At 40.9% G+C, this 133,701-nt stretch overlaps 10 protein-coding genes and 1 long non-coding RNA gene across 21 annotated transcripts; 4 read left to right on the top strand and 7 right to left on the bottom strand.

The window, feature by feature from the left end:
* Positions 1-19,356: 19,356 nt before the first annotated feature.
* On the bottom strand, positions 19,357-23,230 carry lrrc69 (leucine rich repeat containing 69). Of its 2 annotated transcripts, none has more exons than XM_051390522.1 (9): positions 23,003-23,230; positions 22,743-22,869; positions 22,571-22,643; positions 21,973-22,168; positions 21,672-21,743; positions 21,466-21,567; positions 21,153-21,329; positions 20,871-20,997; positions 19,357-20,445 (listed from the first exon to the last, which is right to left on the bottom strand). In XM_051390522.1, the coding sequence occupies exons 1-8, from the start codon at positions 23,174-23,176 to the stop codon at positions 20,890-20,892; spliced, it is 1,029 nt and encodes a 342-aa protein (XP_051246482.1). In that variant the 5' UTR covers positions 23,177-23,230; the 3' UTR covers positions 19,357-20,445; positions 20,871-20,889. The 2 variants fall into 2 exon arrangements, with proteins under 2 accessions (XP_051246482.1, XP_051246481.1); XM_051390521.1 differs by having other exon boundaries at positions 19,357-20,418; positions 23,003-23,229.
* A 935-nt stretch (positions 23,231-24,165) lies between these two features.
* otud6b (OTU deubiquitinase 6B) lies at positions 24,166-27,762 on the bottom strand. The gene is made up of 8 exons (XM_051390523.1): positions 27,483-27,762; positions 26,732-26,880; positions 26,311-26,409; positions 25,940-26,140; positions 25,672-25,792; positions 25,452-25,513; positions 25,250-25,356; positions 24,166-24,775 (listed from the first exon to the last, which is right to left on the bottom strand). The coding sequence occupies exons 1-8, from the start codon at positions 27,556-27,558 to the stop codon at positions 24,691-24,693; spliced, it is 900 nt and encodes a 299-aa protein (XP_051246483.1). The 5' UTR covers positions 27,559-27,762; the 3' UTR covers positions 24,166-24,690.
* Positions 27,763-29,213: 1,451 nt separating this feature from the next.
* On the top strand, positions 29,214-36,969 carry rab5aa (RAB5A, member RAS oncogene family, a). Of its 3 annotated transcripts, XM_051391234.1 has the most exons (7): positions 29,214-29,390; positions 29,884-29,947; positions 32,548-32,764; positions 33,275-33,426; positions 33,668-33,790; positions 34,037-34,130; positions 34,336-36,969. In XM_051391234.1, the coding sequence occupies exons 3-7, from the start codon at positions 32,599-32,601 to the stop codon at positions 34,449-34,451; spliced, it is 651 nt and encodes a 216-aa protein (XP_051247194.1). In that variant the 5' UTR covers positions 29,214-29,390; positions 29,884-29,947; positions 32,548-32,598; the 3' UTR covers positions 34,452-36,969. The 3 variants fall into 3 exon arrangements, with proteins under 3 accessions (XP_051247194.1, XP_051247193.1, XP_051247192.1); XM_051391233.1 differs by lacking the exon at positions 29,884-29,947 and having other exon boundaries at positions 32,551-32,764; XM_051391232.1 differs by lacking the exon at positions 29,884-29,947 and having other exon boundaries at positions 29,215-29,390.
* Positions 36,970-37,470: 501 nt separating this feature from the next.
* On the top strand, positions 37,471-46,123 carry kat2b (K(lysine) acetyltransferase 2B). The gene is made up of 18 exons (XM_051391217.1): positions 37,471-37,868; positions 38,944-39,070; positions 39,211-39,356; positions 39,455-39,541; positions 39,628-39,809; positions 39,895-40,086; positions 40,295-40,398; positions 40,523-40,648; positions 41,171-41,304; positions 41,750-41,958; positions 42,054-42,180; positions 42,282-42,392; positions 42,809-42,952; positions 43,063-43,177; positions 43,296-43,326; positions 43,502-43,565; positions 43,654-43,738; positions 44,571-46,123. The coding sequence occupies exons 1-18, from the start codon at positions 37,668-37,670 to the stop codon at positions 44,762-44,764; spliced, it is 2,379 nt and encodes a 792-aa protein (XP_051247177.1). The 5' UTR covers positions 37,471-37,667; the 3' UTR covers positions 44,765-46,123.
* A 371-nt stretch (positions 46,124-46,494) lies between these two features.
* On the bottom strand, positions 46,495-51,099 carry sgo1 (shugoshin 1). 4 transcript variants are annotated; one of them, XM_051391218.1, is made up of 10 exons: positions 50,939-51,099; positions 50,592-50,746; positions 50,195-50,403; positions 50,014-50,066; positions 49,859-49,923; positions 48,758-49,633; positions 48,522-48,653; positions 47,556-47,726; positions 47,131-47,320; positions 46,495-47,037 (listed from the first exon to the last, which is right to left on the bottom strand). In XM_051391218.1, exons 2-10 carry the CDS (start codon positions 50,734-50,736, stop codon positions 46,878-46,880), a joined length of 2,001 nt encoding a protein of 666 aa, XP_051247178.1. In that variant the 5' UTR covers positions 50,737-50,746; positions 50,939-51,099; the 3' UTR covers positions 46,495-46,877. The 4 variants fall into 4 exon arrangements, with proteins under 4 accessions (XP_051247178.1, XP_051247182.1, XP_051247181.1 ...); XM_051391222.1 differs by having other exon boundaries at positions 47,131-47,251; XM_051391221.1 differs by having other exon boundaries at positions 48,770-49,633.
* Positions 51,100-56,906: 5,807 nt separating this feature from the next.
* On the bottom strand, positions 56,907-78,757 carry LOC127358254 (zinc finger protein 385D). Its single transcript, XM_051391226.1, has 8 exons — positions 78,595-78,757; positions 66,526-66,641; positions 61,866-61,973; positions 61,135-61,303; positions 59,937-60,188; positions 59,670-59,851; positions 58,163-58,264; positions 56,907-57,801 (listed from the first exon to the last, which is right to left on the bottom strand). The coding sequence occupies exons 1-8, from the start codon at positions 78,740-78,742 to the stop codon at positions 57,565-57,567; spliced, it is 1,314 nt and encodes a 437-aa protein (XP_051247186.1). The 5' UTR covers positions 78,743-78,757; the 3' UTR covers positions 56,907-57,564.
* LOC127358259 (uncharacterized) lies at positions 71,864-77,115 on the top strand. The gene is made up of 5 exons (XR_007882408.1): positions 71,864-72,654; positions 74,608-74,718; positions 75,270-75,380; positions 75,931-76,041; positions 76,592-77,115. It is a non-coding gene; the product is annotated as an uncharacterized LOC127358259 (long non-coding RNA).
* A 5,114-nt stretch (positions 78,758-83,871) lies between the features above and the next one.
* Positions 83,872-86,151, bottom strand: LOC127358258 (ras-related protein Rab-25). The gene is made up of 5 exons (XM_051391235.1): positions 85,811-86,151; positions 85,087-85,282; positions 84,707-84,900; positions 84,451-84,531; positions 83,872-84,365 (listed from the first exon to the last, which is right to left on the bottom strand). The coding sequence occupies exons 1-5, from the start codon at positions 85,845-85,847 to the stop codon at positions 84,238-84,240; spliced, it is 636 nt and encodes a 211-aa protein (XP_051247195.1). The 5' UTR covers positions 85,848-86,151; the 3' UTR covers positions 83,872-84,237.
* A 1,558-nt stretch (positions 86,152-87,709) lies between these two features.
* LOC127358252 (ubiquilin-4) lies at positions 87,710-94,628 on the bottom strand. Its single transcript, XM_051391223.1, has 11 exons — positions 94,427-94,628; positions 92,561-92,712; positions 92,200-92,348; positions 91,832-92,094; positions 91,506-91,664; positions 91,097-91,319; positions 90,846-90,985; positions 90,175-90,258; positions 89,651-89,766; positions 89,348-89,561; positions 87,710-89,246 (listed from the first exon to the last, which is right to left on the bottom strand). Exons 1-11 carry the CDS (start codon positions 94,619-94,621, stop codon positions 89,094-89,096), a joined length of 1,848 nt encoding a protein of 615 aa, XP_051247183.1. The 5' UTR covers positions 94,622-94,628; the 3' UTR covers positions 87,710-89,093.
* On the top strand, positions 94,595-99,975 carry LOC127358255 (lens fiber membrane intrinsic protein-like). Of its 5 annotated transcripts, XM_051391228.1 has the most exons (6): positions 97,248-97,387; positions 97,606-97,627; positions 98,207-98,415; positions 98,833-98,982; positions 99,140-99,274; positions 99,604-99,975. In XM_051391228.1, exons 2-6 carry the CDS (start codon positions 97,608-97,610, stop codon positions 99,663-99,665), a joined length of 576 nt encoding a protein of 191 aa, XP_051247188.1. In that variant the 5' UTR covers positions 97,248-97,387; positions 97,606-97,607; the 3' UTR covers positions 99,666-99,975. The 5 variants fall into 5 exon arrangements, with proteins under 5 accessions (XP_051247191.1, XP_051247187.1, XP_051247188.1 ...); XM_051391231.1 differs by lacking the exons at positions 97,248-97,387; positions 97,606-97,627 and adding an exon at positions 94,595-94,698; XM_051391227.1 differs by lacking the exon at positions 97,606-97,627 and having other exon boundaries at positions 97,112-97,352.
* A 2,893-nt stretch (positions 99,976-102,868) lies between these two features.
* Positions 102,869-126,174, bottom strand: tinagl1 (tubulointerstitial nephritis antigen-like 1). Its single transcript, XM_051391225.1, has 12 exons — positions 126,019-126,174; positions 122,558-122,862; positions 120,326-120,392; positions 114,824-114,916; positions 114,608-114,722; positions 112,144-112,270; positions 111,643-111,793; positions 111,338-111,524; positions 110,125-110,170; positions 109,135-109,258; positions 106,125-106,170; positions 102,869-105,875 (listed from the first exon to the last, which is right to left on the bottom strand). The coding sequence occupies exons 2-12, from the start codon at positions 122,853-122,855 to the stop codon at positions 105,708-105,710; spliced, it is 1,422 nt and encodes a 473-aa protein (XP_051247185.1). The 5' UTR covers positions 122,856-122,862; positions 126,019-126,174; the 3' UTR covers positions 102,869-105,707.
* Between the last annotated feature and the right edge of the window lie 7,527 nt (positions 126,175-133,701).

The raw sequence follows: 133,701 nt of genomic DNA, 5'->3' as shown, positions 1-133,701 counted from the left end.
CCAATGAGACAGTAACACATGTCAAGATGTCTTTAAATTTCATGACACTATCTGACTGATTAACCATTTTATTGCCTAAATTTTATTAGTCCCAAATTATGGTCTCGATCTGCAATGAGTATGGGTAGCAAAAGCAAAACAGGATAACAAAATGACAGATTTTGAGAGTGCAAGGCAGTCTCAGGTGGCTCAGCGTTGGGGCTTGCTGAACTTGAGTTATCTGAAACACGAAACACAATAATAACAACCAGCCAGAGCCTCTGTGACCTTTTAAGTAGTTATTAATTTTTTATTTTATGTTTTCTGGAGATGTACGACTAATTGCTTAATATAAGAAACCACTCAGCCCCTGATTCCATGAGAGATATATCACATTCTCAGACACTTGAGAGACTGATTAGACAACCAGTGCGGTGACCTTACCCTACACATCAAAATGTTACCAAGCAAAGTAAAAGGGCTGAAGGAACTGCTAAAAATCAAGGAGAGTGATATATATTACAACAAAGCTGTAAAGGTATGAGCAGGTGATGGAGCTATTTATATGCCAGTACAATTAACCTCCTAACTAACCTCAGGTTTTTGCCTGACAAGATTGTGGTGGACCTCAAAGAGCTGGGATCAGCTGCTCCCTTTCAAAACGAATGACAGTGAAGCCATGAAGCAGCTCGTCAGCCCATCTTTATCTCTCTGTGTTGAACCACTTTGGAGTTGATAAAGCTCAGGGATGAGTTGGACTGCTGTGATATTCCTGCCACATTCTTCTACATAAAGTTCATTGTGGCCTGGGCTCTCTCTCCCCCCACCCCCTCGCCCATCTCCCTCTCTCCCTTCCCCTGTCTTTTCTCACTCTCTCTTATCAAGCGCGGCAGAAGCAGACAGCGACTTGAATTAAGCGCTGGTCGGGGGGGGGGGGGGCTGCTTGGAGCCGATAACAATACAAAATGGATTTTCTCAAACAGAGAAAAACAGCTGTCTCCATTATTTGAATGCTTCACCTTTCCCCGCTCCATTAATTGGCTCTTTGATCACAGGCAGAGGTGCACGGTGACTGATAAGGAATAGGTTATTAGTAAAGTAGCCTGGAGGACCGAGAGGCGGCCGGCCGTGCCGGGCTGCAGGAGATGAGATAAAGGCGTAGTAATGCCGGTGTGAGGGAGTGCCGGTGAGTGATAGGGCCGTGCCGTCTGGCCCTCTGGCTCACGGGCGATGTAGAAAAAGAGCAGCAGCAGGACGAAGTGTGATATAGCAGCTAATGCAGGATTGTGATTCAGCTTGTGGGGGCTAGAGCGTGGGATTTGATTCCATAACGGCTTGCTCCTTTAAGTGGTAGATCTCTCTCTCTTTCTCTCCAGTCTCCTTCCATTCTGCCCCTGCCTCTCTCACCCACTCATACAAAATCAAACTGTGTGACAGGAAATTTTTCCTTTCATATTGGCCTGATACGTGGTAAATGTTAGGCCTATGATAGCCCGCGAGGAGAAAAAAACTAGAGGGGAGGGGGGGAATGACATTACCCCATCTAGGGCTTTTTAAAAGATGGGCGGCTCCTTTGATGTTGCGCTGAGCTAAATTCGCTGCATTAAATCTGATGGAATTTTCACTATAAGCCTGTTTATGTATTTTCTCACATCCATGGACAAGGGCCGATTTGCCACACTTCTCATCGGAGGAAAGGAATCTTCAAGAAGTCACTATCTTGTAATCCTCCCTCTCTCTCTCTCTCTCTCTCTCTCTCTCTCTCTCTCCTCCCTCTCTCTCTCTTCAAGAAATAGGACCGGAGGGGACAAGCAGGGTATTTGTGTGTTGTAAAGCGTGGTAAGAAAAGAGGGGAAGTGTTGATATTAAATTACCGAACACAAGGTTATCTAGTTCCTGCACATGGCTAGGCTGCCCTGGGCCAAGGGTAATCTGCTAATAGCGTTCACACCGAATGACATTATTAAGGAACTGGGCCCATGTGTCAGGCCTCTCTCTGCCTTTCTCTCTCTCTATCCGTCTCCCTCCCTCTCTCTCAGACACACACTGGGAACAGTAGAGAGGGAAAGAAAAATAGCAAAAGAGACAGGGGGGCAGAGATGGATGAGGAGAGCTGGAGGAAGAGATAGGAGTGGAGGAACCAGACTGAGAGAGAATGAGGGGAAGAGCGAGAAAGTCAGGGGTAAAGGATATGAGGCTGAAATGCTTTCTTTTTTATCAGTGGCATTTGTTAAAAATGCCCTGCAAATATCAAAGTTCAAAATGATTTATGACTCGGTGAAAGCACATGACAAAACACTTGCATGTGGGGAATTGTGACCCACTAAACCACTTTGATTCCCTCCTGATCTGAGGAAGGTCATGCATCACAGTTGCATTAGGGGTAGTTAGTTAGTCCAACAGAATGGGATAAAGGGATACCATGCAATAACAGACAAAAATAAGACTTGCAATTACACCACAAAGACTCATAGCTCGCTATGCAAGGTTCAACCTATAAACGTAGGCCTCTCCTTCAGTACACTACAGTGTATTCAGCTGTGGCATATACAGGCCAAGGACAAAAGCCCATGCAGCTATCAATGTCAAGTAATGGCCTCCATAGACTGCCCAGCAGGTGAGTGGAGAGAAAAATACACTATGCTTCCTTACGCCCCTGGGGGACGGTGAAAACTCACCGAGAGGATTCAACAAAAAAAAAATCTTTCTCCTTCTTTTTACACTCCCTCCCACCCTCCTCCTCCAATCTCATACTTAGCCATGGCAGCATCCTGTAATCCACCGTGCAGTTGTTCTCGCTGAAACAGCCACAGTTGTTTCACACAAATGGCAATGCACATTGAAGCATACGTAGTCACAGACACACATGCTTGTTCAATGTGGAGAAAAGAGCATGGAAACGTTGTAAGTGGTGCCACATGTATGTGTGGAACATGCTACAGAAACGTAAACCACTTTTATCCCCTTATATAAAACACTGTTTTCTTCTCATTTTCAAACGTTCTGTGATACAGCATCAGATAATTTACCATTCAAAGCAAACAACAGCAACCTTGCACTAGATGGCAATCCATAGCTCTCATCATTAAAAATAGCACAAAAAAAAAAAAAGAAAAGGAAAACGCTACCTTTTTCAGAGCTGATAGCAGTGACTAAGGACTCCCTTTGACAGTTTCAAATTCTCATCAAACTGTACAGGATAAACAAGCAATTTAACTTCAGGAACTGGCAAATAACCAGCACTGCATTCTCACAGCGACTAACCTCTCAGTAAGTAAGCATTTCACTCCACCTCCACATTTGACATTGACTTCACAGGGCGAGCAAGTGTATGTTTTCAAACTTGTGCATATGTGTGTGTGTGTGTGTGTGTGTGTGTGTGTGTGTGTGTGTGTGTGTGTGTGTGTGTGTGGGTGTTAAGTGCCAAAGTGAACATCTTGCTAGGACGTGAAGTCAGGAGGTCTCTTCCCATGCAGGCAGCCAGTAGAGAGGAGGTGATTGATGCCTAATGAGGGCTGAATGAGGAGCTGAGGCCAAACACACTGTATACTGCCTACTGCGGCTTTACCACATGATGGATGGCACGCTGAGATACAGTACCCACACGTGCACATGATACTGATCAAAGTGTGCGTGGATATGCTTCTATGTGTGGTCTATATGAAAGTGTGGATGTTACATGCAAACTGTTTATTTACAGTTCTGCAATTGCTTTATATGTGTCTGAGTGAGTTTCATTCCTTTACCAGATGATACTCTGTGCAACCACACTCCATATAGTAACTTTGGAGCAGTTATCTCATGTTGTATTTTCTCTCACAAGCCATTCTGTTCCACTTACTGTGCCAAATCACATCCGAAAACAGTTTACCATGACACTCAGTGGGACATCACACTCCATCAGTCATCTTGAACCCCACTGTTTCCTGCCCAGTGGATCCATCCCATACTATTCAAATACCACACGGACTCATCCTATAGACACTGCATGAAGCCTCGTATAAACCCTGCAACATATGGATAGTTGGGAAATCGTATTTTATCTTCCAGGTTAGTTTGATCAGTTTGATAAATTGGTCCGTACATCAGAACCTTACCTTGACTGTGATGTTTGTGCATCCAAGAAAACATACACGACTTTAAACATACAAGTGATTAGGGCTGCACCAACTGATTATTGTCATCACTGTTGCATAGTTATTTTGATCAATCAGTTAATAGTTTAATGTATCAACAGTGAACAATGCCTGTTTTCCAAGAAAAGTCCAAATGAGACAGTGTACAGCATGAAAAAAGACAAAATAAACAACATTACGCACTCATTATTAGTATATAAATTTTACATTATGGGAGTCAAATAAATTTTCTCTTAAGGGATAACAAATGTTCACGTCTTAAATATAAATGCCTGAAATATAAATAATAACTTCAGTAGTGTCTAGAAACTAATCTATACATTTAATAATAAAAAAAACAAGAAACTTTACTCATGGGTTGTTTTCCCCGCCTCTGACCTCAAGCAGTATTTTCTTTAACTCTTGACATTATTCAGCACATTTAATCTTTCTGTCTGAACATTCTGAACTGTCATAAATAAACCTGTCCATTAATCTGACACAGGAAGAATGGTAGTGTGTTTCCTATAACTCATTCTGGAAGCATGCAGTTCACTATTAGACATTAGTTCGACGTTAGTTGCTTTTACTCTTGAGCCATATATCAAAGAGTGAAAGTGACTGACTGTTGGCCACACTGAACATTTAGAAAATATGGGACTTTGGAGTGCATGTGATGTATCTTTTACAATCCTAAATGAAGCCTCAAAGCAGGGTCATACATCAGCAGAAACGTCCGCCTTCACTCAACACTCACTCTCTCTCTCAATCTCTAACTGTTTTTTTATTCTTTCTCCTGTTTACTACATATCAAGGGACAGTAGAGAGCACAGACTCGAGCCTAGGCTAAAAAAAACTGTGACCAAGTGTGCCTGATGAAACCGAGCTCACCACCTCAGCAACGCCATAGATTAGCACTGCTGTCCGGACAGACAAGGAGATGCCATAAGCACCCGGAGCGTTCCTGAGGAAATTTATAGCTTTTTCCTGAGCATCCTTTACACCCCCTGGCCCCACTTCCATCCACCCACCCCTGGTCCTCCGTCTCCCCCATCCCTCCTTCCCCAGCACCTTCCCCCTGGCTTCCCCAGCTGTTGTGCACCTGGATGCTGGCCTAGGAGAGGGATGGGAATACATGCCATCCATCTCTCTAAGGGGGCATGTGAGGTATGTGTGTGTGTGTGTGTGTGTGTGTGTGTGTGTGTGTGTGTGTGTGTGTGTGTGTGTGCAGTCAGGCATTGCTGGAGCTTTCAGAAAGCAAAGGGAGTTGGGATGTGGATAAAACTAAATGATACAGATATAGACATCAACCACTTAGACACCACTGATTAAAATACAATGTTCATGTGGTGTTTGTTGATGTACAGCATGTACAGTAGATAATATTTAACACCTTTTAAGCAAACCTGTAGCAGGGTTGAACAGATGTTGTCCATAATATGCACTAGGCCTTCAAGTTTCATGTTGCTTAGATACACACATACATATAGGCTCTGTTCAAACCCACAAAACTTGGGTTTGTGTGACCTATAAAATATAAACTGATAACTGTATCAAAACACTCTCATAAAGTCAGTTAGGGACCACCAGAACACAACCACACCTCTGAATCGTCCCACACATTACCAATTTTTCAGAAATTCAAAGAATGAAGTGAAATGAAATGGCGGTTCAGTCTAATGATCGGGCTACATCCCTCTCCATTTGGTCAGTGGTGAAGCAGTCATGACCAGTTTGAAATTTTGTCCTGTAATTATAGTTTCTTCATAAGGCCAATTATTGTAGGTTTTTTTTTATTGGTGGTGCATGTTTTCATCATTCTAAGGTCAATTTGTTTACGCTGGTAACAAGTAGTTTTTATGCAGCATCAAGAAGATGTTACTGTGGAGGCAGGCCACAAGTCTCTTTGATTATAGTGGACCCTTAAAAGTGCTAATGGGAAAGTGCTATAGACAAACTGGGATTACAATGAGATGTGCTATTTCACCACCATGGGCAGTGCCATGGATTTATCATTAACCAGCGACTTTCGGGTATTTAAGAATTACAACTTCTGATAAGCTATTTCGGAGCCATGAAAAAATATGTTTTCAGAGCCCATAGAATATTAATAGTGGAGAACTTGATGAGGTCGTCCCTGTGGAGAATATAAAATGAATTTATTCCAGTGCCGTGTATTAATAAAAAACTTTAAAATGTGATAGAAGCACAGCAGGCACATCAAGCCATCATCTTGATAAAAAGCTATTTATTGGTGAATGGTTTGTTTGTGAAATCAATTTTTCATTCTAAATGTCACATTTACAGTTTTGCAATGCAGATTGGCTGAGATATTTTGTTGAAATATACATGGGACTTCTTTGCTTTCCCATGGCACACAGATTTGATTGGTGTGAGAGGGAAGGAAGATGGATGAAGATTGTCTGGGGTTGGTTGTCAGGAGACCGGGGGAGGCTGCAACGTTGTTCTATATCTGCGTGAAATGTCTCAGATCGGAAATGGCAGCTCCCATATGGATTCAAATCCAGACACAATCCGCATACTAATTAATAATAAACTGCACACGGACAGAGACATACATAGAAGGTGTGCAGATAGCAGCAACAGACACTTACACTGGGGTTAAACCTAAAGTAGTAGTATACTCTGAAACAATAACCCGCCACTAAATCTGTATCATGCAGCTCATGCCTGTTGGATAAATATGTGCTTTTACAGGCTGAAACAATACCAAAGATTGTGATGATACTCTACCTTTAAACTGGAATCTTACAAAGCTAAATGTATATTTAAACAAGCAAAATAAGTCAAAATAGAGTACTATTTTAGAAACTTTAGTTTTTGACCAATATTGTTTGAAAGCCTGAATTCTCACTGGAGCAATGCTAATGTGTAAAGCAACAATAAGCAATATTTCTGATACAATGTGCACACTGAATCAAAATCCACTGAGACTCAGCAATCAACTGCCGCCACTTAATGGGGAATCAGGTTGTGGCGAGCTACGGTTTATGTGCATTAGATGATTTCTGTAGGGGATACGTTGTGTTTGTGTCAACTGTGGAATGAAATTACGACTCTCTTGAAGGTCCAAGACAAATTTGTCTGTGGAGACACATAAATGAATGGGTCAGTTAATGTCTCAACCTTGCTAATACGTCAAGGCTTGTTGTTGAGGTTGTTTTGGAGTCTGCTTTTTCCCTGCATTGTCTATCAAGTTCTCAGCAAAGAAAGTCCACCATACTGTTAGTATTAGCAGGTAAAACCAACCTACAAACTCTATAGTTTAATCACAGAACCTATAAACGTGTGAATTTTACACTTAAAAGCTCAGTCCTGGTCACTCTGGCAATTTTTCATAGATGATAAGTGGCCTACCATAATTGACTTTTTGATGTGTGATGTTGGGGACTCTTATTAGGAGATAATTGCTAAACTTTGTTAGCCTGTACTTCACTTCCTTTAATCAGACTTAGAACATATCCCTGCCAAGTTAAACTTTTTGAACTTTTGCTCTTGTCTCCCACACACGCCCACACAATATACTGCTCTCATTATTTTATCATCATTTAAGCTCACAGCTGTATACAACTTCTATCTTTCCCGCAAATGGTAATATCTAGAGAATGAGGTAGATTAGACCTCAGTGAATCCTGGTTCCAACTCTTCTCCCTTCATCAGTGCTGGGTTATATTAGGTCAAATAGCTACTGACAGACCATCATGAAACTATTTCCTCTATCAGACCTTCCCAGTCTGTCTCTCTATCTTTCTTTCGTTCATGCCTATGACATCTTGGATTCATTTTTCATCGCTGCTCATCTTTTTCACCCGTCTGTCTCCTGCAACATCTTGTATTTATCATTTCATCTGTTGATTTCCTTTTCTGCTATCACTCTTTGTCAAATGGCATCTTCCATTTATAAGTCCATCCTTTACGTTTCTAACATCTTGGACTCATCTGCCCTCTCTCTCTCTCTCTCTCTCTCCCTCTCTCAGATCTACAACAAATGTTGGACCAAGCTGTTCCATTCTGTATTATTCAACGCTGTGTGTGAGCCGGCGTCATCAGACATGTATTCCTGACATGATGCATTGACTCTGTTTAATTATAGAGATGCTGAATAAATATTTACAGATGGTCGATCAGTCTTCTCCCAGCCAGGCCCGCAAGTGTGATTTATGAACGTCAGTTAATGCGAAAGAAACAGCCGTCATTGTTTCTGTATTATATGCCGCATGTATGTATTACAACCAGCTATATGGTATTTCAGGTCTTAGATGCTGCGTTAATGCATGCAAGTGGCTGCTACTATGAGCCTGGATGGAGTTTAAACAAGTTCATGAGACTGCATTAACCTGTAAAGGTATTGCTGAGGTATTAGCTTCAAAGGCTGTCAGGTCTTGTCAGATATGGTGGATACCGGCATGGGTAGAAGAGTAAATGGAATATATTAAAGTTTTAAAACTCTGCCCTGAAATAATCCTGCTCGACCTGCATGGATTCTGTTTCACCCAACCTGAACTGAACTTTACAATTATAATATTCAAAGAACCCCTTTAGCCCTGACTTGCTATTTAATTTATTCCTGTGACCTTGTTATGCAAGGAAAAGCTATTCGTTAACTGTAGATTCTAGACTGCTCCTAAATAGGCTGAGGCAAGAGCTGGATATTATTAACAAACTTTAACATCAGAAATTACAACATCAGATGAAGAATGCAGTTACGATCATTCAAAATATACTCCTATGAATTTAAAATTAATACACACAAATAAATTGTGCTCCAATTTAGGGGGAAATGATGAATAAAATTAAACCTGACCTAATTCAAGCCAGAGGGAATTAGATCCTGAATCAAGCCAAACCCAGAGAGCCAGGCTAATCGTATTTGGGCTGAGATTCAAAGCGCTAGATTAACAACCCCTGGATCCAAAACAGTCTATTACCGGCGTGGGCGGCTGTGTGGAAACATAGGAGCTGCAAGGCTAGTTATGATGAAGTACTCGCATGCAAATATTGTGCCGTTAACTTTGATATGATGAAAAAAATTTTACTTGTGAATAGTGGGTGGCTAAACTCATGGTTGCGCTTTTGCCACTTTTATGCATTGCTCATGATCAAGCAGCTTGGAAAGGCTCAGAATCTTTAGGTACAGCAATTCAAAAATAAAGGAAAAACCTCAATCTACATAATGTTTCATACAGTATAGCATTGGTAGACACATACATAACAGCTCATTTGTTGACAAAAAGTGTAATTTCTTTGTTGATTATCTCTAACTGTAGAAAAGAAGTTCCCATTAATAGCTTAACTCACATGCTAAAGTATTTATTTGAGCCCTAAAACTAGAGTCCCAAAATTCATCCTGATCTAGTCCAACTTTCGACTTTATGAGTGACATTTATGTGAGCTCAGAGGTGGTGTGAGTTGTATATTGCTGTTGTGCATGAATTCTACCTCGGCCGCTGGGAGAGAAGTACAGTAAAAACACATTAAGCATTTCACTTCGAAAACTCACTGGAGGGCTGCAATGTTTCCTAATGCTCTTTTTATGGCACACAGCAAAGTGACTGCGTGAGTGCTTGTGTATCTAAAGTATGTGCAAGAAAGTCCACTTGCATGAGTAACTGTGTGTGTTCTTGTGTGTGTGCGCTGCTGTACTTGCCTGCCTGCTGGTGCTCCACGGCCATCTGGTATCTGGTCAGTCTAGTGAGCCTCTGGAGGGCACCTGGCCAGCAGCTTGCTCACCTGGCTCTGCTAGCCCCTGCCAACCACCACACCTGGCCTGGCCAGCACACAGGGAAAGGGAACAGATTGCAGAGTGCAGCCAAAAGCAGTCCTACATTGCAGCATGAAATAATGCAGTGGTACAGGATATATTTGCTGTTTGTTGTATAGTGTTATGAACAAAAATGTGCATCTAAAATGTGAATGTGATATTTTTAAGGCAGTACATCGGAGATTACATCACTAGACAACATATTCAAATTATAGTCACCAGACTGACATGAGTGCTTTTGGAAACAATGCTCCACTCATCATTTGTTAGGAAACAACACTCTCAACATACTCATATAAGATTCTATAATGAGTAATGTGGACTTCTACTGCATCTGTCCCAACAGTCTGTGCCAGTCTGTGCCAACTCATCCATTTAGCATACGATGGCACTTCCTTCCTGCAGGTTGTCCTCTGCTATCAATTACACTCTCCTCTCCCTGCAAGAAAGATGCTCCTTGTCCCCTGTTGCACACAAACACACACACACAAGACACAGAATGCGCACACACCGTGGACGCAGAGGGACAGACACCTGCAGAGTGTTTGTCACCTCTTCTGTTGGCATCTGCGACCGCACGGCATTGTGGGAGAGACGGCCATCTGTTGTCGGCAAGGCTGGACTGGAAGGGGGCAAGCGGGCACAATGCATCATGCTGCTCTTTTTTGTTGGTCTGAGCTGTGTGAAGTGTTGTGTTGTTAAGGTGTTTTTGTTGTTTTCACTCCTATTGGCGTCACTCAGCTGAAACAATATGACTACGGGTTCAACTTAATTTTGCATTTAATAACCCACAAATGCAACTGTGAAGTGACTGCTACGATGTTAAAAGTAATTGTAGCTTCTCTTGAGGGCACTAACACATTTTTTTCAAGAAATTCAACATGTGCTAATTACACAAATGCAATGTCCCACACAGAATGTTTTGGATTCATTAAAACCACATGCAAACCGTTGCCTTTTGTCAAATTGAACTCTCTCCTAATTTTCTTGGAAATGTTTACCCCTCTTCACAGGGAGACAGCACATGAATGCTTGATTGACATGACAGTGGCTGCAAAGTTTCTTCAATTATCCTGGCAAGGTTACGATTGCTGCCTCTTGATACACAGCAGGTCCTTGTCATTCTGAACACAGAAATATTAAACTCCTTTCTCTGCCTACGCTGCTGTAACCTATGAATTTTAAGTCTGCTGATTGTATATAAAAAGATGGACTGGGAGTTAGAACCATTAAAAATGATTGTGGTATTTAAAACATGTGGAGTGAACTGAGGGCAGCTTTCACTTTGATTTTGCCGGCCTGTCAGTCGGTCCACCGCTTTGGTCCAGACTAAAGTCCTTCAACAGCATCTGCATGAACTGCTATGGTATTTTGTACAGCCATTTGTGGTCACGAGAGGATAACTCCTACAGACCTTCATGATCATGAGGTTGGCATTTTTGTTATTCAGTGAAATGTCTCCATGACTGTTAGATGGATTACCATGAAATTTGCAATACACACACATCCCCCCTTCAGGATGAATCCTAAGGAATTTGGTGATCCCTTATCAAGCATTATCATCATGTCAACATTTTAATTTCTCCAATACTTTGGTTTACAACCAAATACCTGCAAAACTAATGGCTTTCCCATCAGCCTCAGCTGTACTTGTAAAGACATTAAATCTGCTAAACATCAGAATGTTGTCATTGTGATGTTAGCTGATGTTAGGATTTAGCTCAAAGCACTGTGTCTTTGGACAGTCTCATAGAGCTGCTAGCGTGGCTGTAGGCTCTTGTTCAATCATACATACAAAGACAAGTTAGACTACACATTGTCAAGTATGTGCGCAGTGTCTACACTCGTGCTGAGAAAATGTATTCTTGTCATATCTCCGTTTACAAAACCAAGTGCGCTTAAAATAGCAAACATATTGGCTAGAGGGTTAAAAATACAGCTGAGCAACAAAAGCACCTTTCTTATTTCCAGCACTGTGTAAAATGATTGAATGTTACAACTTAAGAATATACACGGCATCAAGAAGACAAGTATGTGGTTGAAATATGCCCAACATGATGTAGTTCAGTTTTGTGACTAGAGGCAACAGCTACTGTGTGATGCTGGAAGAAAATATTTGATTTATAAGAAATGAAGCATTAATAAACATGTAACTTTAGAGAATGTGGGCTTTATCTTGAGGAGCTACGAAACAAAGAAGAAACAATGACAACAGCTTTAGGGGGAAAAGAAATCATAGACAGGAATGAGTAGTGTCAGATTGAGATATTAACCCACATATTCCTGAAGGACATTCACTTTTGCAGGACGTTCATTTGGCTGGTTGGTTGGGTTGTGGGTCTGTTCATCCAGCCGGCCTGCACATCGCAGACAGATGTTCGGCCAGCCAAGCCTGCAGCGCCACAGGCAGTGTGTGTTCTAGAAAAACCCGGAGACCAGATGCTGCTACCTGGTGTCCCACCCGCCTGCCGCTCTGCTATACTGGGCATGCTCCACTGGCCATCACATGACCTCAAACTGGGTTTTGAGATTGTGTGCCGTCAATCATATTGATGATAGAGTAGAGTGGAGCTAGAACTGAAAGTCTTCGTAGGGTCGACTCAGCAGGATCACCACTGTGTATCTGACAGGTTGAATTCATACGCCAGACTGTTTTGAATAATGAATCAAATAAGGTAGCTCTAAGAAAGTCTGAAATACTCCTAAATGTGAGTCAGAAGATATGCATTTTCTAATTGAGAAGTCAACTACAGTGTAAGGAGTAATATCAAAACCTTAGCATAACAGAAATGAATATCACACAATAAAGAATTATTTTGGGGAAATGAAACCATCAAAACACATCATAAAATACCACATGGCCCCCCACTGAGTGAGCTATCTGAAGTGACATCAAAAGATATAATGCAGCATCTACATCCCTTTCCCTCCAGTTTTGTTCCCCGAGTAAGTAAATAAACAGTCACTCTCTCCTGAACAAACAGAAACACAGATTCTTCGTCCCTGTCATTACCAAACCCGAGGAAACTTTCGAAGAGATTCAAAGACACTCGAGATTAAAGATTTATTTGTTCTTTTGAAGTTCCAGCAATGTTTTTGTCTTATTTCTTTGACAAATACAGTGTGGTAATGGTGTTTTCGCAGTGTGGTTGAAGCTGACCCAGAACTGCCAGAGAGAGGTTGCTGGCCTAACGGCCAGGCTCTAGTTTCAACACTCCCCTAATGAGGAATGGCTCAGTAATGGCATCGCTTCCTTGTAACCTCAAAGGACAGACAGTTTACTTGCCATGTTATTTATATATTATATTACGATGTGAAAAAGAAGAGAAAAGACTAGGAGGAAGCTGGGTTATTAGACTGGTACGTCTGGGTGGCTTTGTTTTGTAGCATCTTTTTATAGTCTAGTGCACTTCAAATCTAGCTTTTCTACATTATTTTTCCCACCTTCTGCTTTATATGAAGGATGCTCTTTTGTTGAATTGTGTTGATTCTGATGAAGAGATAGCACAGTTATTGTTTGGTACATCTGCTGTCTTTGCCAACGCTTTTTCTATTGATATGCATCAATGAGTGCAAGCAAACTTTCACCTTTTCTCATATTTGGTTGCACTTTTTAGATTTAATAGTCACACATGAGTTACAATGCTCTGATCCAATGCCTGGATTTCAATTAGCTTTGAATTCCAATAAAAGCTCATTGTTCTTGCTTTTATTAGCTGCTCTATCTCTTAGATTCATCAGGCATATCTCAGTGTGCTGTGCATCAGTGCATCTCTCTCCTCAGCTGCCGGAGAGCCAGCAGAGAATCATACTGCCCCCTAGTGCCCTCAGTCAGTAGTAACAATTGATTGTGCAGCCGTCAACCAGACAATACCCTGGTACTCTGCCAGTGGCTCAATACCAAGATCTGTCATGGGCAGCGATGCACAACAATAGATTCTACTGATTGGAGTGGTGCACACTCCTGGCTATGACACTGGCCTACCGCTCGCTATCGAATGGCTGTTTTTCTCCCTCTCCAGTCACAAGGCCCCTAATTCAGCAATCAATGCTACTCATTTTAATAGCACCTCTGCTGTTGCCCCGAGGAAAGAAGAGGAGGAATCAGGGTGAGCCGGTGTCAAATCATCTTTCTGAGGTGAAGACCGCAATCATGGCTTTGATGGATCTCTGAAAATGACTAAACATGCTGCATACAGTGGTGCAGTGGGGATATCATGCTGAACAGAGTTTGTTACTGGAACTAGTTGCACACACTTTTTTAAGCGTAATACTATTTCAAAAAAAGGCTTGGATTCATATGCAACCACAGATGACCGTGCCAGTAATTAAGCCTTAACATATAACACTATGACTTGATAATATTGAGAATGGAGTATAAAATCCAAGAAACCACATCTGAAGGTTTAAGGACAAAGCTGTGTTTGACCTTCAGCAGCAAACACACAGATTTTCATCATCTCCATCACAATAAAACCTTCCATCCAGTATCCTTTATTCTGTTTTCAGATAAAATATCACTTGCCTTTCCAGCCCCAAGATGCAACGTGAGCTCAGGCAGCCATAGGCTCCTCTAAAGACATCCTAAGTAAGTGCTCCAAATGACAAGACAGACTAAATACCCCCTAACAAACGATACAAGACTGCAGAAAGAGCTTTAACAAAGGAGGTATGTAATGAACCCCAGGTGCCTTCTCCCCAATATATCATCCTGAGTGAATTTGCCAACATCAGTCTCTTTACCTCCAAGCATGGTAAATGAGAATTTATGCACCCGCTACTTTATCATTCTTTACTTTTTTCACCCCCATGAGGTAGCCATGCCACGCGAGACAGATATTTCCACCAAAGGCAATATCCCCTCGTAGTAATTATATCAGAGCGAGAGAATGGCTCATTAACATATGCTAGGCATGTCAGGAATTTACAAGCGCCTTTTGTAGATGCCTCTCGTCAGTGTGCTGCTCCCATCCGTATGGTGTCTCCTTTGAGGATGCAACCTCCTCATTTCCATACACGTCAATCAAGCTGTGCGTCGTTTTTAGAATTATTCTGTGCAAAAACACAGGGCTCTCTGAAAATGGCAATCATAAGGGACAACTCAGTGATATGGAAAAAGTGTGTCTGCGCACATGTGGGGGTGTGACTATGTGTTTTGTGAAGCGACATGATGAAAATAAAGCGATGGGGGCAAAATTATCTTGATGATGTGTCATCAATGCAGTGGGTGGAGTGATTGTATTTGCTTTTCTTGAGTGTGTTAGAAAGGCGTATGTGTATGCGTGGATATGTGCACAAAGCTTGACACCAGACACCAGACCGACTAACACACAAGTCCCGAGGCCGCTGAGCTAGTGGCGCTGCTGCTGCTACTGTTGCTGCTGTTCCACTGCTTCAGGACCCAACATCTGCTGCCTTCAAGAAGGCACGTACTGTTGTCCTTTCACCCATCAATATGGTGCCAGCGGAATGACCTATTTATTAGCCACATTCATATACAACGCTTAAAACTATTTACGAATTTCCATTGTGAGGTCATTATGTAAATCTAAAATATAATTTATGGCATAATTCACCCTAGAACAAAATGGTGTCTGTGTAATCTTAGTAATGGTAATTAAGTCTTTAAAAAGTTTGAATGTAAATGTGTGAACATACAACTCTCTTCCAGTGCCGGAGGCAGGAGAGCAAAGTCTGCAGTGATATAACCAGGCAAAATTTCCCTGTGAAGTGCCATATATTTATAATAAACCAGAGTTGGACTTAATGGCCAAATGGGTTCCAAAAATCCTGTCTTATGCAAGTTTCACTTAAGGAGCTGTTTTTAGGAAATACGCTATCTTGCTTTCTTATCAAGAGTTAGGTGAGAAGGTCGATATCACTATCCTGTCTGTACAGTAACTATGAAGCCTCAGCCAGCAGTCAATTAGCTTAGCTTAGCATAAAGACTGGAAACAGGGGGAGAAACACAGCTAGCTTGGCTCTGTGTGTGGTACAACAAAATCCACAGTACCAAAGCTCCCTAATTAATACATTTTAGCAACCTCTAAAGCTAGCTGTTGTCCCTTGTTTTTCTCCTATTTCCACTCGTGCTAAGCCAGGTTAACCGGCTATTGACCCTAGCTTCTAACATAAACATACAATAACATAATATAAGAGTGGTATCAATCTTCTCATCCAATTCTCTGCAAAAAAAAAGTGAAAAAGACAAAACTATCTCTTTAAGTATCGTTAGATAAGAGTGATGATTCTGTATGTTGGAGATAATATTAGTGATATTATTACATAATTTCTGTTTTTAGGTGGAGCATTCATGTGTGTTGCAAACATGCATTATAGTATAGTGATAATTTACTGAATCTTAAGAAGAAAATTAAACCAAGATTCATCCCAAGTAGTGCAAATTGACAAGCTCAGATGGTAATGAGCCCTCGTGGCCCTGGCTGCTTCTCTTTGTCTGCCTGATCCCCAGGCTCTGTCCACTCCACGCCAACGAGGCCAAGACAGACTGGTGTGGTGTTTAGTTCCACCACACTGACTGATTTGGCCCGATGCCCTCATACTCACAGACAGTAACTAACTAAGCTGACTGGAAAAGGAATTCAGGCTTTGCTGAAAACACAAACACAACCACTTAAACAGATAGAAGCCTCGCTTCAGTTTTTCTGCGCTCTCAATTATTACTTTATTCTATGTATTGTTTTATCCACTGTGTTATTGATCTTATTGTTAACACTGATCATTCTATGGGCTGATTTTTGTGTCAGTAGAAACTGAATTTGAATAATTTAGAACTGAATCTGAATTGCTCAACTTGAATAATTGCATTAAAAAACTGAATTTGAATTGCATAATTTGAATTTGTATTGTTTAACTTGAATAACTGTATTGAAAAACTGAATCTGAATAGCATAATTTGAATTTGAATTTATTAGTTTGAAACTGAATTCCAATAAACTTGAAACTGAATCTAATATTATGAATCTGAATTCACTTGCAACTGAAACTGTATTTGAGCCTCACTAAAAATTCAACTTTTTATGTACTTTCAATTTCAGCTCTCTCAATTCAAATTCAGTTCTCTCAATTCAAATTCAGTTCTCTCAATTCAATTTCAAACCACAAAATTCCCTGTTAAGGTCATAGATGGGTCAAGGTCATTCAGTAAGAGCAATCGAGTACAGATGCACAGAGCTCGATCCGATACCGATAGTTATGGGGCTCCTTTCCCGCTGCTCCGTCCAACGGGGGGGGTGTAGTGCGTTACGTCCGAGTCGGCCAGAGAAAAAAGAAAACGTTACATTAGCTTGTAGGGATTTTGATTAATTCATGTTAAACTGTGATTTTAATCAGGACACTATTTTTGGCTAGCGAAAAACATGCTTAAAACAAAATGTACTAACCGGAATAAATTAACAGCCGACTCCTAATAAGTTTTTTCTATGTCGGGGCTCAAATTTACAGTGCAGTAGATAGAGTCACTCTAGCTTGATTGACAGGTAGCCACAGACTTGTCAATCACATAGTAGCCCCGCCCTAAAGCATACCCTGCTTTATCGTCTATTTTCCTCTAAATAGGATCGGAAGTTACACCTTTAAATGAACATCATGCTGTGTTGAAAAGGACTTGAAACTGACGATTAAGATCCAAAACTCACAAGAAAAATGTTTAATGAGATAACTGAGGAAACTTATTTTGCCATTATTTCTGATAGAACTGGGCTTCTTTATCCAGTGAAGTCGCCCTCTGCTGGCTGTTGAAAAGAATGTAGCCTTACTCTGCACTCGATTGCTTCTTCCTCAAGGACCTTGACCTGTCTGTGACCTTAAAAGTGAATTTTGTGGACTGAAATTGAATTAAGAGAACTGAATTTGAATTGAGAGAACTGAATTTGAATTGAGAGAACTGAATCTGAATTGAGAGAACTGAAATTGAAAGTACATAAAAAGTTGAATTTTTAGTGAGGCTCAAATACAGTTTCAGTTGCAAGTGAATTCAGATTCATAATATTAGATTCAGTTTCAAGTTTATTGGAATTCAGTTTCAGACTAATAAATTCAAATTCAAATTATGCTATTCAGATTCAGTTTTTCAAGTTAAACAATACAAATTCAAATTATTCAATTCAAATTCAGTTTTTTAATGCAATTGTTCAAGTTGAGCAATTCAGATTCAGTTCTAAATGATTCAAATTCAGTTTCTACTGACACAAAAATCAGCCCATACTATTCCTCATTCGTTCTTTTGCCCCTGTAAAGCACCTTGTCAACCTTGTTTTGGAAAGGCCCTAAATAAATAAAGTTTATTATGTTAATTATTATTATTACATGGACAGTAGAGTTATAATTTACTTTAATAACTTTACTTTGTAAAACAAAAAAATATGGCAAGTGAAAATAAACAAAATAAATCGTTTTAAAGGGATATGGATCCATTGGCTGGGAGTGAAAAAAGTGAACAGAAGTTTGACAGAAAACCTACAAAGTATGATGGAGATTGAGAAAAAAGTCATTTTGTGTTTGAATGAGTCTGGCCCCAGCAAATGTCACTGTAATGACTGAAGACCCGATGTCCATTTCCATCACCAACCACTCTCTCTATCTCTCTCTTTCTTTCTCATTCTTTGTCATTGCCTTTTCCCTTTAAGTGCACTTTCGCCCACACCACTTGGAAATTGATTGAAACAAAATGTCACAATTATGCCCTGTAGCTTGCCGCTTCAATTATTCATCAATTAGGGGCTAGGCTCCTTTTTTTTCTCTCCTCCGAGCTGATTTTTCATTCAGTTTGCTCGAGATGTATGGCTCCCCTGCTGTTAACCAGTCCAAAGTCATTAGTTTCTGGGTTTGCAATTAAACCTGATGCCTTATGCATGAGGCTCCGACTCAGTAGACACACGCAGCAGCGGCCGCAGCAGCTAGTGAACGAGCTACCGAGCTCTGGAGGCGTGGATGGGAAATTAATTTGCTAGAAATGAAGTTCTCTGCCTTTCCCTCCCTCTCTCTCTATCTCTCTCTTGTCTGGCAGGTTGGAACAGATGCCACTGGCTGGAGATGGAGATAGAGATGGGGCAGCTATGGAGTCAGTACAGCTTGAACAGCACTGACAGGGGAATAGGATCTCACTAGAGTTACACAGCCAAAATATGAGTCAGGTGATAAATTCTAGTAAAACTTTCATTTAGGTATTATTAGAATTAGACATTAGAATATGTCAGCAATGTCTGACTTTACTATATACTGCCAGTTTATTAGATATGCTAAGCTACAACTAAAGCAGTCTAATACAACAGTCCTATAATAAAATGTGTTTTTCTGTTAAAACTATTGGAGGATGTAGTTTGTTATTGTTCAACTGAATAGCATTATACAGATGGGTGTTTCTGTTATTTAGGCTACTCTTTTTGTATAGATGAGGTGGACAAAACAATAGAAACACCTGTCAGTATAACACACAATACAAAATTGAACTACTATTACTAATGTTTGTACCTCCATTTAGGCTTTTTATTGAACACATGGTGAAAGTATCCGCAGGGTTTCCAATTATACAGTATATTACATACATGAACTGACCAACCAATGTGAGAAAAACAGCTATATTTAATTTAGGTATTCATAGGCTTGTAGTAGTAGTAGTAGTAGTACACAAGTACTCTGTAGTAAGCAAAGTCACCATGTACTGGCTTGTATACAGCTGTTGCAATGTTATTATTGGCACACAGCATAAATATACACTACAGGCTACCAACTGAAGCCTGCAGTAAACATTACAGTAAAACTGGGTCCAACTAGATTGCCAATTTTCAATGTTCATTTGATGCCATCTAGTGTCCACAGAGTTAAATGACATCTGTGAGATTTTCAATGCACAAAAACCTCATAAACTAAATATCAGTTATGGAAGAAGAATTCAGATCCTTCACTTTAGTACTAACTAAAGTGATACCGCCTTGTGAAAATACTACACATATATTACATATAAAAGTTTTTCATTCAAAATCCTACTTAAGTAAGAGTGCAGAGGTATTACTAACTAAATTTACTAAGTTAAGTATCAAAGTAAAAGTACTTGTTTTGCCCCATGACTGATACATTATTATAAATGACATATATTATATGTTGTTAACACTGTTGTCATTGGAACAAACTTTGACTGGTTTACATACAGTTTTGTAGTTTAACCATGTTTTGAGTGGACATCACTCCATGGTGGAGCTGCAAACACACAACTGTAATGTATTTTATAAACTGATCACATGTTTTCTATTCTAAAGGACCAGTGTGAAGGATTTAGTGGCATCTAGCAATGAAGTTGCAGACTGCGACTAACTGAACACCGCTTGCGTCTGGGATGACAACCTGGGAATGAGAACGGGTTGTGAAATGTGTTGGAGAACCTACAGTGACTGCAAATTCACAAAAAACATGAAAAACCTGAAAGCCCCTATATACAGCCGGTGTTTGGTTTGTCCATTCTGGGATACTGTAGAAACATGGCGGTTCAACATGGCAGACTCCAAGGAAGGTGACCCACAGCGTCTGTAGATATTGATTGAAACAATCATTCTAAGGTAACAAAAACACAATAATTCAGGTGATTATACACTAATGAAAACATACCTATGAATATCATATTCAATTTCTACCAATAAATCCTCCTAAATGTTACACGCTGGACCTTTATTTAGTAATTATGTTAAGACCATTCATTTTTTCAAATAAATATAGTGGAGTAAAACGTACAATATTTCTCTCTGAAAGTGGAGCAGAAGTATAAAGTAGCATAAAATGAAATACTCAAGTAAAGCATACATTAAAATGAAAGTAAATGTACTTAGTTACATTTCACCACTGCACCATATAATTATATTTCAACATAAGTAACTACTGACAGAAATGCACTGTCTCTGTGAGGTATCTCATGTCTGTGTCTGTAGCCACAGTTTAAGTTAAACAAACAATGTGATAGTGATTGAGATCATAGAAAGTACCTTTTTAATAAACTTGTATTTATCTTTTAGCAACACCATAGTAGGAGTGTCCATCTGCATTAAAGCACTTGTATGAACAAAGAAGGGCCCGCACTGGAATAGTCAGCGAACTCCTCACTTTTACGTCCTGTAACACACATAAACATGACAACGTATATTTCATTAGCCACTACACATCGTATCCTATTAAAATGCAGTATCACTGACGCAGCCATCTATGCCTTAGCAGGTGCCATAGAATCATATTCATTAATCACAATCTTTAAGAAAATCTTTTCACACCTTCAGTCTGATAAAATGCACACACTCCAGCCAGGTGGTGAGGAAGGGGCCCAGGCAGAGCGCACAACGGCTGCCATTGGCCAACAGGTCAGTCAGGAACGGGTAGTGGGGAAGCATCCTGTGGACCAGAGAGGACCTGTTCCTGTCCTCCCGCAAGACAAATCTGGCAACCAGTTCCTGGGAAACAAAGATGAAACAAGAACAATGAGGTGCAAATACACAAATATAATGTTAATGAGTAAACACAAAGCCATACTGTGAGACATCTTACACAGTGGATGATAAATATGGTAAGTGTTGTTGTTCACTTTACCTTTAATGAAAGCACCTCCGCATCCTGCACTGATGCCATCGGCTCACAGCGCACAAACCTATTGCCTTCACAGTAGACCTCCTTCAGGGGCAGCAGGTGAAACTACACAGAGCAATGGCCTGTCATACAGTGAAGTTGTAATTCCATATTTTTAAATTTAGACTACGGCACAGCATTGTGCAGCTGAATTATACTGTTCAATGTACCTCAACAGGGAACATGGACAGCTTGTTCCCAGCCACATCCAGAACTTGGAGTTTGGCCAGTGTCCCAATTCCCTGGGTGAAATGTAAGGCAAGTGTTATGTATCTGGCACATCGCACAGTAAAAAGGTAAGGCTTAATATGTGGATGCCGCTTAATATCCCAAAAGCTACTTTATTTAAATATAAACTGAAATTCTTTGAGTTAAACATGAAAAAAACTTGGAAAAAACTGTCAAATGTGTTGAGTTCTTTTTTTTTATTGTATGAGACATTTAAATCACATCAAATGAATGAATACCCACCTCTGGTAGGCTGGTCAGCTTGTTTCTGGCTACATACAACTTGGTTAGTTCTTTACACTGGTACAGCTGCTGAGGTAGCCAAGACAAATGATTGGAAGTCAAGTTTATCTCAGACAAACTCGTGAGATGGCCCAACTCAACAGGAACCTCCTCCAGCTTATTGTCCAGCACACTGAGACGTTGAAGCCTACTCAAACTGACAGGAAAGACATGGCATCTGTGTTTTTAACATAGAAATACATATTTCTTGACCAGAGAGAGAGATGAAAATAAGTTTATCAGCCAACCACAGAGAGGATTCAGCCTTACACATAGGGTTGCAACAGTGTGAGATTTTCACAGTATGATCATTATATATAATGGTAAAAGTTATTACAAAATTATTGTGATCATCAGTTACAATGAGCCTTGAAGGAATGAAAACATTTGTGACAGTCTTTGTAACAAGACTAATACAGAAGAATTAAATACAGCAGATAAGTAAATGTACTCGGTATGATAACCGTCAATTGTCATACCTTGGTATATCATGATATAAATATACCTGCTGCAACCCTACATATACAAATATTAAATGCAGGTATGGAGATAAAAGTACCTTTTAATCTCTGGTGGAAGTCTTTGAATCTGATTGTGATTCAGATTGAGGACAACAAGGTTCTGTAAGCCACCTGTAAAACATAAATATGACAATAAATGGGTTCATTTTAGGTAGTTTTTCTTTAGGGAGGGGTTGGGGGTGCTAATCATGCAGAACGGTGAGATCTTACCTATCACCTCAGGTGGCACGACTGTAATTTGGTTGCTGAATAGATACAGCTTCTTCAAGGACTCCAGATGGCCCAAAACAGCGGGAACCTCCTTCAAGGCATTATTTCCCAAATTCAGCTCAGCCAGCTTGCAGGCATTTCATAAGAAACAATATTTAATCACAAATCTGCGTGGTGTGGTGTGAAACATTTAAAGAGTTATTTTGGAAATGCTCCAGCGAACAGATGAGCTCGGAGCGAACAACCCGGAGGAGACTCACGTGTTGCAGGGAGAGCAGCTCGGCGGGCAGGGCGCTGATGGAGTTGTTGTTCAGCAGGAGAACCGAGAGGTTTGTTAATCTGGAGACACACTTGGGAACCTCTTTTATTTTCTTCGAGGCCAAAGTTAAAGAAGTCCCTCTACCGTATAAAGCTCTGACCACTGACTCAGCCATTTTTTTTTGCAAAAACCAACGTCGAGCACTCGCGTTCAAGTTTCCATGGCGACAAGACGCTGGTTGACTTGCACATGAGGTGCTAGTGGCCTCTAGTGGTGACATCTGGCTATAGCATGGTGTTTCCACGTGCTTCAGTTTGTTGATAAATGTTAATGTACAATTCTTAGTTCATAGGAGTTTCCTGTTGTGGAAGAACTTCTTAGATCCTTTACTTTGGTAAAAGGAGAAATACCCCAATACAGAACACTATTACTAATAAAAGCACAGAGGTGTTATCTGCAAAATGTACAGTGAAAGTACTCATTATGCAGGATGGCTCCTTTAGCAATGATTATTACTGATGCATTAGGAGTTTTGATGTAGGTGGTCGAGGTGCTGGTTTGTGCTATTGTCCGTGTAAGAGCTATTTATTATTTGTATCCTATTAATGTAAATTGTTGTTTTTTTTTGGTTTTTTTTATAGTGCTGCACTTTTGCTTGGCAGCAATTGACAAAAACAATGTTATCTGTGCAGATTGGAGTATGTATACAATCAGAAACAATAGTGTCAGGGACTGAGAAGGTCTGCGCGCAGGGGCATTTTGCTCCAATGCACCTGCATATGAAGTGTGGATACCAATATATAGAGAGTACAGTGGTAGCAGGCAGTTGCAAAATTATGGTTTCAAAAGTGGTTCAAACGGATTTTTACCAACTCTGAATTAACAGAGAGAGACCATTTGTGGTCAAAATGTCATGTCTGTGTAGAATAACAGAACTGGGACAGTTTGAGACAGTAGTGTGCAGGTATTTCTTAATTTTTTCTGTACAGATATTTGTTGCTAAACACCTGCAAATAATGAATTTGATGTGTGTGTCCCTCTTAAGGTGATTATCAAATAAATGGCTATCTTTCGCAGTATCATGCTGAGAACAGTATTAATTTAAAAATCAATAAAGACCATTTTCCTCATCAGACATATTAAAAAATAAAGCACTGACATACCTTATTAGTATTGTATGTGTTTATGTAACACTGATATGATTTACAAGTTCAACAATTCAGTTCAACAGTGCAAACGTCGAACAACCCCTCAGTGCTGACATTAGGTTGAGTGGCATGCATGATCAAAAGCTGTTACATCCTGCCCCAGAGGATTTGGATAAAACATGTGTTACACCATTGCTACTCAGAATGAGCTAAGGGGAACCCTGTGGTCATTGGGACAGACCAATACAGTGCAGTGTAAAATCATTAGCACATTTAATTTCCTTTCTCTGCTATTTTTCATTAGCATACTCTTCTCAGTTTTATTAGATTTCACTTTCCCCACCGATAGCTTTTGACTTATAAACAGAAAAGCACTATTATGCGTTTAATGCAGCATTCCTGATTGCCACCTCAAGGTCTTCAATGGGGGGGGGGGTCTTCCTCCAAATACATTTGTATTTAGGGGCCCTTGGTGTGAGTGGTTTGAACACTCGCTGTGTTACACACACTGGTTTATGTCACAGCAAGACGGAGGCGTCTCTCAGCTGTCCTCTGCATTGACTGGGTCCTTAAGCCGCTCCACAGAATTATAGTGTTCTCCCAGTCCATAGGCATGACGCATATAGCTGCGAAGAATGAGATAAAATATATTTAGAACTTAATAATAATCACTTAATATAGTTTATGTAGAGTTTATCTAAAGCTGCTTTAGTGTGTGATATCAATTTCTTAATATTTACATGTTATTACATGAGGAGCCACACTTGCCATGTTATGTCCCTCATGAACAAGTATAGTACATGTTTTGAATATCAATGATCTTAACTGGTGAGAGCAATGACATGCTCTATGAGAGAAGACATTTGTTGAGCCTATCATAAATGCGTATTTTACATAATTACAGTTTATATTTAAAATGGCAGAAGGCAAAAAACTGCAATAAATGCTCTGGCTGATGCCACCGCAGCTTTCCAACCTAATATAAATATAATCTTTTCAGCTTCATATACAAATCTTTCTACAAATTGAAGTTATATTTTAATAATTATACTAATATGACTTTAAGCCCTAAGAGACATAATAACATATACACAACGTACACAAGGGTGATGGGTTCACTAGCAAATTCCTCCCCAATTTTTATAGTTGCCGAGTTGGCCTGGATCACTTCTATTGGCAAGCGCAGAACTTGGGTCAAAGCTCGCAGCTGTTCGGGAAAAGACAAAAAGAAGAAAATAATTACTGAAAAAGCACAAGGAGCACTAGCACGGTGTATCTGGGACAGATCTTTTAACAGCTCACTTCTAGTTGTCCACCCCAAGATGCTGTGTGCTCCACGTCGCTGCAGTATTTCTCAAACTCGTCTGGAAATCAACAAACACACTTGAAATGAGTGCTGTGCATGCACATAAATACTTTCTCAAAACATAATGTTGTATGGAATATCTATGCATACCATCTGTGGTCATTAATATGCCTATGGCAGATTGTTTCTAAGAACCAAAACTAACATAAAGGTCACCTGTTGTGTACATATCACCAGTGTTGGGATTGGTGAGGAAAGGCAGGAAGTCATCGGCATGGCCTCTCATATGCTCAGCAGTGCGGGACCGCAGTTCTTTCACACTCATGATTAATCCAGGCTAGAATAAAACAGAATAGAACATGTACTTTCTTGTGTATGAACTTCTGTGGCAAATAGCGTACGCAGTGCACGTTTGCTTATCACATCTCTGATTAGGTATCCAAACTAGAGCTACAGGTATTAATACCCCTACAACAATATGTACCTTTGATCGCTGTGCCAGCTGATCTTCAACAGCACGGTACATGCAGTGGCCATCAGAGGAGATCTCCTTGATCTGAAGCTGCTGCTGCGTGAGTTTCTCAGCCAGCATCAGACCTTCCTGGTGCCGCACACCCTGCAGGTTTTGCACCTCGGCCTCTGCTATCCTGCTCTCCCTCTCCTTCTCCTGGGCAGCCTTCTTGTCCTGAAAAGGATCATAGATATAGATATGGATATGGATATAGATTATAGGATGAAAGATGATAGAACACTGAAATGTTCTTTGTCCATTGTATAATGACTATGTCAATATACAGTTATATATTTGTGGGAAATAACAAACTCGTCCTATTTGAGGTGGAGCTTGTGTCTCACCCTTCTCTTCTGGGCCTTGGTTACACGTGGCTGTTTGACATCTTCTTGTTCTCCATCCTCCATCTTCATGGTCTCCACTCCATTTAACACCTCATCCAACTTGTGTGAGTGAGTGAGGAGAGCTTTAGTTATTTCGCAAAATGACGTTTATCTAATAAACAGACTTCATGTACGAATAACGAGATACAATCTTACACCTTAAAGGAAAAATGCATTCTGTGCACACTTTGCTCGGTATGCATTTGCTTCTTTTATAATGTACCTACAACTAATTAACATCTCTGTGTAGTTTGAAACAATACATGTGTTAATAACAATACCTGTTGTGCAATAAATGATACATTGTGTTGAAAAGGGTACATCTTTTATAAGGGAGCCATGTCTCATAATGTAGAATCTATATCTGCCTGCAGACATTTACCTTTGAGTCAGCTGTAGATTTGAGTTGCCTAAATTCCTCCTCATGTTTCTGGCTGAGGTCAGCCTCTAGTTTGGCTATCTCCTCCGTCAACTGTTTCCTCTTTTTCTTGTCATTTTTGGGGACTGCATTTTTCATGCTCTGGATCTTAGCTGAAAATGAAGCACAAGAGCAGATTGTCTGACCAAACAATACATCAGTAACCCCCCCACACACACACACACACACACACACACACACACACTATGTACAGAGTTAAAAAAATAAATCAGACAACCAGGATGACCAAAATGAAAAATACACTCAATGCACCTTAATGTTTGTGTATTGGTTAGAAAAACAGAAAACATTTATGTGACAGAAACCTGCTGCTGCACATCTCTCCATGAGTTAAATAGAGCTTACACATTGTGGCATTTCAACCCACAGAGATCCGTGCAGCAGCAACTGTCTGCTCTCTGTGATTCTGTGTGACTTTTACCCCTAAAACTACAATCCCTGTGAGCCACTAGAGAAAAACACACTGCACAAATGGTCTGGCAAGTACCTAAAAATTATAACATTATTCTTGTTATAGTTATGGGTCCAACAGTGTGCTGAGAATGGTCTCCTGTGGAATATTTTCTACTTCTTGCCTTGCTAGTGGTTTCATTGAGCTCCATTCCAGGGAATAAAACTACACATGAGATGCAAACAAACTGATAGCAAAGGTTACATTTTAACAACAACCAACGCGTGAGAACAGGTCACCTACCTTGCATATCTTTCTTTTCCTTGCGGTGCTGCTTTGCCAGCTGCTCCTCTGCTGTCTCCACTGTCTCCCCCTCCATAGCTGGATATTCCTCACTTTGTTCAATGGCAGTCTCTGAGAGCTGAATGAAGCTGACAGCCGGCAGGTATACAAGGTAAAATGGTGTCCGTGTTATAAAATATGGTACAACATAAGCAGGAGATAAAAATATTTATTCCACAATAAATAAAATGTGCTGATATGGCCTTATCCGGAAGAGACGAGGGAGCAGGGCGGAGCTTTGTTCTTCTTCGTCCCGCTAAACTCGGACATTAACGCCACTATACCGCCACCTTTCGGCTTGGTACTATATTACAGTTCTGTCCTGTCACTGTTGTTACCAGAATCTGGTCTTTTGCCAAGTATTTATTGACATGCAAGGAATATATTATATGATATAACTGTACATTCAAATAACACTCCATTTGCATAAATATTTATTTGATCAATGTGATACATTTCATGTAGGAGCTTATCTTTCCTCACCAGTGAGGGATCCATTAGATAAAGGGGAACTGTATTGGTTTTGTCATCTCAATTTTTTATTTGAGATTATGTGAACAGTTTCGAAATGCTTGTTTCACTTTCCCTGTTTTTTGTATTTTACAAATATCAAATCCCTCTTACTTCTTCTTTTTTAATCAACCTAGGTTCTGATCACGCCAGTGAGTCACAAGATAAATTAAGGTCAGAGGTTAAACCTTTTAACCTCCTGAGGACCTTCAGGGAACATTTCCCACAGGTTTTGTAAATGTTTTATAAAAATATCTTTCCAAGAACTTTCCTAAGACCACTATAACTAATGGTAGATGTTTGCAAAACACAAAACAGGAACCTTTAGGGTACACATACCTGTGCACTTTTTTTTCTTGTGAAATAATGTATATGTTCACCTCATCAGCTGATCCAATGAAACAATCTGAAAAAGAAAAATACTTATTTGATTGAACTGCTAGCCACTGATATTCACACTAAAACTATTGTCCTATAAGTGATAGTCCTATAAGTGATGAATATAAAAAAAAGGAGGTTGAGAACCATTTCTTTAAACATCAGTTGCATGGTTATAATAACATTAACAAAACTTGACTTATCTTGACCCAAATATGGATCCTTGTTTATGGACACATGATGTTCAAAATATACAGTATTACTAGGCAATATATTCAAAGGTAATGTTAATGTGCAATAAGTCGATTAAGGTGCAATACCCAGGTCAATGTGCAATTCACTTGATTATTATGTCATTCTTTGTCATTATCTATAACTTCTGCAATCTTAAAACAAATTACTATTTTTATTTATTTTTCTTTTGTATATTTCTGTCAGCAATACTGTGGAATATGTTTACAGTTACTTTGTATATAGGCTCTTATTATCTTATTATATCTCTTATTTCTATTTTTATTTTTTATTTTTACTTTTACTATATGTATATACCTATACATCCATTTCTATTCTATGGTGTTAGCTCTTGCATTATAAGTACTATTTCTTTAACGCTGTGTGAGTGGAACAACTGTAACGAACCAATTTCCCATAAATATGTTGAAAAATATGTCATGGAATCGCATCATTACATCGATTACTGTCACCAGTAGAAGCTGTTGGATTTATTGATCTCTAATTGGCTGAGGAGGAGATTTCTGGAGGGCAGACGCGCTGTGTGACGTGGCACGGGGGGCGGAAGAGCTTGTTTGTGTTTTGGTTCTGAGGGGAAGTTGCGAGAAGAAAGAAAGGAAGAGACGTGACGGGATTGTTGAAATTTATTTCCTTGGTTCCCCAACAGCACCTCACCACCGTGTCCCCGGGCTCCGTGTGTAAATACTACAGCGGTGGTATTTAAAGTTCAAAACATCGTCTGGCTCTCAGGTAGCGTACTTTACGTGAATCGACAAGTTGTGGTTTCCAGCTGGCTGACTGGCTAACGCTAACGTTAGCTAGCGCTGTCGTTAGCTGGCTTCAGCTAATGTCGGTGATGTTTGATAGCTATGGGAATGCAGAAATACAAGGCCTTTGTCACGTCCTGCCAAGTCCAGTCTGTGTCGATGTGGTGCCAGAAGCAGTAGTCTCGTATAGCAAGCTGTATGACGGTATGATTGCAGTTGACTTTGTGGTAGCTAACAGCTAACTGGGTGGACTCAGGTCAGTGGGAGAAAGGCTAACAGTGCTAGCAAGCTAACGTTGGTGTTTGTTAATTGAGGGATTGGTTTACTCCCCATTAAATATCATTAGCCAGCCAGCACAACGGTACAGTTTGATAACGCCATCTAGCCATTCAACGACCAGCTTGTTAACCCATCGTAACGGTACTTGTGTTTTATGTAACGCTAGCTGAGCCTGTTTTTGTATGTTTCTCTTAAAGTGTTTGGGAGGCTAACGTTACCGACCAGTCAGACAGCTAAGGTTGGCTAAAAGCAAGCAAGCAAGTAAGTAGGCTAACTAGCTAGACAACAAAAACAATTTGGAAAATGGCGTCCCTCTCTAAACTCTAAACAGACTCATACTACAGCTGACATGAGCAAGTGTGTTTACAGTCAACTAAAGACAGTCAAATCCACAGTATTTTGTGAGCATTGCGGTGCGCAGCGCTTGTTGACAGTCCCTGTCATGAGTCTGAGTAAACGCAGTTTCTTTTGCGGATTTGTTTTCATCTCGCTTGTCTCCATTTAAAAGATTTCTTGTCCATTTTTTTTTTTGATTAAAGTACAGGATAAACGCCTGATCTAACTACATCGTTAACAGCCTCACCAGTCACTTTCATAGGCTTTGGTGTCCCAAAGCCTTTTTTTATTTATTTAAAAGCACAGCGTTCTTCCCCATTCCCTGGTTTGTTTTGTATATTAGGAAAATAATCGGACATGTGTATGAATGCATTTAGTAAACTTATTTAGACATTAATTCAGCAAACTTATTTAGACATTAATTCAGCAAACTTATTTAGACATTAATTCAGCAGAGCCTGTGGTATTGCAACAGAAGTTAAAGTTTTACACACATTTATTTTACAAACATTTGCTTTAGTTGTCCTATTTCTAGACTTTTAAAACTACAGCTATGAAGAGATTGTACTCTTCATATGCGATCCAGAGATAATATGTTGATGCTGTGATGTTTGATGACTGACAGCAGTCTGCAGTCATGAAGCCAGCACTTGACAGACTGACACCACACTACAGGTGATTAGACTTGTCTTTGCTTTATTATATAGATACAACTGACTATACTACTACAGTATTAAGCATCTGTACTTTCCAATACAAGTTCATACAACAGCCTTTTATAATATATAATATAATACAATACAGCAACATCATAAACTCTTGCCTCAAACGTCACCATAGATGCCATCAACACCAGGATCAGTAAAAATGTGACTCGTATGCTTTACCTAGGTAGCTTTTTTGCAGAGCCATTGTACTTTATTGCCTTAGAAAGCTGACCATATGTGAGTATGATACGGTATCTGTATTTTTTTTTTCAGTAGGCATATTATCTGTCTCCTGGATAAGGGAGTTGGTTGGGGGTGTACGGTGAAATTCCTAATAATCATTTTTGTGGTTAGGGATAGGATTCCACAAATCATGCTCAGGACAGATACTCTCTGCAAAATCAGACGTAGACTGTGATTATCTCCTGACAACAGCCGTCTGTTGTATACAAATTAGTCAGCAGTTCGATCCTAAATAGGTTACTAAGAAATGCATGAATGCATGGCATGTACCCATACAGAGGTTCTCGCAGTTGTAACACGCTCAAGTAATGTGGGCGGGTGAAAACTCTTGAAACTGTTGTGGTTCTTGACAAGGGTTTCTTTGCTGGCTGTTACTGTAATGATGTGGTGGGATTTCATTGCCTCATTCATATAGGCACTGTGGAAAAACTGCGTCAGTGATTACACAATTATATTTGAGCATGAACTTTAAACGTTTCAGGTACTTTTAACATGGAGTTACTTAAATTACTTCAAACTACTTTTAGAAATAAATATATAAATGAATAAACAGAAAGTAAAGGAAACCTTATTTTATTAACATTTAAATGTATCCACTACATACTTTGAATGTAAACTTATTATTTCAGAGGTGAAACAATATATATATAATATATAATAACTTTACACACATTTGTCTACTTTTGTTGTGGGAAAATGTAGCTAGGGTGTTACAAAAACTGTGTGGCCTCTGAAAAACTTGAAGTGTGATACTACTGGTCTGAAGGGTGTGAAATGCATCACTTAATATGCACTGGCTCTGTTTTGAGTTGAGTTGATTGGCATTGTCAAAGAAAGTGTCTTTAACTACAGTAAAAGTGCTGTCTAATGTTCATTTTGATAAACCACATGTACTATATTAATTATTATTTTCTTGTTTAGTCTTGTTGAGCTGCATCATTAAGGCCAATGTTTATATGTATGTTTCATTGTCTTCTCCAAATATTCTTCAGTATTCTAGAAATGCCCAATATCACATGTTCCTAAAGACAATGCAGTCCAGGTCAGGGCTTATGTTTTGCACAGTGACATAGTTGCACCCTCTTCACTTAAACAGAAGTAGATCAGTCTTGCCACTTTTTTTTCGAGTGCTAGAAGTTTATTTTTATGCACTGTATACACCTAATCTTTTGGCAGATGAAGTCCCCTAAGTCATTACTCAAACCACCACAAACTTCCCAAGTAAAAGGATATACTGAATAGTCAGTAGGTTTTATTTGTGTATGTGTCATGTCGGAAACAAAATGTTTTGTTCTATTTTGAGCCGTGTAGAGTCCCTCAATATATCAAAACAAAGGGGGAAAAAATGCTTATTTAAGTAACTGCTGTCAGCTGTAGACACTGTTGTTGTTAGTATTTTGTTATCACGCTTGAATTTTGTCAGTGTTTGAGAAACTTGGACTGTTTACATAAAATGCTGGAATATATTTCACTCTAAGCAGATATGTTTTGTTACGTTTATTCTGAGCAAAATTTAACACATGTTAATTACTTGCTCATAGTCGCTATACCTATTTCTTCTCTTGCTTCTTGCAGCAGAAGTCCTGATAGTGAGGCACACAGGACTCCAGGGGATCTGACTAGGTCATGGCCAATCGGGGAGGAGCTACGAGACCCAATGGACCCAATGCAGGGAACAAGATCTGTCAGTTTAAGCTGGTGCTGTTGGGGGAGTCAGCCGTTGGGAAGTCCAGCTTAGTGCTCCGCTTCGTCAAGGGTCAGTTCCACGAATTCCAGGAGAGCACAATAGGAGGTGAGCTTCACGTCAATAGACCAGGCTATTTCTCATGAGCTGCCAGTCGCTTATAGATCAGACGGGTATACTCGTGTCTGTGCTTGCCGGATTTTTCCTTTGTTCAAGCATTTACTAAATTATGTGAGATTCAGGACAGGTGGACCTCCTTACAGACAATTGGGTCCTTTGTTATTGTCACAACAGCACCTTAAAATAAATGTTCTAAAACTCCAGTAAAAATAATTTGCAGAAGTTAACCATTTTATTTTGTAGTCCGTATCATTGCCACATTTATAAAGTGGAACTTGAATAGAGTTACAAAATCAGAAACATCTGTCTCTTTTCCACTTTCATTTAATTCTACAATGGGGGCTACACTTTGTCTCACATAATAGAAACATTGATAATGCTTTGTTTGGATATATTTATTACCTGTTTTGTTTACATGGCATTGTAAAGTGCATTGTTTTGGTGTAGATATTGATTATCTGAAGCTGACTCACCCCTCACCTCATCCTTTCCTTTCAGCGGCCTTTCTCACCCAGACAGTGTGTCTAGATGACACAACAGTGAAATTTGAAATCTGGGACACTGCAGGTCAGGAGCGTTACCACAGTTTGGCCCCCATGTATTACAGAGGAGCACAGGCCGCCATTGTGGTCTACGACATCACAAACGAGGCACGTTCATTCACCCCAGACTAAGTTGTTCATACAGTTTTCCCAACATTACTCTTTTTATTTAAGTTGTACAGATGATACTTGCCATGTCCTCAAGATGCAGTCAGATTCCCTTGTACAGCAAGTTGTAGTTTAAATTCAGCTGGTGGGCTATATGAAAATGTCTGACTTTGAAGGGAAATATCTTCTAAAGGGACTGATTACATGAAGGTATTGACTCACTATTTTCTTCTATTTGCAGGAGTCTTTTGCACGGGCAAAGAACTGGGTGAAGGAGCTGCAAAGACAAGCTAGCCCTAATATAGTCATTGCTCTGTCAGGCAACAAGGCTGACCTAGCCAGCAAGAGGGCTGTCGACTTCCAGGTTAGAGCAAACAAACTGTGGCTTGACCGTCAGCCTTTTTGCATATCTCTAGGAATACTGATCTCCTACTTCGATTGGTTATTGCTGTGGCTTTGTTTTATGTGATCACATCCAGAACATGCATTACAAGTGATCATTCTATTAGTCTTTACTGCCAAGACTTGCGCATCTAATTGTCTTTTCTTGTCCCTGAGTGCACGCATGTGTGAGGACATATGAAACAACTTATGGTCATTTTGTTGACAGGATGCCCAGTCCTACGCAGATGACAACAGCTTACTTTTCATGGAGACGTCGGCCAAGACATCTATGAATGTGAATGAGATATTTATGGCTATTGGTGGGTAAATCTTGACACTTACTTCAAAGATTTTGCCAGTGTATTTGTAAAGTGGTAATCAGAGCCAAATTGTTGAATCCTACAGATATTTGTTTGAGTGTTTATTCTGCTGAACCGGGGGAGGTGAGGTTGGGGTCTACACCCTGCAAATGAAAGGTTGCAGTTTCTTTTATTGTTTGATTTGTTTTGGTTTTTTTCCCTTCAGCAAAGAGATTGCCGAAGAGTGAGCCTCAGGCTCCTGGACCCAATAGCGGTCGGAACCGGGGAGTGGACCTGACAGAAGCTGCCCAACCAGCCAAGGCTCCATGCTGCAGTAACTAACGTGAAGAACGCCTTCCCCCCAACCAACTTGTATAGCAGTAACTAATGTGGCTGATACCCCGAATGCCACTGCAGTTACTAATGCAATGTGTTGTACTCTTATCTCCAATTCTCTCATTTGCAAAACAAGAAAAGATGCCCTTTGCCCCCCTCCCTTCTTTTTGCAGTAATGAAGTCAATGCCATTACACAGATCTCTGCCTGATTTCCTCCTCACGGCTCTGCTGCTACCTGGTTAAGCCTCCTAACCATTCTTTCCTTCTTTCTGCCATCCAGCTTGTTACATCTATCAGTTAATATTGATAGATTAATGGTAGCAGATACTAGAGACATTAGTGCACCCTGCCTTCCATCATCTTCCTTCAAACGTGTAGATATGACTTTCATTTAGAGGAAGTGGTCACTTCCCTTTTTCTGGGATAGCTTTAGACTTAACTACTGCATTTCTAATACCAGTCTTGTTTTTGTTCATTTTTTGATAATCTTGTTAATTATTCTTTGCTATAATTTTGTCAAATTATGGGTGCACATACTTGTATACTTACATGGCCTAAAATAGAAAAACAAAAAACTATGTTTTACCTTTTGTCTGCAGTTGCACAGAAAAATGTCTGTTAGAGAAGAGGAGTTTATTCTTGTGAATCTGAGAAAGGGGAACGGCGGAGGGCAGAGAGAGAGAGAGAGAGAGATAAAGAGAGTAACCGAGTAACCCTAAGCTCCACACCTCTCTCTTCCTTTTGTCTTAAAGTTTAAAAACATTCATGAACTGTAGTCCTTTTAGATTCTCTCTCTGATCCCCTCTGCTTGCCCTTGCTGTCCATGTCCTTTCCCCCACGAAACCCAAAGTAGCACTAGTGTACATTCTCCTCCACCACCCTAAGGCTCCATTGTGGGGCCATGCCTGCTTCTAGCTGTCCCTAGTGGCATTGTGCAATGTTTCACAGTATTTACTCTGTGACCTGAGTGTCTGCAAGGACCAATGCAGCACAGCAAAAAACCCCGTTCCACCCAGCTTTCTCCACAACAAGGCGCCTCTGAGGTACACACAAGTGTCACCACCTCTCCATCTCCTGATGCAGTGTCCTTTCATTAACCTTGTATAGACCACCCCTTTGTGGTCACACTTGGGCCTCTTGGTTTATGTCTTTGGAGGATTTAGTTGATGCAGATGACGTTTCCCATTGCGTTCATGTTACAAGACCATTGCTGGGTTTGCACCTGATGGAAAAGCAGCAGTAATGGTAGTGAGTTGGGATTTGCAATATGAAAGGCTGCTTCATGATCACCTTTTGAATCATAATTATTTGTCATCTTCTCTTGATTAGAAAGTGCTTTAGACACAGTCGTGTGTCAGTGTGTACAAACTGGGCCTAGGCGGGCTGGCTGATGACAGATTTCATCCATAGACTCACTCACACGTGCCCATTTATGTGCGTGCGTGTGTGTTTGAACACATTTGCACATGAACACACACATTTGCACATGAACCCACACATTGCATTGACTTTTTCCCCCCTCTGAACCCTCTCAGACCTAAACATCTTTGTACATAAACACACACACAGTCTGTTACACCTTTTTACCATCCCACCACTTTACATTGTTACATGCAGTGACACACACACACACACACACACATACAGTACATATGGTCAATAACTCTTTTTACAGATCTGTCTTACTCATGCCTTGCACTAATGATGCTCATGAATATATCTTGTCATAATTACAGCCAGTGTGATATAAATATATATATATAAATATAAATATATAAATAATATACTGTAAATAGGGTGTTGCAGTGTAGTCTACCTTTTTTTCAATTTACCAGTGACAGGACTAACGCTTGCTAGGGAGTTGTCTAGATAATCATAAAAAGAACTGTACAGTTAGCAGATACAACAGCTACAATCTGGGTTTAGAGTTTTGTTGCTGTTCCTTTTTTTTCACACAAATGGTTAAATTATAATCAGTGGTGGTCTTTATAAATGTATGTAGTGTTATTAACAAAAAAAATGAAATTGCATTTATTTAGTCTTCTGTCTTGTACCTTTTTGTCAAAAGAAAAAAAGTAATACCCAAACATTTTGGTTTCTATTTTTTAACATCTCTTTCTTGCATTTCACTAATTCTTTTTTTTTTTTAGTGGTATCAGGCTACGATGCCTTGTCCAGTACCCCTGCCTGTAAGTAGACCTGAATTTCCAGAGACACTGGTTGTAAAAAGCTCCAGAGGAGTCAGACACAATACAACACTGTTTGATTAACCAACAGTCTGTCCCTCCATAACATCTCAGTAACATTGTGAAGATATTGTAGGAACAGTGTAACAACTATCAGCTGGCACGATGGTGATTCATGAATAAATGAATTAACACATAATAAGGATGTAAATTGTATGTTTGGTTTTTTTTGCCGTGAACACTTAACCGCAGCCGAAAACATTTAAATGCAAGCATTTTACAGTACTGTTATGTAATGACCAAATAAATACTGAAATAAATTTGATCATTTATTTTATTTTTGCAATCTCTGTGTGTGTGAGAGTGTGTGTGTGTGTGTGTGTGTATTCCCGCAGATGATCATTGTTTATAGTCTGAACAGTTTTTCTTTAATTTTTGGTTATTACAGGTTCTGACTTAGTATTACTCATTCTTACTGCTCAACTTGACATTTAATTGAATAAAAAATGTGGCTTATCTCTGACCTTTAACCTTAAAATTCTTCTCCAAATGTATACATTTGATTGAAATTTCAGATATTCTTTCACTGAAGGATTTTAACAAAGTGTTCTTCTATTAACAAAAAAAAATGGCTTTCTATATTTTTAACATTATAATTAATTTTAATATGATCTATTCAATATTATTTACTGGTATTAATTCTACTAATTTCCTGTATGTTGCATGAAATGATCATGATCCACCGGTAGGCTCACACATGGCTCACACATAGCAAGTAGGATTTTCTTCTATTACATTTGACCTTGAGATTTTTTTTTGCTACAAATGCTTGCATTTTGTGACCTCTCCTCTCCGAATAGTAGTGGAATTGGCCTATCCCATTTGAGTCCCCTAGCGGAGGAAAATGGGCCTACAGTGAGAAATTGAAAATAAGGATGAGCGCCATGTCTGATCCTCCGCTTGTGGAATAGAGCAGCGGACGGCACAGCGAATATTTCCCGGGCCGGGGGTCCCGTCGGGGGTTCGGTGTGAATCATGGCCGACAGCGCTGGGATTCAGCAAGGTTCGCCGGCCATCGGGGCGGCGGGCTTGGTTCCGGCCGCTCCTGGAGCCGGGGGGACGGAGGGCTCCGGCGCCGCTGGAGGATCCGCACGTATCGCCGTGAAGAAGGCGCAACTCCGCTCCTCACCTCGGCCAAAGAAACTGGAAAAACTCGGAGTGTATTCATCCTGCAAAGTATGATCTTTTTGCAGATTGCTGACTTTTTCAACCCGCTGCTTTCGAGGGCTCGCTCTTTACCGATGGTATTTCCTGGGCTCGGTTGCAATAGTTTACAAAATGCAAGCGCAGCAAAGGAAGCCATTGCCGCACTTCATTTTTTTTCCATTTTGCATGCACGAACCAATTATTAAAAAAAGCGACGTGAATAGTGTAGTTAGTTAGAGCGTCATTATTACTGCAGGACGTAAAGCATTGGCCCTCCAGCTGCAAGCTGTTTGTTCTATGTTACAGCGTTTCTGTTTAGGTGGGGGGTTGGTGAACGTAAACATTGGCTTGGCGCTGGCACTTGGGAGTAGCTGGCTGTGTGCACAGGGGCTGCATCCCAGTGTGTGTGTGTGTGTGTGTGTGTTCGTGCGCTGTCTAACGATATTCACTGGAATTGTTACCGTGTCCCCGCGCCGTCTGTCAATGCACGGGGACATAGAGAGGGCTTTATTGGGTTTATGCAGTGTATCATCCGCAGAGAGGGACGGGGTCTTTGTTTTGACAGGGTGACAGCTGCTGGAGGGGCGGAGTTTGTTGTTGTTTCAAGGCGCATGCTCAGTTCGGCAGCTCCAGCTGACGGTGACAGGCCTCCCTCACCCCACCTACTGATACTGTCCAAAGTCAGTCATAACAAAATCTCCATTAACCTGAGCGGTATTGTGTCGTTTTAAAATGTATGTATGCTGCTACGGCCCATTTACTGTGTAATAAAATACTACATTATTAATAAAACGAGCCAACCAGTCGTATACTGTTTACTTTCTCTGCCACTGATGTGATTATAAAGCAGAGACATTATGCCAATGACAGTGATAACAGTAACTCCACCTGTCAGTTCTAAAGCACCATAACCAACTTTACATAAATTCATACTCAGACAGCAGTCCCTGCCAGAGCTGCTCTTATCTTAACAGATACATACCTTCAACTATGAGTGGCTCAGTATGAATCTGTGATGTACAAATTAGAAACAAATTAGATACAAGGTGGAATTACCTGCATCTATATTCCTGCTTGTACTCATTTAAACTGTCTTCTGTTCTAGGCCGAGGGCGCCTGCAAGTGTAATGGATGGAAAAGTCAGAACCCCCCTCCTACCCCCCCACGAACTGACCAGCAGTCCAGCGCAGTCAACCTGCAGGAGCCCTGCCGGAGCTGCTCTCACACCCTGGGTATGTCAGCAAGTCGATGATACTAAATGCTACAGAGTATGCTGTATGTGTGGTGCCACTGATGAACCTTTACTTTTATAATAATTACAGATTTAACTTCTGTGTTACAACCATTGAAGTGTTTATTCTTTTCTCCTCAGGTGATCATGTGACCCATCTAGAAAACGTTTCCGAGGAAGAAATGAACAGACTTCTAGGTATCGTCCTGGATGTTGAGTATCTCTACACGTGCGTTCACAAAGAGGAGGATGCTGATACAAAACAGGTCTACTTTTCCCTCTTCAAAGTAAGCCTCTGCTTTTACAGTCAAAGTATACAAACACAAGATCTTACAATCCGCATCGTGTGCAAGTGAACGCACCGCTTTCCCACTTTATTTTGTAGCTCTTGAGGAAATCCATCCTACAGATGGGTAAACCCATGTTGGAAGCACAGGAGAGTCCTCCATTTGAAAAACCCAGCATCGAGCAGGTAATCACACGTGCATCAACTGCAACACAAATTAGTATGTTCGAGTGTGCGCATTCCCGTTTATTTATTTTGTCTTACCTCAACAGGGGGTGAACAATTTTGTCCAATACAAATTCAGCCACCTCCCATCTAAGGAACGTCAAACCATAATGGAGCTGGCCAAGATGTTTCTCAACCAGATCAACTACTGGCAGCTGGAGACGCCCTCCCAGAGACGCCAGAGGGTTCCCAACGATGATGCAGCTGGATACAAAGCCAACTACACCAGGTAGCAGCGCTGCCAGATGTTAACATCCATCACACCTGTTTAACAAGCGCAGTGTCTAAACCGAGTCATGTCTGTGCTGCTATAGGTGGCTCTGCTACTGCAATGTGCCTCAGTTCTGCGACAGTCTGCCCCGGTACGAGACCACTCAGATCTTCGGCCGGACGCTGTTGCGTTCGGTGTTCACTGTGATGAGGAAACAACTGCTGGAGCAGGCCAGACAGGAAAAGGACAAGCTGCCACCTGAGAAACGCACACTCATCCTCACACATTTCCCCAAGTAAAAAAAACAAACGCACAGAAATCTGAGATTGCACACACACAAATATACCACAAACTTAAGTAGACTAACATATAATTAGCCACACAAGCAGAGACTCACTCCCACACTACAACATGAAGGATGCACACTCTCAGTATCGCCATATATAACGATTACGACGTTTGACACCCTTTTTAACAGGTTGCGACTGTTTTCTTTGGCTCAGGTTCTTGTCTATGCTGGAGGAGGAGGTGTACAGCCATAGTTCCCCAATCTGGAGCCAAGACTTCTTGGCAGGAGCGTCAGGAGGGCAGATCCCTATCCACACAGGTTATTCACACCCTCGCAGACACACCCTTCAAGCCAACTCCTGTTTTTTTTTAAACCGTGTTTGTACAATGTAATGATAACAACATGTTCTTTCAGTATTAATGTCCTCTCTGTTGGTCTGTAGTTATCAGTGCGCCCCCTGTGGCCAGGCCATTGTACTACAGCACCAGTCCTGTGTCGATTGACCCTTCCACCTGTGGGAGCGTCAGTCCTGCAAGGAAAACAGCTTCTGTGCTGGAGCCAAACCCAGGTATTACAGTCACACCTGTAATTACTCATACGATTACAATGATAACACCCTATTACATAACATCTCACCTCTGACAGTAAACAGTGAGCACCAGGGTAAAGTTAGCCATGTGTTTCACATTTAAACCATGTTTATGTGTTACTGTTGCATTTACTCCTGAGTAGCTAACAAAGATTCACAGTCTCCGTCTGACTACTTTAAGTCCGCCCATTGCCTCAGAGAGAGTATTGTTTTCAAATTGAAGGTCTAAAAAGTGCAACTAACCTGTTTCCTCAAATACTTATTTAAATTTTGGGTTTAAAACTGTATCAAGAAAGAGAAGTGAAATACACCTCAGAACTGTTCCTGACATACTGAAAATAAGTCAGTTCTGCCATCATGCATAGGCAGCAATTGGAGATGAGACTATTCGTAAGCTGACCTTAACTGCTGAATGACTTTTGTTTGAAACACTGCTCAACTGGTGAGAAGGTGTAAAAGAGACATGTTATGAGTACTTTCTTCTGTGTCCGTGCATCATAGTTGGTGAAAAGCGCAAACCCTCTGAACCTCTCCCTCATGAGGAAAACAAGAGACCCAGGGTGGTGGGTGACATCCCCATGGACCTCATCAATGAAGTCATGGCAACCATCACGGACCCTGCCGCCATTCCAGAGGTGACCAGTTATTCTTTATTCTTTTATTTGGATCTCATTAGCATGAAGTGAAATACTGTTACACATTGAAAGGTGGACAGTAGAAATAACATAAGCTTTGTCTCATTGATTTACATTTAAATTCTTGTATAGAAAACATTGCATTTATTGACATCAAACTGATTTTTAGCTTAAAAAAACACAGTACTGCTTTAAATCATCCTTTTATAAGAGTTTGAGAAAGCCATATAAAGTTTATAGAGGAAATAATGTCCTTTATTTGGCAAGAGATGATATATAATTGACTACATTTGAATATCTAACTCCTGCCAATGTTTCATACAGTTACTTTAATTTTAGTAATGGCGATGTGCAGCCGACCTCTGTAAAGCTATTTTCTTCTGATAGGGACAGTGAGGAGGACCAAAGGTGATCCTCATTATTTTATGCCTTCCTCCCTGTGCAGACCAGTCTGCTGTCAGCTCACTCTGCACGCGATGAAGCTGCCCGTCTAGAGGAGCGCAGGGGGGTGATTGAATTCCACGTCATCGGTAACTCGCTAAACCAGAAGCCCAATAAGAGGATCCTGATGTGGCTCGTCGGCCTCCAGAATGTGTTCTCCCACCAGCTGCCCCGCATGCCCAAGGAGTACATCACGCGGCTGGTTTTTGATCCGTCAGTGTAACCATGCTTTATCACCTTTTTTTTTGTATTTATAGATATAGTGGAGGAATTACATCCTGACCACAGTTTATCTCTTTGTTTGGCAGGAAGCACAAGACACTGTCACTGATCAAGGATGGCCGTGTCATCGGAGGCATCTGCTTTCGGATGTTTCCATCGCAGGGCTTTACAGAGATCGTCTTCTGTGCTGTCACCTCCAACGAACAGGTCAAGGTGAGAGCGCTTCTGATTCTCAGCTTGGTTCATACTATGTGATTGGTCAGTTTTGACTTTTGCTTCTTTCTTCTTTTTTTTTTGTCATTGTGCGGTTGTAGGGCTACGGGACACATTTAATGAACCACTTGAAGGAATATCACATAAAACATGAAATCCTCAACTTCCTCACTTATGCTGATGAGTACGCCATTGGCTACTTCAAGAAACAGGTAACATGTTATGTCGATTAAAGCGCAGTACATGCTTTATGGTTACTTTGGTCACATGATGAAATATTCTTTTTCAACCCTTCTCTCCTGAACTTCTTACTGTGTTTACTTAAAAAACTTCAATAGAAGTGGACAAAAAAATCTTTTAAATTAAAATTAAAATCAAGAACTGTATTAAACGCATACATGTCTAAAATTGTCCTCAAAACAAATGGAATTACTACTTCTTGCCAGCATTATACTGGTCTTTTTATTTACTTTTACTTTTCATTTGTACGTGGTCTTGAAAGTCTCATAATGAAAATTTATTTTAAAAAAATGAAATGGCTGTGTTTTTTAAGTGGGCTCATTTTTGTAGTCGTTGCATGGCCCTGTAAATGCAGCTGCAAGAAAACAGAAATCTCCTCCCTCTTCAGGGTTTTTCGAAGGACATCAAGGTTCCCAAGGCCAAATATGTGGGCTACATCAAAGACTACGAGGGAGCCACACTCATGGGCTGCGAGCTCAACCCTAGCATTCCCTACACAGAGTTTTCTGTCATTATCAAGAAGCAGAAGGAGGTGTGTGCTTTTTGCATTTAAATTGAATATTTAACGTTAGAATCTTTCCTATTCTGGCCTTGTCCTTGCATTAACTATCTTTTTAACCCATTCTCATTTGTCTCCCTCAGATTATCAAAAAGCTGATAGAGAGGAAGCAGGCTCAGATCAGAAAAGTCTATCCAGGGCTTTCCTGTTTTAAGGAAGGAGTTCGGCAGATTCCCATTGAGAGCATTCCTGGCATACGTACGTTACTACTACTTGAATTTACAGTCAGTGTGCAGTTTATCTGTCTCTTGCAATATCTCACATTTATGGATGTCTTTAGTATGATATATAATTAATTTTAGTTTCTTTATAAAAGGTGAAACTGGTTGGAAGCCTGTGGGCAAAGGGTAAGTGTGACTCCTGTACAAGATTCAAACTCAGTCACTCATGTTAATGTCTTCATTTAATATATGTTGGACTTGGACATACTGTGACAGTGGACACACAAACTAGCTAACAGTATCTACTGACATCTGTCATCTAAATTCCGTCCCACGGTCCTGTACTTTACCTTGTACTTAGGAAGGAACTGAAGGACCCAGATCAACTGTATAGCACTCTGAAGACCATCCTCCAACATGTGAAGGTGTGGGACAAACACACACACGTACATACACAGTAACTGTAACACATACACACACTTTATTCTTACCAGACTGGTCTTTATGTCTTAGAGTCACCAGAACGCCTGGCCCTTCATGGAGCCAGTGAAGAAAACAGAGGCACCTGGGTACTACCAAGTCATTCGCTTCCCCATGGGTATGTATACGGTGTTCAGGTCAGGCCCGGCTCCACGAGGGGGCTAAAGAGGACGGGGCCCCCTCAGTTGTATTTGTTGTCCTCCTTTGTTTAAGCTTTATGTCTCTAAAGAAAAATAGCAAAAACAACAAAATGACTGACCGATGTACATGTTATTTATCAGGCCGCGCTGTCTATTGTACTGAAGCTGGTTTCTTCACCTGCTGGCTTTTTCGTGGGTATAAACAGAACTTTTCAATCTACAGAGAGAAGGGAAACAACAGGGAAGTGAAGGGACAGTCAGCTGTTACATGCCTCCTGCTGATTTCGTTCATAAATTAGAAATATATGTAGCACTCTGCCGGCGATACATTCTTATGTGAGTGCTCTGACTAAGTATATTCTTTTATTTTGAAACAGTAGCCATATGTTGTTGTTATTTAGCCTTTCTAAAACAATTGCATTGTTTAATCCATGCATATATTTTATGGAAGTACTGCCCCCTCGCAATTTTTACCAGCTCCCTCAGTCACTTCAGCCTGATTCAGGTTACAGTTATCTGACAAGTGAGCAGAGGATATAAACCTTTCTACAGTGTGTGTGTACCACGCTCCAAATGTTTCAGTCCATTCAAAAATCATTTGCACTTTTTTGCTCTTACACTGCAGATCTTTTAGAATAAATACTTGTCTTCAACACATCACATTTAGTACATTCCAGTGCCATTTATAAGCGCTATCCAAATGGTTTCAATTCAGAATGAAATGTGTGGTTTGTGCATAAAGAGAAGAGCTCAAATGTTCAAACGCAGTATAAAGGATAGAATCCTGCTTTTTTTTTGTTTTCCTCACAGACCTTAAGACAATGAGCGAGCGTCTGAAGAGCAGGTACTACACGACACGCAAGTTGTTCATGGCTGACATGCAGCGCATCTTCACCAACTGTCGTGAATACAACCCTCCTGAGAGCGAGTACTACAAGTGTGCCAACTTACTGGAGAAATTCTTCTACACTAAGATCAAAGAAGCAGGCCTCATCGAGAAGTAGCTGAGAGGAAGAAGTCTCTCCTTACCTTAACAAAGGATGTCCTCAGACTGTAAATGGTTATGGTTTAGGCTACGGGCAACGCATACGACAGCTGTATGCATGGAGACGTTAAGAATAGGACTACTGATTCTGGAACGGATAGGTTTCAGAAACACATATCTTAATGTAAAAGGTGCGAACGGGTGTCATCATCAGCACTCTTTTAATATTTGATGCATGCTGGCCCAGATCCTGAATCAATAGCTTAGATTGATATTTACACTGAAAGGTAGGCCACAAGGAGGAAGGCCTCGTTGAAGGCTTGCAAGACTGTTGCAAACATGAAGCAAAAGAAGCATTGTGTCTTCATATTTCATCACATATCCCAGAGTCCCATGTAAAAACAGGACAGTGGAAGGTGTCACAGTAATACATATTAAACAGGACAGAAAGCTTCCGTTATTATCTTTGTGTTAAAGCTACCCAGAATGACAGCTGATGGGAGATTCACCACACACCTTACGTTGTCTCTCTCCACCTCTTCTTCTCCTTTCTTTTCATACTCCCCCCCCCTTCCCCCGCCTTCTTCAGTGTCTGCCTCATCCTTCTCAGTTGACTCAGGTAGAGTTGTCATCATGAGCAGTAGCCACATCTTACAGTATATTAGGTCATTACACAAGTGTTACCTGTGAGGAACGTGACAGAGTTCGGGTTTTCCTGTCTATTGAACTTTGTTCCTGTGAACGTGCACGGCATTAATGAGGTCAAAGTTTGTCTGTGATGAGTTCATCCTGCCAAAAGAGGAGTATGTACTTTAAATTTGTACAGATTTGAATTATTTTAAAGCACTTATACCCAATGTATATTTTAAAATGTGTATATAACATATATTTTCTGTTTCAGAACTAAAAAAAAATCTTCGTTTTTTTCCAATAAGCCACATAGGGCAGTTTGACTATTGAAATGCACTTTTATTTTTCCAAGTATTAGTTAACATAAATAAGAGCGTCTTCTTTTGTTTTACATATAAATTACCGCTGTTGACTAAGGACTAATTCAGTTATCTAGAGTTTATTCTTATTTATGTGCTGTAATTTAAAAGAAATATGCTAAAGACAAGGTCTTAATTTATTCTTTCTTATTTTTGTCCTGCAGATGGAGATTGATAACTTTATACTTTGGAGATTAATGAAAAAGATTGTGCAATACTATGTAGTTTTGCTGTTTTGTAAAAAGGTGTTTGTACTTTTCAAACTTTAGGGAAAAAAATACATTTTGTAATATGTCTGGAAAAAATTATTTCATGCTATTTGTACAATTGGTTTTAATGACATAGAATTAGCCTATTTTATAGACTGAATAAAACAGAAGTGAGGCTAATTTATTGTCTGTAGTTTTTCAGGTTTTCTTAGTGTGGTTTTCACATGCAAACACAACAGAATACAGGTTTTTATTTGTTGTTGAAGGGGCCTTTCAGGCCCAATAAGGGAAACTGTTGTACCACTGGAATAATTATAGTCATGGTACATTGTAACTTTTTAATGGCATTGGCCAAGGTTCATTTTAATTAACTTTTCAAAACTGACGTGAACACCCTGACACAACCTGAGCTCCATATACACTGTGTGTTCAGATGTTGGGCTATCAGGATAAACAATCTCCCCTCTAATTAAGCTTATCATCATTAATTGTATTTCATTGTCATCCTACCGCAGCCAATTATTCAACCATGCATGAATAAATAGAGCAAATGAAGAAATAATGTTTATTGTCACATCACACAGCAGAAGATACAAATTGGAATTTATTAGATGATAACATGTACTCATATTCAGTATTTCATAATAAAAAACATAAAGACTTTAAGAAAGATGATGACGTATATAATTTGAAAGTCTTCTCATCTTCATAATATAGCACTATAGTAATATGGAGAAATGAAGGAGAGAAGAAATAAGCAGCGAACAAAGTCAAAATTAACATCTAAAACTGATCACAGTTCTTCATCACATGGAAAAAATACTAAATATAAAGTGAAAAACTAAATAACTAGTTGTCAAAACTATTTCACATTGAAAACAGACATTGCCAGCCAACAGTCAGGGTTCAGACAGGACAAACGACGTAGCTACTTTCAGCGACATCCAACAAATGACTCGTTGTATTTCTCGAATGGCTGCTGGCTGTTGATGGACTGTCTTGATTTCTGCACAGACTTCCTGCCGGACTTCTGTTTGAAAATAGGAGAGCGGAGGAACTGCAAGTCTGTGAACTTGTCTCCACGCCGAAGTTTCCTGTCAAGATGGGAATGTGACTGTTGAGCATTCGTTCAGTGAAAAAAAAAACCTGTGAACAAATCTTAAAATCACATCAGTATGTGAACTTACGCGTTTAGCGTGGGTTCCTTGTAGTCCACCACCATGGTGCAGCGCCGCTTGCGAGCAGGAACAGGGGTGGAGCATCTGGCATCAGAGGGGCGTGAGCCACCACAGGAGAACTTGCGGTAGGCTGCAGGGGACAGATTGGTCACATCACACAGACTCAAGCCCCGCCCAGCTGTCCTTACACCAAGCCCACCTGTAGAAATGTGAAGGAAGATGTGATCCAGAAGCAAGAAGAAAGAAAACAGGAGTCGTGGGCGTACACCAGTGAGCGTCTAAAACAGAGTGCAATGAAGCCAAAGAGAAGTGACAATACAATGAAAATGTGATCTGACAAAGTCTCCCAAGTGCTCACTGATGTTGTAAAGCTCTTGGTCAATGAGGAGTCATACTGTGAGATTTTTATTTTGAAACGCTGGAGACAAACTTACGTTTCTTGCATGTCCTGACCCTCTGGGGCGTTTGGTGGGGTACAAGAGCAGGAGCTTCTCCGGAGGAATCTCCAAAATTGGACAGGACGTTGTCTATTCTCATCATCTCAGCTTCAACCAGAGGGCTGACAGGGGGCAAACAATCCTTCTCACTAACACCTCCATGAGGCTCTGTAAAACCAGGACAAAAAAATAAATAAATCTTAAATTCACAAACTACCATTAGTAAAAAACAGACATTAAAAAAAATAAATAAATAAAAAAAGCCATTCTTCAATTTTGTGAATACTTAACCCAGACGTCTTTGTTCTAGGTCACATAAAATCATTCATTCATTCATTCATTCATTCGTTCAGTAAGGTCATCATGACCATGATAACAACAGGTCCGCTTTTTGGGCTGCACTGAAGATCCTTGCAAAGAGGTTGAAAACATTACACAGGAAAAGTTTTTTACCAGAAAAGATCACAAAGTGCCATATATTCATGGGACCCAAGTAATTGATGCAGACCAAAATTCATTCACTCAACAACAATATAACAGACGGAGTAAAACCTTATCTGACAAACAGATGGAAGTCAATAAAGTATCATACTGATTGAAGGCAAGCACTTCATTTTATCACCCCTTTTGTGTCATATCATTATTAATAGTTAGTAATTAACACCTTCAAGATGTAGCTTTAAGAAATCTAGAAAATAATCAACTTGCTTAAAATTAAACATCCTATGAGAACAAATGCATTCATTCAGTGTTCAAAAAAGGACACTGCATTGTGGACAGTGGTCCAAGTTGTGAATATAAGGCAATGTGTGGCTGTTTATTACTACTGCCTAAATACTCAGGCATGAACATACACTATGAATGCATATCAGCACCATGTTTTTCCTCCCCCGTCTCCCCTGTGACATTAGACCCTGAGCAATAGAAATAACAATGTCAACATGTTCCTGAACATTTACTCACCGTGGTGATTTTCCTCTCCCAACCTCACTGGATCAGGGCTGTTGGAGAAGCTAGAGTCAGGGGACTGATGAGGATGAGCTTCTTCCTCTTCAGGTTCTATAGCCATAGGACTTGACTCCTCGTCTCTGAACACTATAAAACGCAAAAACAATTTAGAGATATTATAATAACTATTAAACTCTAATAAAGAGAATAACCCCAAGTTAAACGTGAAGTTCAAGTTAAGAACAACAAACCTAAAAGCTCACCGGAGATCTCCTGTTTTGGAGGGATGTTTTCTTTCTGTCTGGCGACTTTAGAGGGCCGGCCTCTACGAGTGGTGATCACTTTGGTCTTGTCGGGGGAAGTCTGTCTCCGTCTGGTCTTCTGAGGGACATAAAGGCTGTCCTCTGATTCAGAAGACGGTGATGATGAGCAGGATTCGTTTTGTTTGGAATTCACAGGGGAAGCTTTAGTTTGGCCTCTATGTGGAGTCTCTTTGCTGATGGTCGTGGCTGGCTGATTGTCCTCCGCCTTGGCCCTGAACGGCGTGACGTGAACTGCCTCTTCACAGTCAAAGTCAAATGTGTCATTAAATCCCAGTGAGGTGTTGAGCTTATTCCCCTGGGATGGAGCTGCCGTTTTGGCCCGCGTGGCTGACCGGTCCCGACTCTTGGAGCGGGCTCTGGGTTTGGGATTCTCCCATGGTTTCTTTAATGGGGCACGCTCTTGTTTGCGTCCTCTCTCTGGTTTTCGTGCAGCCGGTTCCGGTTTGGTGCGGGGCTGCTGCTGGGCTTGTTTCCTGCCGGGTCGCTGTTGGTTGTTTTTTTTGGGTGGGAGAGGTTCAGGAGTTGAATGCTGAAACTCTTCAGTGTCAACGGGTTCTGCTAAATCTGGTTCTGCTCCCTGCTGTGGCTGATGCGGATTTCCATCATCACCACAAATAGGACTTGCTATTAAAGCACTCAAGCCTGCATTGTGCTCCCCCTCACTCAATGACCCCTTCTCTCGCACACGCTCAGACCTCCTCCTGCTTCTTCTATCTGCATGGCGACGCCTCACGCCCACTGTAGGAGGCAAAGTACCCACCTTGCCACATTCAGATTGTGAATTCTTTTCTGAGGGCTGAGGGTCTGTGAAGAAGAGGACAAAATCAACATCATTATTAGACAGTTTCTGACAAGTAAACACACTGTAATAATGTGCAAAAGTCATTTTTTCTAATTTCTTTGACAAATTTGTCAACTAGGGAACCCGAAGAACAGCCTATATTTAAATTTGTTCTGCGGATCAGTCTAAGAATTCTTGGCATAATGCTCATCAATTACTTTAATCAAATAACAAGATGGCGTGTGTACCTGCACAAATTGGTGAGGCTTTGCACATGACAGGCTCATCAAGGTTCTGGCTGGTCCGCTTCCTCCTGTAAATTGATAAATAGATCCTGATGGTCAAAAACTCAGGATAAAGGACATACAATTTTATGTGATGAATTTTAGTTTCAAAACGTTACCTTGCAGAATCCGCATGATGTTGGGGTTCAACGTGCGTGTTTGGAGGTTTAGTCTAAATCAACACACAAAGGAATAAAATATGTTTCTTTTACACTGACGCACAGTACTTCAAAATTATTTAATGTTACATGTTACCCAGGATTAGTTAAGCAACACACAGAAGTGTAAATGTGAAGTTACCTCTGAAGCGCTCGCTGCCAGAGCTTCCTGCTCTTTGAGCTTCCTCTTGAGCAGAAGCAGGTGAAGGAACAGGGCCTGTTGCTCCCTCTTCAGCTGCAGGATCACTGCGTTGGCCTGCCTCACTTTTTCCTTTTCAGCTTGCAAGGCGACGGCCAGTGTCTTGTTGTTCAGCTGGACACCCTTCAGGATGGTGTGGGTGGAGTTAGCCACTGGGAGACAACAGAACATGGGAAGGATGTTATTTGCTGTTCATGATTAAACTTAATATTTATATCAATATGTTCTGAACATCAGTCTCTGTCCATGTCATGGTTCAACAATTGAAAGTACATCCCTAAAGTCTACATTATCTATGTAATAAATAAATAAATAAATGTGATGTGATTGTTGTCCTTACCACTGCTTTTGTTTATGATTCTGGGCCGTCCTCTGCTGGGAGCTGAGGCACTGGCCAACCGTTTGTTCCTCTTCTCCTTCATCTTCTCCTTTATGTCCTCCAGGCTCTGCTGGAAGGACTTCTTCTGGGCCCGTTCTTTCACCATGGCTCAGGATCTGTGATCAGTGCAGCGTTATCCGACTTATCAACAGCGTAGCATAACGACAAACCTAAGCAAAACAAGCCAAGTAAGCTAACGTGCTAGCGAGGTCAGCACTCCATTTAACGTAGCGTTAGGTCAACCCAACAAGCTTCAACAACGCTAGTTTTGGCGTCGTATTTGAAAGGCAAAGTGAAATTAAACTTACCAGCATGTGTATATGGTCGAGCTGTCAGGTCTGTAGACTATAACTTCTACAAAATGCTTAAATTAGGCAGCAAAATAATCCATTTTATCTCAACGTATCTGTCTCTCGGCGAGTTGACGTTCGAATTTTGAGCCGCGGCTGTTGATTGGTCGAATTTGAGACGACGTCATTTCCTGCAAGTAAAAGCGCCGTTCGCTAGATGGCGCTAATGTATAGCAGAAAATAAATCACATTTCCCTGCAGATGGGATGTAGCTGATTTGGTATTCTTGGTTCGTCTGCATATTCTGATCCTTAGAGACTAAACAGTGGACTACCAAACAGCGCGCCAGATAGCTAATTATAATCCTTGCCGTTTCAATCAGCCTCTTTTCACCATTTCCCTGTCTGTCTGTCTGTCTGTCTGTCTGTCTGTATGCAGGAAACAAACAAAGCAAAGTGGAGAACATTCACCACTGGGGAGCGGAGGTACAGTAAATGTCTTTAAAAATGGAAATTAGATTAATACTCATCAAGGGTCAGGCTCATTCAGCCCCTCTAAAATGGCTAATTGAGTATTTATAATTGACTGCAGAAGATAAGAGCTTGAGCGGTGCTCTGCAAAGTGCTCTGCTGCATGTGGATAGAGCTGATAATTGTGTTATCTTATATTCCTTGAGGTTTTTCTGAAACTCTGGTGGCTCTTTCAAAAACAGATTACACAGAGAGCTCAGAAAGCAAGTCAATTATTAAATGAATGCACATTTTTAATTTGAACTAATAAGTCTTATGACACTATGCTCCAGTGTCCAGCCTCCTATCTTGTTTTTACTTATTCTTGTCTTTACATAGGGCCTCTATACTCGCATAATGCTTTCATACCCACAACTTTCTCAAAGCCACTGCTTTTGCATAAGTACCTATTCCTACCCTTCTCAGGTTTTGCTCAATAAATGTTCTGCAAATATTGGATTACTCTGAATACATGATCTCATTTACTTTCCCAACTCAAAGTCAAACAGGCATGTCTTACTTGGCAGGGTGAGGGGAAGGAACTTGCACCTTTCCTGTATGGCACTGCAGCTAATGTAACATCCATTTTGAGCTTCTGTCAGTGAGGATCCAAGAAAGTGTCCATGACAGCTAACTGACTGGCATATTGAGGCTACAGAAGAGCGTTTGGTAAAGCTTGGGTGTTGTCAGTGTCACCCACTGAAAACAAATGACTTCAGCGGGGTGCCTCAGCTGTGAAACAGGCCTGTAGTTTTGGGCGAAACCTTCAAGTAAAGCATGCAGGCAGGGCTTGATTTAGCTGACTTTTCTCACAAATATTTGGCGCTTTGCGTGTTCTCAGTGGGATTATTTCCACATTGCGTATGCAAGGATATGTAGCAGTTAAGCTTTATTACAAACAAAATTAATAAGATTTTATTACAGTTGAGAATCCCACCTAAACTGCAGCTAACATTATAAGTTGTTTTTTGTTTAACAGGCGTGTACTTTTAGTGTGGGTTAGGGGCCTGAGTAAGTGTTGGAGGTATGAGTGCTCTGTCACTAAGCGAGCCATACAGACCTATAATGACTCACTGTTTTAATAATAAGATCACTTCTGTTTACCTAAAAGGTGTATTATTCTTTCTAAAAGCAAGTAAATGGTACAGCTGTTGCCTTAGGGATCGCAGGGAAATAGTGAGTGGTGCGTTTTGTGTGTGAGAGTGTTTTTTCGAGTCTGCATTAAAAAGAAAAAGAGAGAGAGAGAGAAGCAGGGTGAGAAACAGATAGACAGCCAGAGGGACTCCACAGGTTTTAGCTCAGTGTGCTTTAATGGCCAAATCCATCACACCGTCATTTCATTCCACCCCTGACTATCCATGTGTCAGATGCAGAGAGAGAAAAACATATTATCACAGGTACAGGAGAAAGACAGAATCAGAGATACTGATTTTAAAAAATGCAGTGAGCATTGTGGCAGCAAGAGAAATTAGAGCATGTGTAGATACAAAGAACAGATGACTACAGACATCAATACAGAGGAATACTTTGCCTTTTTAGTGCAACAGTAGCTTATACAAGTGTATTTATCTAATGACGTGATGCACTGATATTAAGAGATCACAAACTTATCTCTGTCCAGTCAGTTGTCTAACTCACCCATGGCTGTCCAGACAGTCTGACTGGCCAATGAAAAGATCATCTGCTCCTCTACCAGATGAAAAGTATTAGCCCTAATCTGTGCACTCGCCTCAGCTGGGGCCAAGCAAACACAGCCCTACTTTTTAATATGGAAAATGTGCGTATGGTGCCATACTCACAATTTATGGTAATGAAATCATAACACAGGTTGTGTAATCAACCCCAAAAGCTACCTTTAAGACAGAAACTTAGCTTAGGAAATCAGATTATGGCTTGTTTTATGGAGCTTAGACTGATGGGAAACCGTAGAACAGATAAACAGGAAGCCAAACAGGAAGTTTAGTTTAGTTGACATTAGAAGAAGAAGGACATCAACGTTAGATAACATAGTAAAGGCTTATCTCCATTATGATCCTCGCAAAGATGCAGGAGACTACGTGGCACTAAGTGAACTACCATCAATAATATCACTCTAAACCAAGCATCCAAAGAAAAAAAATACATTAAATAGATCATATAAAAGATCTAACAAAATCATATTAACCATTATGGTGAACTTACTCTCAAAATGTTCCTATTAGCCTTAATTGAAACTTATTTTCCAAATTGCAGTGGTCACTAAGAAACTAAAGATCAGCAGGTACCCATGTTTGTATTAAATCTCAGTAAGCACAACACTAGCTGTGGTTGCCAATCAGTGTTGGAATTAGAAGTCAGGGCCTTAAATGCCCTCTCAAATCCACATTGTAACTTTAATTAAGAAGAGGGGATAACTGGGGATAACAGGTCGAGACAGACAACCACCCACCTAGAGCCGAAGGGTCTGTCCTAGGTTTCTGCCTTTTAACAGGCAGTTTTTCCTTGCCCCCGTCGCCAAGTGCTTGCTCATGGTGGAACTGTTGGGTCTCTGTAAATGTTATAAGGAGTTCGGTCTAGACCTGCTCCATTTGAAAAGTGTCCTGAGATAACTTCTGTTATGAATTGGCGCTATATACAAATAAAATTGAATTGAATTGAACAATGTGTTTCAATATTGCAAAGGAGATTTAACATGGCACTTTTTTCCCCCTCTAAGAAAGTGAGGAAAACCATTGTCCGATTGCATTCCTAACAAACCAAACTGGAGAAGCACTGCTTAACCATCACATCCCTTTGAATCCAGACAACAGCAGCACTGAGCCCCAGACAGACAGTCGACTCTCTGTGGGGAGCAGCTTGGTCATTATGCCTTACAGCCTGCTCTTGAACACCCCACTGAGCCATTTACTTCACAGCCAACATCCCCTCCGTTTACTGATCTGTTGCTCCATGCCATACTGCTGCACTGCCTCCGCAGGACCGGAAAGGCTCACAGGCACTAAACAAATCCTGTCTGGAGCTGCAAGGGCAACAATTGTTACTTAAGAGAGAATTGGAATTAATGACTGTGTCTGAACTTTCAACTTTAAAGCTGAGGACAACTGTGGAAGCGTGTGTCATTGACCCCGGACAGATGGCGCTTGTGCCATGGCTCCCCTCTGCCCACTCACCTTTTGTCTGTGCCCACTAGAGCCAGAGAGAAACACAGCTCCTAAGCAGCTTGTACAGGTCTTGTGGTGAAGGAGTGCCAACCTTTTTAGATGTACAATACTTGCACTAGATAGCATACTGTGAAGTCTCTGGATGGGCCACTCATAAAGGGGGAAATACTAACTATCAGATCCCTAAATTAACACCTTAACGGCTTGCCTCACAAATAAATCTTTGGCTTGGCTCTTTAACGGAGTAGTTTGACATTTTGGGAAATACCCTTATTCGCCAGCAGTTAGTTAGCTGAGCTTAGTTTACCCTCTGTAAAACAATTTGTGTTATGGATTAGGCAAATAAGATGTAATGTGTTTTGAGCTTTAAAGGAGATTTTTGCATGGTAGGCAGATTGTATTCCCTTTGAACAGAGCCATGCTAGCTGTGTACTCTCTTTCCAGTCTTTATGCTAAGCTAAGCTAACCGACTGCTGGCTCCAGCTCAACCTTCTCATCTAACGCTTGGCAAGAAGTGTTTTTCTAAAAATGCTGAACTATTGTTTTAATCACCTCTTTAACTTTTTCTTCTGTCTTAAAAGCAATAATGCCTTTTTTGGTATTTCATATAGTCTACTCTATGATGTAGTTTATAGCTTCAAGATTTTCCCTATTTGACTTCATTTTTACAGCACTTATTTGAATGCAGACTTTAAAAAATGGTTTGTAAAGAAGGTTTTGGGTTGAGAACACAGATTGCAGTTGTATTTCAAGTTTTATTTTCCAGTTTAGTTCCATAAAATCTTTTTTTTCCTTCCCTCATTTCTGTTGGTCGAAGTCTCGTTGCATTTATCCATGACCACCTTTGTTTTATGATTTGAATTAAAGTGCAATGTGCAGAAGTCTAAATGCTGCATCCTAATGCCAAGAGCTTATTATAGTCTTTTTTTTCTATGCGTACAGCAAGCAAAGCTGCCCTCACATGGCATGCACAACTCCACTTTGTACCTTTGTACTCTCTCCAGGTAGCAGAGAATGAAAAATCCCCTGGATGCCAAGTAAGGCTTTTGTTTAGCTGACATATGTTTGTGTGTGTGTGTGTGTGTGTGTGTGTGTGTGTGTGTGTGTGTGTGTGTGTGCGCGTGCCTGCCGTGAATTCGATAGAGGAGTGAGAGGCAGAGAGGCGGTGGAGAGAGGGAGTTGCAGTAGACGTATTATGAGATAACGAAAGAAAGATGACAAAAAGTGAAGAAGAAAAGGCAGTGAAGGCTGGCGAGAGAATGAGCCAGGGAGTTAAGGGGCCAGAGGAGGTCTGGATTCCGACAGCCTGTGGAGAATTGAGCATCCCACACACAGATGTTCACAATCATCACCCATGACAATTAATAATAATAATAATGACTGCTGTGACAACTGGGAGAATCAGAAGGCAATGACTGATTGGATGATAATTCTCTGAATTGGCCTGTGGAATTATTTACTTTGGAGCGGCTGCGGGAGGCAGAAGCAAAAAATATCTAGCTAATTAATCCAGTTTGGTGTCAGTTATCTGATGAAAGAGAGAAAATAAGGAGAGGTCAAAGAAAGTTGAAAAAGCAGCCATCACAGCCACTGACCTGATAGAGTGAGTTCAGACTTTGACCTCTGAGAAAGGTTAAAACAACCGTCGGTCAGATAACGTCAGCATGGAATCCCATCAGTGATCACACCAATGTAGTCATGATTAATGTCAAAAAACGAGGGGGAGACAAATTCGGTTTGGGATTCATCTACAGTAAACCTACAACAGATCAGTGCCTGTACTGGAGCCGCAGTACACACTCTCTGTAACTTTAGAATAAAATTAACTTCTTCTAAAACACATAAGCTTACCAAAATGAGTTGCACATTGCTCGAGGCTGCGGTGTAGTAAACCTCATCAACAAGACAGACAATGAAGTCAGACAGAACATTCCTGCTTTGATTTATCTCAGAGAATGAAGCTGGAGGGGATGCAGGCAAAAGGTTTATCTGTACTCTTAAGTAATAAATAGTTGGAAAAAATGTCTTCTGAAGCTAAATAAAGGCAATGGATGTGTCCTTTTCGTTTAGTTTTTTAGGGAAATACCTGAGTACAGACCAAGGAAAGATTGTTTTTGTGTGCTGTTAAGTAGAAAAGGAGGATGAAAAAAGGCTTAGGTCAGTGTCTGAATGCAGAGAGTTATGGGTTTGGGAGGAGGCGATGTCTGGCTGCATTTCGGCGTGTCTACATTTCTGGCAGTGTCCGGGTGAACACGTACGCAAGAAGCTGAAAACACTGACATAGATGTTTGTCATAGCACATAGCAGTTGGAACAAAGATATATCTGATAAACACCATGAAAGGATATTGCACTGATTTATTGAATAAAATGCACATTTTGGAGCAGTGTGAGAGTCATTTACTCCAATGACCCTATGCAGATTCAAACTCAGGAAGGTAACAAAGGAAATATGAGTATCCACAGCTATTGTTTATTGGAAAATAATAAACATCTTCAGTCAAGCATGCTCTGTATGGCATTCATACCTATATGCATATCTGCACACCAAACACACAATTATAGTCATCATGGAAGTTCACCATGATGCATCTTCCTTATAACTATACCTAATGAAACTATCCGTTTTAAGAGGGACTTTCTTTATTGTCGTATAGATCATTAGCATCTATAAAACTTGTTTATTACTGGAGGAATGAAGCAGCAGGGCAGCAAACATGTTAAAAGTTGTACTTCTGTGATGGCTATATCTGCGCACACACTCACACACACGCTCACATCAGAAAACACTCGCTCAGTTACTGCTTTGTACTTCCAGCATCCACACTGGCCTTGTGGTTTTGGTCCCAGGAAAACAATCTGCAGTCCTGGTCCATGACACCCATGGTATCTGTTGTTACGTGGAGTACAGTGAGCACTGTCTTATATCACATCTTGTTCAGGTCTCAGGTCTGCTTTTTAGCTGTAGTTCAGAGCTGATTGAGACCTCGGCGGGGTCAGTAGGGGGAGAACAGAACCGGTGTGTGTGCCGAACAGATGGGTCCAGGGGCCGGATGCAGCAGCGCCTGGGGAAGGGGCTGACTCTGAAACAGGGCGGGGCTGGAGTTTGAGGCAGGGCGGAGAGAGAAGGAGGGCAGTGTTGCCATGGCAGCGGCAACGGAGAGTTGACGCTGCAGGAGACACGAGGCCAGAGGTTTGGTGAGGTCTTGGTTCTTCTGTAGAGCCAGACGAATCTGAGGAGAGAAAACAACTGCAATCAGGGGTTTTTGTTGCTGTTGTTGTTGAGCAGTTTAAGTAGGAGACCAGAGAGGAGATAAAGTCTTAGTAGCTGCTTGGCCACGCTATCCCAGTTACTGCCAAACAATCTTATCATAAATCTGCCCTCCTTTCTAATGTAATTTGCCCTTTAGTCCCTCTTACAGCAACATCCTAGGATTAAAAACATTTCAGACATGAGATTCTCCAACCCGTATCGCTGACAATTTGTCTCACTAAAGTAGGGAGTGGAGCTTTCTGGAAGAAGCTTTAGAGAGCCAACTCATGTACACAAACACAATAATGAGGGATGAAAGTAAATGAGGCAACAGTACTCACTGCCTGGAAACTCTGGTGACGCTGGGTGGGAGTGTAGGGACTGAACTTTGGCTTGGCTGGTTTACCTGCGGCTCTATCCTTGTGTCTCCGACTGCTGATGTGCTGCAGTGGAGGAGAGAAACTAATAAACACACAGAAAATAATGAAGCCAGACGTAAGCAGCACAAAACCTTTTGTTTGGAAATTTGAATAATCAGTAAAGAGGAAATTAAAGCAAGCCTAATCAAGTTCCTATTTTGACAATTCAGGCTGAATGTTGATATTTTGTTGGCTCCGACTTTGAGATTCAAAATATTCATGAGGGGCGGGTTTGGAAATCTTTTAGATTTGATTGACAGTCACAAACAGATGGCTACGGCCAGCACGGCACACAGTCAGCGGTGAACTGCTAAATATTCATGAGCACCTGTCCAAAGTTAACTTTTAAACAGTCAGTTATGAAGACCAACGCTGTGCATTCATATCATGAACTGAGACGCTAACTCCATACTCAGATGCTCACTGAAATAGACCTCGAGGGATCTGTGATTTTAACTCACCTGCAGCGACAGGTGTGAGATGTTCACGCTGTGATTTGGAATAAGATATGCATGGTCCTGAGTGGCTCTTTCTGTAAAGCATTACGGGTAGAGCGATGATGGCTCTGTCGATGCCTTTGACCAGCTCCCCTCTGTGACAGCTGACCTTTTCATAGCTTCACATTCTAACCAAACTAATCAGTAACAAATGTGATCAGTTTGTTTCAAAAAGAGGTCAAATTATCCTGTAAGCAAAGATTAAAACAGTCCAAAAAAATAAATATAAATTTGTGTACCAGAGCTTTGTTTTCTCTTCTTTCCTCTCCCATTAATCATCTCATGACCCCTCAGATTTATCTTGTGATACTCTGAGGGGGAACCAACCCGTAGTTTGGGAACAAATGGACAAAACTACCAAACTGTATATTAAGTAGATAAAATGATAACCTCCACACACTAATATCTTAGTGTATTCACTTCTCTCCGTTCATTCTGTTAATGCTGTTCATACTGTAGATATCCTGCTAGTATATTCATATATATAGCCTATCTATAATGTTTTTTTAATTATATATCCCTGTACATATGCAAATTACTCTGCACTTTACTGCTTTGCACTTCTGGTTAGATGCTTAACTGCATTTTGTTGTCTAGTACTTTGTGCAATGACAATAGAGTTGAATCTTGTTTTTGTCTTCAATCTTTTCTCCTCAGGGAGACCATTACACAGTCTGTTTCTATATTGTGCTAATGGTGCACCTGAATGGCTCCACAGATTTTATACACCAGGAACAATTTGCACAAAATGTAGAAAAATCATCATTTAGATTTTTCCTGAGTAACCCAGGGACGCCAGTGCCAAATATCCCAGTCTGACGTCTGACATTTGGGGAATGCCATCACATATCTCCACTGATGCCTAAAAGTGGTCTGAATTAAACTAAAAGCCTTGCACTTGACTGTTTCTGAGACCATTTGCTACAACTAACCTGTTTGAGTTGAGTCTCTGAGTTCACATGCACATCGCAGATCTCACAATGGAAAGTTTTGTTCTGGAGTCCAGTTGACAGCTCTGACGGCGCTACCAACTTGGCCTTGACCCCCGTCCTCGGGAAAGACTTGATGGCTCCATCACCGCTTCTCGCCTCCAGCATCGTCTTGTGCTTAGTGCCTGAGCGGATAGAAAGTTACGTCAGCAGAGATATCAAACACAGTACGAATGGGCTAAGCTTGACGACGCGCAGTTCACAGCTCACCACTGTTGTGGGCCTGCAGCTGGGAGGCAGAGTTCACGGCCACCTTGCAAAGGGAGCAGTAGAGAAGACGTATTGCTTTCTCTTCCTCTGTTTCGCCGTCTGGAGCCACCTCCAACTCTTCGTCTCTTGGTGTCTCTTTCTCTGGTGTCCTCGGGCTGGGTGAGAGAGAGGGGTCAGATGGTGCTTTCACAGCTTCAGAGGGGCCGCTGCTCGATGGTGCCGCCTCTGAGGTAGGCTTTGGGACCGAGGGTTCTGAAGAAGTAGAATGATGCTACGTTAATGAGACAGCCTAAGTAGTGTGGGAGAGTCAGACGATTAGGAGACAAACACATTTTTCCACCTTACTACTTTCAATAAAACAATTTTGTGACATAGACAGAGACATAGCTACAGGTGATTATGAGCTCTATCAGCCTCTCTTAATTGCACTAATAATCAATGATTTCCCATAGGATCTGCCTCCCAGCACTTGTACAGAGATGATTTGCCTCTGTTATCTTTTGTGCGACTGACTTGAAGAGGTTCCCCAGAGGAGCGTGTACAGATTTACAGATTCACTCTTTGCTAATAACAATGATTAGCTCTGCCTAGCTGAGTGGGTGTCTGTTTGTTACCATTGATTCCCCACTCTTAGAGGCCAGTGAGGCTGTTTGCTGAAGTAATCTTCAGAGAGCTCTCCTGCCGTCTCATCCACTTCACTCAAACTAACTCCGAACTGGAAATGATCACTCATTCTTACAAACAAACTCTCATATCGGCGACGTCAAGTACAATTTTTCAATCTTGTTGCTCTTATGCTTGCAGCGATGTATTATTTTCATTCCTCGCCGCCCACACATGCAAAAGTAGCACATCAGGACTGGCACACATATAAACACATGTATACCTACTATACAGTTACCCACGGATCATATTCAAAGCATTTTCTTTGTGTTTTTGATCTCAGGAGGCTGCTGAGGAGGTCAGGAGATGTAGACATGAAGAAGGAGCAGAGGATAATGTTCAACCTTTAATCTCTTTACTGTGAAACCCAAAGCAGCAGGAGGTTTATCACATCAAAGAGTTAAAGTCGTGACTGGGAAAAGTAGGTTTGAGCTGTACATTCATATATCTGACGCTGTCATACATTTGATGTCTGAACACACACACGCACGCACACATACACAGGGGAAGTATGCGTGCCTGCAGAGACACACACCTCCTGATGTTGTGTCAGAGCTGGAGGGCTGTGAGCAGGGTGACGAGAGGATTTGCGATGTTGTTTCCTTGGAGACCAGTTCAGAGGTCCTGATCTTTGAATCTGGGGCGTCCAGAGCTTTCAGCCTTTTCGCGTGTTTGGTGCCGCTATAATGGGAAGAAGCCTGCGCCTGTGTACATAGTAGCAAACAAGAAGGTATGAACTTATACAGTTACACAGTTTGGACACAATTATTATATCTGAACCTGACAATGTTTGGATTTTAAGCAACAATATTCGCAAATGAATAAAAATGCTAATGTTTAATATATAGACTAACCCTGGCAACAAGTACATTTAAAGTCTGTAACGTTCCTGATGGAAATGCTTACTTACATCAGTTGCATGCTTCCTTTGTTTTATATTTTCTGTATACAGTATATTTTCTGACAGTGATTCTTTTGCTACACATTGAATTGCAGTTCAGCACAAAACGGTTCTTGTTTATGAGTCATTCTGTAATAAGCACAATAAAAAAATCAATGCTCTACAAAGGTCAAATATCAGAGGTGTGCACATTTTACTCAATTATTAAATGAGGCAGCTGTAAACCCTCTGAACCAGTAAAACAACCAAATAAGGGCAGGTCTCTTCAGCCTGTTCAACTGTCATGTAAGGGTGTGTGTGAGAAATAAAAGCACCCTGAAAGAATAACAATTAAAAGTGTATCTTTCCCACAGGACAACACCCACCTCAGAGTTGAACCTCAGTTGACAGACTCCGCAGGAGCTGGCCTTTCTCTTCAGCGGCGAGATTAGCCCGAAGCTTGGGCCAATCAGAGCTTTATGGACATGATCCATCTGCAACAAAGTAGAGGGGTAACGCGAAGGTCACGACTGGTTTAAGGTTGTGAAAGACAAGACTGAGTAGGTAGTGAAAGTGATCACCTGAGGTGTAAATGACACGCTGTCTGCAAAGTAATATGCTGCTCTCAGGAAACCACAGATTTATAATATCTCAGGTTAGAGGTGGGGGTAGTCTGTCTGGCACCCAGTCATGCATGAACACAACATCACACACACACACACACACGTTCACTCATCATCACTTTATTTTCCACACAGAAACATGCTACTATGTGAATCCAGTGTGACCACCATGAATCCCACCTGACCACAGCCTCCGCTCTCCAAGATGGAGCAAACTATAAACCTTTTACAGCCACCTTTCAAACCAACAGGGGGTTAAAGCTTCACTCTGAAAACCTCACCTCACCCAGGCTCCATGACACGGATCCTCCTGCTGATGGTAGCAGGAGGCATTTTGAAATCATGTGTTGTGTTGGGTTGTGTTGTGTTGTCCCATAACATGAACACACAAAAAAACAACTAAAGAGAAACTTTGAAAGGACCTTTCACCCCAAGACTGGGTTTATTTATTCGCATAAGGAACAGGCAGTAAACCTCCCCCATGTCTTTGCATGTTTGTGTGTACGTGTGCACAATAACTATACCAGTATCTGACCACACAGTGCTGTGCACCTCTGGACATTGCCTACTGGAATGTTTAATGAGCACATATGCTCAGCGCAATAAAACCCAACTGGCCTTTGTGGAGCAAAACAAACCTATTACCTGTGATGAAATGTAGGGAGCCATATAACTAGCCACAACCAGGGAAGCTTTATGGAAATCTGACTGGAGGTGACGTAAAACTTTATGAGTTATTATGGGTCAGCCAACTAGTTCTGTAAGCCCTGGGAACATATAGCACTGCACTGGAGAGATGGCTTGAAAAGATGAATTATTTTCTCTTCAGACGTTCCGAACACGACAGAATCTGTTTGTAAGTGAGTGAGTGTGTGTGTGTGTGTGTGTGTGTGTGTGTGTGTGTGTGTGTGTGTGTGTGTGTGTGTGTGTGTGTGTGCCTGAGTGTGTGTGTGTGTGTGTGTGTGTGTGTGTGTGTGTGTGTGTGTTTTCTTTGATCATCACTCCAGGCGGCTCCACTGGAATGCATCTCTGCAGTCATTGGTCTCTCATCTCTCCCTGTTTCCCTGCAGCTGTTTGCGTACATAAACCCAAGCAAACACGTATAAAAACAAATATAGTTCCTTCATCTATATTCAAAATACAAATAATAAAATTACAAAAATTAAAAGATCATTAACTTGACGTCTGCAATAACCGTGAAAGTGTGTAATGTAACAAATCAATAACAACATGGCCACATTAATGTTAAAACATTTATAAGAATGTGAGCATGGTTTTTATGTTTCTCTGAATGAACATTTTAACGTCTGTAAAAGCCTGTCTCCCTCCTTCCTCAGCCCCAAGGCTCCTGCATCACCATCTGACCTCCCATCACACATTCCTCACTTCACCCCTCCATCTGCTCCCCTCTGAACTCTCTCACTATCTGATCAAAGTCACCTTCCTGCCTCCCACTGGACTCACTCTCTTACCCCTTCACTCCTGTTCCGTGCTCTGGGGTGAACTAGCACCTGTGGCAAAGTCATTTTGCCCTTCTTACTCATTGCCTCTTTCTTCCTTTCTTTCTTTTGCACACACCCACACTACACATCACCTGCTGAATTGAATCTGTCTCCTTCAACCTTAACCACTGCTGCCTCTACCCATGCTGCTTATTATGACATTACAAGTAATAAAAGCAGTAAATTCAGTGGATACAGTAAATAAAGACATGACATTCACCACATAGCTTCAGTATTAATCAGCACATTCTCTCTCACCTCCTCACACTCAGCGGTGGTGGCGTGTCAGATATACTCAGCTTCATGGAGTGAGTTATGGCTGAAACATATGGCCAAGTGAAATGAAGCAGACTTTTACCTGGAGCACAGTCAAGAGCCCCAACATTTATAATGATGAATGTTCCTGGATTTACATTGTGTACCAGCGTGACAGCTATGTGTGAGTGCATGACGTCAAGGACCTAAAATAAGGGGGGGTGGGCTATGATGAATGAGCTGCTGCTTTTGGATCTTAGTCATTTAAATTATTATTTGCTTGGCAACAAAAGCACTGTATTGTTTCCATAAAAAAATAAAAAGCTTCAAGCCAAAACTAGCCAGTGAAGTCCCCGGCTCACGACAAACATCCACACACACACACACACACGCGCGTGACGACCCTGTAGCCATGACAACCCACATGTGGGCACCAAACAAACGCTTTACAGAGCCCGGCACACAGATCACCTACAATCACAAGAAAATGCAGGCTTATACACACACGCACACACACACACAGACAGACACGCAACAAACCCACACATAAAAAACACACATTCCAGGAGGAAAGGCAGGCAGCTAGAGTTCAGCTGCCCACTTACTTTACACCCACAGGTTCAAATCAGAGGAGGGAGAAGATTCCCTTTACACTTTGGTGAGCTATCCAGTTTTTAGACAAATTGTTGGATACTTGAGACAAAACTTCATGATGTCTCTTTCCGTTCCTGCTTTTGTTATTTTCCATATTAAATGCAACCATAGGTTTCTGTTGAACGATATTTAAAACAAAACCTCAGAAGCAACTGAGGAACCACTTATCCTAAACACAGTAGAGCTGAAATGTTTAGCCGGTTAATGAACTTACAGAAAATGAATCAGACTACTTTGATAGTCGATTATTCCAGTAACTTTTTTTAAAGCATAAAATGCCAAAAATTCTCTGCCTCCACTGCCTCCAGTGAGAAGATTTACTGCTTTTTTTGTCCTACTTGGCAATAAACTGAATATTTTGGAGCTTTGGACTCACTGGGTATGTTATGTTAGGCTCTGGGAAATCATATATATTAAAATAGACATTTTATAGACAAAAAGTTTATTTGAGTCCTAAGTCTATGGAGGCGGCACAAGGTGCTTTCGATATCCATGTTGCATTTTTATTTCAGGCATGTAGCCAATGCTCCTTTCCAGCATCATTGTAGAAAAAAAGACTTAAAAGCCATAAATCTCCATAATTACACCCAGCCAATAGCGAGCGTTGTAAAGGTCAGTGACTTTTTACAGGGCTGGCAATATTCTTGCAACTGCAGAGTGGGAGAAGTGTTAGAAATGGAATAAAATGAAAGAAAGAAGAGAGTTATAAATAGGTGAGAGGGTATGTGACTCAGCAGTGAGAGGGTGATGTGAGATACTCGAAGAAATCTTACAACCTGTGGTAAATTATGAGTGAGACAGCTTTTCTGACTTGAGTGGGAAGGTCGTTCACCAAGCCAAGAGGAAAGTGATGCATTCTGATTTTGATTATTTGTGGTAAAAGATGGAGAGAGAAAAAAAAGAAAGAGAGGGGGGGAGGAGGGCTGGTGGACAAGGTGGTGCAGAGAAGGGAAAAAAAGCTCACAAGAGGGGTGAGAGATGGGGAGGATGACAGCAGGAGACAAAGTGGAAAATACGAGAGAGTAGAGTTGAAGTGACGAGGGCGATGGAGCAAGAGCGGCGCAGGAAAGTGGAAGAGATGGATGAGAAGGCTGAAGAGAGGAGACCCAGAAAGATGTCTGATTTCTCCTCATGTGGCAGGTTGGCTTTTTGACAGAGAGGGAGAGCTTAAACACACACATACACCTCACACACACACACACAGAATACATTTACTTCACAGCACACTAACAGTGCAGCAAAAGCAGACACGCAATGCTCTCTTTCTTTTGAACACTCAATTTATCTCTCATCTAAGAGCGCATTACAGTTTAGAGATGGGTGCTTCGTTTCAATTTGAGCTTTTGTAATTGGTTCGGTATTGCCGAGAGTGTAAGAGCAAAAAAAAAAAAAAACACATCATGTTTTCTTGGCTTCATTTCATTGTGCTTGTGCTTGTGTTTTTTACTGCCGGTAAATACATCTCAGCTATGTAGTTGAGCTTCATTATTCATGCTACATTGATCCAGGCAGGAAAAATGATTTCATACATCATACAGCTAGGGAGTATATTAAGACATACAGCACGATTCCTCTGTAAACCAGACGTCAGCCCTCAGCCCGGCCTGACACAATAACTCTCTTTGGGGTTTGGTCTTGGCCAGCGTTAGTTCTCTCCACCTTCACCCTTCCCAAACACTGGGGCAGACAAAATGCTGCGTGAGGAATACCAAGGAATCAGCTCCACCAACCCCCCCACCCTCCCCAGGTTGTGTGGAAATGTCACGGCTCCCTGCATCAGAGGTGGTATATTTGGAAAGGTGTGGGCAGCTCGCTCAAGCATCTGTGTCTTTTAAAAAAATAAACTCCACACACGCAGACTACTCCATGAAATCAGCTCCTCCACTTGCAGCAGAAATGCAGGATGATAATGTGAACAACTGAGGGTTTTGGTTATTTGAAAAGAGGTAGAAGCGTACAGTTGGTGTGAGAGCGTGATTGCCATGACAACCATGTTGACTGACAGTACTCACGTCAGTGAATCCAGGCAGCAGGTGGAAGGGGAGGAGGGGCTTTGCGTCCGGGGAGGGTTGCGTCCTGCCCAGCGTGGGACGAGCCAGCGGCGGCAGAACACTGTGACAGACATTACCTAGGAGACAGCACAGTGGGGAGGAGACAGGTAGAAAGATAAACATATGGAGGAATGACTCATTTGAGATGAGGTGATTCCTATTAGAAGTAATAATATGGTGATGGTGAACGCTAATACACCAGAGAAAACTAGATGAAGACGTTCTGTGCTCTGAAGTTTTTGTGCTCTTTTGTGAAGATTGTCAGAACAAAGTGTTTCTTTTTCCATTTCCTCCAGTTTTTTCCCCTTATTTTCCCTGCAACTTTATTACGTAGGATTCTTTTTATGCCATCAGTTTTGTGTAAGAAGCTAATCCAGCCACATTTACATTATCATTGTTAAATGCCAGTGTTGATTAGGGTTCTTTGTAAGCTATAAATAAATAAGCTAAATTTGGTGTCATGAATTAACAAAACATATTCTGTAGCCCATTAGACAAATAAGAAATGAAATAAAGTAGAGGTTCACTCAGATCAAACTTTATCTTACATTAGTTTGAAACACTTACTCATCCACACTGGCAGTCAAATGTGGAAGGTACGTACATATATTTACATATATATACATATATGTATATATATTTACTCAATAAAAGCACAATTCTGAGGTACTTGTACTGAAGTATTTCTATTGTGTGTTACTTGTGTTCTACCTCTACTTCACTCTTTCACTTTGCAGATAGAGATCGTACGTACAAAACATCTGATGATTTTATAAAACATGATACACTGTTATATATTTAACAAGTAAAAGCTGCTGACACATCAATCCATCAGTAATAATACTCCAATAATATTATATTCTGCACAGGCTGATCTTTCCTACTTTTATATTTAAGTTATAATAATTCTGTACATTTACATAAGTCAAGTATGCTCCTACACCACTGATGATAATTGCATCTACGTGTAGAATTACTATTTGATTATTTCGACATCTTGTTAAGATTTATGAAATCAGGACTAATTAGGCTTGTAAATGATGATTATTGTCATTATTAATTAATATGCCAATCACCTAATCATTTTGTCTATAAAATACCACAAAACAGTGAAGAAATATTCCCAGTTTCCAAGGTGATGTCATCAAATGTCTTGCTTTCATATATATATATATATATATATATATATATATATATATATACTAACATATAGAACTAAGAAAACTAGCAAATATTCACATTTGAGAAGCTGGAACCAGTAGATGTTTGGCTTATTTGCTTTAAAAATTACTTCAGTCATTAATGAACTGTCGAAATTGTTTTGCCTGGTTCATTTTCTGACTAATTGATTAATTAACTCATCAGTTCAGCTGTAGAACACTGAATGGACACACTTTATTTAAAAGCTTATCATACTTGATATATGGCTTTCTTTAAATATAGGACCATCAGGCTGTGGCAGGTCTACTCATCGTGCCAAATGGGCTTTTACACACACACACACACACACACACACACACACACACACACACACACAGACAGACACACAGACACACATACACAGACACAGACAGGGGGACACTGAAGATTAATCAGATACTCTACACAGGTGCAGGACCACAGCTATGGGCAGGGTGTATGCGCACACACACACACACACACACACACACACACACACACACACACACACACACACAGACAGACAGACACACAGACACACATATACAGACACAGACAGGGGGACACTGAAGATTAATCAGATACTCTACACAGGTGCAGGACCACAGCTATGGGCAGGGTGTATGCACACACACACACACACACACACACACACACACACACACACACACACGTAAACAATCACCCACATTACAAAACACATTATTATATCAAAATTAAACTCACACACTTGCACCATGACACGCACACACATTCCTGGTTCAATGAGGCCGTTACTAATAGTGCTGTGTGATAAGCGTCTTGTTTGTGCTGCTGACTTCTGATTATGGAAGCTTGTTTGCTAGTTTGCATGTTCTCTGAGCTTGATTACAGTTTGATTCAGGACCAGTCCGCATGTGTAATCATCATAATCAAAATCACAACACACCCATCCGCTCTGCCATTACTCTGATTGCCTTTAACTAGCTTAAGTCATGTGTGTACGTGTGTGTGTGCGTGCATAATGTTGAGTGTATTTGACCTCAGTATTTTCCTTTTGCATGCAGGGCTGCCCTGGATACGTGCACACGCAGAATAGTTTACGTGCTCAAGTGTATTACAATTTGTTCTACAATTGTTTACATACATTTTTCAATACTGAGTCGACACTAACTGCATTCAAACCACACCTTTCAAAATTCACAAGATGTTTTTTTCACTCAAATTTAACCACCACTAAAACTGTGTATTTACACTGCATTTTGCACTGTTGTTAAAACTGTTGAACCTGATACAAAATTACTCTAGATTAGTAGGCAGTCTGCTACATCTAAAACCAAGCCAGGTTATACTTTTCAATTTCATGCCATGTATGTACTGTAAAAGGGCAAATCTTTGGAATGAGTCTCCAGTACACACGCAGCCAGCAGAGAGACCCCACAGGAATTATTTTCCTCATGGAGGTGGAAAGTTCCTGACCATCTTTCACATCATTAGAAGTCCCTGTTGGACACAGTGAATGCTGAATTTCTGGACATATCTGCAGAAGATTGCCAGGGATGGAACGGAAAAAGATTATTTCCCCAGAGAGGAGATAAGGTGTGATGTGGATGAGAAGACAGGGTTGATGTATTTCTATATCCTTGACATGTATGTAGTGAATATATATAGTTTTTTTATTCCATTACTGACTTGATGCAAAAATTATCCATATGATTGAGGATATTTTAAACCTGCAACAAGCTCAGCTGCTGCTGACTTGGTCAAATCTGCAGAGCTGAAAAGAAAACAATCTTAAGCACACAGGTTTAACACACCACTTACTTTATGGTATTTTATTCAGCGTGGTATTAATGATGCGTCATGTTTCAGATCGTCTGTCTCATCTGTCAGCAGCTGTCTGTATTTTCTCTGCACAGACTTCTTTTTATCTCGTTGCCTCCACAAGTAGATAGCGGGCTAGCTGCGGCTCTGTGGGCGCAACAGGACACCGAGGGCTCTATTGTCGTGAACCCCGCGCAGATCGCAGTCAGGTGCGTCCGGCCCCGGTGCGTCAGGAGTGTGCCAAACGCACTTTTGGTAATTTCGTGGCCAGACTCGCCTGTGGAGCACTTTGATACAGAGTGGGACAAGAATGCCTTATCATATACTTTATATTTGTGTGTGTGTGTGTGTGTGTGTGTGTGTGTGTGTGTGTGTGTGTGTGTGTGTGTGTGGATCATCATGACCAATCACATTCACTATCGCTCTCTCGGACAGTTTGGGAATCTTGTTGAGAGTTTTGCTCAGAGCAGACTTCTTGTTGTTTTACATGGATACAGCAGCTGAAATATACGACCGAGAGCAGATGATGCCTCTTTTTAAGTTGAATTAACTTTTCTGGGCCTGTTGATGATCCTAAGGCCATCGTGTCTGCGATTTGTCATCACAATGATCCACACAATTCAGTTAATTCAACGTTTTGCATGCTTTTCTTCTGAAATTATTTTAGACCCAGTTAGATTTGACTCTTTTACACGCTAAAATAATTCACAACCCCACAATCTTGGAACAAATAAGTTGCCTCTTTTATCTTCAAATAAACTTGGATTTTTAAAATAACACTGAAATGACGCATATTTTGGGTGGAGACATCTCAGCAGAAGTGACTGGACTTAAGGGAGTTATTATACTTTCAAGTGATACACAATTTTCAGTCATGGATCTGTGTGAACTGTTTTCAACGTGTCAGTATCCAACACGCCTGAATCTGTAGAATAATTAATCATAACCGACCAGTTTGACGTGCACAGCAGCACAGTGGTTTCTGTGGTTATTTCGCAACACTCTGTTGTTTAATTGTTGCACTAAATGAAATCAGCGGATCTAGTGACAATGCGCAGAATCACTCCAGTTAGACGGCAGTAGGAATCACTCATCTTTATTCTGTCTGGCTGTCATTAATGGCTTTATAATAGGCCTATTTTGTGTGTGTGTGTGTGTGTGTGTGTGTGTGTGTGTGTGTGTGTGTGTGTTGTGGGGGTGTGTGTGTGTGTGTGTGTTGGCATTCATCACGTCCTGGGGACAACAAACTGTTTACACAGTCACGTCATGGGGACCTCTAACAGTATGGGGACGAAAAATGAGGTCCCCTAAAGGGAAACTCTTTTAAATGAATGCAGGAGTCTATCTGAAGGTGCCTGTGTGGTTTTTAGCTTTGGCCCATTGGGCATGTTTTCCAGTTAGTGTGTGTGTGTGAACGGGGCATGCTTGCGCCCCTTACTGTATGAGCTGGTAAGGCACTCACCGTTCCACACACACAGATCTTCCAAATATGGTATGTTACCGCCCACTTCCTGGTCCCCATTAAGAAGGATTTTAGGAGCAAACACAATTTTCAGTGTTTAAAGGGAGCATCGCAAAGGCCCTTCAATTAAAGATGTTTGTCACATAAAAAGAGGAACAACAACACCACAAGGTAAGCAATATTATCTTATTTACTTACTTGCTATAATCATTATTTGTATAGATGACCATTTTAAACCACTAATGAGGTTAATTAGTGTTAATTAGTTAGTAGGATAGCTAGTTAGCTTTAATTAGCAACAGAAGGCTAGTGTAACTAGCAAATTTACAATGTTTTACTAACAATGTTTTTAGCTTTCCCTGAAAGCTACTGTTAGTTGTTACATGATGGATGGATTATGTGCATTTCTAGGAGTTTATACCAACTAAAAAAAGTGAAATATTTTTCAGTGTGTAACAGAGAAATTTAAAATACATTTCCAGGTAATGAATTTAGTAATATATAGAGGTGTAACTTAATCCTAGGTATATATAGGTGAGATATATTATAGAAAAATTGTAAAGAGATGTTTTGATGATTTAAAGCAAGCTGTCCATGTTAAGAGAAAAGGCATCTGGGCAGGGATTTTTGGGACCTGAGCTTGACAAGGCTGCAATTTGATGTTTGTATCTTTAAAGTGACTAGTGAAGTGATTCCACATGCCTCCTCTACATAAATGGGTCCTGATTGATTTTACTACCAGAAAAAAGTAAACTTAGCTTACTTATAATTATTAATATTAATTTATTATTAAAAATTAATAATTTAGAATAGGGCATGGCAAGAAGGGAAGGCATCTGACACTGAGCCGACAGGAAAGGGGCGAGTATGGGGCAAAAAGTTATAGAGCTAAGCCTCTGAACACCCACACAGTTTTTTCAGTTTATCTTGCTGATTATTAGTCTTCTTGGGACTGTATGGGTGTGTATACTGTGATTGATTGACATCTTCCTGAGTCTTCTGTCAGCTTTGTTACACCTGTTAGGGCAGGACAAAATATACCTTCACCATTCGTATTGGAGATTTAGATTTGTGACCTCATGGAGTTTCATCAAAGCTTAAGCCCACCCTAAACCTGAGCAGAGGTCTAATCAGCCATAATAACTGAAAACACCTGTGTGGATGTTCACTTAGAGCCTCTAATTGTATTGTAATAGAACTAAAGCCAAAGCTGTCTCATTAAACATTTCTCTGCAGTTTTAAATGCCACCAAGGTCAGTCCTCTTAAGGATGCCCTTCAGCATGTTCACTTCATATACATATTGAAAATGATTTTGAGACATTTAATTGCAAAACTTCAGGATGCATTAGATAAGCTTAGGTCAATAAAGCTGCCATCAAATGCACTAATAATTTGGAATTGTGTTTTTAGGACATATTGCCACAGACTAATTAACATTCATAATGTCCTGTTTTTTTTGAAAATGTATTACTTTGTCTTACAGGACGTGGTGTATTTGCCCTATCTTCATTCTTCAAAGGAGATTTTGTACTGGAATACAGAGGAGACATGATAGATGATGCAGAATCTCAAAGGAGAAGGTGCATGTATCACTCATCATGTGTTGCATTCATGCTTCATTCAAGTGGAGAGGGAGAACATGGTGGTAAGATTTTACATTACACCTAAACTATACTCCTTATGCTAAACCATAATAATCTCCTTACAGCTCATAGTTAAAATGAAGGCACTGATTGTGTTGTATACAGTTGAAACCAGAAGTTTACATACACTATAAAAAGACGCATACGCTTTTTTTTTCTCACTGTCGGACATGAAATCAGACTTTTCCTGTTTTAGGTCTGTTAGGATTACCAAAATTATTTCTATCTGCTAAATGCCAGAATAATGAGAGAAGGATTTTTTAGACAATCTTTTATTACTTTCTTCAAAGTCAGAAGTTTACATACACTAAGAATACTATGCCTTTAAACAATTTGGGAAAGCCCAGATGATGATGTCATGTCTTTGGAAGCTTCTGATAGGTTTATTGACAACATTTGAGTTAATTAGAGACACACACCTGTGGATGTATTGTAAGGCACACCTGAAACGCACTGCTTCTTTGTGTAACATCATGGTAAAGTCTAAAGAAATCAGCCAAGATATCAGGAAGAGAATTGTGGACTTGCACAAGTCTGGTTCATCCTTGGGTGCAATTTCCAGATGCCTGAAGGTGCCATGTTCATCTGTTCAAACAATTATACGCAAGTATAAACACCATGGGAATGTCCAGCCATCATACCGCTCAGGAGACGGGTTCTGTGTCCCAGAGTTGAACGTGCTTTGGTCCGAAATGTGTATATCAACCAACAGATGATGCTGCCATCCCTCTATTTCACAGTTGGGATGGTGTTCTCAGGCTTGCAAGCTTCCCCCTTTTTCCTCCAAACTTAACGATGGTCATTATGGCCAAACAGTTTGATTTTAGTTTCGTCAGACCACAGGACATGTCTCCAAAAACTAAGGTCTTTGTCCCTGTGTGCATTTGCAAACTGTAATCTGGCTTTCCTATGTGTCTTTTGGAGTAATGGCTTCTTCCTGACAGAGTGACCTTTCAGCCCATGTCGGTACAGTACTAGTTTCACTGTGGATAAAGACACACTCTTACCAGCTTCAGCCAGCATCTTCACAAGGTCTTTTGCTTTTGTTCTTGGGTTGATATGCACATTTCGGACCAAAGCACGTTCAACTCTGGGACACAGAACCTGTCTCCTTCCTGAGTGGTATGATGGCTAGACACTGCCATGGTGTTTATACTTGCGTATAATTATTTGAACAGATGAACGTGGCACCTTCAGGCATCTGGAAATTGCACCCAAGGATGAACCAGACTTGTGCAAGTCCACAATTCTCTTCCTGATATCTTGGCTGATTTCTTTAGACTTTCCCATGATGTTACACAAAGAAGCAGTGCGTTTCAGGTGTGCCTTACAATACATCCACAGGTGTGTGTCTCTAATTAACTCAAATGTTGTCAATAAACCTATCAGAAGCTTCCAAAGACATGACATCATCATCTGGGCTTTCCCAAATTGTTTAAAGGCATAATAATCTTAGTGTATGTAAACTTCTGACTTTGAAGAAAGTAATAAAAAAATGTTCTAAAAAAATCCTTCTCTCATTATTCTGGCATTTAGCAAATAGAAATAATTTTGGTAATCCTAACGGACCTAAAACAGGAAAAGTGATTGTCTAATTTCATGTCAGACAGTGAGGAAAAAAAAGCATATGTGTCTTTTTATACAGTGTATGTAAACTTCTGGTTTCAACTGTACATATGTTATGATGGTAATCTATTGTGAATCAGAAGTCCCTAGCAGTTTTATGTAATGCATCTAGAAAGCTGATGGTAATGGGATATTCAGGACAGATTTTAATGGTTGATGGAGGAGGAGGAAATATTGAATTTGATGATTTTGTCGTTGAAGTTTCGTGCCTGTTGGCTTGAACTTAACTTTAGAAATTTGACATTAAGAACATACATTAGTGTAATTAAATATTATGCAGTGATAACATCGGACTTAAACTTTTTTTTCATATTTTGAAATGTTTGCAGATGACCATGAATGCAGCTGATGCTGTCATTCCTGTGGAAAGCTCCCAGCATGCTGTCTTGTTAGAGACGCAGATGACTGAAACTTTGAGTCCATGAGACACTAATCAACAGGTACATTCATGTTTAGCACTTAAACTTTACTCCTAGAATATTTCTAACTCACCGTTTGTTGCTTTTTATGCCCTTTAAGCAGGTAAATAAGCTGTTTTTTTAAATGCATCTAGAAACATAATGGTAATAGGATATTCAGGACAGATTTTAATGTTCATAGGGATGTTACTTTTGATTAAATATCACTCTATTCTGGGACATTCACGAGCGTCCCCATAGCACATCTTACATCAGTGTATGAATAGAAACTGTGTGTTAAGTATCTGACAACCTAGAGACTTGGTCTAGCATTGGTCCCCACAAGGAACCACAACATGGTGTGTGATATGTCCCCACTAAGCTTGTTTATTTAATATGTGTGAAAACAGGCAGAGGTTGATGGAGGAGGAGGGAATATTGAATTTGATGATTTTGTCGTTGAAGTTTCGTGCCTGTTGGCTTGAAATTAACTTTAGAAATTTGTCATTAACAACATGCATTAGTGTAACTAAATATTATGCAGTGATAACATCGGACTTAAACTTGTTTTTCATATTTTGAAATGTTTGCAGATGACCATGAATGCAGCTGATGCTGTCATTCCTGTGGAAAGCTCCCAGCATGCTGTCTTGTTAGAGACGCAGATGACTGAAACTTTGAGTCCATGAGACACTAATCAACAGGTACATTCATGTTTAGCACTTAAACTTTACTCCTAGAATATTTCTAACTCACCGTTTGTTGCTTTTTATGCCTTTTAAGCAGGTAAATAAGCTGTTTTTTTAAATGCATCTAGAAACATAATGGTAATAGGATATTCAGGACAGATTTTAATGTTCATAGGGATGTTACTTTTGATTAAATATCACTCTATTCTGGGACATTCACGACGTCCCCATAGCACATCTTACATCAGTGTATGAATAGAAACTGTGTGTTAAGTATCTGACAACCTAGAGACTTGGTCTAGCATTGGTCCCCATAAGGAACCACGACATGGTGTGTGATATGTCCCCACTAAGCTTGTTTATTCAATATGTGTGAAAACAGGCAGAGGTTGATGGAGGAGGAGGGAATATTGAATTTGATGATTTTGTCGTTGAAGTTTCGTGCCTGTTGGCTTGAATTTAACTTTAGAAATTTGTCATTAAGAACATGCATTAGTGTAACTAAATATTATGCAGTGATAACATCAGACTTAAACTTGTTTTTCATATTTTGAAATGTTTGCAGATGACCATGAATGCAGCTGATGCTGTCATTCCTGTGGAAAGCTCCCAGCATGCTGTCTTGTTAGAGACGCAGATGACTGAAACTTTGAGTCCATGAGACACTAATCAACAGGTACATTCATGTTTAGCACTTAAACTTTACTCCTAGAATATTTCTAACTCACCGTTTGTTGCTTTTTATGCCCTTTAAGCAGGTAAATAAGCTGTTTTTTTAAATGCATCTAGAAACATAATGGTAATAGGATATTCAGGACAGATTTTAATGTTCATAGGGATGTTACTTTTGATTAAATATCACTCTATTCTGGGACATTCACGACGTCCCCATAGCACATCTTACATCAGTGTATGAATAGAAACTGTGTGTTAAGTATCTGACAACCTAGAGACTTGGTCTAGCATTGGTCCCCATAAGGAACCACGACATGGTGTGTGATATGTCCCCACTAAGCTTGTTTATTCAATATGTGTGAAAACAGGCAGAGGTTGATGGAGGAGGAGGGAATATTGAATTTGATGATTTTGTCGTTGAAGTTTCGTGCCTGTTGGCTTGAATTTAACTTTAGAAATTTGTCATTAAGAACATGCATTAGTGTAACTAAATATTATGCAGTGATAACATCAGACTTAAACTTGTTTTTCATATTTTGAAATGTTTGCAGATGACCATGAATGCAGCTGATGCTGTCATTCCTGTGGAAAGCTCCCAGCATGCTGTCTTGTTAGAGACGCAGATGACTGAAACTTTGAGTCCATGAGACACTAATCAACAGGTACATTCATGTTTAGCACTTAAACTTTACTCCTAGAATATTTCTAACTCACCGTTTGTTGCTTTTTATGCCCTTTAAGCAGGTAAATAAGCTGTTTTTTTAAATGCATCTAGAAACATAATGGTAATAGGATATTCAGGACAGATTTTAGTGTTCATAGGGATGTTACTTTTGATAAAATATCACTCTATTCTGGGACATTCACGACGTCCCCATAGCACATCTTACATCATTGTATGAATAGAAACTCTGTGTTAAGTATCTGACAGCCTAGAGACTTGGTCTAGCATTGGTCCCCATAAGGAACCACGACATGGTGTGTGATATGTCCCCACTAAGCTTGTTTATTCAATATGTGTGAAAACAGGCAGAGGTTGATGGAGGAGGAGGGAATATTGAATTTGATGATTTTGTCGTTGACAATTTTCAGTCATGGATCTGTGTGAACTGTTTTCAACGTGTCAGTATCCAACACGCCTGAATCTGTAGAATAATTAATCATAACCGACCAGTTTGACGTGCACAGCAGCACAGTGGTTTCTGTGGTTATTTCGCAACACTCTGTTGTTTAATTGTTGCACTAAATGAAATCAGCGGATCTAGTGACAATGCGCAGAATCACTCCAGTTAGACGGCAGTAGGAATCACTCATCTTTATTCTGTCTGGCTGTCATTAATGGCTTTATAATAGGCCTATTTTGTGTGTGTGTGTGTGTGTGTGTGTGTGTGTGTGTCTGTGTGTGTGTGTGTGTGTGTGTGTGTGTGTGTGTGTGTGTGTGTGTGTGTGTGTGTGTGTGTGTGTGTGTGTGTGTGTGTGTGTGTGTGTGTGTTACGTGCTGGTTTTAGTTGAGTTTATATAGGTGTGACTTCACAATATTATGGAGGGCAGGTCTTGATATCGCCACACCCTCCACCGTGCCGCTCCTCCCACCAGGAGACTCAGCAAAGCGCCGGTTCTCAGGTGAGCGGCGGCGGCAACGACAGTCCGTTCAACAAAATAAAAGCATCAACTGTGTCTTCTTTTTCCATATAGCCAACATTAATTTGCTATAATCATATTATTTACCAACTCCTCTGAACTTTCAGCTGAGGTTAATTCATCCTTTAACATGACTACTATATAGGCTATTCCATAGGCTATTTGAACCACAACAGGATAATGCAACAAGCAAAACTGTTAAATTTGTTGTTTAAAAAAGGTAAAATTATATTTCCACTGTGTTTGACTCTGGCCACCCCCCCCACCCCCCCGCGTCCGTGCGCTTTTGAGACAAATGACTGAAGAATTTAGGAGATAGAAGAAACACGTGGACGAGATGACACACACACACACACACACACACACACACACACACCTGAAATTTGAAGTGGCCATCATGCAATATTATTTCAATAACGTAATAAAGCAATAATAAGCTAATTGGTCTTACTTTATCCATTTAGTCTACAGTATTAGTTTATAAACCTGTAAAACATGTATACTGTGAGGAATTCAACAGTGGATATAAGCATGCGTGTATTAAACCATAATAAAGTAAATAGTATTCTCTGTTTCTGTGAGCTATTCTACTGTATCTGTCTGTCAGCTCTCTTGTGATTGAATAATTCGCCCTTTGGGCTGCTGTAATGTTACATGAGGATTAATGGAGAGTCAACCGCGATTAAAAGACTCTTAATTAAACTACACAGACCATGATCTGGGCTTTTCATTTCCGAGAGACGCATTGGATAAGCTGCACTATCACTGCCTCCGCTGAGCAGGTGACCGACTTCACTAAAGCTCGCATCCAATTCAACATAGCAACAAGTGACTCCGCCGCCTTATTATCACCACCACCAACAACAAAAAAACTATTTTCAGATTAAAAGCATTTAATGCATCGCTTACATACCGAAATACATGGTGGCACCAAGTGAAATCCGATTGTTCAGTGTGAGATAAAAGTCTCTTTCATCTCCAGGCAGAGATGAGGCTTTGCGTCTTCTCCTCCACAGTCTGTCCCTCCTCTCTCCTGCAGCGCCGATGCTGCTCCTTCCCATCTGGATTCCCTCCTCCTCCCAACTACCCGCCCCCTCCTCCTCCTCTCCCTCCCCCTCATCTCTTCACGATTCGTTTACAAGTCTGCCACTGTATCTACATCTTCCAGAAAACCTGTTTTTAATTCAGTAAATAGACGGAAACGACCTTAATGAGTGTACAGTACCACCCTGGATTAGTGCAACCCTCAATGCCAACATACACAGAGCAGGAGGCGCTTTTGGGGTTGACACTGTGTGTAACTCCAATGTAACACCACAAAACAGAAAGGAGGGGATCCTCATCTTTGTTAAGTTACTTATTCAGCTGTTTAGCTAATATCAAAGGCAATATGCAGGGAAGAGAATGAGGGGAAATCCTTCCCCTCCAGGCCACAGTGTGACTCCTGTCTGCACGCTTCCCTCCTGGACTGCTGTCTTCTGAAGGAGCCCTGAGTTCCTCTTTTACGCTTCTGTAAACTGGTTTCCCGTCCTCACTTTTCTCTCGGGCTCGTGGTATTTTTAGATGCATCCTAGAGCTTTCACCGTGCCCAGAGGAAACTACACACGACACACAGTCCAGCTGAAAACATCACAAACTGTCACGCAGGCTTATGCATATATGCATGCACTCACTCACACTGAAAAACAACTCTAGTATGTTCATGTCTGTCTTTTTGTCTTGCACACACACACACACACACACACACACACACAAACACTCACACTCTCCTGTATCTCTTGGCAGTGACCTTGTTTCAACTTTCTTGTCCTTAAGCCCAAACATGTTCCCCCCCACTCAGTGTCAGGAACTTAGACAACAACATGTGTTTTCCCACAATCTCCAACTCCTGGGAGATTTAGCTCAGGAAGGCCATCATTTCAACAACTGCTGGGCCCAAAATGCACACACACTGCCTCCGCGTGCTCTTGTGCTTGAACTACCAAGTATTCCAATTAGTGGTGCACATAAAAAGGGAATATATTTCTAATTAGAAAGTGCAGCCCTCGCTACATGTGAAATGAATAAGGCCCCACTCAGGGGCATTCTGTAACATGATTCAGTGGATCAAAATAATATGTGATGTGCTTCTTTAGGAATAGCCATCTTAATGCTCAGGACATATCTCCTGGCTGAGCCATTTCATCTGGACTGTACCTCCAGCCACGAGCAGCATGGAACAAAAGCTGAGGAGGAGAAAAATACACATATGGAAATATCTACTCATAAACGCAATCAAACGCCCCTTTTGTCACTTACTGTATTGCCAGACGTTTTGTTTTCCTCTGAGAAAGAGCAGAGCACTTTTAGGGGCTGGGTGGTATTATTGGCTTTACAACCCCCCCTGGGAGGAGCGGCTGAAAAGTTTCTCTAAGAGTCACACGTTATGGAACCACAGGTTTTCATACACTAGTTTTAGCCAGGTGTCGTCTTTTCCTCAAGTTGTGCCATGAAGTGGTGGTGTGAAACTTTGTTCTGATGGGTGAAATGTTGGACCAGCTGTCAGAAAATGTCTGGTTCAGTGGATTTGTGGTCGGTGCGGCAACATGAAACCAATGACTGTGAATAAAAGACGTTATTACGCTAATGTGACTGAAAAAAGTTGCCATTCACCGACTTAAACATGATCTGCCTCCCTGCTCTCCAGATGTCATCACTTAAGCACAAATATACACTCAGCAGAAAGCTCACCTGAGATAATATGTTAATGACAACCCTGTTTCACACTGTTTCTGGTCTCAGGTTTCAGCTGAAAGCAGCACTCAAATAATAGCTGGCTGCTGCATCACTTTACACCTGCAGCCGTTTAGCATCACAGAATCACAGACAAACACCGCGGCTGTCATGGCAACTGAGGTATGTAATATTATGTTAAGTGAACCGACGGCGAGGCTCACGGCTCTGTTTGTCGCTGGCAACCTGTTTAATTGCACACCGGAAAGGAATCTTGTGACCCCAGCTGGGCCTTGAATACGGACGGCCAAGCACAACAGGCTACCTTATGAAATTAGAGGCTTTTAAAGAAGTTAATTGACTATACTACATAGGGAGGTGATACAGGCCCACAAATGCAGACACATACAGTGATGGAAACAGTTTGGGGTTTTTTTGTGTGTGTTTTAATCTCATAACAAGCTGAGCTGAGACTAAACAGCTCAAGTCTTCAAGCAGGAGCGATAAACACACTCTTTAAGATTTTCTCTGCAATCACCTCCAGGCAGTAATCCACCTCGCAGCTCGTTTTCAGCTTTCTACCGACTGCGCATTTTGGGGAGTAGAGAGTCTGAGCACACAGCCACCCATCAGCTCACCTCTCCCTTTGATTGGTCGCCATAACAACATCACCATGGTAATCAGCGTGCATTGACTTTGATTCTATTTATGTGTTGATGTCGGCTGACGTGGAAATCTCGAATGTGTGTGTTCTCCGCTGACATGCGCTGACAGATGATGGAGGAATGCAGGCTGTCACAGGCTCCTGTGTTTGGACTTTGTTTGCATGCAGAGATGCAAGCACGTGCACACACACATACCCCCCCCCCACACACACACACACACGCCACATCACCTAATTTAACACATCGGTAACAAATAACTTTGGCTGTCAATAGCAGGTGTACTTTCAAGACTTCTGTATTTAAACATAATCTTTTAATATACCACACATATCATTGCTGTCCAATGAATATCCTGTATCTCTAAATTTGGCTGGGATCATGGACTGAATTAAAAAAACACTATTATGTGAAAAATCATTGTCACAAAGTTGCAGAGAATGTTTTTTTTTTTTTTTACCTGTATATGAGTAATACCATAAACAGATAATCAGATAAATAAAAGACGAGAGTCACCGTGTTTTTTGAGCTTTTGTGTGTGCGTGCCAATGGAAGTTTGCAGGGTCTTTTGTCGGTCTCTGGTAATCGCATGTGTAAACAAACAAACAAACAAACAAACACAGGAAGAAGAAATAAACACTCTGCAACCACACTGCAAAGCCCAAAACCAAGTCGGAAAAAGTCAGAGAAACAGCAAGGCTACGTAGATGATTGATTCCATAAGTACAGAGTTTTAGACAAGATCCATGCTCCATGGGGTCAAAGGTCACAATAATCCCCACACAGATGTGATGCAACTGTAGATTCTCTGGGGGACAAAATTCCCCGCAAAGTGCTGGAGGATAAGGTATTGTAAATGGGACATAAACAGCTCCATGTTGGGGTCAGAGGTACCGTACCACTCATCACTTTTAGCATATAGGAGTCCTGCTTTCAGACACACTTTTTACAGTCTACACATGTCTAGTAGCATGTGGGTAATAGCCACCACATGTATGTGCTAAATCCAAGTCTTTCCAACCACTGTGAGTGCTTTACCTTCAAGGCGAGGTCAGAAAGTAGTCTACACACAGATCCAGGAGGAATTTGCGATAATCTGCAAAGCCGTAGAAGAAAATCTACTACAACTTCCCTCATCCTGACTAAGAACAGAGAGCTTTTACTTTTTTAATTTCAGGATTTTTGCAAACATAACGCTTAGCTCTAGGCTCAGGACAGGGGGAGATTTACAGATATCATGACCAGGATTTCAACCTGCGCAGCCTGTTCAGCCTGCGTGGATTATTACACCAGATGCTTTTACTCAGCCCATAAAAATATCCTCATTCACAGGAAATAATTAAACATTTACTGCCCGGTGCAGAGCCTTCCCTATCGTATTTTCATAAGAGAAACTTAATAAAAGCATTTGTGGTCATTTCACTGTAGCAAAATGATCTCCGTGAGAGGAATCTTGCTTGGGGACACCACACACACCACAGTAAAGGCTCCTAATGCACATCTGTGAGCCAGAGATATCTGTCCAGAATGTCATTAACTACCACTGCTGTAGATTTATATTCTCCCAGTCGTGCCAGATGAGCCTGTATAATTACATCCATAGTCTGGAGATCATCTGCATACACACACCATCACGGACATAAAACCATAAAGTCTGTGAATGGATTTAATATTTGTGAGAAACGTGTAAATTAATTCCCTACTTCTTGGGAACGCTGATTAGCTTGTCAAGAGGGCATCAGAGGTTGCTGCCATGGCGACAACACTGCAGCGCCCCATGAGCTTAATATCGTGACCGTTAATAGAATGAACAGTGGGATGAGATGGTAATATGAGTTGTACTGGAGTTATTAAGGAAATGAGAGAAGGACTAAATGCATTGCACTGCACAGTTCTGATGCTTTAAACTGAACTTACAGTGTCACCACTGCCATCTACAGGCCAAGACGAGACACAACACCTGCAACGATAGTAAAACACTGTTGCCAACTGTTTTTGAGTGTGACCCCTTAAAAAGAAGTAATGCCTCCTAGAATCCCCCAGTAGGGTCCATGTCTACAAGATGTGAGACCTTTTTTTCTTCCTTCTTTCATTTCATGAATAATTTTTGGAGATGTAAGGAAGTAAATCTACTATGTTTTCACAAGATCAAACAAAAGACAATGGTACATAATATTGTGCAGCGGACTTTCTGTTTTTCTTATTTTCTAGTAATCATTTCTCAACCCGCTGAGAACCACTGCTGTATACTGTCTGACTTTATATTATAGGTGTTTTATTCAGAGACAAAGTACATTACTAAAGTACTGTGCTTAAGTATAATTTTGAAGTACTTCTACTCAAGTACAGTTCAGATGGAAATATTGTACTTTTTACTCCACTACATTCATTTGACATCCCTAGTTGCTGATTACCTTGCAGATCCAGATTTTAGATAAAATACGATTAACAAATAAAATACTGCTCATTTTAATAGATTAAACTACGCAGTAACATATAAATTATTTAAAATTTGCCTCATCTCGACCAGCATCAACATGCTTACATCAATACTGTAATATATACAATAGTATAATACTCAGAAATGTGTTCCGCATGACAGCTGATACTGATAATTATATTATAACTATATTTTGCTGCTAAAACTAGTAGTATTACATTGGGATATCACTACTTTTACTTACATAAAGGATTTTTTTCCATCACTGTTTTTACTTCACTTCTACCCTTTCTCTTATTCCCTCATCTAGTTTGGATAATGCGTTTAATGCAGATAATAAATTCATGTCTTTGTGAGGTAATTACATGCAGCCAGAAAAACATAAATAATTTATTCCAAATAAATCCCAGTGCATTCCTTTATAAAAGCAATACAACGCCACAACACAACATGATCAAGGGGGGGAAAGCACAGCTATCTGTAGTAAAAAAGCTCCCATTAGCCACCACAAGAAATATTATTATGTATTAAATAGATATTCTCAATATTTGCATCCCTTAATCAGATTTATACTGTACAGCTTTTATATTTAAAGAGGTTTGTACATTGACTCCTCGAGTGTCAAGCAGGTACCTCGCTCTTCAAATTGGGTGTGAATGATGCCATGCATAAGCATGAATGATAGCCAAGCGTGATTCTGGTTCAGCGTGGACAGAGCAGATCTTTACAGGGTATCAGTCTGTTAGGAGCTCTTGCAGCAGGTCCTGCCCCCCTCCTGAGCCTCACTGGTGGGTCCGATGGGGCTGGACAGAGTCACAGCGCTGATGGAGCCACGGGTCACCTCTCTGCTGGCCACCTTCTTATGGATGGCTGGAGATAATAATGAATACACGTCAGTAGGTAATTCAAAGAACCCAGATTAACTGAGGGTGTTTGGAAACACTGACTGAACTACCTGTGAGGATTTCATTGAAAGCAGCTTCTACATTGGTGGAGTCCAACGCTGATGTCTCCATATACATAAGACCTCTCTTCTCTGGGTTGGTCCGAGGGGTGAGAGCAAGGAAGGCAAAGATCACAATTTAAGGAGCAAAATGTCTGGTACTGAGTATTAGATACACTTTTCATGATCACATGAGACCCAGTTATATAAAGTAGGAAATCATGACTTGACAACATTCAAAAACAAAGACAACAAAAACTTAACCAACCTGCAAAGTCCTTGGCCTCCTCTGTGGGCACGGTCCTGAGGGTCTCCAGGTCTCTCTTGTTTCCCACCAGCATGACCACGATGTGAGGGTCTGCATGGTCATACAGCTCCTTCAACCATCTCTCTGCGCTCTCATAGGTCAGGTGCTTGCTAATGTCGTAGACCAACAGTGCTCCAACTGCTCCCCTGTAATACCTGTAAGCCCACACAGACATGACTTGGATCTTCAATTCAGGAACAGGAAGCTGTTGTTGTAAAATGTGTGATGTGTGTGACGGACAACGCTGATGTGAGATTTCTTTTGTGTATATGTGTGTGTGTGTGTGTGTGTGTTTGTATGTGTGTGTATATGTGTGTGTGTGTGTGTGTGTGTGTACTCACGCTGAGGTGATGGCCCTGTAGCGCTCCAGCCCAGCTGTGTCCCAGATTTGGGCTTTGACGGTGAAGTTATCCAGCTGAACGGTCCGGGTGCTGAATTCGACGCCGATGGTGGTGCGACTGTCGTGAGTGAACTCATTCTTGGTGAAGCGAGACAGAAGGTTGCTCTTGCCTACGCCAGACTCCCCTATCAAAACGACTAAACAAGCACAGATGGGAGTAGTCAAAATCTATTCATTACAAATACCATGATACAACTTTAGCTTTTTACTGTTTTATGAACCTTAAAGTCAAATCTAAAACAGCTAATTTGTCAAAACTAAAACTTTCTGTAATGAATCAGATATCCTTTATCTCCTCTGACACGTGTAGACTTTCTGTCACCCTCACGAGACGCCAGACACCGTGACATCACACAAAAGTAGCAGATCTAACCTGTGGCTGACTTTACTTTGGCATGAATGGAATGTAAAGACACGATGGAAAAGACACACCAATCAGTTAAAAGTCTCTTTGCAAAGCAGGAAATGTAACATGACGTTTCTTCAACAGGCCAAAGGTCAAATGGTTTATAGCCAAATAGACAGAAACCGATCACTTCCTGCTTTCCTTCTCTCTCCTCTTCAGAAATGGGAGCAGGCAGTTACAACCAGTTGCACCTGACAGCTTGAACATGTATAGAAGTCTCTCTTCTTACACAATCACAGCTTGAGTAAACACGACTCACCTTTGAAGACGAAATTATACGACTCGTCAGACCCCATGCTGCATTCAGTGGCGAAGGGTTGCTCTGTCACTTGGCAAATATCCTGGAGCCACTTTCAATATTAGTTAAAAAAACAGGCAGATAGAAAAACAAATACAGCCTTCACTCCCCTTTCCCTCCTTGCAGTGTGGAGAGTGAGAGAGTTCAGGTGAAAATGGAGGAGAAAAAGAGAACAGGCTCAGCTGCACCCACCCGCTTCCTTCTTCATCTGTGGATAGGGGTAATTCCTGATTGAGGACAAGCTGACAGGCAGGCAGGGAGGGCAGGAGTCTTGTGGCCTGCCGATCCCTCATCAGCTGACACCAGAGGGGCGGCTGGAGAGCAGGTGTAACAGGTAGAACCACTTGCAGGTATTCATCCTGAACAGACTCCACCCTCTGCTACGCTCTCCTTTTACTCTGTGACGTGGTTCATTTGCATGACATTACAGCTCACCTAACAGGTGGATCTGTGTACCAGAGCCTGACGCCATTTTGACACTTGTCTGATGCCTACAGGGATGTGGGTAGGAACTGTGATTTGGACTGTTGGACTACTATTCATGTTTTATTTTAATTGTGCATGTAATCATTTTAACCCTTAGTGGAAGACAGCCTATAAAATATATTTATGGATATAATACAGTTGCAACCAGCAAATCCAGAGTTTAAGGTTAACATGGTAATATTGAAGGTTGTCATTATGTTGACAATTTTATATAAAATTGGATAATGCTTTGTTTTACAGGACATCATTACCAAATAATGTTCTAGAAAACGTTTGCTGAAAAGAAGCAATGTGATATGAACTACTGTTAGAGACAATATTCACAGTCAGTTGTTTGAGTTTAGTTGGTTGATTTCCAGAGGAATTCCCTTAAAGGATCAGTGACTAATATTTAGTGACATCTAGCGTTGAACAGGGAAAGATCTAGAGAAATATTCATGGGGTGGCCAAAGGGGGGAATGGAGACTTAAAGGGATAGCAGAAATATATGCTGATTTAATCACAATCAATCAAATATACTTTAATTTACTTGGAAAAGCCCCCAAATGAAGATATTTGAACTCAGAAACATTACATTATTGTGGCACAGTAGAAAAGCTTTGAAGAGAAATGTAGCAATAAATTGTTTTATTTCCAAATCTTCAGACTGTTTTCCACATACGTGTCTTTTTCCATTGAACCCTGTCACTTTGTCTAAAATGTGCCCATAAAAGATAACTAAATTATATGTGTTAATTATGTGTGTTGACATGTTGTTTTTAAATGTGTGTGTTAAATCTGACAGCATTTGACACCAAATTGGGGTGGCCAGGCAGTGAAGTTGCAGACTGTGTATGGTTTGTCCGTTCTGAGCTACTGTAGAAACATGGCAGTTCAACATGGCAGACTCCATGGAAGGCGACCTGCAGCATCTGTAGATTTAAAAGGCTCATTCTCAGGTAACAAAAACACAACCATTTCTATATTCAGGTGATTATACACTAACGAAAACATAACTATGAATATTCAATTTCAGCCAATAGATCGTCCTCCTTTAAAGGCAGTGGTTGATTTAAACAAATCCATAATAATACTATAAATACTAATATTTGTTGAATTTTACGCTTCACTGTAGACACATTTTACATTTGCAAAAATCACAAACAATTATTGTTAATTATTATTAACAATTTACAATCTTTCCCAAAACTTTAAGTGTTACCTATAATAACCCCATAATAGGCAACATTTTCATATTAAACAACAAACAGAAGCAGAGCATATATTTAATCACTTTATATAAACTTCAAGGCCAGAAAACAGAATTGTATGGAAAGCAACAGCTGTGATCTTGTACCATCCCGAGGCTATAATCAACTGACACAGGGCATAGTGTGTTTTTGACCATGTTTTATTTTTTTAGTACAGTACTGTTAAAAGTTAGTTTCAACATGTTCAATTGGGAGATGGATTTATTTATTTTTTTCAGCTGAGGTCAACAGACAAAGCAGCTATAGAAGCAGTTGCCAAGGTTACCACAACTACAATGCTGAGATTCTCAAAAGGAAAAAATTTAATAAAATAAGACAATCTAGAACTTGATTTTAGAAACGTATGGTGCCACCATACCACAGTTGTTTGTAAAGCCTTTCCATTTTTTATTTATTTATTTTTAACTCACTTGATTTCCACATTTATTTTATGCGAGACAAATCATAATTATCTCTAGGTACTAACTGCACCTCAAAAAAAAAGAAAAAAAGAAAAATAGAATAAAAAGAAGAATCAGATTAAAATGAAAGGAAAGCTTGTTTGTTTCATTCATATTCATTTGAACAGCGTCCCCTGCTTCGGAGCTGCTACAATGTGATATTTGATTATGGTAACAGTTCTGGATGATGCTGTGTGGAATTTACTGGGGATTTTCTAATTAACCGGCCGAGTGCGGGGGGAGGGGGGGTGTAATTTGCCGACAATGCTCTTCTAGGGCAGGGAAGGACCGAAGGCACAGCAGTGGTGCCTCAGAAGGAAAAGACACTGAGCACCCGTGAGTGGGCACTTTTATCTGGAATGACAAATTACAAGTTTAGGGAAGTGTGGAGGGCGTCATTTTCTTAAGCGCTTGCAATAAATAGTGAAAGTTGTTGGGAAAAAAATGCTATTTATGTAGAATGTAGAGAATGGGGGAAGGAGAGAGGAATGAGGCTGAATGTCTGAATGGACAAGATACTGTATCTTCCTGTTGTGGCTTCAGGACTGCTGTCTGTTTACAAGAAATATTTCATGTATTGATTTGCCAGTTAAATGCTAACAAACTTCCTCACACAGGCCATGTATGAAACAGAGCCAACAGCCAATCACATCACATGGATTTAATCTGTATTATGTAAATGTTTGTCTGCAACACTCGACTCCAGTATTGTGTGAAGAGAACAATGAATGTAGAAATGGTTGGGAATCCCTTTTCAGGAGAGGTTTTCGCTCCTTTTCTCTGCACCAGAACACCCCCTCAAGATGAGAGTGGTTCAGTCCGGCTCTACAGCAGCACTCTGAGACAGAGATCTGGTTGGATGACGCCAAAAAGAGAAAATATGGGGGCTAGGGAATGATCTGAGAACAGATGTAGAATGAGGGTCTTACAGATCCTGCCCAAGTTTCTTCTGTAAAGTTTGGGACAATACACTTAAATTTCTCTTGGTTCTCTGTAGATGCTGGGTGTGTTTATGAGTCAGGTATGTATGTATGCACGTGTCTGTGTGTCAGTATGTACTGTATGTCTTTACGAGGGCTGTGAGCCCAGCAGTCTCTCGATAGCGGCGTTGATGTCTCCTCCAGTAGCGATGAGGGCCTGCAGGTTGGCCTCGCGGTTGATGAAACCCATGGCGCTCAGCTGGTCCAGCTGGGACTGGAACCGCACCTCTGGGGTCTGGGTCTACAGGGGGGAAATTAGTTTTAAAGATCTTTTTTCTTTTTTTTTTTTTTAAATCATTCAGGTGTGGGGAATGTAATCAGTGCATGCGTATACGTGTGTACCGTTGCACTTCCTCCTCCACCTCCTCCTCCAGCAAACATCTGGAGCATCTGTTGCATCAGCTGCTGCTGGGCAGTGTTCGTTCCTGCACTGCTGGGTGAGGAGGCCGGGTTCTCTGTGGGCATGCCCCCTCCTGTGGGTATGCCAGGAACTACACCTGTGGGTATGCCAGGAATTCCGCCTGTGGGTATGCCAGGAACTCCGCCTGTCATCAAACTAGGCCAAAACAAAAAAGAAAAACGGTTGAAAGAAATCATTTCTACAAAAAAAATGCAATATGTGTATGTCTGTCTGTGAGAGCATACCTGGGCATGAGGCCTGGTGCTTCTGTCTGCAGAGTCTGTAGACCCTGCTGGATCTGCATTAGAGCTTGCATGGCCCGGGGATTGGTCATCACTGACAGGGCTTCTGGGTTCTGCATCTGCAACCGAACAGACAGTGTAGCAATGAATTAACTAATCGATCAACCAATTAATAGTCCATATACTGTACCTTAGTTTTTGTTAAGTCTTTTTAATAAAAAAAACCCTAAGTCACATACTCGCCAAATGTCTGGAATTGTGACTTAGAATTCATGAGAAAATGTAAAAAGACTTATCAAAAACATCCAAATTAGTAGCTAAAAAATGTATAGTAGATATCTTTAATCCTAGAGACAAATATGTCCAGCATGTGCAGATAAATATCTGCGCTTTCACAACATGTGGATCTGCTGTGGGCCACTCAGTGCCGTTCTTTGTTATACCACTAGGACGGTGTTTCTGTCTTAATGGGAAAGAAAAACTTAAAAATCCAGGACAGAGTTATTGGACTGAAGTGTGTGTGGTACCTGCTGCAGAAAGATGGGCAACTGAGATCTGAACTGTTCCTGCAGCTGTGGGTTTCCAGCAAACAAAGGGTTATTCATCAAAACCTGGTAGAGAGAGAGAAAGAAAGACAGTCAAGCTAATGTGTCACTCCACATCTGGCTATGCTGCTTATTCACTAGAGTTGATATTTAAATTATAAATGCTTTAGCACATTGGCAAAAATTTTAAACAAAATGTTGAATACCAGAAATACAAACTCTCAAGAATCCCTGTCTTTCATGTCACTGTGTGTGCAGGTTGTACCGGTTTGCTGTGCAGTCAGCATTGTTTATTAGAACCAAACAAGTTAGTGCTGTGTTGTTTATTCTTTCTTACAATTCACTGCAAATGCAAGTGAGCTTAACAGACAATCCCCTCTGTTGAGTGTGCACTAAATAGCTGGGCTTATTGGCCTAATGCACAACAGACCTAGCTAGATCCTACTATTTACAATTCATTACAAACGGCAGAGTTCAATTTAATCAATCGATTCCATATGTGGTACACAATCAGAACAAAGAGGTCTAAGGCAAGATCGGAATCTAAAACAATCAGGATTTGCGCTGTAATATCACCATATCTGTGGGTGTTTTCTGGATGGTTGGTGTGTATGTTACATGTGTTCGTGTGCACCCATCATTCTGTTTCATACCTGGGAGGCCAATTCTGGGTTTTGAGCCAGTGACTGCATCATACTGCGCATGTAGGGAGCAGACAACATGTTCTGCATCAGCTGAGGGTTTTCTGAGATCTGCTGCAGTAGACTCTGCATGCCCGGGCTGTTGAACATCCCTGCAACGCACAGAAAAGACAGGTGTTTATTTATGTATATGTGTAAGGGGGTAGGTTAATAAGTGACCTAGCATGCACGTGTGTGGAGAATCTTGCCATGGTTTGTCTTACCATTGCCCAGACTGCCAGGGTTAATGCCCAGAGGGTTGGACACACTGGGAGTGGTGCCTCCACTGGTGCTAGTGCTTCCTGTGGTGGCCCCTCCACTCTCAGACGGGTTAGAAGAATTTGGTGGTCCCCATGGATTGGGCAGGGGCTCGCGGTTCTCTGTCCGTGATGGCTGGGCACCAGACTCAGAGGTCCCACCTAGAGCTGAGAATGGGTTGCTACCAAACTACAGGGAAAGAGATTAGAATACTATTTGAATACTGGAAAACAGTTGAAATATAGTTAGCCAGGTAACACTGGCAAATAAAACCATGCAAAGGTTATAGAATGTGCGAAAAAAACGAACCCCAAAAAAGGATTAACACAGCACAAACAAACAAGGATTTGATCAGTAAACATTTCTCCCAGATACCTGTTCCCTGGCAGCGCTGAACATGGGTTCCTGAATGTCTGTGTACATCCTCCGCAATGCATTGTAACCTCCTGGGATGCTCTCCAAGTTGCTCAGAGCCCGGTCCTGGTTCCGCATCATTTCCTGCATCATGGCTGGGTTCCTGGCCAGCTCCATGGTCTGGGAGGGGAGATAAAATGGGGAGAAGAGGCAAGTCAGTAAAATGTGATTTTAAATAGAGAAAGTAAATGAATAAACAGAATAAAGCTTCAGAGGAACCTACTGTAGTTATGCTTTGCTACAAGTAACTAACTATGTTCCAATCAGTCCCTCTCCATCTCCTTTACCTGTCTCATGAGCTCAGGGTTGTTGAGCATATGGGAGATCTCCGGGTTGCGTTCCATCAGCTGTTGCATCTGAGGGTTGGCCATGATCATCTGTCTCATCAGGTCTGGGTTGGACATCATGTTCTGCACCAGCGGGTTCTCCATGATCTGAGAAAGCATCTCTGGGTTGGACATGAGCTGCCTCTGCATCTGTTGCTGCAGCTCCATGAAGTTAGCCGAGCCCATGCCCAGTCCAGCCAGACCAGCCAGGTCACCGAAGCCAGCTGAGGGACGCCAGATGGGTGGGTGGTGGTTATACACATTATTTTTATGGTGCTCAAGTAATGAAGGGGGTTTGAATGCAAATAGTTACGAGTAGGTGGACTCACTCAGTATATTAGGCGTCTGTGTGGGAGGTGCGGTAGTGCCAGTAGAGCCTGCTGTGGAGGAGGGGTTGGTATCCGGACTAGAGGCGGAGGTATTGCCTGCTTGAGTGGAGGTCGAGCTAGAGGCCGAGGTGCTACCGCCATCTCCTGCCCTACAGGGATAATTTGTGGTGTATGAGAAATTCAGTACTTGTAAGCTGAAAGGGCTTCTGTACAGTCAGTGAAGTTAAACATAAATACAACAAATACAGTTCACTGAATTACACATCAAGATTGTGTTACAAGGCGAATTAATCCTTCTTGCAGGCTCCGCTCGAAAATGATCTGCTGAACAAACATGATTTGTAAAATAATGTAGCCTTACTTTTGTGCTGTCTTTATGACTAGGTGTACTGTCAGGCCATCCTTGATGCCGTGTTGGCTGAGGCTGTCGCCGTCCTTCAAGATCTTCCCTGCAAAAATTAGAACCAACTGGTCCTGTTTGGCTTTGAATCGCCTCGAGATCTCTTCTTTAAACTATAAGATAGTAAGAAATATGGAGGGATGGGAAATGGGACAAGAAGGAAAGGGGGTGAGAATGAAACAGGAAATGAAAAGGATAATATTAACAATAAGATGGTTACACCTCAGTAGTGCTGCTTGAATGTGTTTCTGTTCTGTTGCAACCTTCAGGCCTCAAATTCCAATTTCCAAGAAAGTCCCCTGTTCCTATCCTACAAGCAGGGGTCCAAACACTCAAAATCTGCAAAATCGTGGTTAACCTTTGACTATTGTGTGAAATATAACTAGCGCTTAAAATGGTCTCATCCTGACAGAAGCTGCTTGAGTTTCACTGTAAATAAGAGGTATCTTAATACTGTAGTGTCGATAGTCAAATTATACAGGATATGAATTTTAATAACTGAAGCAGATAAGACAGAGGACACCAAGGATGATCCCTATCATGCAAGATTAATAAAAACCCAATGTTATTTATACGCACAGATCATCTGGTTGTGCTATATCCACAAACAAATGAAATGATGAAAAGTGTTTTCTGTAGCGCTTCCTCTGCCTGAAATATGCTAAACCCCAAAAGATAAACATCAAAGGAAGAATTCCTTCCAAAAAGTCACTAAAACAAAAGCAGATTCATCTCACATAGATGCTCTCATTCTTGTCCTGTTGTTGCTGCTTATTTTGACAGTTATTGTGCTTTATGTTTTTGTTGATTTCTCCTTTCACATGCAAGATCATTTCATTTATTTTCTGATGTCCAAGTCTGTTTTGTTCCGCCTTTCTTGTTCAATTGACATTGTGTGCTTTTTAAAAAGCTGTGTGCAGCCATGAAAGAGCAGCAACCCCTTTGTGGCAGCTAAAGGCCTGAGAAGAAGAATGCCATTATTCACACCACTGTATATAAAAAGGTGCCTCTCTTGTCATTATGCATATCAAATATGAAACCACATGTACTTAGATAACAATAACAACACTTACTCGGAAGTCAGACATGTTAGGTTCAATGTCTGAACATTAGGGGATGAACATACAACCAGACTACTTCAGATCACACAGTAATCACACAAGCGTGAATGCTAAGGAAACTACGATGTGATTCTAGCTACATGTAATGCATTGTGGTTTCACTGTAACACGTCGCCAGGCCAACAGTTGCTCTGAGTTAGTAGCTCTGTATATTCCCCTGAAAGCTGAATGACTCAGTGGCAGCAGTGAGAATGTTCTAGAGGGATAGCAAGCTTTAGCATTTTGAATGCTACTGAGCTGAAATGGGAAATGAAAGCGATTCGGTTTATCATCAACCCCCCCTCCTCAAAAGCCACTTCCATGATTCTATCAGGCCATTGTTGCATCGGGCACAGCGAGAGCGCAACCCGTCAGCTGACACTTGTTTGGCTACATACCTAGCTTAACGTTGGCTCAGCCCGCACTCTTAGCTCACCGGCTAACTGTTACCGATAGCTGGCTAGCCGGTCGGTTAGCCATTTCAAACGTTAACGTGGTTAATATCTCTCCGTTGGGTGTCGACGACGTCGGTGACACCACACAGTAGTTGACCCACTCTGTCACACTCTCACCACACACACACGACCTCTTTAATTACACACACTATCGGTTAGCCGGTAAGAGTGACGATGCTATGCTAATGCTAACGCGGCTAACTAGCTTCCTAGCTGAAGTTGTGGGCAGGGGCATGACGTTAGAGCACCGCGCTGAACCAAAACAAACCAACCTGAGTGACAGAGGCATCTTCTGCGATGGCGATTTCTTCTTTGTCTTTAGGGGTTTTTACTGTGACCTTAATAATAGTTCCCTCCGATGCTTCAGGTTTATTATTGTTGTTATTACCAGGATCTGCGGCGCCTTGGTCAGCCATCTTTACTCCGCCGATGGAACAGCTCGGGTCTGGCGTCAGCTTCCGGGTCATAAGAGGTCAAACCTCTTTCCAGAACGAGTCTCAAGAGTTGCCATGTGAGCCTGGTCACCTCAAGTACAAGACCAAAAGTATGTTTCCCCTGAAATTTCTGCTGTTGGTTCAGGTTTATGTTATGTTTGATGAAGAAACTGTTAGAGATTGTCTCTATATGTGGTTCTATTGCTTTAACAGATGGCCTGTGTCAGGAAAGTTGTTGTTCGACCCAACATCTAAACTAAAGAGACTTCATGAAAATCTAAGTTAAGAAGTGCAGAAACCATCATTGAATCCATTAATCAATCGTCAGAAAACCAATAACCAACCCTTTTGATTATCACGTAATCATTTAAGTCATTTAACAAGAAATACATTGCTGAATGTTTCTCAAATATGAGGATTGTCTACTTCGCCTTCAATTATTAAATTAACTTAAATATCTTATGATGGACATTGTGCAGAACTAACTGACATTTAATAAGCCAATAATGGCATTTAATAATCAGCTGGTTAATGATAATGATACATGTTGTTGGAACCACAGATAGAGAGAATGGCTTTTGTGTCACCTACTGTATATAGATTATCCTCCTCCCAGGAGGGCTTTAGTTATGAACATACGTTAATATGCCTGCAGGTCCCTAATGGTTAGGTTAACCTGCAACTGGCCAGAGTCTTGAGAGGGCCAAAAGAATGATTAATAAGATAGATAGATAGATAGATAGATAGATACTTTATTTGTCCCAAGGGAAATTCAAGTATCCAGTAGCATACAAAATACAAAACATACATTAAACATACATTAAGAATAGAAATAAAAATAAAATAGAAGATAAAATGTAAAGTATACATTAGACTAAAATTAAAATCCCTAACCTTAAGAATAGAATTAAAAATAAAATAGAAGATAATATATATGTATATATATACATATATATAATTAACAGTAGCCAATAATGTAAGAAAAATGTGCAATATTTAAAAGGTCCAGTGTGTAACATTTAGGAGGATCAATAAGCAGAAATGGAATATAAGATTTATTGGTATGTTTTCATTACTGTATAATCACCTGACCTTAGTATGAGCCGTTAGTACCATATTGAACCACCATATTTCTACAGACAAACCAAACACTGGCTCTAGCTAGGGCCTTTTGCGTTTCTCCAACATGCTTAAAATGTAAAGTTGAGGTGAGGGGGTTGTAATCTGTACTATGCCGCTAGGTGCCACAGAATGCTACACACTGGTCCTTTAAGCTTGGTTGAAAAGCTGATGCTAAATGGAATTGCCAGCTTAAATTAGTATGAAATTTCTGTGAGATTCAGATCCTATTTTGTTTTTTATTGTGTCATTATGGTCGTATAACTGTTTATAAGTTCATGTGAAATCATTACAACCTACGTATTATCCCTGGCTTTGATAAGTTAAAAACTTTAAGAAGTCAAAAATTGAGGAAATTACATCAAATGTGCAAAACTAGGGGATTTTAGTCAGTTTAAATTTTAAATTCTTACAGCAGTCAACATGTTGGTGAGAAAATTCCCCTCATCAGTCATTCTGCTGGTTTTAGGTGTATTTTTAAATAGTTTTGGTAAATTTGATCAAACACTTGTCAAAATGGAAAATGTTGTGCATACAGTACAAATTACAGTAAGACATCATCGTTTGACATATCATACAAAACATGTGATATGTAGTATGGAAAGAGTGTCGATACTTGCATTTGAATGAAGACTGGTAGAGATCACGTTCACCAGCCACTTTATTAAGTACACTTGTACAAACTATTAATCCAATACAACAGATCTACTATAAATTAAATTCAGTTCAATTCAGTTTTATTTGTATAGCACCAATCCATAACAAAAGTTATCTCAGAACACTTTTCAAATAGAGCAGGATGGATGCTGTCAGAGAGCCATTCATTTAACTACATGTTTGTTATTGAGGCTGTAGTTTGCAGTCGTGTTGAACTGGACTGCATTCTCTTGAGCGGTTTCTAGTATTTTGGCCAGCTCATTTACATACACATGTGAAACAGAATATTAGAAACCTCTCAATATAATGCACTCCAGTACAACACCACTACCCAGTATGACCTCAATAATTAATAAGTAGAATAATTACTTTTCTCACAGTGTCAACAAAAACTTATAAATAAACTTACTAATAAAGAGCGTATTATTATAGTTCTGGTCTAAATTGATACACGTCTTATTAGTAAAATAAAGTGTGACCAATAATCCTATAGAAGAGGGAGAGAGAGAGACTGCCTGTGTAGAGCGCTCCCTCTATATGTGTCCCTCCACACTGCCACAGTGTGACAGCACTGAAAGAAAAGTGTGTGTTTCAGCATGTCGCATTGACACAGACAGTCCTGCATACCTATGCATATCCCCAGTTCTAGAGCACACCATTTACAAACAAACAAAACCCCCCAAAAAGAAACATGGACCACCACCCCTTTTTCTAAGGCCTCACCTCACCGCGCCCCCCTCTCACACACACACACACACACTCAAATGTACAGGGTCACATGCACTGTGGCCCCTACGGTGTCTCATTCAAGTGCATCCCACACAGGGAGACTGATTGCTGCAAAGGATTTTGCTTTCATCGACAGAAAAAAACGAGGCGACAACTTTTGTGGTTGTAGTATTGTCAGTGACTCTCTCTCTTTCACCCCAAGTGAGCAACAGGTCTCTCTCTCTTCCCCTCTACCCGTTTCTATCTCTAACTCAGAAAGGTAGGCAGTAGAGAGGGTGCATTTCCAGAAACAAGGTAAGGGATACAATATCACAGTGTTTTTTGTGTATCCTGGAGCAATACATTTTCATTTATGATGACTGCGATTGGACAGAGGCTGGCAGAATCAGATAAAACGTCATTACTGCTGAACAATCACTGGTGTGACATGAAGATTGGGAAGGGGAAACAACAACAAACTGCAACATTATAAGTCTAACTTTGGTTTTGCTTTGCACCTGTTCAACTAATAGGGATGTTTCCACTAAAGAAGAGGTAAATATGATTGATAGAAAGTTTGTAGGAATTAGTTTCTACAAATTAAGGCATCAAAGGAGCTATAAATGTGTTTGTTATATGTTCAAATATTGAGTAAAATTCAAAGATTGGATGTTTGTTTCACATTTCTTTGGTTTAGTTCCTCTTTGTGGGTTGGCTTTATGATAGGCTGGCATCATATGTGGTTTTCCAACAGCTCTAAATGGACAGTTTGGAGTATTTAATTTGACTGATTCGATTTAACTGCCACATGGATCCTTTGTCCAAGTGTTGGCAGAGTTTGTATAAAGATGTGGAGTACCAGTACATTTTTAGGGATGTCTAATGTTTTGTCATTGTACACGTATCGTGTCACATAGGGAACATATTTTATTTTTAATTCATACGGTGTTTTTATTTTAGCAAGTTGCAGTTCAGGCAGTATATGTGTGCTTATAGTGCAAAATGTGTTCAATTCTACTTGACACACAGACGTGTGAGTGTGAGTAAGAGTGTAATTAGTCAATAGCAAAACATTATTTTACAATATCTGCAGCACCCTGAACTTGACCATGATTTTTCCTCCCTACATTACAGTTGCTCTTCAGAGGCCCCGTTAACTCATCTCAAGATGTACAGCTTCATGGGAGGGGGCCTGTTCTGTGCTATTGTTGGTAATATCCTGTTGGTGATCTCCACTGCAACCGACTACTGGATGCAGTACCGTCTCTCTGGAAACTATGCCCACCAGGGTCTGTGGAGGTACTGCATGTCCAACAAGTGCTACATGCAGACTGACAGCATAGGTAAGTCACTCAGGATGTCTTCCAAGACAACAATTAATATGAAACAAAAGCACATATTGAGTTTCCATCAGGAGGGAGTGGGTTTCTGTTGTGTCACTGCAGACGCTCTGACTGAAGTCCCTGTATATTTGAGCACCAGCTAATGCAAGAAACCTTTTCTGAAGAGTGTGAGAAATCTGATGCCCCATACCACCCCATCTTTGGGTCTGATATTGGGATTCTACAGTTGGATTGTGTAAAGTACATTACAACTAACATTATTTCCCTGCACAGAACAACAAATGGACTCTGAAAAGTCTGGTTTTCTGCACTGAAAATTAAAATGATCCTGACAGTTACCATGCCAGTATCAATTAAATTGTGATTACATGTTTGTAATAATGGCATATTTGATGACTTCTACTTGTTTCCTTCCAGCTTACTGGAATGCCACCAGGGCCTTCATGATCCTTTCAGGGATGTCGTGCTTCGCAGGCATCATCGCTGGCATCATGTCCTTTTCACACTTCTCATCCTTTGAAAGATTCAATCGCTCCTTTGCTGCAGGAATCCTGTTTTTTGTCTCCAGTAAGTTTTGTTTCTTCTGTATTTACACACACACACACACACACACACACACACACACACACACACACACACACACACACACACACACACACACACACACACGCACGTACTCTCACATTAATCATAACTGACACGCACCTTCCTATGTCCCCATCAGCTTTCTTTGTTCTGCTGGGTATGGCCATTTATACTGGAGTGACAGTCAACTTCCTGGGCAGGCGCTTTGGTGACTGGCGCTTCTCCTGGTCCTACATACTGGGCTGGGTGGCCATGCTCATGACCTTCTTTGCAGGTGAGAAAAGACAAAGGCCGGGGGTTAGTCTTTGTCCAGACATAAACCCCAGTATTATTCAAACCTGTCAAAGAACTCAGAAGAAGCAATAACAACAGAAGTTACGATCAAATATTGGAGACAAGAAGCGTTGTTGTTAGGTATTTTGAGATCATCTCTTTTCGTATTAATACAGTATGGATGGAATCTTAATATATATATTTACAAGGAGAGTTTAAGCTGAAATAAGATAAGTAGAAAACATAACACTCTTCAAAGCCAGACTAGCAGACCTGTTGAATGTCATTAATACTGTACATAAGCAAACACATTGCCTTTGTCTGTTGCAGGTATTTTCTACATATGTGCCTACAGAATGTGTGAATGCAGGAGAGGAAATGGCCCCCGCTAGAGGGAGACAAATAGTTTGTTTTAACAAAAGAGGACAATACCACTTTTGAATTAAGGACAAACAGAAGCCACTCTTGACTGATCTACTGAAGAGATGACGTCTGATGCTGCTCCTGGAGACCTTCGATGGTCTGCGTAACATTTTTTCTAAAAGTCTTATTTTTAAAATATGGGTTGTTTTTAGGAATATAGTCATGATGATAGCACAGAGGAACACTTAATAAAACTGATCATGTTGTAACGGGATATTGGTATTATTTAACTTTCTAAATCCGATTATTTTGGCACATTCAATAAAGTTGGTCCTCAAACGTCAGTGTGATTTTTTCAGCTGTACTGAGAGAACACCAGAAGATGGCAGCACTAAAGCACTCTACTAAAAGTACTAGGATACACTTCTGTTGGATGAGGGGTGCAGGCATTGTATTACAGATTAAATCAGGATCAAATATCTGATAAGACTGCAGACTACTGAGAAACATCGACCATGTATCTACAGTCATAACCCTCTAACTCTCTCAAATTCAGCATCTCAGACAACTGAAAATGTTTCCCCTCAGGAAATTGTAATAATTCTTCATAGAAGTAGGCAAAATATTCTGTAGGAAGGTATATAATGTGGAAAAATTAGTCTACACAGCAGAGAACAATACATCAAAGGTATACAGTACATATGTTTGCCTCAGGATTCCCCCTGAAGCTATTTGATTTGTTCCTGCTTCAGTGCAAGGAAGGAATCCCCCCAAACTAATAGTGAGTATGTTTTTTATTAGCTTGTTGTTCATGGGAAAGGGTTTTGCCTCTGGCAGCCAGCATGATCTTCCACAACATGTTTGTTGACGTCCCCTGAATACACTTAAGAACAGTCAGTACATGGAAAAGCATTGGGAGGGGTGTTTGTGTTTGCATGTGTGTTTGCAGAACAGTCTACACAGAAACTGAGGAGAAGATCATGTTCTTTAGACGAACCGGGGAGACCATGGGTGGGGTCTCGAGCCACTGATTGTTCCACTGCCCCTATCTCTAATAACTGCTTCCTCCTTTTTCTTGGTACTGGTCCATTTCCTTACACATGAGCTGGGAGGAGAGGGGCAGGAGCTACTGAGGTAATAAATGCTTTGGCTACTAGTGACGAAGAAACAATGAGAGAAATGTAAACAGTCACTGGACAGATCCCTTGAAGTTTCCATACTTGTCCCTGTGGCTGCTGAGAGCAATAGGCTCTGTAATACTGTGTGCTTTTCTCCAGATTCTTTCATAACCCACTCCAAAGCTTTCACTGACGCCAGGTCTTAACAGTCTACGGGATAACTTGGCAGACTTTAAGAAAATCAACTAAATGACTAGTAATATTTGTTTACTGCAGAAATATATGGTGTTGTTTTCAAAAGTACTGGATAACATTTTAAATCCTACAATATATCTTTGCCCAAAACAAGGGGAGCAAATTGCCAGTCGTGTATAACAATTGACTTATATTTTACCTCAAAACACAACTCAATTTACACAACACAATACAATTTTCTTGCAGTAAGAAAGACAATATGAGATTATATAAACTAGTAATACTATCTTCCTCATTCTGTTGTATATGTGCAATATGATTAACTTTATTGTGAAGCAGTCTAGCTTGAACTGAAAAATAGAATGATCCCATCTCAGCAACAGGTTGTTTCCACTGACATTCCTGAGACGGCCTGTTACTGAAAGCCTTTAAAACTGCTCACATGTTACCAGCAGAAACTGACCAGACCATTTGTGTATTTAAAGTTGAAGTATAACTTAAAGTGTGCAGTGAATATACCCAGATCCCATTAAAAGGTTTCATACATGAGTGATTGGATGCAGGAATGCAAGGTTAAGGTCATCTCTCCAAGGCGTCTGTGCTGGACACGGCAGGTCTGCTCACCCTTCAATTAGTGAGAACACCTGGTAGTTTTCACTGACACAGCCTGTTGATATATGTGACAATTTGCTCATTATCGCTAATTTTTACAGACCTGCCATTTCTCTCACTTCAAACAGGAGGGTGTCTTCTGTCCGGGTTGGAACACTGTCCCTCTCTGAGGCAGATGTGCACCCAGGTGTTTATGTGGGACATGGAGGCACAGACACACAAACACACTGAAACACCAAAACAAATATAAGGAGAGGAAATCGGTGGAAATTGTATTCATTTAAAGTACTGTGCTAAGAGTAGAGACTTTTTAGAGAATTTATGAAGAATGATTCAGTTTGATGAATCAAAGAAAAGTTAATGTTTGTCATTGATAAAATAAAATAAAAACACATATGTACACTGCAGGTGTTCATATTGATGAATAAATAAAGTAAGTTTTTACTATTGTGTTATTCATACTGTACAGCTATGCCAAGCCCACAAATTCGCTGACAGGTGAAGTGAATAACACTGATGATCTGGTTTCCATGGCACCTGTCAGTGAGTGAGATATATTAGGCAGCAAGTGAACAAGTTGATGTGTTAGAAGCAGAGAAATGGGCAGTGTGAGGATTTGAGCGACTTTGACAAGGGCCACATTGTGATGGCTAGATGACTGGGTCAGAGCATCTCCAAAACTGCAGCTCTTGTGGGGTGTTCCCGGTCTGCAGTGGTCAGTACCTATCAAAAGTGGTCCAAGGAAGGGAAAGTGGTGAACCGAAGACAGGACTAGGACAGCCAAGGCTCCCTGATGAGTGGGAATAGAAGGCTGGCCTGTGTGGTCCGATCCAACAGACGAGCTACTGTAGCTCAAACTGCTGAAAAAGTTAATGCTGATTCCGATAGAAAGGTGTCAGTTGTTATAGTTGTTAATGTTATGGCTGATCAGTGTATGTATCGTATGTGTGTATATATATATATTAATTGATTATGCATACTCTTTGGTCTGGTCTTTCACTGAGTGATGCTCAGAGTTATTGCTCTCAGTAATGGAAGAGTACGCTGACACAGCGGGACCTTGTAAAAACTGTCCTCATCCCACCCGGCCTCATCCCATGAAGCTTCCCCCTGAACACCCTGCACCCAGTCCCTCCCATTGTGGCACTGATCCCAAAAGTTCCTAAAAATCACATACCTTCTCTACCATCTAACTTACATACATGCAGACTATATAAGGCATTTTTTCCAGATCATCACACCTTGTTTCAGTGCTTCCGTGATACGCTACAAACTGTAACATTTTGTGTGTTAACAATGAGGCCGTGTGGTTTTGAAAAGACTTTATTGTGCCGCACAAGTGAACACTGTTGCATTTAGTGTACACAATACAGGAGACAGACAGAAAACATTGCACAGGAAAAAACAAAGAATAAAAGTATATAATTTACATATCTTGTCATAAATAATGTCTACACATCAGTGAATATGGAGTGGTTCATTTTACATAAAATACACAACTTTTGAGTGAATGTCTGCTGCAGCTGGGTTTTTTTTTGGAGGAGAGGTTGTGTAGTTGGAGAATTGCTGAAAGTAATACCAATTTCTATGGAATAAAGTTGGGTTTTGCAGACTCTTTAGTAATATAGTTAATCCCAATGCTATAAAAGAGAAGAGAGTTTTTTTTAACCCTTCTTTTATATATATTCAGTGTATATACAGCATGTACTGTAGGTCCAAGCCAACTGTTAATCCAACATATAGGCAAAATAATTTCACACTGCCAATAAGATGTCTCTACTCTTTGATTTACGCTTTTATTAGTTTCCAATACTTCATTCTGAATGAAAAAAAGTCACGTCTGCTTTTCTCACCAGTGTCATACTGTCTGTAACTAACCCTATATCTTAATTCATTTTAACGGCGTAACAACTTGACTGGTAAAAACATGGACTTTAAACAAACCAATCTGTGCACTTTCAGTGAAGACTGCAACACAGTAATGTAAACTAACCGAGCAGCTGACATTTTGTCCATTGGTGTTTTTCTCTTTTGTAAAGGAGCTATAGTAACATGATGAAAATATATAAAAAGAAGAAACTCCTCCTTTCTACTGACAAAGAATGAATCACTCTTCAGGCAAAAGAGCTCAGTTTCACATTGTCCTTGGTGTCATTTATTGTAAACCTGTTGTTCATCTCATGTTTATTGGCTGCTCTTCATCTTCCCCTGTCCTCGCTCACTTCAGAATGAAAGGAAAGATTCAGTACATTGCAATAATAATGCTTATCTATCCACCACATTGCACATTGCCTATTCATCCAGACATTCTCTCTTTGCTTTTATGTCTATCTGCCTATCCATGCCTGAAGGAGATGATGCAGGGACCTTAAAGATCACAAGACATGACGATATAGAAATAAAGCCTTTTGAAGTTACAGCTGAAGCACATCAGGGTGTAATTTAAGGTAAGCGATAATATGCTTTCCTTTTCAAGTGAGGCCGTGCTCCAAGAAGATCTGAAAATCCCTCAATCAGCCTTAACCAGTTGAAATAAAAACATCATAAAGCGCTGCGGTAGTGTAAGATAGGCACACGGCTGATAAGTTGGAACATGTTATGTTTTTCAGCAAAAAACAATAAAAAGCTAAAATAAAATATGAGAACATAAAGCCAAACAGTTCATCTGCAAAATGGGTGACCTGACCATACGAGATGCATCGAACTAAAGACTCATCAAATACTGTAGCACAACTGGACTTTAGCAGCAGCATCCCCCCCCCCATCCTCCTCGCTGTGGTCAAACAGTTACAACTATGTAGAAGCAGAAAAGCGAGTTGATGAGCGTGTTATGAAAGTTACTACATACAGTACATCTTTAAACACGTAGTAAAATAAAAATATGACTGCAACATAAAAAATAACATCCGTAGCTCAAATTGTTACAGTGAACACAGAACAGGTCAAATTAAGACTACCATACACAAACACTTTCTTTTGCAGTGGTTAAAACCGCTCTGTTTCTTAAACGAATTACAACCTTTTTAACCACATCAGTGTTTCATTTTTCCAAATGAGACAGTGGGGTCAAGAATGGCAGCATGGCCTTTGTTTACATGTGTATCATTGTTCATGGTGACTTTTTTCATCTAGTGTGACTGGAAATTATTTATTTGACCTGCAGCCAAGACCAAATGTTTAATCTTATTTTACTGACACTGTCCTTCCCAGTATAAGCAAGGAGAAGAAGGGCCGAGATATAGTATGTTTCATTATTAAATCGCTTTAAAATGTCTGATGGGAGTAATTCTGATTGCTGGTCATGGTCGAAAGCACTGTAAACCCTCCTAAAATCACAATTAAGAGGTTTTTTTAATCTTATACTTCAAATCTCCTCCCGCTTCCAGTGTTAGAGTCTACGTTTTCATTGGAATGTGTGAGAAACTCTACCGCCTGCAGCTGCTTACTCCATACAAGTGTCTTCTCTAAAACTGAGGGAATTAGGAAAACCGTGCGTCTGTATGGCTGACAAGGAAATGTCAGTAAGGTCATCTATGATACATTATCATGTTACATAGTTTGGCTGGGTGTGTCTCTCAGAAAGGGTCTGATAATCTGACTCTCAAATTTCCTCTTTTCCAAGCTGAGCCTGTGAAACTGGGTCTGTGTGGATTATAGATTTAAAGCTAGAAAAGACTAAAGGTTCAGGTTGACAAAGAAGCACAAAGAAGAATAAAAAAGATCAGATTGAGCTTCTCCTTCTGTCATCGCCCAACTTTGACATGAACATGTTTCACCAGATATTATGCTGAGGATTCTGGGAAGTGTGGTCTTTGGATCAGTAGGTACCTGAGGCGCCTAATTGCAAGGCAACGTAGAAGAGCTTTAGCTTAGTCGAGTTTTTCTTAGTTTTTTGGTGCCATAAACCTTGGGTTAAAGGGAGAGTGGGGAGTGTTCTCTTAAAAGGATAAAGGTGGAGGGGTTGTATTGATCCCCAGTGGAAAGTAAGGTATAAAAATAGAGGGTTCAGGGGCTCTGGGGTTGATTTTGTGGCTGTCCGAGCTGGATGTGCGGAAGTTCTTGGTATGGTTCTCCTCTCGGGTAAAAACCAGCTATAGGTGGGATTAAAAACAAAGGTCTTGTGTGGTTTTAACATCTGTTGTGTCTCTAAACGTGTCTGCGACGATGGTGGTGGTGATGGTTGTGCATGTCCTCCATTGTGATCCTGCCCCAAACACCGATCACAAATGTTTCAATCTCACACTCATTGTCCCCTCGAGCGATTCGGAAGTAGCCGTTCTCTCCCCAGTTCTTTCCCCAGGAGTTGGCAGCAATCTGAAAAGGAAAGTATAGTCAAACTTACTGTAGATGAAACTTATTTTAATTTAAAATGCATTTACAATACCTGGTTATATTCATGCACATTAGGAAATGAACAGAACTGACTACACTATCAGAAACTGCCTTTAAAAGGTCTATTTTATTCCTTTGAAAAAATATGTCAGAAAGTTCTTGGGAAGCAAAAACCACAGTTACAGTATTTAGGACACCTAAAAAAGTGTTTTGCACAATGAAAAAACTTACCCAATATTTTTTTGATGTCCCATCATAGTGTCTCTCCTCTCCCCACCTGGTGCATGAAGCAAAGAGGATGGTTACTCAAAATACATTCAAGTGAACAACAGGATGACCAAATATCCCTAAATACAGACTTAAATCAGCTGTGTAAAAGTTGCGCTGCTATTTTTAAAGCATGGATGCTTTCCAACAAACATGTCTTATATATACACTTCTCTAAGTAGAGTTCAAGTGAGGGGGGGGTGTAAAAAAAATATTTCATCTTGTTAACAACATCCTAAAAACAGAGTATTTATGGCTGGACGCCGCCTAGCTTCACTCCTACATCATTCCAACCCGAAGAACACGGAATTTCCCTTTTCCTCTGTCATTTCCCTTCTCCAGATAGAAAGGAGAAGGCAGGTTTACTAGGAAGTGAACACCATGTCAAACCAGTCCATGCACTGGACAGCCGATAACAACACTAATGTTGGAAAACAAAGAAAAATACATGTGTGAATCTGATCTTAGGGGCCTATCTTTACCCTTCTCCCACTCCAGCATCTTTGTTCTCATGAAAACTTGGCAAAGGCTCATAAATTCCCATCATGCCTTGCGCTTTGGTCTTAGCTTAGCTCCCTGCCAACTTTTTAGACGCCTGCCGTTTCTGCTTGTCATGATCAAAACATTCTCCCAAAGCCAATTCCCATCCTGTTTTTGCACTCCAGGCCTTTCGTTTCACAAGAGACTCTCGGTGCCCAATCGCTTGTTATCTTTTATAAGGGAAAGGAATGCTGGGAAATAGAGTGGCTGGTCTCAAGCTTTGCCAACTCAGTAGCCCGCCACCACAACGGCTGGCAGATAGTGCCAATCTTCTATCAACGAATGACTTTATTAGCCCTGTGTTTCTCTAACTGGAGTCAGACATCACATTGACCAGGAGCAGACACATTAGAAACCACTGTGCAAACAACAGATGCTAACTACAATCTGAAACACACTCGAGAGATGGGACGTTGTGAGCAAGGGCACATACACACTTGCATATGTGTGTGTGTGTGTGTGTGTGTGTGTGTGTGCGTGATCCCATATGCATGCCTGCCTGCCTGCATATTTATTGGTATGGACAGAGCCAGACAGAATCGGACCACTGCTGTCCTCCTATCTGGCCTCCAATCAGCTCACTTGCTCACTCTGGGACAATGATGGGCATAAGCGGTGTGCCCATGTGCCCCGCCCTTCCCCAACGCCCCTCAGCCCACCCCTGACCTCTTCTCCGAGGATTGATCCCCCTCTCGCTGTCCGGTGCAGTCAGGATCAGCAGCCCAGACAATGCCCTTTCCACCACAGTGGACCTCAATGCTCTTTCCACAAACTTTCCCAGGCACTGGGCTTAAAGGGATGCATCGCTATGGGATTTGGCCTATGTAAACACACTGATGCCTGTGGCTGGCAGGTTGGAGCTCAAAACACTTTGCCCCCTGCCCCCCCTCTCTTTGCTCCATCCGTCTCTAAAGCTGTGTCGCTGGTACATCCACATCCACTCAGCCGGTGAGCGACAGCATCAGTAGAAGGAGCCAAAGAGCAGGAGGCGCTCAGTAAAGCTGGGACTCCTCATCCTCACCATCATTTCACACCATTCCTCCACAGTTTATTGACAAACCGAGGCAGTAGAGATGTAATTATAGTATGATGACATGAACGTGGTGAACAAACATGTGCATCCAAAGTTTTCCAACAACACATTTCAGAACAGCACATGCTTATAAAGTATGTGATTTGAACAAGCTAAGTACAGGTTTGAGGCTGAGGGCTTGAGTGTTTATCGCATACATGCCTATACATGCTATATGATGTCATAAAATATACATGTAAGACACGCAGATGAAAAGGGACGTGTGAAGCGGGGTTGTGTTTTGACTTCATCAATGGCCGATCAGATAAAAGTAGAGAGACTGCTGAGATCCCCTGTCTGGATTTTTTTTTCTTCTCTTTTTTTTAGAAACTAATGTTCAAGTCAAGGACAGGCTCAGATGCTGAGGTACTAAGATACAGTCAAATTCTTACAAACACACATTCCTTAGACGCCATTATAGACCCATTACGAGGTAGCTGCTCATTTCTATAATTTGGAAAGTGAGACTAGTAAGCGGCAACGTATCATTGACACACTTTAAAACCAGCTGGAGGACTCACAGAGAAGAGGCTGTCAAATATTTACAACTTAAATGGATGTTTCGGATTGTTTACAGGTCAAAAACCTCTCCTGGCCTCTCGCTGCCCTCCAAACAGTACATAAAACAGCAGAAAACAAACCACCTGTCTGTCTAAGGATAGTGTAAATGATAGGAGAGGTATTTTGGCTTGGATGTGGAGAGCAGAAAAAGAGATGAAGCAGGACGCTGGCTAGATGGCAAGCTGAGCAGTGGTGATGGAGACACCACAAAGTGAGAAGACAGAGTTTGGGGAGGGGGGGTGGTGGCAGGTAATCCAGGTGTGTCAGCCGTCTACCCGCCTGCATATTTGCGGTGAAGAGGAAGGAGGGAGGGGGGCCTTGTCTGGGGCAGACGGAGCAGTGGAGCCAAGGTGTGTCTCCGAGAGCAGTAGACTGGGAGGGAAGCTTGTGCACACGTACTCTCTCAGCTGTGTGCAAACATACGTGCAGGTGAAGCTTTGAATCAAGCCAGATACCAGCAGCTACTCAATTAATACCTGATTCATCCTTAATAATCACTTTTTTCTGCTGAAATGGTATCTGTTGAGCATGTACCAACAGTGAAACCAGACGCAGGAAGACTTGGACAAAAGTTTTTGTCCAGACCGACCGGATTAACAAGTGAGGGCAAAGTTTGTGTAACATGGCACGTGGTTTCAAGCTTTCATCATCGAATGGCATTAATGAAAAAAGTGTTTATTGTGCAAGGAGAAAAACCTCTACTTAAGGTCGTGCTATGACTGATGGGCTGTTGGTTCACAAAACACGGGAAAAGGCTCCATTTTCAATGTTTTGCCCTGTTACTGTATCCTGGTGACTTACCCAGTGATCCTGACAGAGTGTGTGCCATGTTTGCGGTATTGTGGCGGTTTGGTGAAGCTGACGTCAGTGTGTTTGTAGATCCCATTCTTGTAGACAAAGAAGTCCTCCTGGACCTCCATAATAGCTGCAAGAACAAACAAGCAGGGGGAATTAGTAGCCGGACATAACACACACACACACACACGCACACACACACACTCTATGACTATTTTTTATAAAGGCTGCTGAATCAATTATGAGAGAGATAAAAATCTTATTCAAGCATTGATTAATCTAAAAGTAATTACCTAATTTCACCAAACAAATTCAAATTGCCCCCATGAGTCACACCCACCCAGACATCAGACAGGGCAGTGTGCGTGTGTGTGAGCGTGCTAGTGTGAGTTCAAATCTGAACCTTCATATTCCAGCTCAATAACTCTCCGGATGTACAGTTCAGAACAGTGTGTGGACCTCCTTTCATCAACACACACACACACACACACACACACACACACACACACACACACACACACACACACACACACACACACTTCTTTGCCTTTGTGTTGGAGAGAAACTCAAAAAACTTCAAGAGGTTTTCCTGGACTGCTAAACAATAACAGGCTGGCACAGGCTCAGAAGCACACACACAGACGCACACCTACACGTGACTCCTCTATTCAAGTGAACTTGACAATGGTCCAGATGGGCAACAGACAGTGAGGCGGGCTTGTAAAGGAAGGGCAATTCAACCACACTGACATGTAGGCCCATCATTTTTGACCAGGTGACCAGGGTCACAGTTGAAACCCGGGGCAAAACCATCAGGATGACAAGGTCAAACATGACATCATCTGAGGTCGGACACCCAACACGAGGCTTCAAGGTGTGTGTGTGTGTGTGTGTGTTCAGATTTACTTGTCCCTTGGGGAGTGTGGTTTAAAAAAAGTAACACTCACTTGGGAGCAAATGTTGACCCTAAAATATTATTTACAAATTGAATTTTACCTTGCACAGGGCCATTATCCATAATCTCCTTCATGATCTCCTTTTCCTGAGAGAGGCGATAGAAGGAACAATCAGAGGAGAGTGAGACAGACAGAAAGATCATTACATGTCAGTGAAATGGAGAGGATGAAAACAACCACCCTGGATGTTAAAAGTCAGATAACAAGATTGAGTCCAGCAGGGCCCCCTGGCCTTAATGCCTGGCTTATTGACTTCACAGGCCATCGAGAGACGGGAACAACAGGCTGTAATGATTCTGAGAGGCACTAGCCGTCATTTAGCATTGATGGATGCTCGCTGATAAAACCGCATGTCGGCTGCAACTCAGTGGTTGGCTTTGAATTGGAAGAGATACACAGAGCTGCATGCAGAGACTGCTTCTGGAAAAAGTTTAGGTGAACGTTACATGATACTTTGTGCTAATAAGGAAGGGGAGAGGTGCTTTCTACATGAAGAGGACTAGAAGAAAGTATTACATTTAGATCATCAAGCTTTTAAATTGTGATATAAACTTTACACTTTGTGCTGATTCTTTAAGAACTTTTGGCCACTCTGTTCTCATATCGACTGACTCAACTCACTGTTGTGGCTAAGTGTGAATATATGACCTGTAGAACGAGTTGAGTAATTTGATATTGGTAGGTAAACACAGAAATCTAACTCCAGGTACACTTTTGAGTCTGGGTAGTAGATAATGATTATGGATGATGATATCCAAAGTGCAGTCTGTAAATGGTTTAATTCAATCACCGGCATGCATATCCAATATGGAATCTAAAAAACAAGATTAGGTTTCTTTTTAATTCTGTGTTATATTTCAGTCAAATTTCTCAATCCTGAATCCAACTGCCTGGACTATAAAAGCTGGCAAACATGCAGGTAAAAATATAACTTCTTGCCCTTCACTGATTCAGTGAGGAGGGCTGTCGAGCATTTAATCCTGTACTTAATCCATGTTCATTTACAATGAAATCAAGTATGCATGAGGAAAGTGTGCAAAAACACATACTGTAATAAACATGTGAGAGAGATTACAGTCTACTGAGGCACGAGGAAGTCCTAAAAATGTACACCAAGCTTATGAAAGCTGTTTACTGGAGTTTAAAGAATATGTTGTGCTGGTTGGCTGTTGTCCTCATGGAGGATAGGTGTCTAGGCTTTTTTCTTTTTGCATCATGTATCTCTGTTTGTGCGTGTATTGTTCTGTGCTCACATTGGATGAGAGCCTGTAGGGGGGTGTGGACTGGTAGATGTTGTTCTGGTAGTTGTGCGTGTTGGGGCAGCGCTGCGTGGCCTGCCTCTTTCCCCGGCCAACTGAGCGACTCTGCATCATACAGCGGCCCACCTCTGCTGGTGTTTGCTGTGGGGGTCGGTATGGATAACAGTCTTCTGTCACCACTCTGTAAGAGGAAGAGGAGGGGCAGAAAGATGTTGTCATTAAGTAATCACCAACACTTGCATTGTATTAAATGCTGTAATTCTTTTTAGCTTCTAGTTCATATAAAATAAGGTCTCCACCCTCTACGCCGGAGGTACCACCAGGCTCCGTCGATGCGTCCCCCGGCACAGCCGCCCTGGTTGCGTGTGTCACAGGAAATAAGATTTTGGGGGGACAGCTGAGGAGTCATGTGACCCATTGACTGGATGGAAATTCTGTCTGATGCCACAGCTGGTAAAGAGGATAGGCAACATTATAAAATATGTTATTTGATTGCCTACAATTAGTCACATTTAAATTGTTTCTATTTTGTGGTGCTGGATAACAAACATCTGCACATAAAGATTACATATCAACAACAAACCTGAGGAAGACTTTTTGTGGTCAACACATTGTCACATCCATTTAAAATAAAAGTATTGGGAACAACGCAGTGTTTGAATCACTCAACCTGCCAACACCTTGTCAAAAGCTGCTTCACTTGCAACGTTTTTATTCTTATGTTTTCTGTCCTTTATGTGTTATAATGGTATCCCATATATTTCCCAACATTTTCTCCAATTGTTCTTTTGCTGCTCTACCTGCAGTTGAGAAAGCCCAGGATGCAGCACAGTTGCCCTGGTCCAGTGGTTCATGGATCTTTCCTGGCCACTTCTCTGCTGAGTTGAAGTACACAGGCAGACGGTCATTCTGCGGATCCATGTTCATCTGAGAGACAGAAAAAGATAAAGAGACAGTTATTAGAGGCCTGCGATTGCTTTTAATCGCTGTTAAACTCTCACAGAGCAGCCCCTGTTGAAAAAAACCTTAACATTTCTCAGTACAAACAATTATTATCATAAGTGGCAAAGTGAAATCTTGTTGTGTCAGACATACAGAGCAATTGTTTGCCCACAACAGAACACAAACTACTGCTGCAATTAAAATATTTGTGGATGGCTTTGTATGACAGGTTTGGACCACAGGCAGGTTACATAAGTCTGCTAATCAGCCCTCCAGCAGAAGGGACTTATTCACAGGCGATTAGGACCATTTGGCCCAGTGTCAATCTCTGACACTGGAAAATAGATAGAAACCTTTGATCCCTGTCCTCTCTACCATAAGGCAGCTTGGTTACATCCGTATAAAATCCAGTGCGTCATTTGAACCAACTGAACTCTCATGGCATCCATCTCCATTTAAAATATCAACCGCAGGGCAATGATAAATCTAAATTAGGATGATAAGGCTGTGACAAAGTGCATACATTTCCCTGATAGCGCATATTTACTTGCAGGTGCTTCTCAGAAGCCAAACATACTCCATCTGTTGGTCTCCACTCCAGGTTGGATGCTTTCCTAATCTCCCAGTTATGTGTGATAACAGAGAACACACTTCTGTACAACTGACTTTACCTCTCTCTCAGCCTGGCTGCCTGCACTGCATTCCTCTGATTAACAGTAAGGTATTCAGAGAGCAAACGGCCACCTGATGCATCACTAAAGAATGTGCTGCCGGTCAGAGAGTTGTAGTTGTGGAAAGTCAAAGTCTAAAAGAGGAGAAAAAAATAGCTGCAAGAATAAGGTGTTGTGTAATAAATTCATTCATGAATTCACAATTTTCCGTCCCTTACACAGGAGTCTACAGCCAGAGAAGGAAAGACGGAGAGAGAGATTTATGAATGGGCTGCAAGGCTCTGATCTGGTTCCTGGCACAGGTAGGGACACGCTGGCGGCCGAGGAAGAAGGGGGAGTTGTACGATTTTTGGAGGGGTTGGAAGAAGTCGTGGAATGCTGGGTAGCAGTAGGGGAGTGAGGATGGATGGATGAGGGATGGCTGGAGGTGGGGAGGTGTAGACTGGAGCACCAAGCAGCCACCATCCCCTCCATCTTCTCTGTCTGATGTTTTGGTTCCGTCTTATGTAATCTGTCTGGGTAAAATGTAAACAATGACTGAGCGGATCAGAGTGGGCTGAGGTTCCAGACAGCGACGCCATTGCATACCAACAAGCAACCATAATTACCGTTAGTGGAAAACGTTTTGATCAGAGCTCCCTTGTTGGAATAGGTTTTCAACCTGCAGGAGCTTTTAAAGTGAAAAACCTCAACAAAACATGTAACTATTCACTTTTTCTCTGCATTCTCACCTGCCGCTGAAACTTCCTGCTCTTTCTCCACCAACCCACACCGCTGCTCTACATGTGTCATACACTAGTTTGAATATATGATTCAAACTAGTTTTGGACTGGTATACAGCACATATTTCAATAGGTTTTAAATCTGTATTGTTTCAACGTCACACAGTGCCTAAAAGACATGGTTGACAAATAAAAGACACCATTACAAACTGAATATAAAAGGTTTTTTGAAGTAATATTTTGACTTGCATTTGGAATCCTAACTAACTAGATGACCTGGCTGTATGTACAATATTTTTGCTTCTGGCAAAAGCCACCAAAAGGAAGAAAAGTATTACGAAATTTCGTTTGAGGGAATTCAAATTAAAAACTTTTCTGTTACTTCTTCAGCTTCACTGAGCCATTGTTGGGTCAAACTTTGCAAATTTATTTGTGCACGAGAGTACTTTTCAAAAATCTAATCTTTATGAAAACAATCTCAGCTTGAATGTTTGTATGAAATCTGGAATCTGGAGGACTTAACATAACAGTGAAGCTGTAAAAAAAAAATAAGAAAACATGACAGCTTCAATGGGAACAACAAATACATATGTGATGTATTTGACACTGCGTGATTGAAAGTAAGTTAAATATTTTTATAGTTTAGGAGGTTACACTCACTAGAAACAAGTAACATTATATACCTCCAGTCCTTGTATGGAAATGTGTTCTTTCTCTTCAAAGCAAGGTCAGAGGTCAAAGGTCAGTGACAAAACAGTAGCACTGAGGATGGCAAGGATTTCATGACTAACCTTAAGGGCACTTGAGCAAAGAGTATCAACTGCCTGTGCCTTCAGGAACTTGACCACACACATATTTCTCTTTCTTTTTGGTCAGTAGGGTCCTATTGACCTTAAAAATAATTTTGAAGAATGAAGACAGTCCTGTACCTGTATCTCATTCATGTTCATAATAGTCCTGGTGGGTCTCTGTGTGCCCAGGCGGTACCGGATGCCCTCGTCGAGAGTCATGCCGTAGAACTGACTGTAGTTAGCTGCCTTCCACCTGAAAATTACAGACAAGATGTTAAACACCAAGATTTTTTATTATAAAGTATCATCAAGTGTGTGTGTATGTGTGTATGTGTGCCATTGTTTATTTTTTACCCATAGTTTCCTCTGTTGACTGCATGGATAACGTCAGGCTCCATCAGACAGGCATTGTCTTCACACTCCCAACGTCCTGTGGTCCCACATGTACTACAGAGTAGAGACAAAGTGATGAGATCATTAAAAGGCATTAGCAGCTGTAATTGCATAGTTTCAGTCTCCATATTTTATACTAAAGCCAGTCGAGTCACCAGCTTTAATATAAAATGCGATTTCAGAGAAAGAGAAATATGCAGAGTCTCAGTGGAATTCCCAAATAAGAAATTAATCGAGAGAAGTACGTCAGCAACTGGAAAAGACTGGAAAAAGAACGAATGAGGGGGTGAGAAATAGAGGGAGAGGTTAAATGAGACATACAGCCTTTTAAGGCTGTAGAACGCAGATCCTATTTTAGTCAGAAGGAAGCAGAGAGAACGAAGAAGTCAAGAAGATGACATAAGTGATAAGAGAACAGGAAATTAATGATGACATTGTTTACTTTGAGGATGCTCAAAAATAACTTGCACACTGTGTGTGTGTGTGTGTGTGTGTGTGTGTGTGTGTGTGTGTGTGTGTGTGTGTGTGTGTGTGTGTGTGTGTGTGTGTGTGTGTGTGTGTGTTTGTGTATGTGTGTGTGTAGCCAGACCAGTGGTGGAAAAGTGCCAAGATCCTTGAAAATACCAATACAATAATTAAAAGTACATTAAAACTAAGAGTCCTGCAGTTCTTTGCAAGTAAAGGCAAAAGTTTTATCAGCAAAACATAATTTAAAAGTCGTATTCTCTTTTTTTATTATTTCAAAATGTTAATTATGCTATTAGGTACTGTAATAAATATCATAATTTCAAAGATAATTCGTTTCAGATTAACATTTTAACCAGTGAGTGTAGTTTAAATTACATGTTGATATTTCCCTGAAATGTAGAAGTAGAAAGTAGAAATGCTTTAGTAAAGTACAATTACTTCAAAATTGTACTTGAAAAAACACACAGCTTACTCACACAGATGAGTCATTGTCATTGGTAAGAAGTTCACCTTCCACTGATACCTCGAAGTAAATGATTGAAAAAACTGCAGCAACTTCAGTTTCACCAGAGTCCCTTAAACTTGTCGATTAATAGTTTGAAACGATAACCATCTACACGGCATGTGTCCTGAAAGCAGCTGTCTGAACAAGGCAAAACATCCAAACTTTATATTATTCTACTAGCTATAAAATAAATAGAGAATTTACAGTGATTTACACATTTTTGTGTCTTCATTTATTCTGGAGACATTCTGTAATGTTGCTCCACAGTTTCTTATAAGAATAGTTTGACATTTTGGGAAGTTTGTATTCTTTGCTTCTCTTAGTTGAAAAGATTGATACAACTCTCGTGTCTGTCCAGTTAATATAAAGCTACAGCCAGTAACCAGTTAGCTTAGCTTGGCATAAAGACTGGGAACAGGGGGAAACCGCTAGCATGGCTTTGTCCAGCACCTCTAAAGCTCACTAACACATTACATGTTGTTTGTTTAATCACTGGAAAAACTTGAAAACCAACAAGTTGAGGTGTTAAAGGATTTTTTTAAATCTTGGCTGGACTAGATAAAGCATTCTGTAGGTATTAAGTACCTTTTGAGTAAATAGCAAACAGGTGACAAGCTAGATTATTTAATTCCCCTTCAAAGGTTTTAAAGCTCTAATGATGTTTTTTTGGTTTCTTGGTTGTTTTACTGTAAATGTTTTTGTTCTGCAATCCTTCTCACTAAGACTACCTGGTTAAATAAAGTTTCTAAGTCACTATAAATGATTGTGTATAACAGCTGCAAGGTCAGTGGTCGTTTTGGGAATATCATAATAAATGAGTGTGTTAGCGAGAGAGAAAGAATGAGGGGTGTTTCCCACAGAGGCGTGTGTAGACTTCCAACCATAAAGTCTACTGTACATTATACATCATGTTTACAGAGAGGGGAACCTGCCTATTAAACACACACACACACAATGATGGAGAGGCCAAATTCCCCTTTTATCACACTGAAGCTTATAGAGTGTGTATCACTTCTCAAAGTGCACTCCTCCCTGCTGGGTCTCTGAGACACAAATACAATGTTCAAGCGCACACCCACACACACAAATACACACATTGGCAGAGCAGTGAGTGTCTGCTCAGCCTCCCACAGACAACTGTCTGATGGCTTTGATTGGAGGAAAGAGACAATGACCTTTCACCTTTGCCTCCCTTCAGCAGGAACACGTGCAGCTCAGTGCAAGGGAGTCAAAAACAACAATAAATCCACGTAGTAACAGTACTGGACGCTCACACACACACACACACACACACACACACACACACACACACACACACACACACAAAGTGACAGGAGAAATGACAGACCCATGGGGAGGCAGAGTGTGACTGAAAATGAAATACGAGGACTGTGAGGACAGAGGGAGGCCATATTTCACATTCTTCGTCACCCTCCTTATTAGAGAAAGACACTCTCTTCACCTCTGAGACCATAAACATACACACACACTTGCATACATTTGTACAAATGCACACACCTGGGTGACATGATCCTGCCATATCAGTGGGAACAGAGCCTTGTTTGTTTGTGTTCAGATATCACACACCTACACCATCTGAGATGCTCTACAGCGTTTCAAAAAAATCCAAGGTGGCATTGGCTGTTGTCCAATCTGAAGTGCCAGCAGGCAGCGCAGAGCTGCTGCCAAATCAAAGCGGAGATAGTCGCTCCTTTGGGCTACGTGAGATTGCTGGTGCGAACAGTAGGCGCCACGTTTCAGATCATTTGGAGCAGATAAGGAGTAATCAGGACACCAACAGCTCAGGGGGGAAAAGGCCTCGACTGGAGATCCCATTAACACAACAAAAGCCTGCCACGCATACAGTATCAGGGTCCATCTTCGCACACACAAACACACAACAGTAAACGTAAACATTGCTACAATATTTCATGTCCTGTGTTTCTATGCTGTCACTACTGATACAATCTACCCGAATCTATTTCAAACTGTAGGAAAAGATCAAGTTAATGTTGATTGTGATTCTGGTGTCAAAGAGATTATTTTTATCGATTATTTTGGTGATATCTGGCTGTTTGACTTCCTATTTTGCTCATGTCAGGGGTGAGTCAAAGCATGTAGGAGGTTAGATAAGAGTGTGCAGGAGTTCAACCACTACTAATGAGAGACATGAGGTAAGAAGAGGGATTCCGTCCACTCAAAGCGGAAGCTCTGATTGTGAGAGATGGGAGGACGCACATTTGGGAAATTAATAAGTGGAGAGAGTGGGAGTAGGAAATGGGAGTGTGAGTGTCCCTCCGCGCCAAAGTTGTGGTGCAATTTTTCAAACGTCCATGTGTATTGCCTTAACATGCACGTGTGAGAGTGTATGTGCAAAAGACTCTTTTGTTTGTCAGTGAAAGGGGGAGTTAGCACATAAACGCTGCTTTCTGGTGACCTGGAACATTGGAGGCTATTTTTATCACATAGCTCGTGTTTGCTCAATCTCCTCAAGAAGAAACACCAGCCCCGCCATTTATCAACTTCCACACTCACCTATCTACGCACCCATCAGACCCTTTATGTCAAAGCTAATTGAGCTGCCTTGATAAAAGTCATACTTCAAGCCTATCACGCTGACAAAACACAGCTACTGGAGTCAAACAGCTGCTAGGCTTATAGCAGAGCATGTGGAGATCAGTGGGGTCAGCATGGTTTGGGTTAGACGTGTTCATGACAAACAGCCACAGTGTGTTCTTGTTGCATGAAAATAAATATAATACAGATGTACAAATGGATGTTAAATCAACATTTGTGTGCATGTTCACACACCTACACATGCTTACAGGGTCTTTGAGGAACATCAAATGACACCGGTGTGAGAAACCACAGTGAAGGATAGGTGAGGAATTCCTTCTTCTTGTCTTCCTCACTGGACTCCTCCGTCTCTTTCCTCTCTAGTCTCTCGAGGACTGATTTACCTCTCCTTGACTGTTGTCAATAACATGCAGAAAAATGAAAACAAGACACAAGTCCTTGGCAACAAGACACATGTCCCCGGCCATGGAGATAAAAGTCACTGTGAGCTAATCTAAAATACTGTTTGTAGAAACTTAACATCAGGGTCATAAGTGAAGAGCTGTTTGTGAATTTGTCCGCCAGTACCCCTGAACTGGATAAAATAATGCAACTTTGTCAAAGCGATCTCACTCAAAGAGTCATAACAAGAATACACAAGATATGTATTCCAGCCTCAATCGTGTGTTAGAGCAGAGCAGATTTTTATGTACATCAAAGTAGGAAATCAGTTCGGTTTGTGATTAAATTTGCCATGTTAATTTGTAAAAGATATGAAAGACACTTAGAGATGTTGGCACACACAACATTGCTACACAAAGGGAAAAATGGGGTCTGTTTTGATTTATTCTCACTTTTGCAGCTACTCTTCTTCCTGTTACAGACTACCAAACTTCATAACAGATCAAACTTGACATTAGCCATTCAATACATGGTCTATATAAATGAACTGACTTGACTTTCCTTGACTTAAAGGACCAATGTGTAGGATTCAATGGCATCTAGAAGTTGCAGTTAGAACTTAGCTTCCAAGCGTGTGGGAAAAACTACGGTGACCACAAAACTCGGCCCTGTATCAAGAGCCACTGTTTGGTTGGTCTGCTCTGGGATACTGTAGAAACATGTCAGTTCAGCATGGCAGCAACTGTAGAAGAGAACTCACTCCCTCTGTAGATAAAAACGGCTCATTCTTAGGTACCGAAAAAACACAACAATTCTTATATTTAGGTGATTCATCGGTGTTCATTAATGTATACGAAAACATACCAACAAATATTATATTGCATTTCTTTCCAATAGATCATAGATCCTCCTAAATGTTAAACACTGGACCTTTAGGTTTAAAAACAAAACTAAGAGTCTACCAAAATAACTTATGAGAAAAAGAACTGTTATGGGTTAAGAGTTATGACGGAAAGTAGAGGAAGTGGAGCTTGACAGTGTCTGTGTGTGTGTGTGTGTGTGTGTGTGTGTGTGTGTGTGTGTGTGTGTAAAGATCATGTGATCAAAGTAAGATTTACGCACAAAACTGAACATTACTCCATAAAGACACCAGTGGGCTTATTATTAGAAACACATGCTTTGCTCACACATATTTCATAAACCAACACAACTTAATTTTACATTCCGGTACAGATCCCAGAGGTTTTAAGAATGCCAAGTATATTGCATGAGCGAAGATTTTGAAGAAACATGATGCACAAGACATTTAATTTTAATTGTTTTGTAATGGCGCATCCATAAAAACATGGCGTCTTGGGCTTGAATGTTTCACTCAGTAAAAGCATCTAAGGGTTTGTGTGGAGTGTGAGAAATAGGGAAGTGAGGAGGGGGTTGTTTTTCAAACTTTAAGCTACTTAAGGAGTAATTTAAGGTAAACTACAGGATTTAAGAGGTTAAAAGAGAAATAGAGGAAGAAGGAGAGGTTTACATACCATAAATTGCAGTTCTCTTTGTATGTTTGCCCCGAAAAGAACTTGTTTCCATTTCTTTCGCAGGTGCCTGAGAGGAGACAAAGAGGAGCAACTTAATATATCTGGGTTTGATGTGGCTAAACAACAATGATCCTACCACTAATCCAAAATAAAGCCATGCACAGCCTCAAATACAGAGACAGAGATGCAAAAGTACATATACAGCGCTCACACTTAATATAATGCAATTACACTGCCTAAATTCCTTCACTTGCAACCACAATAAAAAAAGTGTTAACAGTAACTCCCTGATGTGTTCAGTGTGTGTGTGTGTGGGTCTGTGTGTGAGTGTATACACAGAATATGTGAGGTCTAAGGAGCTCTGAGCTCCAGTAATCCAGTGTAGGAATGTGGCGTTAGCTTCTTTCCTGCCTTCCCAGGCTTCCTGGGCCCTCGTCATGCTTTAACCAGCTTACGCTCCTGAGACTGAGGGAAGGGGGCTGCAAAAGTAGCCCGTCCATTACCTCCACAATTAAGCACCAAAAAATGTATTAACATTTGTGAGCTGCAGTTGTGCGATAAAGTCCACTCAGCATTGTGACAAACCACAAAAATGATTCAGCAGTGACACAGCGTTAGAATTCCTCTTGAATGAATTTGACCCATTACACTTGAAGTTTGAACCCTGCTCACTCACAGATTGTGAAAACTATATTGACTTGGTGACAGATTCACAATGAGGTTTATCTACAAGCTGATTTACAGTGATAGGTGTTCAGGTGTGAATTTTATATGACAATGTACAGCGTGAGTAGGTTTTCCTGTGAGGCCCAGAGCTTATTGTGTGATTTATGACTGAGGCCCTCTGATACCCACCTTCCACCCCTCAGCTGTCTCACACAGTCTATCACAACTCTGAACTCTGCAGAGCTGCAGTGTGACAAGTTACACATTGACAGAAATTATTTTATAGAGGGGAATTCCATTGAACTCAAAGTCTGTGATTTCATGCAATAGGTTTACATTTTTACATAGCATAGCTTTGAATTCTGTGAGCGAATATTAGAAAATTACACACTGACTTTGACGATATAATGAGAAAAGTCCAGCTGAACAAAGTCTTAAATATTGAGTAACGGACTACAAAAATCTGTGACTGCAGGGCAGCGATAATAAAAATGACCTATTGTACAAGTTTGTCACCTCCTTCCTTTTGAAGCGCCATAGCTTTCCTGCAGGCTGTGTGACCATGTGGTCGAACATGTTTGTGTGTGTGTGTGTGTGTGTGTGTGTGTGTGTGTGTGTGTGTGTGTGTGTGTGTGGCTCACACTTAAACATGCATTAGTGTGTGCGTCCCACCTCGTGATCCCCTTACCTTATCGTCCAGGGAGCACATACCTGCACCAACTCCTCCTGCCTCCCGTCCTGCACCCGTTGTCTGTCCCTCCCTCCCTCCCTCCACATAGCCCACATTCTTTCTCCTGACCTCCATTCATCCCTCCATCCACCCCTCCACCCTCCCTCTGTCTGGGTTAATAAGAAGCCTACTGTTCCCTGTAATGTTCTGTTCTCAGGTGGGCCTCTGCTGTCGTTTGCACATTTTACACCTCTTTTTCGAGAGAATGGTACTATAACTGTGTGGGGAGTCTAAACATAGTAGATTGAACTATTAGATAGTTGGGAGAAATGAGCTGAATCTTAATGTATCTGATTTGGGACTGAACAAATATGATCAGTGGAGGAAAAGGTTATCAGCATTATTATTTTATGATTGTTTTATGGTAGAGCAGGGGAGTTTTTTGTTCTTATATTATATTTTTAGAATGAATAAATATAATTTAAAAAACAGATCAAACATTCATGTCTGCCCTGGGTCATAAAGTTGTGTTTGGCCACATCCAAAGGAAAACAATCCTGTCTCAGTATCAGAGCTTTATTTATCCTTATCTGAATCAAACAACTCAATCTGTCTGGGCCTGAGAGTGGCTGTATTTTCAGCTCCACGACCCACCAATCATTTTCATTCTGACTATTATTTTAAGTATGTTCCTTTCTGGTGAGTTTAATTAAGAGAGAACAGGTACGTAATTGTAATTCAGTTTCATGTGTCGTGCTGCTTTGCACTGTGATCTAGCACACAGTGTGTCAGTGGGGTTCTGGGCAGCTCTCTGTATGAGATTAACTAATAACGACAGGGCCACACTGATACACACACAAAAACAATTACAAATTTGCTTGTGTTGCCTCACTTACCAATGAAAGGTGGCGCCACGCCTAGACAGTGACCCCAGAAGTCAGGGCAGCAGTCGGAGATTGTGCGGTTGCAGAACAAGTCGCAGTAGCAGATGGTGTCCAGGTAGGGAACTGTGCACAGGTCGTCTCTGCCAGGGCAGCAGCCTCCTCTCCTCTGGCAGTAGGAGCCAAATGGGTCCCTGATGCCGCCAACATGGAGGGGACTGGCAAGCTCTCGCTTGGTCCTTCTGGACAGGATTCTCTCTGCAGTGCTTCCTCCCACCACCAGGAGCAACACAGTCAACAAGAAGAGCTTCATGATAAATCTGTGTATAGGAAGGGGACAGAGCATAATGCTTATTCTTGTAATGGATATATGATGAAGTAGAAGTTGGCTTGCTTTTCCCAAGAAGAGACACACTCCAAATGCTTCACACTTGACAGGAAGAGGGGTGAAGAGGTTGCACTGTGAGCAGCATAATTGGGGTATGACTGCTGCCAACACATTGTCCCACCTCCTGCTGTGTAATTCACATACACACTGATGCATATACACTCAGTAGCACACACACACACACACAAAAGATACATTTAAACAGAGCTGGTAGCAAGTGGTCTAAATAGAAACCCACATGATCCTCAGAGATCATCCGCTTATTTTTCCGACTTTCCTTTCAAGCAGCCAAGACAAACAGCAGCTAAATTTGAAAATGCCCTCAGTAGGAAAGTGATGGAAAACAAATATACAATGTTAGAAACACACAGGTCTTGAAATGTCTTGATGATGTATGACGGGGTCACTTCAGGTCTCAGGGTGAGAGGTTCTTTAGCTACCTTTTTTATACCCTCAGCCCTGACCCTGCTGAATATGTATGTAGTTCCCACATTTTCCCTTCGTAAGTGCTGGTATAGTCCCTGTACCCCACTGTTACTTATTAATGCTCCACTGTTTGCATTGCAGTGGCATATACATCCAGCGACACAATAATCACCCTGTATTAATATTTTACTTTATAGAAGGACCAGCCGGTGCATGAGGGATGGAACAGTATCATCCGCGATTAGCATGCTATCTCGGTCATGGAAAAAAGTAATGTCCTACTATCAAAGCTAATCTGTCATACTTGAGGAAATAGTCTAAGTGAACAGACACAGCCCACATCAAGTATTAATGGAGCTCAGAGACAATGAAGTTTATCTAAATGGGCGTGGTAACAGAGCAGGCAGAGGGAAACCATAAACGTACAGTAAATGTCTTATTGACACAGTCATTGAAACTAATGACATCATACACACACACACACACACACACACACACACACACACACACACACACACACACACACACACACACACACACACACAAAGTGACAGGAGAAATGATTGTGTGGATGCGTATGTGTGAGTACTGGTCACAGGTTACTGGATGGGCGCCTCTATGTGGGGCCGGACAAAGACGAGGGGTTGGCCCGCTGCTTACATAAATGGCATAATTAATTAACCAATCAGATCTCAGAACACAATGGACACTGCACATAAAGCGGGGCTCCGGAAAAGATCTTTGCTGTGTTGTTTTCTGCATGACTGTTCCTTTAGTTGAAGCACACACACACAAGCATATGGCAGCATGGGATGGGCAGGTCTCCTCCTTAACACAAGTGTTTTGTTGTGGCAGACGCTGAGCAGCAGTGCAATAAAACACCCACCAGTCTGCTCAGCGAGCTGCTGAAGCCTGCAGGTCAAACTGACACTGTGAAACAGTGCCTTCATCAATAACCTTCCTAGACATGGCAACATTAGCCAAAAAGATCTCCAGGTAGCTTCAATATAGTTAAATATTTGATTGTGTTTAGAACAGTTCTCAGGTTAAGCGAGATAATATTTATAATTTTAGCCACAAGCCAAACATATCAACTGGCTCCAGCCCCCCAAGACCCTAAAAATTATAAGTGATTATAGATAATATATGGATGGCAGACCAGTATGAGATGCCAATCAATAGTTAGTAGAGCTTTCAATACTTAATACAATGATGTCTCAGCTCCTTTCAGTCTTTAGGGTTTTACAGAGTGTCACAGAAGCTGCCATATGGCCCATCAGCGCTCCAGACAGCTGTAGCCAAGCTACTGTTCCCACACTGCAGACACAAGGCAGATGAACCCAACTCTCTCTCTCACACACACACACACACACACACACACACACACACACACACACACACACACACACACAAACACACACACACACACAGAGAGAGAGATATACATAATGTTCATACACACATCACACAGTAAAATTAGAAAAGCTGCAGTGTCACTGTCTCAGCTGAACCCTCATCACAGCTTCAGGACCAACCTGAACCAACAGAAACCTGCATGATCTCAGTAAACTGAGAACGGCTGTTTGTAAAGGTCAGTTTAACCCAGATTACAAAAGACACACTTCCTCTCTTAAGTCTGGTGGCGTCTAGTCATGCAGTTAGTTTTGTTTTTATTTGCCCTGTTTTTGATTTAATTTAACAGCAGCAATGTCCAGGCAGTCTTATTAATGCACAGACCTCAATGAGAACACTTTAAAACTACTTTCTACTTAAGAAACTGTCAATACAAACTTTTAACTTTTTATTTTTTTTAATTTTAATTATAATTTTTCAATGCTTCGGCCAACATTAGAAATCTACATGGCTTCTAGAGGTTAGTGAGAAATGTTATTTTGAAACTTGGGGGAACCAAACCTTTCACTGTTCCCTTCTAACACATGTCCTATGACCCCTCTCTTTCACTTTCCTTCACACAGCTGAACTTTGAGATATTACTGCACCACCCACCAGATTATTCAGGCATCTTGCCTAAGTGTATCTGTATAAAAGCCCTTTCAGCTCAATTTCCCTCTGTGTCACACAGTCCTTGACGAAACACCCACCAGGTCAAGGTAGTGGAGAACAGAGAACATTTATAATATTGTACAGGTGTCTTATAAAGCCTGGACAACAACAGGTGAGTGATGGGATGACTATTATCACTCTTGATGTGAATTACACAAGAGGAGCAGCCACAGATTCTCTGGACTCGGTGACCTCTTGGAAGAAAGCTCAGCAGTCTTACTCATATTCTTGAACCTCTGAATAACATCTTGAAGTATGAAACCTACAATCCCACACCCAGAAGGTAAATATGTTGTAACAGTAATTCTTTTATTAACTTTAGTTCTGTGCCCATGGCTAAATGAAGAAGCAAAAGTGCAGAGGAATTAGTTCTAATCTAATATATAATAATAATAATAATAATAATAATAATAATAATAATAATTATGATTAGCAAACATATAAATCAAAAGAGCTTAGGAGTTTTCATAAATCAGGGAGTTATTCTGGGTAACATGAGCTCAGTATAAACCAGGCTGTGACATTCAGCCTGCACCTGCCCGGCATAAAAGAGGGCTGCTGTTGGAAAGTGAAGAAAGCAGAAAAAAACTGTTGTTACCTTGAGTTAGAGAGAGAAATCCTGGTTTTGTAATCCGATAGAAAACCGCAGAGCTTTGCTGATGTGTTGCACAGGAAGTCATTCACAGGTAGAGGAGGTTTGGGTAAAAGGTCAGTCTCCTCTGTCCGCTGTTCTTCACTCTCTCAAAGGATCTGGTCTGTCAGACTCTGTCTTCTCTATATACAGGCAGTCTGCAAGGGCTAACCACTCCCCCACCTCCCCTCCGGAGCCCCCCTTCACTCTCTGCCCTGTCCCTTGCTTCACTGCCTCCTGCTCAAATCTGTGCTCTCTCGCTCTCTCTCTCTCTCTCTCTCTCTCTCTCTCTCTCTCTCTCTCTTTCTCTCTCTTGCATACACACACACTTCTTTCCCTGTGACAGGTTTGCAATCTCTTCATGCCTTTCCTTTCCTTATGAGAATACAACCACCGATATGAAAGTGAAATGGGTTTTTGCACTCAGACACGTCTATACTCACTCTGCTGCTTCTTCTTTTATTTTCTTTCCACTGTAGTTTTCAGTGACAGCGGTTTCCCCTACACTATCTGTGGCTGCAGGGTCAAATCTGCTTGTCTCTCTGTGGTAGACACTGTGGTGAGTACTGCTGACCTCCAGGCCACCATCTAGTGGTCATAGGTTGCATATCTTCACCTCATACAGCCAGAAAATTATGGGATAGCCCGTGGAAGACCTCCCAGCTTCTAGAAAAGTACAAACTAGCCTCCAGAGGGGAGGTTTTGGCAGGTGCTTTAGGGAGGCCAAATACTCTGAATGTACAAAATATTACGGATGTTTTCTCTCTGCGCGCTCCACGTGTCAGTTGTTTTGAATCTGTTTACATAATTTGCCTGGATTTTGTAACATCTTCCAGATCAGGAAATCCAAATGGGATGAGGGTTTTTTTTTAACTGCAGGTCACTGAACTCTTTCTTCTTTTTCACTGAGCTATTTGTCATTCACAATTAGGCGTGTATGTATGATTCAGTCTGCTGCTGACACAGTGCACAAAATATCAGCAATTTCCACTGTTATTGCTTAAGTCTGCATGTTTTGTTTCTGCTTTCTTTGCATTTTTCTGGATAAGACTGCTAAATAGGTATTCAGGAGGCTGACATGGTGGTCCCGAAAGACACAGCTGTGCCACCCCCCCCTTTGGTTTGATCAGTGAGCTAAAGGCTGAATCAGTGGGGGGTTGGCTGGGCAGGGCAGGGCTCCCCAAAAGTCATTTCTGGACAAAAGAGGACAAACAATAAACAATGATACATAAATGTCAGTATTTTGACTTTGCTCAACATAACTAGCACTTGTAAAACATTTACAGACAAGTAATGAGGTCTGCTATGCCCATGTTGATTGATGATTGATCAGTATCAGTCAGTGCTCAAGTGACCCAGTGGTTTTCAGATCAGAAAAGGAAAAAAAATCTGAAATGAGTAAGGGAAATATATTAATGTCAATCATACAGTTTCAAACATTCAAACAACTGTCATTATATCGTGGCTGACTTCTCATCACATTCTTCTGTTTTTACTGTTAAAAATGACTTTAAGACCTTTGCTCAAACTTTTAATTCTAATATGTTGGCAATTATTTTGATATCTGAAATTGGTAAATCAAACACATTTTCTGATTTCGGAGGGAATACCTGAATATAATTTATTTATTTAATTTTTAATATTTTTTTATATTACAAGCAGAATGTCCAACTTGTAAAATAACACAAGGTACTCTTGGATGTGAGATGAAAGTGGCTTTTATAGATTTTCTTTCTAACTTCCTGTAAACACCGATTGAAGCATCCCTTGACATGAACACGCCACACGCAATCTTTTGTCCAGCCTGTGTAAATAAGCTGCAAGATTCAAAATGAAACTTACAGAGAGTTTCTGTCAACAATGTGAATAAAGATGAGACGGTTCTTGGGGACAGTTTCAGTTTTTCATACTCTATAATTATGGGTTTAACACCTCTTACACAACCTCATATCTCCTGAAGAAAGGTGCTCTAAGCTATGTTTACAGTGTTTTATTGTCCCCACCTTCTCAATCATTATTGCAGGTTTTACTGTACATGTTGCTGTTTACCTTCCAATGAAAATTTTGTTGTACCAACATGTGAAGAATGCTATTTTGCATAGCTACTGGCCGCAAATGACTCATGTATAGAAGAGTACGGCTGTGATGCTTCATTGACGGTAAATACACAAGTGGTTGATTGTAGCCATCTGTAGGAGAAGGTGTGTGACCCCTGAATCAGAAGTGGAAGTCACCAGACAAGGGAGTGTGTGTGATTCATTTCCAGTTGAACCAGTGAAGACAAGGACAGTGAATCACCTTGGATGGGTGTAAGAAATATGTTTCACAAGATCTGTAGGCGGTGTGTTGAAAGACTCATATATGGTTGTACATTCGCTATACGTAGGCCCCGTTCGGCCTGTAGTGACTCAGGCCTGTAACAAGAGATTAACTCCAGATGTTTAAACCGTGACACTTAATTCTTCAGGGCAACAGCAGAAAAAAGGAACCAGATATCAAATCAGCAGTGCTTCTGTTTGTGAGGTCATTTCCCCGAAAATAGACTGAACTGTGGAGGCTGAGGACACACATGGTAACAATAGAGCCTATACATAGACAAAGCGGGTGCCCTCTAGGGGAAAGGCAACATGCATACACACTCACATGCACACAAAAAGACAGTTGTGTGCAATTACATATGTGTGAACATTAATATCAATGGACTTTAAATGTGTTTAATAAGGAAACTGGAGGAAAAAAGAATCTAGCAATGAGATTGAACTTGACAGATACGTGGCGTAGACCAGACACAGGAGGAACAATCCCTCTCTTTCTCCCGACACTGGCATTACAATCCTCCCATGATCATACACAGTAAGGCCGGGAATCCCAGCTGCACTGTGTTGGGGTGGAGCTCTGCTCTCCTGATCCCATGGAGGAGTAGACACATATCATCCATGCCTCTGGTGCCTCTTCCAGGAACATGGAGGACGAGTTCAGCTGATAGTAAACAAGAATGGGCGTGCTGACGGCACACACGTGGACGGAGAGTGAGTACATCAGCGACCTTTCTAGATGTTTTTGAAGCAGTCAGCAGCAGGAGTATGGTAAAAACACCCATGTTAGTGTTGATGAGAAGCACAGACGTTTGGAGGAATCTCAGAATTTCACTGTACTGTTTGTTCTCTGTTCTGCAGCTGGAGTTATGGCACTTGACAGTTTTGTTTTTGAGAGCAGTCAGTGTACTTTTGTTTGGAGGCTACATGCCTCAAACAAAATAGCCCTTACACCAAATACTTAACGGAGTGGAAGATCAGATATATCTATACTAGTCTTCTTTCTCTCTATAATCCTCTTGTTCAGGTCAGTTTCAGTCTCAAATTCCTCTCATGTTAGGCAAAAAAGGCCTGTGAGAGTATCTACATTTGCTTTTGTTCTGCATATCTCAATACAAAACACCTGCCAAACAGTCAGTGTGACAAGGACAAGGATGGAAAAATACTCTTCTTTTCACCCCTGTACATGACTGCATTGATGTGCATAATAAATCATAAATAAATTACAGTTTTCTTGATTGCTTTGACCTGCTTAAAGAAACTGGGATCCACTCGGTTTTCATCATTACTGTCTCAGCAGAGAACAAGACACCTCTTGCAAATGTGTTAACATTTTCTCATTGGATTGACACATTTTCAACACAGATGTCATTCAAGCAGTCCAAACTCCATTGTTTTAGCTATGGTAACCAAACAGAAACCATCTGTTCCTGGCTATTAGAAACTACCTACATCAGTATGAAATCACTGAAGCCCCTGTTTGACACTCCTTCACACAAATCTTCAATTAGCAATCAGTCTGCAGGCCTTAAAAGGTGCAGCGTCTGTGTTGTTCTTTGCCAATATGGATGGAAGAGGTCTAAGGCAGATGAGAGTGAGAGTGAGAGTAAGAGGTAGAGGGGTCTGAGTGCGAGGTGGAGGTATAGTTGGAAGGGCTCAGGTTTCTGATTAAATTTGGGCAACTGCTATTGATCATGTTATCAATCATGGCCTTTCACTTAGAGAGGCTGGACAAAGAGTCCAACCTGTTCTCAACAGAAACACTGTCGCATCCATTGCCAGAATTTTTCGACAGGAAAACAGGTAAAGTTGCTGTACTGTACATACAGAAATATCTTCAGTGATATACTTTATGTAATTGTTTCCTCATTCCCATTACATGTATTCTTTATAGAATCCAAAGGCTACCATTCTCTGGTGGTAGAATGAGAATTTTTAGTGCTGAGCAGGAGGCAGCCGTTGTGAACATGGTTGTGGAAAACAATGCCATAAGGCTGCGTGAAATCAGGGCAGCAGTGTTCGCAGATCAGGGCATGTTTAGGAACATCAACAACGTGAGCGTGACCACCATTGACCGCATCCTAAGAGGGAACCATATGGCCATGAAGCAGCTCTATACAGTTCCATTTCAAAGGAACTCTGACATTGTGAAGGAGGCCAGATGCCAATATGTGGAGGTAAGGAAACATTACTACAGTATACTGTAATGCCTTGTCATATCCTGCAGTTAGTCAACTGGACTCACTTTTCATTGTCATTTTGCCTTTTTTTACTTGGAGAATAATGGAGCTTGAAGCTGAGGGGGCACATCATGTCTTCATTTATGTTGATGAAGCCGGCTTCAATCTCATTAGGTACAGGGCCACTATCACAATTCCAGGACAGAGGGGCGCCAACATAACCATGTGTGCTGCCATCTCCAATGATGGTGTCCTAGGCCATATCCACACTATTGGCCCATACAACACCAAGCGCCTCATAACATTCCTGAATGCACTTCATGACAGGCTGATCCCACCTGAGGAGAGAGGGCTGTTGAGGCCTGGCATGCCCCTCTTAGTCATTATCTGGGACAATGTGGCGTTCCACCACTCTCACCTTGTCAATGAGTGGTTTGCAGTACTCCCTCGAATGATGATGCAGTTCCTTCCAGCATATTCCCCATTTTCGAATCCCATAGAGGAGTTCTTCAGTGCTTGGAGGTGGAAGGTTTATGATCACCGTCCTCTATGAGCAGATGCCCTTGCTGAATGCAATGACTGCTGCTGCCCAAGAAATGGGTGCAGAGGAATGTCAAGGTTGGATAAGGCATGCAAGAAGATTTTTCCCTCGGTGCATTGCAAGAGGATATTGAATGTGATGTGGATGAGGCCATGTCGCCCCATCGTCAAGACAGAAGAGACTGAGTATCAATAGTGGCTATTTCTTATACTCTACAGTAATAGATTTTTATACTTTACTGTAATAGATTTTATTTTTATTTTCTTAATTTCTTATACTCTAATAGATTTTATTTTGGTTTACATGTATTTTGTGTAATATTTACAGTATTTCAGTTTCCAACCACAGATTGAAAAAAAGAATCAATGGAATCAATAAAATTTGCATCAAAGCCTTTCTGATTCTGGATCCAATTCTTTGCAAGAAGGCAAATTTGACAACAAATGGCACTGGCATGAAAGTTGAGTACAGTAATGGGCGACAATGACAAGCAACGGTGCACTGAGTCGCACTGAGTGCTGTATTTTGTATTTTGTTGTCCACTGTGTAATGGTTGATTGGAAGAGCTCATACACTTGTTTGCAAGTTGTGTTGTTTGAAGGCAAAATTTGCTTTTGTTGCATATAATGTTTTGGCACGGTTAGAGCCTTTTGCAAACAAAATGTGTCATTTTGACCACGAGTGCCACTGTTTCGGCCTGTGTGTTAACTGTTTTGAAAATGTGGAGATTGAGTTGACTGCTGCATCAAAGCAATCAATGGCAGATACGTTCATTAAAGATTTTTCCTCATGGTTATAGAAAACGTAATGGCTGCATTGTGTTTCCTTTTAAAACCCATTTACTGTTATAAATTTATATATAAATGGAATACCAGTAACTATTATCTGTGTACTCTTAAACTAAAAGTCCTTTTTCACAGTTCCCATCAAAGTCGAACACATTCACCATCTTAAGACGAAGAAATTGATTGCTCAGCATGTATTGCAGGATGTAAATTGCTGTAAAGGTCAGTCTGTCTGTCACTTCTGCCCCCCTCACGTCCGTCACGTCAGATATAAATTGATTGTGAAACCACTGACTTGCAGATTGATTATTGCTGAGTGCAGATGTGACAGATCCTGAATCATTCAGTCATAGGAAAAACTGAATTTCGAAAGTCTTCATTCATATCAGCTAAATTAAATGAAAGTTCTGCTTGATGAGCTTTATTAATCACTGTACAAGCCCAACGGATGCTGTGAGCCATTATGTACTCGAAAAACACACATTTGTTATTATTTGTAAAATATTGACTTACCAAACCAGTGTGTAGGATTTAGTGGTGAAGTTGCAGATAACCATCAACTGAATATCGCTCACCTTCCAAGCGTGTAGGAAAAAACTACAGTGGCCACAAAATCTAGAGCCAGTGTTTGGTTTGTCTGTTCTGGGCTACTGTAGAAACATGACAGTTCAAAATGGCGGACTTCGTAGAAGAAGAACCGCACCCCGTATAGATAAAAAAACGTCTCATTCTAAGGCAAAGAAAAACACAACACACAAACTATTTTCAGGTGATTTTACACTAAGGAAAACATACCTGTGAATATCATAATCAATTTCTGCCAATAGATCCTAGATATGTTTCTTTTATGCTAACTAACGTCACCAATTACACCAGTGTTTAGCATTAAGTTTCTTAGCATCCCAGTTTTGGTATAGTTCCAGGACTATAACACTATCTCTATCTATCTATCTATCGTCTTGTTTATCATTAGTCAGATCTAGAATCATCAAATACAGTCCCTATAAATCCATTCAAAAAGAGCCTTGCTGATATGTTATTGCATAAAAAAAGCTGCACGATATCTTCAGTGCCAAAGATTCAGATTATGAAACAAAGTCAGTGCCTTGAGGTGTCTGTCTAATTAAGTAAAGACCTCCAACATTTTGTTGCCACTACTATATTCCAAGTAGAAGTTACTGAGTGTGTGTGGCATGCAGAGGCTTGTTGCTTTGATTCTTTTGTATTTTTCAGCTGCACATACACATCTCCAGTGTGAGCGTGTTTCCATTAAAGTCACATGCTAAAATATTACACATTAGTTGTACAAATTGTGTTGAATTCACCACAACAAATATTAACTTGGAAGAAAGATTATTTGACTTTCCAAAGGGAGGAAATGTTTGAGGTTCGAAGGGGATCTTGCCAGATTCGAGGGGTGTGTGTGTGTGTGTGTGTGTGTGTGTGTATGCTTGGAGAAAAGATGAAAAGCACCTCATAGATTCTCCCTCTACACGCCCTCTCCCTCGCCTATGATGTCATCTCTTCACTTTAAACAAAAAGACAAGAGGAGGCATCAGGTGGTGCTTCATCCCCCCTCTCTCGTCCTACATCCCCACAGGGACTGACCCAGCTGCGGTGGTCTTAACACCCTCACTCAATACCGATCAGCCATCCCTGCACTCAACCATCCATCCATTCATAGAAGTTACTTATCTCTCCTAATGGAGCATAATACATCGGCCTGCTCTATGGACCTCTTTAAAAGCCTTAATCATCACACCAGCATTTAAAACTGTGGGGAAATCATTTAATATCAATAGAATAATTATTGAAAGTCTGTGGACCTG

Source organism: Dicentrarchus labrax, unplaced genomic scaffold, assembly GCF_905237075.1.
Source record: "Dicentrarchus labrax unplaced genomic scaffold, dlabrax2021, whole genome shotgun sequence".
NCBI classification, from domain to species: Eukaryota; Metazoa; Chordata; class Actinopteri; family Moronidae; genus Dicentrarchus; species Dicentrarchus labrax.
This window is presented reverse-complemented; position numbering and strand designations above follow the sequence as displayed.

Excerpts from the sequence above, each read along its gene's own strand:
- lrrc69 (XM_051390522.1), bottom strand. The coding sequence starts at position 23,176 with ATGGCTGAGTCAGTGGTCAGAGCTTTATACGGTAGAGGGACTTCTTTA. Across the intron at positions 22,870-23,002 it reads AGCTGCTCTCCCTGCAACAC|CTGGCTGAGCTGAATTTGGG; the intron begins GTGAGTCTCCTC and ends AATGCCTGCAAG. Across the intron at positions 21,568-21,671 it reads TGTCCATGTTCCCTGTTGAG|TTTCACCTGCTGCCCCTGAA; the intron begins GTACATTGAACA and ends TGCTCTGTGTAG.
- otud6b (XM_051390523.1), bottom strand. The coding sequence starts at position 27,558 with ATGGAGGGGGAGACAGTGGAGACAGCAGAGGAGCAGCTGGCAAAGCAG. Across the intron at positions 25,514-25,671 it reads TGGTGATATGTACACAACAG|ACGAGTTTGAGAAATACTGC; the intron begins GTGACCTTTATG and ends GTTGATTTCCAG. Across the intron at positions 24,776-25,249 it reads AGTGAACCCATCACCCTTGT|CTATATGCGTCATGCCTATG; the intron begins GTACGTTGTGTA and ends CATTCTTCGCAG.
- rab5aa (XM_051391233.1), top strand. The coding sequence starts at position 32,599 with ATGGCCAATCGGGGAGGAGCTACGAGACCCAATGGACCCAATGCAGGG. Across the intron at positions 33,791-34,036 it reads AGAGGGCTGTCGACTTCCAG|GATGCCCAGTCCTACGCAGA; the intron begins GTTAGAGCAAAC and ends TTTTGTTGACAG. Across the intron at positions 34,131-34,335 it reads TGAGATATTTATGGCTATTG|CAAAGAGATTGCCGAAGAGT; the intron begins GTGGGTAAATCT and ends TTTTCCCTTCAG.
- kat2b (XM_051391217.1), top strand. The coding sequence starts at position 37,668 with ATGGCCGACAGCGCTGGGATTCAGCAAGGTTCGCCGGCCATCGGGGCG. Across the intron at positions 39,071-39,210 it reads GAGCTGCTCTCACACCCTGG|GTGATCATGTGACCCATCTA; the intron begins GTATGTCAGCAA and ends TTTTCTCCTCAG. Across the intron at positions 42,393-42,808 it reads TTGGCTACTTCAAGAAACAG|GGTTTTTCGAAGGACATCAA; the intron begins GTAACATGTTAT and ends CTCCCTCTTCAG.
- sgo1 (XM_051391218.1), bottom strand. The coding sequence starts at position 50,736 with ATGGTGAAAGAACGGGCCCAGAAGAAGTCCTTCCAGCAGAGCCTGGAG. Across the intron at positions 50,404-50,591 it reads AATCATAAACAAAAGCAGTG|TGGCTAACTCCACCCACACC; the intron begins GTAAGGACAACA and ends GTTGTCTCCCAG. Across the intron at positions 48,654-48,757 it reads GATCTCCGGTGAGCTTTTAG|TGTTCAGAGACGAGGAGTCA; the intron begins GTTTGTTGTTCT and ends TGCGTTTTATAG.
- LOC127358254 (XM_051391226.1), bottom strand. The coding sequence starts at position 78,742 with ATGGGAAGGAGCAGCATCGGCGCTGCAGGAGAGAGGAGGGACAGACTG. Across the intron at positions 59,852-59,936 it reads GCTGCAGGCCCACAACAGTG|GCACTAAGCACAAGACGATG; the intron begins GTGAGCTGTGAA and ends CTATCCGCTCAG. Across the intron at positions 57,802-58,162 it reads GTCACCAGAGTTTCCAGGCA|ATTCGTCTGGCTCTACAGAA; the intron begins GTGAGTACTGTT and ends TTCTCTCCTCAG.
- LOC127358258 (XM_051391235.1), bottom strand. The coding sequence starts at position 85,847 with ATGGGGTCTGACGAGTCGTATAATTTCGTCTTCAAAG. Across the intron at positions 85,283-85,810 it reads GTATAATTTCGTCTTCAAAG|TCGTTTTGATAGGGGAGTCT; the intron begins GTGAGTCGTGTT and ends GTGCTTGTTTAG. Across the intron at positions 84,366-84,450 it reads TTTCAATGAAATCCTCACAG|CCATCCATAAGAAGGTGGCC; the intron begins GTAGTTCAGTCA and ends TATTATCTCCAG.
- LOC127358252 (XM_051391223.1), bottom strand. The coding sequence starts at position 94,621 with ATGACCCGGAAGCTGACGCCAGACCCGAGCTGTTCCATCGGCGGAGTA. Across the intron at positions 92,349-92,560 it reads GTCATAAAGACAGCACAAAA|GGCAGGAGATGGCGGTAGCA; the intron begins GTAAGGCTACAT and ends TTATCCCTGTAG. Across the intron at positions 92,095-92,199 it reads ACAGACGCCTAATATACTGA|CTGGCTTCGGTGACCTGGCT; the intron begins GTGAGTCCACCT and ends GGCGTCCCTCAG.
- LOC127358255 (XM_051391227.1), top strand. The coding sequence starts at position 97,129 with ATGTACAGGGTCACATGCACTGTGGCCCCTACGGTGTCTCATTCAAGT. Across the intron at positions 98,416-98,832 it reads CATGCAGACTGACAGCATAG|CTTACTGGAATGCCACCAGG; the intron begins GTAAGTCACTCA and ends GTTTCCTTCCAG. Across the intron at positions 98,983-99,139 it reads AATCCTGTTTTTTGTCTCCA|CTTTCTTTGTTCTGCTGGGT; the intron begins GTAAGTTTTGTT and ends TGTCCCCATCAG.
- tinagl1 (XM_051391225.1), bottom strand. The coding sequence starts at position 122,855 with ATGAAGCTCTTCTTGTTGACTGTGTTGCTCCTGGTGGTGGGAGGAAGC. Across the intron at positions 114,917-120,325 it reads AAAGAGAACTGCAATTTATG|TACATGTGGGACCACAGGAC; the intron begins GTATGTAAACCT and ends TCTACTCTGTAG. Across the intron at positions 106,171-109,134 it reads CACTCTGTCAGGATCACTGG|GTGGGGAGAGGAGAGACACT; the intron begins GTAAGTCACCAG and ends TTCATGCACCAG.